This window comes from Magallana gigas, chromosome 6 (assembly GCF_963853765.1).
Source record: "Magallana gigas chromosome 6, xbMagGiga1.1, whole genome shotgun sequence".
NCBI lineage: Eukaryota > Metazoa > Mollusca > Bivalvia > Ostreida > Ostreidae > Magallana > Magallana gigas.
Window position 1 is genome coordinate 22,873,634 of NC_088858.1, and position 144,179 is coordinate 23,017,812.

A 144,179-nucleotide genomic window follows, 5' to 3' on the forward strand; every position below is an offset into this window, starting at 1 on the left:
TTTACTACTGTGCACTTGCCTTTCACAGTAATCCAAAAGACTAATGAGAGGGGCCTGCTAGCATGAAATGACCACCTGGAAGGGAGGGTGACATTACATTTGACCTAGCTATATCATACCTGATTTTCGCGGAAGTCTACCGCAGGGCGCTTTTGGACCCCATTTCCCGCCTACTTCATTTAATTGAAAATCTACCGATTTTTCAAAAATTCAATTTTGCCTCCTTTGGGTAGCCATTTTGGTAGCCATTCTAGCTATAAAATCTCGCTAGTTCTTTAGATATCGCGTGACTTGAGTCGGGAACATACAGAGATCAAGTTGTTGATCAATGTAGGAACTATAAATGTTCTCTCTTAATAGACGAGTCCACAGATTATGGATGTGACAAGTGTCTTGTTGTGCTAGTTAGATATTTTGATATGCAACATTGGGCTATTACTCGTTTTCTTGACATGCCAGTATGCAACGTTGGAACAGGGGAGGCCATCTGTGAAGTTCTGGATGGAACTTTTAAGTAATGACTTAAAAAAAATAATTGATGTTCATGATTGATGTTCATGGTTTAAATTTTTTCTATTTTTTTCCTGTAGCATTCAATTAAGTATACTCTACATTGCAGGAAATTTGACATTTCTTGGACAAATGTAGTTGCCTTTACCAGTGACAACTGCAATGTGATGAAAGGGACTAATAATTCTGTCTTGTCCAGAATCAAAGCTGTCCAGCCTGATGTATTTGATGTAGGCTGCATTTGCCACTTGCTAAATTTATGCTGCGGTAGTGCTGTAAAGCAGCTTCCAATTTCTGTTGATGACATGCTCATTGGTATTTATTTTCATTTCAACAAAAGGAAGCATTTGGTACAGATAATAAATTATAACAAAGTCAGTTCATCAAACTATTTTCTCAAACTATTTCCTCTCTTTATAGTTATAAAATATTTTTCCTCTCATTTAAGCGATAAAAGAGTCGAAGAATTTAAATAGTTTGCAGCCTTTACAGTGGTTGATTCTTTGAAGATCTAGTAACATTGCACAACCAGATGGCTTAGCCTTGAGAAATGTGTTAAAAGAACTCTTCAGCAATGGCCAGCCCTGCAGTCGTATTTTGCAAGTCACAAGCATGTAGAGCGAGCTGGAGGACGTGTAAAGAAAGTAGCAGAGCTTCTAAGCAATCCTGAGGTCAGACTTTATATCCTCTTCCTTGACTTTATCCTCACTCCACTCAATGAGTTCAACACTTTGTTTCAGGTAAATCCTCCTAATAATTAATTTTTCAGATATGGAACAGACAGAAAATAATGATCTTTGAAATTTTATTTAATTACAATTTTATAATTTCAGTCTGATCGTTGTCTCATGGGATGTTTAAAAAGTGAAATGGAAAGGCTTCTTAGGAATTTCTTGGCCAAATTCATCAAAGTCTCTTTCATTAAGGAGAACAATGGAGATCTGACAAAATTGCCATTTTGTTCTGATGAGGCCCAGCTCCCGGATCTCATAGCAGTTGGAATGTCTTCCAGATCCTATTTAGCTAAGAAGGGGAAAACATTCCTATTGCTACTCCATCAAGATTTTTCTTGTAAGCATTTTTGTATTTATATGCATATCCCATCTTTAAAATGTAATGATTGCCAATGAAAATCTCAAAATTCCAAAACGACATTTGTTTAATTATAACACTGTAACTTTTAACAGGTATGTTAGAAAGTTCTACCAAGCTGTAGTCTTAATCAAAGTACTGAAGTACTGACGGGAATTGATTTCATCGATTATCATTTATTTTAAAATCAACTTATCTTGCATGGCAATTAGTTTCTAGTCTGTAGGCCTATTTGAATTACGCACTTTTTTATTATATGAATTTTAGACTTTTCCGACAAGAATTTCGAGAAATCCCATATGAATCATGTTGTTTAATATTTTTAAAAAGATAGATTTCAAACTATATATAAGTAATCGAAGCAATTCTAAAAAATTTATGGATCCAAGCTCTATTGATATCGAACTCTAGTCTCGTTCAACCAGACGCTCTGCTGTCTCCGTTAATCTCGACAAGCAAGAGAGCCTTTCCGCTTGTCGGAGATTTACGGAAACAGCCGAGAGTTTGGTTGAACGCCATATTAAACTCTGGCGTAGGAATACATGAGACTATAAAAATATCTTCGTTGTTCGTATTAGATAAAATCTGACTATTTTCAAAGTGTTTATTGATAAGTTTCCTTGAAAAACAATGCTTCAGCATACATTACTTTGAATTTTTTTTTATTATTTTCAAGAACTAAGTCTTGTCAGCGGTGTTGATTTGTGCTTAGGTCCAAAGACTGTTTCACTTTCAGTTTGCCAGAGTAACTGCATAGGAGAGTTGATTAAAATCAACTCCCAAAAATGATGAAGAATTTCCATTCAAAGATACCATAATACAAGACCTTTGGATAATTGATCCAAGAAAATGAGGAAATGTTACATCTGAAACAGGTTTACAGTTTTATGATTTTATTGATTTTGTAAACAGAGAATAAACTTTTTAAATTTTCTATTATTAATTCCTAAATATGAACTCAGGGTTCTGCACATCTTATTCAGCTTTGAATTTGGCCAAGAGATTCAAGATTCTGGATGATGAGGATGTGGATGCCTTAGGTGAGAGTGTCAGGATTTGTCTGTTTCCTCTGATGATGACCATCATTTGAAGACCGAAACATCAACAGATTTCGGCTGGACATGTCAAGGATGAAGTTGGCAAACGATCAACTTAGATTTCCCAAACTTTGTTCTATTATAACAGTGATGGCCAATGTTATAGAAAATGACTATTCCCAACTCAAATGCAGAATGTGAAAGGGTGTTTTCTCATTTGAAAAAAATACAGACAAGTTTCCGATCTGAACTATCAAATGACACTATTTCTTCAATATAACCAGTATATTTTACATGTATTGTATAGCCATTCTTTTTATTCTTAATATATTGATGAAAAGCAAGGTCTTGGAAAAAACCTTTAGACTAATAAAAGAACAGTAAAATGTGGATCCGTTCCATTTGCTGTTAAAATTTTATGTGAAGCAGAAGGGCAGACCTTGGCTATTACAAAGCTCTTTGATTCCGGTTCAACTTTTTAGGACTTTGTTTGCTAGCTGTTAATGGATTAAATTAACAAACCCCGATATTAATAAAATACCGTATTAAAGTCATAATTGTAGGCATGAATTACATCTTTATAATAAGGTAAAGTGTATATGACATCCACATCATTTACATTTATCTCTCAATTTATCATTTTTAAAGCATAAATTAAAACAGTGTGTCCATAATTTTATATAGTAATATAAATGTCCCCCTTTAAAGAAAATTTGTTTTATATTGCACTCATAGATGACAAAGAGAAAGTACTTAAGAGCTAAAAGGATTCGTCTCAATTGAGAGAATCTGCCAAGAAGACGTCTCCAAACCACATTAAGAAAAAAGGGACATGTCATTTTGTTCTGAAATGTTTTTCTTTTGGATATCCAAAATTTGTATACATAATGTAACAAATGATTGGTTTAATTCTTATGGGTATACTATAGCGCTGAATGCTTATAGTTTTGGATCTTGGATTTCTCCAACCCACCAGGCTCTGCAGACAAATTAAATGCCGCATGTGAGCATGATCTGCACAGCTTGGTGAGTTGTAGGACCAAAGATGTCATGTGCAGGTTGCACTACAGTATTAAATTTTACTATATACTCTTACCAAACTTACAATTTTCAAGCAAAATACACACGTAAATCCAGCAAGGCGCGAGACTTTGTTTACCTCGAAGTTACACATGTGCTTTAAAATCAAGCCAGGGCCTTTTCACCCCCCTCCGGAAACAACATGCATCAAATATTCAAATGACCTCGCATTATTACAAAACTGGGATTGTTAGACCTCTTACACATTGTTTTTTATCTCATAAAAAAATCAGCTCCTGTCGCGTGCGGAAACGCTCCAAATTCAAAGGAAAATTCGGGAATTATTTTGCCTCAGCCATGTTATGACGTGAACCTTCAGTGACAACAATGAACTTTATTCTCATAACTGAATTTACATTGTTGAGAAAATACTTTTATGCCACCTATAGGTTCACCTGATATATAGTAAATGACCTTTGAGGAAACTTCATAAAGAACCAGAAATTGAAGGATCAAGTATTACTAGTAGATCTTTTTTATGTGAAGTTTGACCTATCTGGGATGATCATCCCTTTACCCAATGATGACCTTGCTTCGTTCAGGAGACTATAACTGCTGCAATTATAAAAATATCTTCTTAAAAAAAACATAACTGATGATTTCCAATGCAAATATATAAGGAAATATACACCGAATGCATTAAAATGGATGATGGATTTACATTTCAGGAACAAAATCAGTATAAAATCCCAAAAACGATACTGAACAAGAATTCAAATCTTACGATCTTATTATTAATTCAAATCTTACGATCTTATTATTAATTAGGGGTATATGATTAGATTAAATTAGCAAATATATTTATATATATTTAATAATTTAATTATATTTATAACTATAATTTGTAAACAATAATGTGCTTGCAATGAAGTTTTAAAAATTATCTCTTATTCCTTCATCATGCCTGTACAAATGATTTTCATCTAGTATAATATTGCTAGATATATATATAAAAATGCATTTATAATTTATTCAATAGTTTGCTTTACAATCATGAATGAATATCAAACATGCACTACACACATCTAATATATCAAGCACTACAAGATAAACATAAAATAAATACATAAATAATAAATACAACAAGCACTACAGAATACACATATAACTAGCACACAAAAACAATTATAATTACTACATGAAACACATGACACACATAATTAAATACTGTTAGTCACTGTTCAACACATTTCGAGAGTCAGTCAGTCATCACATAGTCATCACATCATATTAGAACAGTTCGATCACTCGGTCGGGCTGTAACACGATGATATCGCTCGCAGAAAGTGACTGGTGGTCCAAGCTCCTTCCATGTACTCATCCCAGGCTTTCTGGATCCTCTTCTCTTGGGCAGTTTATATCCGGTTAGTCTCCCTCTCTAAGTCCGCAGATCGCACAGCAACATCAACCACTTTAGCTTCCTGTCGCAGTTGTAGCACTAACTTGTAGAATGGGACACCCCCGTGCCTGGCCAATGTGTTCAGTCGGTTGTGCAAGCCTGGATAAAAGGGATTATTAATAATGGTGCATTAGTAAATTGCATTATTTTTTTTTTCAGTATTTATTAATATTTATTTTATTTCAAAATTGTATTATATGATTCTTAATTTACATCAAAATTACATCACTTTATTTCTATCATTGGAAAACATAATTGACTTGTTAACATACCTTCAACGTCGTTGTTGGTGCGCACTGTCCGCCGAAACACTGACCAGTCCTGGACTCTGAATACTCGATGGCGAAACCACGCTCAGTCAATATACTCGATGGCGAAACCACTGTCAGTCAATATAGCCCACCAGGTCTCGACGTTGTGGTGTGTTGGCTCTTCCTCTCAAATGGTGGAATGTCTCCGGAATGTGTTGTGCTGGCAGGAAAGGCAAGGAGAGTAGCTAACGAATGTAGTTGTGGACTTCCTGTTGTTCCTTGTACCCTCTGGCCAAGCCTAAAGACTGAACATGCCTCCAAACTGCCTGTGTCCAGTGAAAGATGCACCCTTTGATCGTAACGGTAGGGTGATCTGAACTTGTTGGCGGTAGACTCTGCTTTGGGGCCAAAAACCACTGCTCCTCTGGGATGACACTTGTTATCACATCAGCGACAACATCACCGGCTCTCGAATGAGGCTGGGCGCTGACCCGTTCTTTCACCTGTGAAGAATAACGGACAAATAAGCATAATGAAGACAGGGGTACAATAAAAATTACGTACATGTATAATAAACATTTCATATCATTAAAAACTCACCACTGCAGCAACCTCTTTGTAGATGGGCAGTCGGGCGTTAGCTGGATGGCAGTGAGGCTGGACACCTGGTCTGAAGTGATCCCCTTTCTGGCTTACTGTTGCGTGGCAGCGCAGTTTTGCCGATCGAGCGCTGCAGGTCCATAGAGTAGATGACTTTTTAGCATTCTGAAACAAATAAGAATTATTATAGAATGCTATTATATATATAATTTATAGGGAAAAAAATATCGTACATTATTGAAGCTTTAAATCTAGATTTTATAGTGAATTCATGAATAAGTTATTGTCCCCCGCCGCAACACGGAGCGGGGACATAGAAATGCCGGGCGTCCGTCCGTGCGTCCGTCCGTCACACTTTTTTGTAAGCGCACTCATGCCTACAAATTTGGACTGAATTTCATTAAATTAATTTAATCAAATTTATACCAAATGTTTATACCACTATTACCTTGGTCAAGTTCTCACCTGTCAAACTTGCAGTGTATTTCCTCATAGATACGCTCGTAATTCTATGAGGGAATTTTAAATGACATTCACTTGCCACTTGGTTTACAGCATCGTAACTCCTTGCACAGTTCGATACTTTTTGCTGGAGTTATGGGATTTTGACCACATTAATGACTCTGTTTTATCAAAAAATTGACCTTGTAAGCGCTCTCATGCCTACAAATTTTGACGGATTTTCATTAAATTTATACCAAATGTTTATACCACTAATACTTCCGTCAAGTTCGAAAATCAGCATTGGTCGATACTTTTTGTTGGAGTTATGGGACTTTGACCACAATAATGACTCCGTTTTATCCCAAATTTAACCTTGTAAGCGTTCTCATGCCTACAAATTTTGACGGATTTTCATTAAAAATATACCAAATGTTTATACCACTAATACTTCGGTCAAGTTCGAAAATCAGCATTGGTCGATACTTTTTGTTGGAGTTATGGGACTTTGACCACAATAATGACTCCGTTTTATCCCAAAATTCACATTGTAAGCGCTCTCATGCCTACAAATTTTGACGGATTTACATGAAATTTATACCAAATGTTTATACCACTAATACCTTGGTCAAGTTCCTAAATCAGCCTTGGTCGATACTAGTATACTGCTTGACCGGCGGGGGACCAAGGAAGTCTATTCTTGTTGAGTTTTGATTTTGTTTTATATCATACCTTTACTCCAAAAGTATATCCATTGCTGGCGATCAGCAAGCGTCCTCCTCTTTTGCTTCCCTTTTCCAGAATCGTGTAGTGGATGATACCGTCGTCAGGTATGATGTCGTCCGGCAACTCTGGTTCAGCGTTTATTGATCTAAAAAATATAAGTTAATACAATTTTATTAACAACCATATTTTATAACTCATTTGATGTAAAAACTATAAGTTAATACAATATATACAAACATAGATATAGCATTATAAACTTGCCATTATAGGCTGGTCAAGAAAAGAGCTGCAGGGAGCTGCTGAATTGGAGCCAAGATATAGTTAAGCACTGTTGGCACTGCAGTAAAATGGCCAACACCCATGAAGAATTTTTGGTAACTATATAATTTGTTTACTTTAATGAAAATTAAACTGATATAATTACTACAAATCTCCCATCACAGACTGAAGTCTTGTATAACATGTATTTCCTACCCATGGGTAGCTCATCAATTAAATTCATTAATTAGAATACTGTAAACAGTGAAATATTTGCCCTGTTATATTTTTGCCCCTGTTGCTCTTTTTGTCAACGAACAAATTTAAAACTGATGTCTCAAATGATCTCTCCTTAAACACAGCTTTGTTTTGGCAAACGGGGCGAAACGATTTTAAAGTGTAGAAGAGCGAAAATCTCATAGGTAAAAAATTATCCTGTATAGGTAAAAAATTATCCTGTATACAGTATTTAGTTGTAATATGTGTCATGTGAAACCTTCAGCACATTCAGAAAACTGTGAGCTTTGAATGCGTAAGTTTAAATCAACATGTTTAATGTACATGTTTACTTCTTTAAAATATCAAAGTAAATTTTTTGTTAGTATTAAAGCCATGCATAATGTACTCAGAAAAGATAATTTTCTTCCTATTCAAAATTGGTCATGTGGGAGAGCTCAAAAGATGCTTTACATGCACCACTTAATGGTAGTAGAAATCATTTTCTCTCTCTTAATTTTAGGATCTATGGGCAGGAGTGCTTCATCATGTTCAGAACGAACATGAATGGGCATTGTCATGTCAATCTGTCACCAGGATCGTGCTCCCATGGTGAATTAAGAAAACAGGGACAAAGAATGGATAGAGAAAGGAAGCCCAGCACATCTAGCCCTGACCAAAATCGTACTTGACAAGCGCTTCCTGAATAATATCCACTACTATCTCAATTTCAGGCATGAATTATCAGAATGCCTTATTCTGCATGTAATTATTATTGTATTTACAGTTTACTGACTTAACTTCTTTTTTATTTTAAGGTGGAATGTCCCTCTGATAAGAGAGATAACTTCTGTAGAAAATAATATCACTTTGTTTCTGTTAACTCACAATTATTAAGGCATGTAACAACAAGGGAGGTGGTGCTAGGTCCCAATTTATGTTGGAAGGCGATACACTTATTTAAATTCAAATATAGAAGAAAAAAATGACAGGAACGAATCGAACCCCAGAGCTTTTTTGAAGCAGGGGGCAAAAAAGTAAAGAAAACTTTTTAAAATATTACAAGAAATGTATCATAATGATAAAGTATTTATGAGGCAATACATGTATCTACATGACTATTCCTCCCCCTCCCAATCCCGATGGATTAATTCTTTTTTTAAATATAACAAAATTTTATGTACTTGTTCAGTACATGTACACTTTATGTTTGATGTTTTAGGCCAGAGAATATTTGGATGGAATGTTTTTATTTCCCTATTTATAGCTCGTTCACAGAGCTGAATGAATTATAATTGGGAAAAATGTGACTAGGACAATTACAAATTCTATACTTATAATCGTTTAAAACTTATAATATTTCAAATGTTTAAAATTAAATAAGGCTTTTCTATTCTGAGGGAGCAGATATGGGAAAACAAAATAAAAAAAACCCACCAATATCTCATTTGATTGAAGACAATAAATCCCTACATTGATAGTATACCAATTACTGGAAGATTATTCGCTTCATCCTCTTGTTGTGTTATAACAAAATTTACGCTCTGGTTTACATTTTTAGGATTTCTAAAATATATGGATCCATTTACTATTATCTTATCCAAATTTGAAAACAGAAAACCTTTTTCTGAAAATTTAGAAACTGTGGCAATTTATCATGCAGTGTATTAAAACAGGTATGTAAAACCTTCAAAAGTCTATGATAAAGAAAGATAACTCTTGCTGATTAAAGCAATTTTTGTTGCAAACCTATACAACAATATGCTATTCTGAACTAAAATGCAGCGCTTCAATATGTTTTGTTATATGAAATGAAAATGTATATAACTATATATTATTTTCTTATACATTTTGGATTTTTAATTTTATCCTGCGATGGTAAAATTGGGTGCGTCTTTTTACCCCAATAAACCCCAATGATATCCCAATGAACTTTGAAATACGCAAATGATACTAAGTATGTTCATAATTGATACACTTAATGAATTTTATGTAACAACATGTTACACAAATGAAATTTCAACCACGTGCCGTTTTTTTCACCGATTGGGCCATATCTTGTAATGGGAAATGATTTAAAAATTTTAAGCTAAAATTTGACTCAAAGATTGTTTATGACCTGTAATTATGTCCTGATGGGAGCCTTGGTCATTTGTGCAAGTTCAACATAACTTTAAGAAAAAGAGACATATCGATTCTTTTCCATTAGAGAAAGACTTCAGTTTTGATATTTTCATTTGTGAGCTTGCTCGCAGTACCTCTAGTTTCATTAAAAAAAAAACCCCAAACATTATCAAAGTACATTGTATACATGTATTAAATTATGCAAAACATATCCCCAATATTAATAACACAAGGCACCTTTAACGTGTTGGATCTAATGTATAGATACTAAGCCAGTAAATTGAATATATAGAGCACTGAAAATGGTTAACAACGCGAATTTTCACAATTTCAATTTTTCGTGTCGCTAGCCATTTTTAGTGCTTTATATACATGCGGATCCATATACGAGGGTTTCTCAGTAATTATTGAGACATTTTCTCTTATTCGTTTAGGAACAAAGATTAACCCTTGAAATTTCACAAAAATCTAAATAAGGATAGAGTTTATTGATGTGAAAAGTTTTCTGTCTACGGCATGATTAGATCATCCCTAGTTAGCTGTTCAACGTGCCTTGGACCAGTGACCCGGCGCAAGTTCTGCAAATTTTTCGCAACGTCATTTTAACGCTTCTCATTGCTCCTCTGTTTTAAAAACACCTTACAAACGAACAGAAATAAGACTTGTTCTTTATTTCTCATCTTTTGTTTTCATTTCAAGGTGTCATCATTTACATTTTCTCTCATTCTTGATTTTTTGTGGAAAACATTGCGGGTTATTTTTACAAGAAAGTCAAATTACTGTAAATGTCTCCTTCAGTCATTTTGTACTTGCAATTATTTTAGAACTGTTGACAAAAGTTATCGTGTAAATAATGCTTGATATTTAGTCCCTTTGTTTTAATTCTAGTAAAACCATCAGTAAAAAAAATATGACGAACAGAAGCTCTTTATCCCTTGTCGTCGTATAGTTTTTGTTTAAGCAATTGCGTGGCCTTAAAAGGTCTTCTTCTGATATTTCAACCCGTTTAAAGTAAATTCGCTGCGCCGCCTTGACGTCAAAATTCAAAGTAAAGTCGTGGTCAGATTTCTATTGCTTGGTAAATATATCCGTACCATATTCGTATTTCAACTCAAACATCAGTGAAACTTGGTCAAACGGTAGTCGCAAAAATTGAAAAATGAACATATACATATGTATTACTAGACTTTGACCCGTGCGTGCACGGGTTGACATTGCATATCGAACATTTAGAAATAGGTACATCGATACACCTTATTATTGACATTTACATAACAAAGCTATAAGCCTACAATAATGCTATTAATTTCACTACACTTTCCTTAGTTTGAATAACCTAACTGTGTCTCGGGAAAAGCCCCTCCCTTACTTATACCCGTAAAGTAGCAGAAAATTGCAGAATCGCTCTGGAACGATTTTGGAGAAAGTTAATGAATGATGTTGCCTTGAAAATAACAGTCAAATACCTCACAACAAACCTTTTTGAGACTGCAAATACCTTTCAACTAAAAATTCTAATCCATAGAATGGAAGAACTCAACACCTTTTCACCAACGTAATCGTGTATTCTTTGTAAAACTGGGTCTGTAGGACATTATTCATTTTTACGATAAAACATATTCTATCTTCACTCTCCTAACAAATATAATGTAACATTTTTGCATGTAATCAAATATTTTTTGTCATCACGAAGATGAAAGTAAGTGATTAGTTGAAATGTATATTTGTTATTTTATACTTTCTCTCATAAGAAATCATTAATTTATATGAACAAAATATATAGCGAAAGTCCAATGAAAATTTACCCGTATTTGTATTATCATTTCTGAGTTTATTCAGGCAGATGTGATATTGTGGAAACAAATATAAACTAAAGATCCCGTTAGTGTGAATGTATTGCGCAAGTGCAAGATTGTAAAATCCAAAAAATCCAGGTGATTTCCGGGATTTTTTGAGGAATTTTCGTTGATTATTAATTAGCGAAGCTTAACTGAGAAAAAATAAAAACAAATTGGTAATCTTCAAGTACCAAAGATGTTTAAAATATATAAAACAAAAGACAGTATTCTTCCGATTTCTCGGTATTAAAGACTAAAAATTCGAGTCTATTATTTTAATATAGTAGTATAGATTTGATTTATTATAACATTAACTGTAAGTGTACGGGCACATAGAAAGGGGATGTTCAAGTTTTTAATCTCAGAGTTCATGGCTGCGCCAGGTAACCCGACCACCGACTTGTTTATCTACCGCCGTAAACGAAACATTTGATATTCTTTTAATATTACTTTCTGTAATTATTTGTTGGGGTTTCTTCGATTTTTATACCAATTTTCACACTAATTCGTCATTTAAAAAGGGAAATATTTGAATTGTCTCAATAATTTCCGAACCCTCGTATATATCTACACGCCCTGAATGTTTGGTCGAAATCAGCGGCTGAAACTGACAAGAAACTGATAACGGGGTTATGTATTTTTTTTCTGCAATGTCGCTACCTTTATATCCCAAATGAATCACCAAAGAAAGCATTTTATTGTTTAAATAAACATACACACACCCTCAATCACACAAAAACATATTCTTTGCTTTCTGGTATGTGTTGATGAACATCCCAAATGAATGATCACGATCAATTTAATTGAATTGAAAATTAAAATCCTATGAATGCCTTAATCACGGTAGATTAATCTAATAACACATGGTTACTGCAATATTGTCCCGACAAAAGTTATCAATATTCATTAGCCAATAAAAAGTGGCTTATTCAGTTAGGTCATTAATCACCCGTGGTGATTTTATGATAGCTGAACATTGAACTTTTGATGATATATTCAAATGATGGTGTGTACTTGCACACATTTTGCCAAATATTTTTTTAACCTTTACCGCATTGACACTGATTTTGAACCACAGTAGTCTTCTGTTTACAGACCAGTTTAATTTTGTATCAAAATCATGGGAGGATATTTATACTCCATTTTAAACACTTGACTTCATGAGGACCAATTTTGGTGAACTGCTAGTGTTTTTTTTTAGGTTCATAGATCAAATTTCTTTAATCATTATGATTGTTGATTTGTCAAGGTAAATGGATATATCCAGAAAAGCAACCAAAATTGAGCCATCATGAATACAAATGATTCCATTTTATACTAGAATATGACTGAATAATAACAAAACATCAATAATAATCATTTATGCAATTTTATATAGCAGTCTCATGATATTTTCACATATTCAACAATGACATAAATTCAACAATGACATGGGTACACTAGGGTTTCTGCTAATCAGTCTAAGTCAAGCATTACACTTCACAATACACATTAGTGATGCAAAAAGTTCAATATATTTGCTGATGGTATAGACATATAATATATTGCATGCAAAGATATTAGTCCACAGAACTATTCATAATTATTTTAATCTCGTACAATATGTCACTTCCAAAAGTCTTACAATAAATATCAGCTAAGTTTGTCTTGTATGCCAAGGTGATGCTCATTTGAAAATTAATCTTCATCTGTTGAACATGCAGATTTCCTTCTGGACTTTTTTAATTTGAAAAACGACCTAGTTCTCTAAGCACGAGGTCTGCTTCTTTGGTTTGGTTTCTTGGCTAATGTCTTTGTTTTTGGTATTGTAAATTTTGAATCAAATTTTGAAGACTCTAATTCTTCAGAGATGTTCACTTTCCTGGTTCTTAAAAACTTATTAAAAAGAACTTGTTTTTCCCTTGTAGATTTTACTGCCAATGTTGATTCACTTAATCGAAATTTGGAAAATTGGGTGGTCAACTTGAAATTTCCATAACCATACAAAGATCTCCTCAAGTTCTGCATCTGACTGTTTGTAATCTCCTCTAAATATTCAGCCATGGTTTTGATTTTTCATTTTAATTTTAAAGAATAGTTTTTAAAAAAAGATAAAGAAAACTTTCGGTCAAAAATGAACAAAAAGAAAAAGAAAAAAAACCCCTTGTCGATATTAATTATATACATGTACGGTGTTTATTCACACGCTTGCGCGGAAGATCTTTTAACTATGCACACATTTAGTTTCATTGGGGTATTAATATTTCAAAGTTCATTAGGGTATCATTCGGGTTCATTGGGATATCATTTGGTACCATAGGGGTATCATTCGGTGTATTTGGGTATCATTGGGGTTCATTGGGATATCTTTTGGTATCATAGGGGTATCATTAGGTGAATTTGAGTATCATTGTGGTATCTTTGGGGTTCATTTGGGTATCATTGGGGTTAAAAGACGCACCGGTAAAATTTTGCTTTTTCTAATCACTATGTCTAGTTTTCTTCATATCATGATTAGACACATTATCAATTTTTGAAAAATCTAGCAGCGCTTCATCACTTCATTTTTTTTTCATATGAATCGATTTGTTTCATATGAATCGATTGATATTGACTTTGATGAAAATCAATATGAATTTTTTTTAAAAAATATATGTCAAAATTAATAGCAGAGGGATATTACACCTTAAGGAGTACATCAAATTTAGAGATTTTAATAACCACATTCTCATGTATGCATCCAAGAGGATATCGTATTAACCACCAGTATACAGAGCAAGAAACATCTTGGCAGCTCTTGACTACAATTTGTATGGAGTATGGATCTTTCAACAGATACTCAAAAGGATGGCACAACAAGGTAAAATATTTGGGATTTCACATATACGCTCAGGTCTATTTAACTGTAAGAATTATAATATACAGCAATGTCTCATACATTGTCTACTATTGAGCACTGGTCGAAAGGTTTTTTTGCCATTTTATTCTCTTAAGAATTACTGCTCTCGTGTTCAACAATGCTAAAAGGTTAAACCTAATTTTTATCAATCCTTAATTACATGTCTTATTTTTATTCAGATATCATAGGACTTATTCCAAGAAGATTGGTAGGTCGACTGTAGTCCAGAGAAAAACTCAGAAGACCTTCAGCCATGTTTCAGAGATCATGAGGAAGATTCTCCAAAGTCGCTTGGAGTCGGTGGGAATAGCACCAGGCAGCTGAACTTGCAGAAAGAGACCCTCGTCGCATTCCAGAACTATCGCCCCAAAGTCACCACCTCCAACGACCGAGCTTGTGGTCAAGAAAAAATCAAGATTTCAATAAACAGACTTTCAATTTCTTATGCCAGGCTGAAGTGAGCTTTTCTGTTTAAAATTTGTCCGCCGTTTATGGTCATAATAATAAAAAATGCTTCAAAAATAGTTAGAAATATTTAAAGCACACATATTTTAAAGCCAGATGAAGGTGAGAATCAAAATCTGCATATTAAAGTAACAGAATTGTCTGCTGTTATTGATTACGAGTGAAACGCCCCAAAATCATAAACAAATCAGTATATTTTCCTTTATATTGAAATTGGTAGTTGTAATTTTTTCATGTTTAATGTTTCATTTTGTTAGGTGCACAAATGAAATAATTAAACTTAAATAAACTAAAATGACTAAGTTAGCTAAATGTTAATGATGGCTTTTAATCAGTAGAAATAATTGAATTGACAATGTGTACTGAGATTCTATTGTTTGTGTTCGACTAGATATATACCGGTACATGTAATTATATAGCCATTCTTGTACCAAACGATGCTTACAGTTAATGCCAATATGAGCAATGTACATGTAGCCCCTGGGTCTCGTTTTATGATGTATAGTTTCAAAGCGGATGCTTTTTATTGAATGTCAGTTATGTTTTGCATTATTGCACATCATTTACACTTCTTTTCTCATAATTCAGGTTTTGCTTGGTTTACCTATTTCTGTTTGCTTTATGAATCAAAGAACTGACGGGAGTAGATTTTATCGATTATCATTTATTCAAAGTCAACGATATGTGATTTTGCATGACAGATAGTGTTAGTAATCGAATTATTTCTGAGAAATTGTATGGATCCAGGCAAGACTGAACTCTTGTCTTGTTCAACCAAACGCTCGGCTGTCTCCGTTTATCTCCGACAAGCAAGAGAGACTCAAGAGTTTTGTCGGATATTAACGGAGACGGCCAAGCGTCTGGTTGAACGAGACTACATTGATCTATAGCGTAGGAATACATACGACTTTAAAAAATATCTAAACTGTTTGTACAATTTAAAATCTTATTACTTTTATTGTATTAATAAATAAGTTTTCTTGAGAAACAATGCTTCAGAATACATAGCATCGAATTTATCGATTATATTTAAGAACTAAGTGTTGTCAGCGGTATTGATTTGTGCTTAGGTCCAAACACTGTTTCACTTTCGCGTTGCCCGAGTAAGTGCATAGGAGAGTTAATTAAAATCAACTCCCAAAAATGCATTTGCCTTGTATTGCAGTAAATATTGACCAAATTCATTGAAAAGGTGTGACAATTTGTAACATCTCAAAAAGCTACTGTGTATCAAACAACTTTCGTTTTCTTTCATTTGTATGTTCATTAAATGTGCAATCTAAGAAAAAGAATATTGAGAATTCATTGAATAAAATATTTACTTGATAAAAGTTTCTTATTAAGCAAGTCTCCCAGGATGAAATCCGACGTATTGTCCTGAAGGCTCTAGGTATTTCTCCCTAATTTTCCACACCACACAACTTGGAATGACCTTCCTCTGCCCTGCTCCAAGCTTTCCATAGGTCCATAAGATAAATTGTCTGTAGGCAGCATGCCTGTTGGCCCTATTGTAGTTCTCATCAGCAGGGAGAGCTAACACATCTTCCCTGTATAGTCTGGCCAAGGCGAGAACAGCTTTGTCCAAGCACAACACATGAAAATCCTGTTTGATAAGAAACAAATCAATTTTATTCAGTCTTGCACCTAGGAAAAATCTTAATAAAATATCATTTTGTATATCAATTTGTATTATTTTAAAAGATATCCTTAATTAAGGTTACAATTAGTTCATACAGGCAAGAGAGTTGTGCAGTTTTCTGGAGTCTTCCTGCAGCAGACCTTTTCCTCTTCTGTTGGCATATCATAGCGAACTCCAGGTCAAGGTGGCTTTGGTGTGTCAGGCATGGGGTTTGATTGTTCCAAAATGTCTAATATGAAGCATTCTACATATAATTTATCAACCAGAATGCTTTTTCGCCTAACTTAACATGAATCTTTTGAAATAACAAAAAAATTCAATTACAGTCAAAACTGCCAAAGCGGTCACCCCTATTAAGCAGTCACCTTTCGTATGCGGTCATTTTATTTCCTCCCGATAAAATATCCTATATCCTATATGATTGCCCTCTTAAGAGCGGTCACCTGTCTAACGCGGTCAGCGGCCATCGTATTTTGATCCGAAACTGTACTTTCGACATGCATTAGGCGGCCATTTTGGTCGGTCACGTGATGTACATTCGGGGATTTAAACATGGCTTCCGAATATCAGGTAACTAATGTACACAATATTTATACGCCTGAGGTGAGAGAAGCCAAATCGATCGTCGTAATTATATAATTGGCAGTTCAGATAGGAACGGGGAACAAGTAAATTGTTTAAACATGTATTTACAGTGTTTGTTTTTTTATGTTCACTGATGAAATAGATGTAATAAATGACCGAGACGAAGCTAGAGAAAATCGATCGATTTAATAAAAATAAATATGATTTTGAGTTCAGATACGGTTGGTTAAGAAATATACGAATGAATTGTATTTACAGTGTTTGTTTTCTATATAAAGTCATAGAAATAGCTGGTGTTAATATTGCGAGAATGTCAGCGACAAGGAAGGTTTTAACTCTTAATGAGCGGCATGAAGCTATCAAATTAATGGAATCGGGACTCCCGAAGTTTAATGTTGGGAAGACGCAAATGACGAACATATTAAAAGGAAAGGCCGAAATTATTATCGATATTGAGAATAATGCACCCTCTGACAGTAAAAGAAAGCGTCAGAAGACAGGTAATGAGGATATCAATGACCTTTGTTGGAAATGGTTCCAAGATGCCGTTGGTAGACGTATAAATGTAACAGGGCCACTCCTGAAAATGAAGGCACTTAAATTTGCCAAAGATCTCGGAAATCAAAATTTTAAAGCTTCAAATGAATGGTTGGCTTCATTTACCAAGCGACATAACGTTGTGTTTGGTACCCATAGTGGTGAGCGGGGGGATGTTGACAATGACCTTGTGCAATCTTGGATGGAAAGGATTTCAGATCTTATCAAGGAATACGAACCCGAGAATATCTTCAATATGGACGAGACGGGCCTTTTCTTCAGGTACTTGGTTTTTTTTAAGAATTCATAAAAAAAAATAATTGATGTATAGAACATAACATTTTTTTTCATTTTGATAGAGCTTCAACAAGACAAACATTTCATGTTAAGGGACAAGACTGTGCTGGAGGAAAACGGTCAAAGGAAAGGATCACCGTAGCCCTATGTGCCAGCATGACGGGTGAAAAACTTACTCCTCTAGGAAAGAGTCAAAAGCCGAGATGCTTTAATAGGGTGGACCCAAGTGCACTACCAGTTGTCTACAAGTTCAATAAAAAACTTGGATGACTTCCCACATCATGGAAGAGTGGTTAAGTTAGACAATAGAAAAATGGTCCGCCAGAAAAGGAAAATTTTACTGTATCTTGACAATGCACCATCACACCTGAAAATAAATCTGTCTAACATTAAACTTCAGTTTTCCCCAGCAAATACTACATCAAAATTACAGCCAATGGACCAAGGAATTATTCAAACCCTCAAACTGAAATTTAGAAATCGCCAACTTAAGAAAATGGTTCGTGAAATGGATCACAGCTCCAAATGTGGATCAGAAATCCTGAAAAATATTTCTCTGTTGGATGCAATCTACTGGATTGACAGAAGCTGGAAAGAAGTTGAAACGTCCACTATCGTGAAGTGCTTTAAAAGATGTGGTTTTGTTGATATGCAAAATGAGAACCTTCCAACAACTGAAGTGGATGTGAATGATGGGGGTGATGATGATGAAGATGAAGATGATGATGTCCCACTTGCTGTCCTACAGCTGTCAAGGGAACTTTTCGGTTGTGAATTCAGAGAGTTAGTCAAGATGGACGCGGATATGGAAACATGTGACAATCAAGAAAGGGACTGGGACAAGCCAGCTTCAGAGATTATTGAGGAAATGAATGAGAAGGAAGATGAGGATTATGAGGAAGAAGAGAGTGAGGAGTGTGAGTCTGTTATTTGTCGGGAGAAGTTCTGCAAAAATTTGGCAGAAATGAAAATTTATTCAAAATTTATGCTCAAAACTTTTTCAAAAATAAAAAATAAAAAATTGCCTGCACAATTCTTTGTTTTGTAATTTGTAAATTCATGTATAATAAATGCTATTAACTTTATTCATTATTTAGATCAGTATGCTAAATGCAAGTATATAAAAAAACCTCTAATATTTGTTTAGATAAGGTAACTGATGATGGCAAATTCCAAAGTCTCTATTCAAACCTCTGATAAGAGGTCACTTTGTGTGCCTCCCAAAGGTGACTGCTTAATACAAGTTTGACTGTATCTTACATGTTAAAACACGTTACAAACCTCAGTTTCCATCTCTTGTTGTGAAATTGAAAGTCACGTGATATTCTCTGTTGAATATTCAAACTTCCGCTCGGCGTATTTTGTTTGGTAAACAAACTTTGTTTCTCTTTTTAAACTTGTAAATATCGTTTTCATAATCGAACAAACTACTAGACAATTCATTTAAATACATATACAACACAAAATCGATGTTTTTATTGCATCAAAAAATATGCCTCAAAATTAGACCAAGCAGCTTTAAACACACTATAAGATGATTGCAAAAGAACAGGATATTCAATGAATGTGAAAACAAAATTGTGTAAGAAAATTGGGTGGCATAAGGGCATTAGTCAGAAGAATTAAGCAACATAAGGCAACATGGAAGAGTAAGATGATTATATCTTAAATCGGTAGCCCCGGGCGTCGGGCAATGGTAATTACACACCCCTATAATCACTATTACGTATGTAATGCAACATACATTGTGATTCATCCCGCACATAATCCTTTACGAAAATAGTTTAAACACGGGCTAATTGTAGTCGGCGCGCCAGTGCGCCCATCTCATCTCTTTTATCCCAAGTGAAATCTTCCCGTAGTAAAACACTCAAATGACGTCGATTTTTCTTTATCTTAAAGCATTATCGCTTACATTGTTGTCGAGAAATATCAAGCCCGATAGTTATTACCTTGTCAAACAGTTTTCACTTTTGATTCAGTTGAATTATAAGCTTTAACGGTAGGCGGTAGAGCTTTCATATATACGCGTAGAAGTTTATTCTTTAGTGCATAAACCATATGTTCATTGTATTTCATTTGTAATTCGTTATTTGACCTTGGATTTTGTCCATTTTGCTATAACTTTGAGCGGTTAGAGCTTTGTTTTTTTTTCTTTGGACATCACCGAACAATATTTTTAATATTTTTAAACATGACATTGATCCTGGAGTCTAGTCTACTCTTGTAAGACAAATCTTGGCTATAAAACGTCATACAGGGTATAAGTGTTTCACAAACACATACTCTTAGTATTTATTAACACCTTGGGTCAGATATTGGACTTTTTGAGCCAACAGCCGAACAGGCCTAAACATAGTATGTAAATTTACATGTATAGCCAAGTGGGGCAAGATTTGTCCATAATGGTTGTCCTTAATGTAAATAATATGATATAAATATCAAAAATTTGTTTACACACGGCAAAGAGTCGTCTGTTAAATGTATATTATTCTAAGGTTAATGACAAGAAGGCCCAGTACTTTTACAGACTTTTTCTATAACTTCCAATTCCCCAGGACATATATTCCCGATAAATTATTATTTATCAAGCGAGAATTTCTTGACAATTTAAATATAATAGTGTAAGGTACTATACATATGCACACAGAATAACCAAAAAATGTTTTGTTTTCCCAGACACATAAATAACTGTTATTTATGTCTCTGGTTTTCCTCTCCAAAACCCGTATCGTATTACATGAATGAGTACTTATCCAGAGTACGATTTCTCCGCTTGGATGGTGGTTCAGGGCACAGATGTCTGAAGTTGAAATATTTCTTTTAATAATGTGACAATTCTTTGTACTATATGATAATTATTATAGTACAAAATACAATCTCTTTATTGCAGGAACATTTTTAAACATCAGCTACCGGCTTAGCTGTGTGCCTCACTCCCCCCAATGCTCTCGAAATAAAATAAAGCTGATTTCTAGTAGTACATGTAGTTAGCAATGTTTAGCAAGTTTAATGACAAAACTTAAAATCGTTTCTGATCATTCACATCAAACCAATTTATAACAAAACCCATAGTATCAAATTCACCGTATCAACATTTTCTCTCATTCATTTATCACCTTTACTCTTACTCAAATGTTTCTAATGGCTTTTGAATGAAAAAGACATAAGGCGCCTCATATAAAATCAAATTTATTGATATCGAGATTATTCATTAATTTGTGCATCAACTACATGTGCCATCGTTGTTCACTTCTCAATCTGGCAGAGTGAAACATCGTGCCCGATGATAATAAAATCGTATAATCGATAATTTAATTATCAAACAAAATCTGTTGTGCGAGCGCGTCGACGCGCCGAATACAATTAGCCAAATCGCGCATAATTACGCTCGTCTTCAGAAAATTATTTCCTTGCGCAAAGGAGCATTTCAACAAATGAGACAAATGTTCATTTTCACATCATGTATTTTCTACTGGTCTCAAAGAAAAGGAAGTTCTCAACCCAGAGAAACTGGGGATATCGTCTCCCTTGTGAGACGGTAATTATATACAATTTATAACAAGCGATCTCGGAGTCCCGGCAAAGCTATGATGAAAAGTTTCCTCATATATATAATGCAAGGCTTCATGTTTTGTTTTCAAAAAGGATCAATATTCTCAAATTCTTAGTAATCCTTAGTGCATCCTTCAAATACTTAAATGAGTAATCAGTTACATGTACCAGTTTGAATCTTTATTTTATCTTTATCTTAATTAAGGTGACTCTCTACACCTGAAGATAGTTTCTCAATTCAGCAGAATAGAAAGGTTGAGATTTCAAACGGGTACGTGTGCTAGGAGAATCAACTTAATTCTTCGCTTATTACATCATCAGTTTTTTGTAATGACAGAGTTTCTACACGTTCTCTAACTTGTACAGTGTCGTCTACACGTAAGTACAAACTTGTAGCTTTTACAACAAAAATAATCTAACTTATATTATACAATAGAGAGGTTTAGCAGACCAACGTGTACGTGTACTTGTACGTGTAACTTACAAGTTAGAACTACGCGTACCAGCTCAATTACTTTTCTTGTTTAGCAGTTGTAACGTGTACTTGTACGTGTAAATGTTTTAACGTAATTATGGATATCCTCTCCTACTAAGCTGAGAATGTTGGTTATAAACGAAAAGTAGGAATTCTGCATGTGCTAATTTTATTAAACATCATTTATTATCAGTGGCGGATCCAGGAATTTGAAAACAGGGGGGGGGGGGGCGCAGTTAAAGGCAGGGGGTCTGGGGGCCGCCTTGAGGTCCCCAGTGGGTCCAGGGTGAAGCCCTGGTGGGGGTCCAGAAATCTAGATATTTTGAAAGGCAAAATCATGTTGTCTGGAGGGCCAATTTTTACTTATTTTCCCATCATTTTAGTCACTATAAATGTTACCAAAATGTTATGAGACATTTAATTTTGAAGTAACAAAAGCTGCAGAAAGAATTATCTTCACAAGTTTTCACCGATTCACATATAATAGCATCTTCCCTGTTTCGTGTTCTATCAAAATTTGCACCACCATCATCAGATAATATTAGCGAGAACAGAGTGTCAGAGTGATCAGTAAATATTTTTTTACAGGCAAGAACATCTTCAAGTATTGGATGATCAGCATAATCACTGGCCCGTATAAACAACTCGGCTGCAACAATAATCCTTATCTTCCAGGAAAGACTCGTATCGCCTAAACAAAATTAAATGATTTTTTTCTAAATATTTATGACTGCATTATTTATTAATGTTTTATATGTGTAGTTAAAGCAATATATACAGTGCACTGTGTCCTGTCGAAACTCAATCAAAATTCAAGCATTTTTTAACACTGGTAATTTTTAAGCCACACATTTTTAACTTATAAAAATATATATGATATTATAAATTGATAGTACTGGTATTAAAATTTTTGCTTCTAAAAAATGATCAGGAGATCTAGCCTAAAATTTGCTTTTACTTGTTTAATTTCATTTCCAAACACTTCTAATTATTTCTTTTCCTATAGCTTTTTCTATAGTTTTCAGATTTTAATAAATATTAATTTTAAAACAAATTACCTGTTATGAAGATGGAAACGCAGTTGTACAAACAATTCCCGTCACCGGGAACCTTTTTAGCTTCGTAACACAAATTATCATCAGGAATAAGTGCATTTGCCAGCGTGTCTTCTTTCAATCTCTGAAGCATTTCTATTTTGGGACAATCTCTAATGATATCTCGAATACCGTTGATAAGTTGTGCATGAATGACTTGACACTGACTTTTGTCACGATCTAGGACAGACCGCCGAAGTAATTCAAAATTGTCCATGTTATCCATGTTCAATTTGCAGACGCTGCAGCCGAAAGTCAGTCGTACATAAACCGAGTCTTACACTAGAAGTCCACTCGTACACAAGTTGAGCCGTTCCTATTTTTTTTTTAATTACTAAACTATATCGAATGAAATAACACTTCTACATGAATATGCCTACAAATTATAAATCTTTGTATTTTTCATTTTACAAATTGAATTTAATATTAAAGTAAAGCATGACTTTATATGATCAGAAAAAAATCATCCACAAAAAAAAAATCAAACGGGGGGGGGGGGGGGGGGCGAGCGCCCGGCGCGCCGGCGCTGGATCCGCCACTGATTATATATGCACATTTTTATTTATCGCAAATTAATAAGATAACGGAGCCATTGCATGTTTTGAAGGAAAAGATGCGTGAAATAAAACTCCAATAACATATTAAACGCTAATGAAAATTTATGTTGGTAGATATCAGTATTCGCATTGAATATTCAAGCTTATTAAAAGTTAACATATTTATTAAAATTAATAGACAACAGGGAAACAGAGGCTACAAGTTCGACCTTACGGGTACTTTGCAATTTACACGTATGTTCATTCGGGTACATACGTGTAGAAATTCGTCATTACACAAACTGATGACGTAATGCACATATTTTCCGTTCTACACGTACACGTACGCGTACACGTTGGTTTGCTAAACCTCTCTATTATTTAGAATTTTAAACTTAATTTGTGTGCAAATTGATAAGAGAATCACTATTTTAAAAAATAAATTAAGTATATTTGTGTCACAAAACTGCGTAGTTATGAAATCTCAACTAATAAATTCCAAAAACATGTTTGAGAATGTGAATTTAAAAAAACACAAACTCGTACACATTTTAAATTTCAAACTTCTTTAATATTACTTGAATAGGATGAATAAAATATATACATTGTATAATTTAAACAGTCCAAAATTGCAATTTAAGATAAAAAAAAAAGTTTAGTCATTATAAGCAAAATCCCCACGTAGATTCGAACTCGGGATCAGCAGTTTACAAGCCTGATACATTAACCACTCTGCTATTTTTATCTGCAACCAAATCGATTGATACAACCATTTTGATAAAACATTTGAATTGTCATCTTGTTACGAAAAGTTTTAAAAGTATGTCTAGATTAAGTGAGGTACCATGAAGTGCAGGTCGTGATATAGGTTTTTGATAATGTTTGCTTTATCCCCAAAACGTTTCTTAACCACTTAAAGGTATTACGAATCAATTAAAAAACAAAGTGTTTTCTAACATTCGTGTATATTTTAACTAGAACGTTTAAGAGTAGATTCAAAAGGTTAATTGATATTGACAGGTTATGAGAGTAAAAACAGCCATATAACTTAAGGTTTTACAGATTATTTCCTTTAATATGTTGTTTCTCCTTATAATTGTATGAATTGTTATTAATCTGGTTCCTTATTTTACGGAAGATTGAAAGTGTTTAAATATCAATAGTTGAAATTTTAACGACGAAAAATTTCAATCATGACGAAGAATAATTGCTGTTTGTCTTTGCTGTGTATTGTCACCACGGCTTCACTGTTTGTTTCACTGTACATTTATATATATATCTAAGCATCATATATATTATGCAATTGTCGTTACTTTAGTGTTTTTATTTTTTTGTTACTCTGCGCTCTGCTGGTTTCACATATACACTGTTTATATTTCAGGATTGTTTGTGACTCGCAGTCTTGTGATATGTTCGCTTTGAGTTTGACATGGCCGGTTACATTATGTAAATTCAATTATCTAAGAGTAAGTTTTCAGTGTCATAAAATAATCTCAAATTCTTGCAAAATTGTTGGCAATACAGTCATTTTTAGTTTTATAATACATGTGCATGCTCTAAGTGATGCACCATCTTTGCTAGCCATGGGTTTTCGTTCCACTTCGCTCCACATGTATAAGCCCTTGGCAGATCTCATTACGAAAATTCGATGACAAGCTCCGTTTTATGATTGGCTGCAGCTACGAGTAGCTGATTCAATCGCAGCGTTTAAAACAGGCGCTTGTAAATAAACTTTACAAGAAACACACGTGTGATCTTTGAAAAAACAGCGGGGCTTTCAACAGGTTGAGCAGCTGCAGGTCTGTATCTCCCAGTCTGAAAAAATTCGGATGGACAACCTGGGAGTTACAGTACTTTCCATAGTAAAAACCTGCAATTTACAGCGAACAAAAAATTACGCTAGTTTTAAACTATTAACCTTATTTTCACCAACAATTCTGTGAAATCAATTAGTACCATTAAATTCTTCAAGCAATTTACTACTGAAATCAGTTCTTAACTTGCCTCAAACTTTCTCTCAAACACCCTAACCGACCTCGCAATTGAAGTATGTTAAATTTACGTCAAGATCGAGAGTCGCCATTTTTACATGTAAACAAACTACGCCACTTCACTTCACGGGACTGGTGATGGTGTTTAAAAGAATATCAGAGGTAAGTAAAGTGATGATATCCGTAGTAAATTGTCCGAGGAATTTTGTGGAATAAAATGTTTTACAGAATATGTTCGGAAATAAGGTTAATCAGTTCAAAACTAACTTTTTTTGTGCGCCGTAAATTGCAGATTTTTACTATGGGAGGCACTGTAGCTACCTGGTCGTCCATCCGAATTTTTTCAGACCGGGGACCGACAGGCTTGAGAACAGTGCCTCACTAACGATGGTCTAAATAGATAGTATGGGAAGTAACCATGGCGATTGCAGAAGTTGCCTATCCCGGTAGTATATACGTTTCTGCTTACTGTGGTTTCATTAATATTCGAGGGCATCAATTTTCGTGGATAAAGTGAAAATCACAGTTACAAGGATACGTATAAACGTGGCCAATGACCCTATCAATACAAAATGATAATAAAAATTGCACTTCAATGAACATTTAATTTCGCGGATCAACTAAACAACGAAATCCACGAAAATTGGTACTCAACGAATATTGATGAAACCACAGTATGTTAATTGCTTTTTGATGTTTAATGAGCTGTATTCTATTTAATTTCTTTTGTCAGCGATACAGCCGCCGAAGATGTCTGGTTTTATGGCACGTATGCTTTCATATATTACCGACTTTTTCACTCCCGGTACATGTTCCTACAAACACTATACATAAAACCGTCCTTCTTTCTCTGGGTTACATCTTCATTCCTATTTGATAGCATCGATACATGTTATTATGTTCCGATTCTCGCTAGTCAACATGTTTTAAAGTTGAATTTATGACGTAAGGTGTATATTACCATTGTTTCATTCGATTAAAATGTAAATATACAAGGGACGCAACCCAAGTTGCTCGCTAGATAGCACCACGCATCACCGAGTTTTTGCAATGTGATCTGCCAAGGGTTTATGAGAGGCAAAGTGGACCGAACACTCTTGGCTAGCGAAGGTGGGGTCTCACCTGTGCGGACTGCCGTATTACTCAGTCAAGATCATAATATGCTAAAAATTTTACTTTTTTAAACCATTAGAATACTTATATCAAATATACGTTAACATGCATTATTTTCAAGCTGGTGCACACGATATTTACTTTCTTTTCCCTTTATCAAGCTAAAAGAAAAATAATGAATTCGAGAGAGAGAGAGGACAGAGAGAAAAAACCTGTTCAAACGGTAGATAAGTAAAATTAAAAATGGACATTAGGAATCATTACCAAATTAAATTGTTTCGGCCCTAGACTGATTTTCAATGACACTAATTAAGAAGCAATAAGTGCCGTGCTAAATCACTTATATTAAATCGTAAAATTAATAGCTGTTGACATTTATTTTTAGGAGATCTGAATGAAAAGAAAACAGTAGTAAGGGAAACTGGGGATGGATTTCTGTATTTCAATAAAACTCTTTCTTTACGCATGAAATATGCCATTGACAGGTAAACATTATTCATATTGATGCTAAAACACTCCAAAAATTAATCATTCATAAAGTGTAGTACAATGTTTTATAATGTGTTTAGCAACTAAGCATAGCAAGTTAAAAAACAAAACCGAATTTATAATAAGTCTGGTCTTTTTAACTAAAAGGGACATGAAATCTGACATATTCTTTCTGGCTCCTTCCTTTGTTTGCAAATGTAAAATGTTTCAAAACAGGAAAACAGAAAGTTTTTATCAATTTATACATGTAAATATGCGAAATAAAACCAAATCACGATAAAGAATTTTAACGTAATGGAACAAAAAGCAGATGGTTTTTAATTTTACAGTTTATAATAAATATCATAATTCATTCTTTATTAAAAAAAAAACAACCCACCAATATATCTCTTTAACCCCTTAACGGCCAAGTGCGCCTTTTGACACATTTTTATGCGCGCTGAGAGAAAACTGCTGATATGATGTTAAGACATGGAATACAATGAAAAAAATGATATATTTGAAAACTAGAGAAAAAAGGAATTTTTTTTTCAACAGAAATTGTTTTTGTGCAAGATCTTCTAAATATGAAAAAATATGATTGAAACAGGCACGTACGTGCAGAAAAGCAGTCAAACGTCATGAAATATAAGAATTTGGGCTGATTTATAATTAACCAAACTTTTTCTGAGCAAATTTTCTAGTTGAAATTAACATATATAAAACGATTAAGATTTTTACTGTAATATTCGTATCGGACATGTTAAAAATAAAAAAGATATCCGCGAATGAAAATCGGTTGTTCCGATCGTGGAAAATAGATGATCTAAAAAGCGTGTTCAAAAGAAAATTAAAGGAATTGGATATAGAAAGAAGCAAGAGATTTTGACGTTTTATTAGCTTTGACAAAGCGTTATAAAAAAGAAAGACTATGCTACAAATAATTGAAAAAACTAGAGGTACTGTGAGCAAGCTCACAATTGATACCCCCCGCTAAGAAAAAAATCATAACGCGTGTATTTTTGCTATTATAGAAAATATTGGATGAATCTATTTCACTGTCCATTTTCTATAAATAACAACTGCTTTATTTTTGAAAACTGTTAATTTTTAGCTTATAATATTTCCATTAATACAAGACATGAAACAGACAGAATTTAGCTTTTTTGAAACAATGACCTTGAACTTTCTCAATTGACCTTGGGTCAAGGTTATGACACACCCTTTAATCATAAGCAATCTTTGTGTGAAGTAAGAACTTCCAAAGTTTCCCCATAAGAACGATATGGACCGGACACGAATTTTGCATTTTTTCTGCCAGTGACCTTGGGTCAAGGTCATGACACACCCTTAGGTCATAAGCAATCTTTGAGTGAAGTAAGAACTTCCAATGTTTCTCCATAAGAAAGATATGGACAGACACGATTGCACAGACAGACGGACAGACAGACGGACGGACGGACGGACTAGGTGATTCCTATATACCCCCCCCCCCCCCCCACCAAACTTTGTTTGCGGGGGGTATAAAAATAATACAGATTCCCGACGGGTTCAAATAGGTTCCAGTTTCTAAAAATAAAAATTCACGTCACATGTTGGTTGCATGTATAGCAACAATGTAAACAGCGCAGAAAATTAACATGGCTTCCCGTGACGGCGAAAGTGACAGTGATTCATCCGACGACGATTTGTACAGCAGTTCTGCGGGTTCAAACATATTTGGATTCTTTTTCATCTGATACGGATGAGGATGATGATTCAAGCTCCCAGTCGGCTTTAGAGACTTTCACTAGTCAGATCAGAGATTCAGAGGGTCCCGGTTTTTAGTCCAGCGAATTGCACCCTGTGTCGATCGCACCGTTCTCAGAGGAAACCGGTCCAAGTCACGATTTGACGCCGAAGAACACTATTTTTAGCTACTTCTTTTTTATGGTATCAGAGGATTTCTTTGAGAGAGAGTCCAATAAAACCAACAGGTACGCTGCTCAGGAATTCGAGAAAAGAGATCATCGTGACGCGGATTGGTTTGACACTTCTCAGGAAATCAAGGCGTATTTTGGCCTGCACATCCTTATGGGCACCAACCAGCTTCCAAGTGTAGATACATGTATGTATTGGTCACAAAACAAGTTCTTAGGTACAGTATAAATCATTAGAACTAATGAAGCAAACTTTATGATGAATTCGAATAGGCTGATTACTAGTGTCAGTAAACACGCATGCATAGTAGTATGCATATGTTCTAAACTGCAGAGTAGCAGGTGCGTGTTGAACAAATTACTTCTCATGTGATTTATTTTCTAACACAATAAAACAAGATAATATTATAAGAAAAGAAGATGGATTTTATCAATATTGACAGTATGAATACATGTTCTAATGTTTTAATTAATTGTATTAGGCATATTTATATTAATATGTAAGAAACACCCTCCTCTGCTTGAATTTTGTTTTAATGAGTCTTTCTTTTAACTCAGTATTTTGTGTTTAAAGACTAGGTTTTTCAAATACATCGATTTCATATTCTCTTAATAATTTAATATTTGTAAATTATAGTGTAACTCATGACCACAAGACTCTACTAAAGTCTAAATATCAAAGGCCGGCTAAAGTAATTAAATGGAAGTTAGAAACTGCATACCAATCTCTACTTAGAGTTATCGTTCCTGCTTCGCTCCACTTGTACCTCTGTTAACGTCTAAAAAGTAGTGCCACGAAAACATTGGTAGTGGAGTATTACTCCGAGAAATAGTTCTTTGTTTGTTACCGTGATTTTAAATAAAAATCTTTTTATTTCAATACTTTTAGCGAGGCTTTAACATCGACATGTAGACTGAAAAATATAAAACTATAATTTATAACATCATGATTGAGAATTGGTTTTGCCAAGATTCTTGGCATTTAGACGTTAGCAGAGGTGTTGTAGCGCAGCGTAATACGCCCTCTGGTGAGAGATCGACTGCATACTATATAGTAATTTCGGAAATGGACCGAGAATTTATTGTTTTTATTTCTCTCGTGACGTCGTCTTTTAATGCATCATAATATTATGACGCCACAAACGTAGCGAACTATTATCGTTGTTAATCGACAGATAAACACACGCTTTTACCGGCAAAATCAATTGCAAGGATTCAATTACTGATCAAAAGATGGAGAAAGGTGGATTCAAGGCTCGATTGCACTCACTCTTGGTGGACTACATGTTCTCCACAAACACACGGACAATGACGCCTGTGGTTAGTAGAACATTCAACATTTAAATTACAGTCTCTAGACATTGTTCTTAAGACACCAACAAAACTGTACTGCCCTTTTTTACATAACGTAAAATATAACTTTGCTATTGTCATTCTTTTTTGCAGAGAAAACACATCCTGCAGATTTTAATCTTTCTGTACGGAAAAGAGAACATCGGTCATTTTGGTGGATTTTCTTATTCCAAGAATAAAGAAGTTGCTGGTTCGTATATCTATTACACCTCTTATAATATGATACCTCGGTAACTCAACATTATAATTCACGTAGTTATCGGTTGATTGATTGTTCGATTGATTGATTTATTTCAGATCAACAAAGGAAGTACATCCTGTTTGCGTTTCTCTTCATGGAGGCGTTAAAGAAAAACACTGTGACAGAGACGGACTTGACCACACTCCAGAGAATGTGGGGGCAGCATCTCCTGTCCTTGTTGAACAATGGTAGGTACATATAAAAATATGGTTAAAGACACGCAGTATTACCTGCTGTGTTTGATTGCGTTTTTTATATCACTTAGAATATCAATTATTTAAGAACGGATTAAAGAATTAATCTTCATTTTTTAAATTGATGTTTAGGAATAGAAAAGGCTGCTGAGAGATACGAGAGGATTCTCCATGACAGCAAGGAGACAATTTTCAACGTCTTTACTCGTTTATTTATGGGGTGATTAGATGGAGAAGCATCGCTTCATCTATTCAGCCCATTAAACCATCAATTCATCATATGAAAAATTTGGCATAACCATAATCCCTTTTTTTGGCTTGTTAAGGTTTCTGATGAGTCTAGCCTCAACCAAACCTCCACTCTCAATTTACTTCCGACACCACTGCTGAAAATGAAGGCGAAAATAAAATGGGGCGAATATTTCCCTGTATACAGTATGCCTATATCATTCAACAAAATTCGCAACATATTTATCTCAATATTGTAGATCAAACGATTTCAACGCAATCTTAAAAAAGTCCGTGGAACGGGGATAGAAAGCCAGATAAAATATAACCACGTGACACCAAATGCAGTCATCCCGTTCCCGTTCAGAAAACCAAGGATACATGAGATAATCGCAATGGCACTGAGGAATGTGTTTCGATCAGGCGAACCGAAGGATTTTTTCATGTTGGAAGTTTCAGGACGGCCAATAAAAAGACTGGTTTATCTAACCAAGACTTTGTGTGGCGATTTAATTATTGCTGTGACGTTTTACTCTCTTTGGCTACATGACACTGTTAATTGTGGCGTTTTAGTCACCAGACTATCGAAACTTTAGTGGCGTTTTAGTCACCAAACTTTTTGTGGCGTTTTATATTTTGTCACTAAACTGGCTAAACTTTTTGTGGCGTTTTAGTTACAGTTAAAATAAACCTTAAGTTACCAATCCTCTAACGTTTTGTTCTGTTGTAATATCAGCGAATTACCATACATGTATAAATTTCTATAACTGACGATGTGCCTAAAACTCTCAAAATCATCATTTAGACACATGCAGAAAACACATCAATGATATTTTGAAAATGATTCCAACCTTTGTTTTAGATACTTTTAAACGATATGATTAAATCGTTTGGAGTTTTTTTTTTTCATTTTGTCTAACATGTAACGTTGCCTAAAAAAGCGTGTTCAAAAAAAATGAAAGGAAATGGATATAAAAAGAAGCAAAAATTTATGACGTTCTATTAGCTTTGACAAAGCAAGACTATTAATAGATAATTATTAACATTTGAAACAAAATCCGATTCCCGACAGGTTCGGCAAGGTTCCAGTTACTAAAAATAAAAATTCACGCCACATGTTGTATAGCAACAATGTAAACACCGCGGAAAATTAACATGGCTTCCCGTGACGGCGAAAGTGACAGTGATTCATCCGACGACGATTTATACAGCAGTTCTGCAGGTTCAAACATAAACATTGATGATCCTTTAGATTCTTTTTCATCTTATACGGATGACGATGATGTTCCAAACTCCCAGTCATCCTTAGAGACTTTCTCTAGTCAGATCAGCGATTCAGAGGGTCCCTGTTTTGGAATATAATTTAACTATAATGTGTATTCGAGTATTAATACACTTTAAATGTACTATTTTAATTAATATTACATGTTCAACAACGTATTTTGCAAACATGTACATAAACTGTTAAAGATTCATGTATACATATACAATGTACAGTAGTCGATTTTTGACAATGAATACACAATTGAATTACCTTTCTTGTTAAAGGATCATACTTATATTTGACAGTATGTTATCTTACGCTGATATTCGACCAGGCAAAACACACGAGGTGCGAATGCTTTGAAGTAGATCCAGTGTTCTGTGACGTCATACTTTATTGTAAAACTTTGAATTTTTGTGCAATTTGTGCAAGATAGTTTTATTTATTTTAAGTGAACATAATCTCATGGATGCAATTAGAAAATATTGTTAAGTTCAAAATATTTTTGCAGCTTAATTTTATCCTAAATTTCCAATTTTTTATACATTTTATCTATGCTAAGGGGAAATAACTCTTTTTCTGACTGTTCTCTCAGTTGTACAATGTATGTCTAAATGCTATAAATTTTCTTATCCCAACAATTAATTTAAAAATGTTTTTGTAGTTTTACTTTCCTGACACAGTTGACAATAAAATTAAACAAGATAAACGAATTTCTGCCTACAAGTATTTTACGTTTGACAATAAAGTACGGTTTTCCGATGCAAAATTATGCTTATGTTCATCTGACATCTCAAAAAGTGTGATGACATGTATATTGTTTCTTATAATTGATGAAATTTAAGTCTATTAATCTGAATTCAAATCTGGTTTTTTTTCAACTTTCATCAGAGGGTTTTACGAGTATGGGGTTACCTTAAATCTACAAAAACCTCATAAAAATATGTTCAAATTGAAATTTTGGCGTTATTTCACTGTTTTTTATGTTGAAGACACAGTTTAGGAATATTAGTTTTTCAAAGTAAAATACTATTAAGGTGTATTTTCTGAAACAATCATTGTAGCTAGTGGCCTTAATGAAAGCTGTCAAACAAAACATTGGCAGTTATCCAAGTATCCGCTGCGGGAAGGTCGAGGTAATTAGGTATATCTTTTGTAAAATGAAATTATGTATCTTTTCAGCATATTTTTAATCGCAGAAAGGGGTACTTTTATCGAGAATTAATTCTTTTTTTGTTCATCATAATCATGTTTAAACAATTTTTCGCGGCATTTCAATACACATTCACTTATGTAATTATGTAGTTCTGGTGCATAAGGTGGTTGTAGAAAATGCACAAGAATTGTATTGGTTACAAACCTCAACTTAATTTATAAGTTTGTTAATCAACTGATAATCAAAGTAATATCTAGCGTTCGTTTATCCTATAGATTTTACTGCAGTTAATTCAAAATTTGACTGTGGCCACACTTGAGTACCTCTGTGAAACTTTGCAAAATGAAACATATTGTTGATAAGTATCTTCACGCAACATTTCTTAGAGGTACTCACGTGTGGCCAATATGTATTTTCAAATTTAAGAAAAATTTGCTGACAGAAAGACCAATTCACACTTTACAAATGATATGTCCCTTGTCCGTCATATTTGGAAAACCCATATATTTATCACTTTAGCCATTGTAGTTTGGTGGGTTGTAACTTCGTCATTTGACATTAGAACTCTGTTTCTGCTGTGAAATTTCATTGCCCCAAATTTGGCCAACCCCAACATCGAAATGATAAATCAAATTCCAAGAGATTTCTTCAGAGGACGCCCAAATATTTGGTTGCATAAATAAGGGGAAAGTTGTTTTTCCCTTTGGATTGACCCCGCAAAAGGGAACACCTTTTGAAAAATGTGGATTAGAATATTTACTTTTATTTATTCAAGGACATTTACTGGGTTTCGGCGATGATTATCTGCATGGATAGGACTTTCAAAATTTTGACTGCCCACCGCAAAGGGGAAACTTCAGCCATTCGCTGCCGCCATTGGATCCGTGTCCCGCAGAAGTGTTTAATTCAAAGACATTTAAATAGGTTTTAAAATTAAACAGTTTGTTTGCTCTGTGAATAGTTTGTTCATCTTTACCAAATACGTACAATTTTTCCTTTTTTCACATTTTTAAACTGTTTAAAAAATCAAAGGTGTATCATGGCATGAGTTTTTAAAATACACCTTGCTGTAACCGTTTGTGTATTTTGTGAGATTTGTCACAATCTCGAATTTTCTCTGCTCCATACATTATTGTTTTATCCGATTTACCTGAAATCCCAAATCTTTTGAATTAAGTCTTGGAAATTTCAGGTTGGTTATAGCTGGCATACAGGGTTTCTTAAATCAATTTGTATTTGATTAATCAAATTTACAACCATCCTAGATTTTTGTTTCTTTGCAATGTTTCAATGCACGCTCATTAAGGCACATTGTCACATTTTATTGAAAATCAAACCTAAATAAAGCTGTAAATAAAATTCAACCAATTTGAAACTGTATTCCATTGTCAATATTACAGGTGAAGGACCCTTTGAGATAACTCAGTCCTTTTTTCAATATATCATGGAATATATACCCGGGTGGCAGTAAAGGAGCGATCGAATCTAATATGGCGACCAAATGCTTTTATGAATTTATGTCAGCTTTAAAGTCTGTAAAGTCATTAAGAGATACCTCAGAAACTGTTCTACAATATTCATCATTCGGCGATGTAATATAGGGCTGCGTTCAAGACCGTATTAGCTAGCCTAGCCGCTAGGTCGTGGATATCTAGGTCTCTTGAACGGACCACTAGGTTTGCCGCTAGGTCTCAGATTTGAAGTTGGAAATATTCAACTAAAGACTAACTACATTGGCATAATTTGTTAATTTCAAGCGGGAATATGCATGTTAAAATTCATTGTAACTTAAAAGATGAACAAAATATCACTATATAAATAGATTTCATAATTGTTTCAAAGAGGTAACTAAGGTGGCCATCGTGCATTTGAGGCCTAGCTTAAAATATTTAGGCTACGAATATCTACTTGGCGGCTAGGCTAGCCTACCGTTCAACTACGCAGCCCTATGTAGATGCTACGATCTTGAACGCAGCCTAGATGATTGTAAAACTTGGAAAGGGGCAGGGTGGATTTTTAGGAAGAAAGGTATAACATCGCCTCCAAAATTTCCTCGGATTTTAATCTTCTTGTCTTGAAATTTCTTGGCAACTATTATAAGAACAAATGTTAGCCTACTGGTTGTTCGGTTTTGGAAGAGTTTTACAGAGGGTTGCACTTCAACATTCAAAACTTACAACAATTCATCACTACCTTGACGTTTTTATATTTGCCGGGAGGAATGCTAAATGCTATATCGAGATATCTTTCAAAGTTATACAAAGATTTATTAGGTTTTCCAATTGCAGAAGACAAACCTCTATGTCCAAACAACTATCATGACATTTTTAGCTTTTGAGATATATTCCTGACGCAAAATGTAAAGAGTTGCGAAAGACTTTACAACATTTTTTGGGTTAACGCAAGGCAACCCTACCACAAATACTTTCATTAATAGAAAGCTGTTTTTGACTATGGCTATAAGACCAAGAAGGGCGTTTTTGCGCCGTCTACACTAATGCTACTTCAGTGGTTTCAGAGCTTCCTTATCGTATCAAAATTACTCAATCTCTACGCCAAGACTACATATTGGTTAGTTTTAAAGGGGCATGGGCACGATTTTGATCAAAAAGTATTTTTCCGTTTTTAATATCTACAATGCTTCAGAAAGGCATTAAAAATAGACAACCAAAATTTGTCATTTGTTGAGGCGAGTAAAAGAGCTTGAAATTCTTTACATTTTGTACGTTGAAGTAAAAATTTCAGTTTTAAACCTAAAACGAATGTCTTAAACGTTAGGACCTGTGTATCTATGCTTACACTAAATAAAAAGGATAGACAAATAGGCTGGGAAAAGATTTTGTACTGGTTTATTGAACATACGTAAACAAAAACAGGACACGAGCCTTGTTTTCATGTCAAATATTTGTGAGTCTGTATCTTGCTTATTACTCAACGACTGACTCAAATTTTATTTGATCATTAGAAAAGCATTTCTAAAGCAATGTAAAATAATAAAAATATAAAAATAGAATTTGACCAAAATCGTGACCATGCCCCTTTTTAAGCGTTTAAAAGGGGCGTATGTTTTCTGAATCAGAAATCGACATCTGATATTAACAACAAATTTTTACACAGTGCAAGGTTATCTCACTTGGTTTGTGGCGCATATTTTAATGTGAATGGTGCTTTTACCCTTGCCCACAAAGTTGAGGCTCTAGTTTGTCGGTGAAGGACATGACTTTCCTTGTATCAGTTCCTGTCGTTGTTGCGATGAGTGTAAGGAGTGTCAGATTAAGCAGTGGGAGAATAATTTAAACGGTTGTTACTATACTTAATAAGCTCATGTCCAAATCAGAGTTGTTAATGACTCTTCTGCGAACCGTTGTACTAGCTTTCAAGCAAAACATTTATTTTATTTTGCACAGTCTTTATAGCAAGTACATAATAAGACAATGTAGTAGTTGACTCGATTTCTCGTAAGCAGTGAGCCAGGTTCTGGGAAGCAGCACCTCTCGCCCGCAGATAGCCTTGCCAAGTACCCCAAATCATTCCACAACATCATCTCTGATATAGTCTTGTCAAATATCCCAAATCATTTAATAACATCCTCTCTAGTTTGAATTTGCTAACTGGACCATAACACGCAATCTCTATTACTGATTATACGGTATTCGTAAACAGACCAGTTAGGTAAGGGAACTGTATTACAAATAGACGGACAAGGTGGTGTTAGCATGTTAATATCGGCTTGTTTCTTATTATGCCCCCCCCCCCTTCGAAGAAGGGAGGGCATTTTGCTTTGCCGCTGTCTGTCGGTCCATCATCAGTTTTCGTTCATTTCCTTTGCAGGAGTTGCACCTACTGAAATGACAGAGTTATGACTCTGAAACTTATGAAATCCACAAATCAGTGCGCTGGAAATATTCATAATATTAATCTTACATTCGCAAACCTGTGGTGGAAATAATTTGGGAAAGCTTTCGGCTAGAAGGTTGAGAATTGTTGCAGATGATATGCATGAATTCATAAGGTTTTGCTTTCCAAATGGGCTAATATGATCATACATTCTTCTACTTCTTCAATTGCGCTATTTGGCAAACCTTCTTGAGATTAAAAAAAACCTTGCAAACGTTCCTCCTCGTAGCTACCATATTCTTGCGAACCGGGGGGGGGGGGGGGGGGCAACTATTCGTCACTAAGCCATAAACCCTGATCCAGCTCTGTTTCAATTGTATAATTCTCTAGAAACTGTTATGGATGTCGGCCAAGAGAACTTGCTTGTATGGCATGATGAAAGCTTGTTAATATTACCACGCTTTGAACTCTGCACCTCCCATGGTCAACATGTTGAACTTGAATTTGTTATGTGCTATTCATAAACTTTGAACTTGTGTGTTGTTTCAGAAATTTGAATTTTGGCTTCACTTATGTTTGTGTAGCTATATTGTATGATTTGCATATGTTTTGGGGGTACATGTATGGCCTTTATTTGGCGGCCCGTTGCCCATGTTGATATTTGATCTGACTTGATATTTGATTTGAAATTGTACTCTTACTTCATATTAACAGCGGTGCCGACACTATCGCCACGTTATCAAAATATGAAAATATAAAAAAATCAAACCTTTGTATTGATATACTTTTCTGAGATAATTTTAGTACAAACGCAGTAAACCCCCGAAAAATGCCACTTACTTTGATCATGAGTAGGATAAAACAGTAGGGCTTCTTTGCTCGAATGTGTTCCTTCTTAAACTCACAAAGTTAATATAATGCTTTAATTGGGATTTCGGAGACAGCATCGGTATCCTCATTATCAATTGCACCCTCTCTTGATCTCTGCTTCACGTACATATATCTTGTATCTGGTCAAATAACCTTGTCTGATTACAACGACATTGACACTGCAGAGAGCAGTTTCAGCATACATAAACAAATGCTCAGTTTAATAATCCTAAACCTTAATATGGTTTTAAATAATATGTTGATTTCAACACAAAACTATATCTTAGTAATTTTATAAAAATAACATAGTATATTTTATGTCATTGCGGTTTACAGTAAGAAAGATACAAATATTTTTTGTAAAAATAAGGTAAATATATTTAAGGAACATGTATATACATTCATTTATTAAGTTATGTGGATATGCATAATACCCCCGGTCGGTAATTAGCTAATTAAGTTGATTTTGCTCTGATACATGTGTGCAAGCTATTTATACGACCCGTGAAATCTATGTAATTATGAATTAATTTCAACATTATGTTTTATTCTCTTATTCCCAATAATTGATTTTTTATTAATAGATGATTTTTATGTTATAAGCACTGTTGCATTATTTCAACCTCTATTCTGTTTCTGCATTCCAACTGGGCCCTTGATTTTAGCTGTATTACTCATTGGCCAGTATTCAATTAATATAGAATTATAATCATAAAAAATAATGTTAGGAAAATTTACTGCATGAACCAATCATTTTTACATATTCAACTTATCAAACATTGTTCACATTGGGAAATGTTTATTGGTGTTGTTTTGCGCATTTTGAAAGTTAAAACGAAATTTCCTCTTATAGAATATATAATTATTCGAAATTCCCAGTGAAATCCCATAGACAACGTAAGTAGACAATTTTATTGGTTCAAATATTAAGAACCATATCAAGTACTTCCTTACCGCACGTGCAAGGGCATTCCTATATTATTAGTATCTCAAGCGGATGAATTGCAGATAATGAATTCAACAACAGGTGCACTATATATGTGATATGTTTAGTTTTCTAGCTTTCGTAGGACGATTTATAGAGATAGGAGCTTTTGCCAGCAACGTGCTTTAAATGCGCAATAAACCTGATTATTAAATTAAATTAGCTAACGATTTTCCGCATTCAATCGTTCCGTGATGACAGTACAGAAAGAAACAGGGGGTCACGAACCATTGATTTAAGGAATTATTTCCTTAAATGTGTGTTTTCCGGCAATAACAGAAAATGTTATATCTAATTCCTTAAATTGCGGAAGATTTTAAATGTTTTAAAAGTTTTACGATATTTGATGTTTGTGATTTTAAGAGCATGACAAGATGAGACCTGTTTTGTATTTTGTTTTGACGACTGTTTCGATGTATGTTTTAATCTAGTACTTGTTTAAATGTGTATTTTGAGATATATTTTGTATATTCAATTCTTTCTTGTTGAATACTATTATTTTACTCAGATTATTTTTTAAGAGTTGTTGCGAAATCATCAGAATGGGATATGTTCGCCTTGAGCTTAACATGGCCAGTAACACTATGTAAATTCAGTGAACTGAATGTAAGTATATATTTTTCTAACGGTTTATATTTGTTTCTTGTATCCTACAATTACATCTATTTTTTGTAGTTTATGATCAAGTAATCAATGGGAGTTTTTTAAAATTTAATTTTGATTGTCAGTAACAATTTTATTTGTTCGAGTTGTTTTTCATATCTAATGATTATACATGTATAATTATAATTTGCTAAATTACGTAGTATCAGTTTTTCAGCATATAGTAATTGGATATTAACTGACTACTAGTATTTTGTAACTCTCTCTCTCTTTCTCTCTCTCTCTCTCTCTCTCTCTCTCTCTCGTCTTTGTTAATAGAGCTACATAAAAGGATTTTTTAAAAGTTAAATTTTTTTTAACAGAAACCGCCTCAAAAATGTGTAATCTCGTCAAAACTGTGGACAATTCACGGTCTTTGGTATGTACATAATTTAAGTGTTGAAAATACTAAATTAAAACTCATTTTTGACAAAAGACTGCATAATAAATACAAAAAAATATTTTTCATTTTATCTAAACTTGTAGGCCAAGTGCCAGAAATAGAGATCACGACCCTGAAAATTGCCCGATATCCAAACCCTTTAATGAAAACGAGATCCAGGTCTGAAACACTCTTAGACTATATATCGAGTATTTTGTGGTGGTGTTTGATTTTGCAACTGTCTAATGTGTCTTTTGTGCGTTTTATTTTTTCCAGAATTTATTGGAACCTTTGAACAAATACTGGCCGAATCAATTTCCAAGAACTCCAAAATGTTCATTCTGGTAGATATTAATTACATTGTGGTTTGACATTGACATGAGCTAAATGTTTGAGATAAATGCTGACGTAAACGTTCCTTATAAAGCGTCGTCTGATGGGAAAATTCTAAACAAATTTATAGATCATTTATCACTTGATTAATTAACAATTTTCTTGACCATTTTTCAGATTAAAATTTATATTAGATAAGAAATAGTTAAAATCAAGCTTGAGTGTTTGAAAATATTCCTAACACCCACACTATAAACTTAAATTTTCTTCATTGCCTGTTCAAAATTTTTCATATCAGACACTTTGCATTTTTTTGTAGAAAATAAATTTAACAAGAATTTGAGAGGCAAGTAAAGTTACACTATCAGCGGTGAAATGTCTAATTTAGGAATACTAGTACAATATAAAGAACTATATTGTATCAGATATTACCATATAATGATCATGTAACGGGTTTTCTAAAAACAGACAACGGACCAAATCTATAATTATCAACAAACAATACATTAAGCTAAGCAACAGCTGATTAAAACAATTTATATATCATTAAAATTTAGTATAAACTACTCCATCTTTGTTTTGTATAGCTTCGATGATTGGAAACAAAAGGATATTTTTACTTCAGAAATGTTTACTCTAAGATACAAGAAGATAATAAAGAGACCGGTACCGTTTGAATCGGCTCTCAGTTGTTTTTGATAACGTATAGATACATGTATATAGCTCCGTTGATTAAATTCGGAGTTTTATTTTTCTTTAGAAAATCTTACTTAAAGCTGACATGAATTCTTAAATATGCATTATTTCCCTTTTATCTCCGACTACCGCCAATATGTTTCACCTGACATGTGAGGTAATTACCTTTAAAAATTAAAATACCATAGGAAAATGATAATTTCTATAGGACAAATGATTCTCCTAAGAAAATATTGACAATTCTATAGGATTTTCTTCTAAAAATCCTATAGGAGTTATATTTCCTGCAGACGAATGATATTTCCTGTAGGAATTTGCATCAGAGAGGTTTTTCTGTCGGATTTTATCAAATCCTATCGGAAATAAAATTTCTATAGGAAGTTGTATTCCGATAGAAAATTTCAAATTGTTTTTCCTATTCCGGGGTATGAGTTATTTTTGACAGGTGGGATAAACTGTGCAATCATTAGATTTCGTGGTGGCTCAATTTTTGCGGAATTCGTGGGTGCCTCTCATCCTTAAATTAACATACTCCACGAAAAAAATAAATTAGGACAGTAAAGTCATATTTCCTTTTGTAAGTATAGAATACACGAAATCACGATCCCATCAACCTGTAAAATTGAAGGAATCCACGAAATTTGGCCCCCACTCATTTTAATGATTCCACAGTAATGAAAACAAAGGTGGTTGTAAATTCTTTAAGCAATGGTCTATCATATGGCATATTTGAATTTATCGATATATTCAGTGTAGACAGGTGCAAAAATGCCACTTTGGAACTAGTATAATTATCCGACACAGTGTTATTTATATTTGTTTATTCAGGAAACATGAATGGGAAAAGCATGGCAGATGTGCAACAGAAGTGAGAGAAACAGGGAGCGAGCATCTCTATTTCAACAAAACTCTTTCTCTGCGTATGAAATACAACATTGACGAGTAAGCTTTATATAATAATGCCGTAGAAATATACAATTATAACAATAACCACATCTTAGGTGAAGTTGATATTGACAAGCGAAAATCTTAGTCTTCGTCGGAAATTTAATAATTTGGGTAGAAGAACACATGAAACAAAGACAACATACTGTGTCTTGGCAAGTTTTTCACATAATTGTCACTATACTTAAAGTTGATTTCAAGTGAAGTACAGTTTTCATACCTCGTTTGCAAAGATTACCGCATTACGTAAAGGCTTAATTAAGATATGTTTGTATTGTTTAATTATTAAATCATAAAAGTAAGTGGTGTTTGTATATAGATGTTGGATATAAGACATTGAAAAAGATTCAAATATTAAAGTTACATGTAATTGATAAACAATTTTTTTCAAAATTAAGGTGAAACCTAATGTGTAATTTATTAAAAACTTAACCTCCTAACCGTCAAAATAACTATTTATTTTGATATCACCATTTTCATTTAATCTTTCCTTTACCTCCAGAATTTTATCTTCTGCCGGTATCAAGCCTGGGGAAAAGTACCAGGTAAGTAAGAATTTTTAAAATTGTTTTTGATACATTTTGAAATAATATTGAGAAACATTGTTTAATCAAGAATTATGCACTGTGACAATATAATTATGATTATTAAAATTTTGGATTTATCTAGTACTTTTAAAATATTGTTTGTTCTAGCTGCAAGACATCAAAAGTGCTTTAAAACAAAAATTGGGAAGCAAACCAATCATATTATGCGGTAATGTCAAGGTACTACACAAATAAATACTTCATAAGATTAATTCAGTGATATCAAAACGAATTGCAAACATAATCTAAATAGAATTTCTTTATCAATTTTTAATTTTTCTTTGATTATGTTAAAAAAAAGTTTTATACTGAGTTTAGTTTTATCTCTGGGTTATTAGTTAAAAAAATACAAGTAGCAAAGCCTTGACACTGTATTTTATTTCTTTCTTTTATTTTTTTTTTCAAGAAAGTTCACTGGATATCGGCGATGGTAATATGCATGGATAGGACTTTCCAACTATTTGATTGTCCAGAGAAAAGGATAGCAGAGAGAGCGTATTTCAACACACCGCTCCCGCCACACGATCGGTGCCGAGCAGAAGTGTTTTATCCAATGAAATAGTAATGGGAATAATGATGTATTCTTCATGAAATATTCCAACACGCTACTGGCTGATAATAAAGCAACACTGTAGTCATTTTTTATAGAACTCTGAGAACATTTAGATAGATGAATTGATTGAAAATAGAAATGAAATGAAACCAAAAATTTAAATAACACTGTTTGACACTGACAGAACTTACGTATATGAAAAAATCTTGCGGTACATTTATATTCAATAGTACCCTGTATTTAAAGATTGGCTTTGTAGGGTTTTTAATTTACCTGTGTGTATAGGTTTTAAACCGTGTTTCAAACATTTATTTTTTTAACAAAAATTACATGCGTTTCAATTGTACATGATTAAAACTCATTATCATTATTGTTTTGGAAATTTTATGTAGGTTTGGTGTTTTTGGCGGCCGCAGCTTCGAATGCACACAATGTTAAATTAACGCAATTTGTACCTATAAACCGCTTCAATGTAGAATACAGTTACGAACTGTTTTTAAACATATATTATATATAAACAATCATCACAGTCGTAAAACGCTTTTATATATATATATATATATATATATATATATATATATATATATATATATATATATATATATATATATATATATATGAATTTTATCATAATACCTTCCAGTTTAATTTTGATAGTTATTCTTTGAGCAAATTTAAAACAAGGAGCAAACAGACAGAAAGATTTCTAGGTGTGTTTCTGACCACATTTCAAAATTGCGTAGCGAGTTGACTTTGATACCTCTTAACGACGATTGAAGATTCCAGATGTGATTTGGGGTCGTTGTCGTCGGAATGTATTTAAACTAAGCATAGAGAGAACTTTTAAATTATTATATACATTATTTAATTTTTTTTTTTTATATGATTTAGCTATTTGTTATCATCTTATGATTATTTACCATCATCAAATTTTAAGTAACAAGAAGAAGTATCATATTACCATGCTAATCTACTAACATAGACTTTTATATGAACACGGACAGAGAGAAAAATAATTCAAATTAGTTCCATCCAGCTGATATAATTATAAGTAATTATATTATCATAATAAACAACATTTCACACTGAACACGATTTATATGTATTTAACCTATAGCGGCATTAGCTCCGTGGCTATTACATGTATCTTCTGCGCCACGTGCTTAACCAATGTTCTACTTTACCAAAACAAATCAACTATTCATCATAACTTAATGTTAATTATATAGTTGTCGAGACACTGAACACAAAGATTTCAATTTCAGTATCCCATTCCTACATGTAAATTCCAAACCGATGATGATTTCAGCATATAATATATGATTGGATTTCGTATAACAAATTATTGTTGGTCATCTTTTTCAACTACATTTTATTTAAAATACGGCCTAGCTGCATTTCTGGTTACAACTTTTCAGTTATTTTATTTAAGTTTTAAAGCATTGCACTGTACTCCTTTCTCCAAATTCATAGCCGTATTCTGTTCCTACTTCTGAAATAAGTTCAATTTTTCGTGTAGTTTTCTTACTTTTCTTTGTACTTTTCCTTTTCTGGTTCATTTCTTGAACTTTGTAGTTTCAAATATTTTTCTTTAGTTTGATATTTTCTATCACTAAGTGCAATTTAACAATTTCTTATGAAGTACTTGCTGTTAATTATTCTGCGTCAGTTTCTGATGGCAAACAAGTGATTGGTTCTTTCTGGGATATTAATAGAGTTTAAATTGTTTCCTCTTATATTGATCGTACACTGTAAACCAAAATTTATTCGCGGCGACTTTATTTCGCGATTTACTTACAATTAACTGGTTCGTGACGACTTATGTTCGTGACCCTACCCGTAATTTGTTATAACAACCATACGATAAAGACTTGTTCGTGGACAGAAATATTTGCGAAAAATTTCTCGCACGCAAATAAAAGTTTGTTTACAGTAATGATTTTTAACAGATTGATTCATTAAGTCTTTGAAATTCTTTTATATATATATTTTTTTTAGATTTTAAAATGCAAGCTGCTTTTTTTAACTTTAGAACTATCGATCTGGAGAATTTCAAAGGTTTCTTAATGAATCCCATTGATTGATCTATTATCAAAATGTTTCATATAGTTTTGAGCTACATTAGATGATATCCCGTTCAGACGCGGGAATTTACACTTTACACATTATATTGAATTATGTTTTTTGTTCATTTTTGTGTATACTGTGCCCAAAATATTTCTTAATTGCTTTCTTAACCGATTCTTTAAAATTGAAATAAAACCAACTGCATGGCTGGCTATTTAGAGGAGTTGGCAGGGATAAAAAAATCTAAACTGAAATCATTTTCGATGATATATAAATGTGCGCGTCCTTAATCATTTGTTGCAGATGATTGAAAATGATAACAAACTTTTTTTCAAACATTTAATGCATATATCAAAAGTTTGTTCTTTTGGTCAAATTTTACTATTAATAATTTTTATCACGGTCCAAAATAAAAAAAATTCAGATAAAATACTGTTTTGGAAAAAACAATTGGGGAGGGGGTTCATCCTCTCCACCGCCATTCAACTTCCCTTTTTTACGCATACATCGCTTAGCATATTCATTCAGAGACGTACATTGTAGAAAACAACTTGTTCATTGTTTGAATATAAAAGGTTTACTACCAATCTGTTGTGGTATGTTAGCTTTCGCCTTGTAATAACACGTGCAATTCCATCAGTGCGACGGATGGCAATCTGTTATATTAACAAACAACATATAATGTAGGTAAATGCAAAGTAAAAATAAATTTAAGGTGAAAGGCTACATCGTCAAAATATGTCCGACATCCGTTTGAAACGCCATTTTGTTCCGGATTGATAGCATTATGTCGTGGTACAAAATAGCTATACACCGTTCAATTGAACTGTTCTAACGATAGAGATGAGATAAGAATGAAATCACCAAAACGCTTAGAAAATATGGCAATTCCCTTCGTGATTAAAGCTTTCAACTAACATTGATTATGAGCTGTTATGTACAGAAAACGTGAAATCGAAATAATATACTGTTTCCCTGCTATTGGCAACACATATTTGCCATGTCATCTGCAACAGACGATTATAAATATGTGACGGATTATCGATAAAGGTGAACAGAGATAATATTTTCACTTGAACCATATACACAGGATTAATATAAAACTAAAGTTCCTTAGTACCATCTCTTGTATTAATTATCCCAACTTCTTATTTAAAACTTTTGCAGTAAAAGACTTGCATTGAAAGTTTGACACTTAACTAATGTATTTTAATTAAAATAGATATAGCTAAGTAGCAATAGCAGTGGGAAGCCCGGATTTGCAAGCCAAATGAGGGAACGATAGAATCTTGAAAAAGACGGTATTGACATTCTATGCAGTACCATTCCATACCCCCTTCTTTGGCGAATAAAAGAGAGAAAACTTCTGTTTGTAAAAAAAAAAAGGAACCGCATGGTCACAACTGAATTCATTCGAGTATCATCTTCGATTTGTGCAAATGCAGTTATCAAATATAAAAAATTAATAGGATTGCGGTATATTAATTAATTCAAAACCTTAAAATTTGTTTTTGATTAGCCAAAATACATGTGTTGTACCTCGATTTCTAGCGATGTCAAGTCATCATACAATTTGACGGCCTCGACGTCTGTGGCATATTTTAATATGAGGAGAAATAACGCTTTAAGCTTTTGTGTTTTAAAAACAAATTTTTGTACATCATTTTTTCTCCGAAAATGGCTTCATTGACCAGGAAAACTACTGCAAAGTCTTTATTATACACAGACTTTGTCTAACCATCGTTTAAAAGCGTTCACAATATTTGATATAAAATCGGACCAACGGCTTTAATTGTAAGTGTGAACACCGAATATCCATTTGTGCTGATACATATATCACCCAAGTAATTCATGATCCAGATTTCTTGTGCTTGGGAAAATTACAAGTATTTGTTAAAAAAAAAACCAGACTCGTCATTTTCTGTTTATTTTCAATACGTGTCCAATCAAACAGTATTTTGACATTTATACCGGTTTAGTATTTATCGGTAATTTTTCGGTGGTAAATAATTATCCAGATGAATATCCTATTAACATTAACAATAAAACCTCATTATTTTTCACATCACATCATAACATTTTTCGGAAAATACCAGTTAATGACTTTTTATCAGTATTATCTGTATTGAAACTGTGTTTATAATCAACCGACCTTTTTGTGTTCAACATATGCAACCAGGAGAAATATAAGGACGTTTTAAAAATGATAAAATTGTTGCCATATATTTGCATCGATGTTTGTTTTTCAGTTGTTCAATACAATTGAAATACAAAGTCAAACATATGCAAATTATCGATTCAGAGGACAATATAGGAAACGAACAAAGTTTGAATATTTTGTGTTTTTTAAAACCTGACAGTGTGTCTTATGTTGTAAGAAATGTTCAATTTACTATTTCTTTAGCTTACTCTGACGATTTTTATTGCTTTTTTGTTATGTAGGAAATTAGACCTAACGTTTGTCAGTATGATAACCAGCATAAAAGAAAGCATTTTGAGAAATAAAGCAGATTAGTTATTTTCATATTTGCTACTCAGGCTACTTTGTGAAAGTAGAAATGGATAATTTTTATGCATATTTAAAAAAAATTCAGGTGTAGGTCTGTGTGAAGAAAAAGCAATCGATAGAGAACAGCATGGGGGAGGCATCACAGCAAGTTTATTTGCAAAATTTCAAAAATTGAAAACATTTCAATGATAAAATATTGAATCTTTCCTAAATTTCCCTATAAAAAAATGTATCGTTTTCAATAAAGATATAGAGCTCAATTTGTATACCTGATAAGAAAATAAATTAAACAGTGATACTAGTACTACTACGTACATGTAAATATTAATCCTTTGGGGTCCCCTCGACTTATACATTTTATACCTCCGTCTTATTCTGTTATTTTGTCTTCGAATACGCTTGTCCGCTACCAACAATCCGAACACGTTATTGTAAAATGCATGGTTCCTAGGACAGGGATTCAAACCCTAAGGCGGGGTTAATGTGGCCACATAGAGAAATTACATTGATTTAATATTTTCATCTGTATTGTAACAGTTGTGGAAGATAAGTCCTGCATTGTTATTATGTTCATGATGTCTTGGTGTTAAATGATGGGATTTGTGGTTCCTTAGCCATGGGGCTGAAGTTAAGGTGGGAGGTGTACATATGAACAGGTAGTTTTATTTGGGGTTATTATATCCCCGGCAAACGAAGTTTGGGGGGGGGGTTATGTAGGAATCACCTTGTCCGTCCGTCTGTGCGAATTCGTGTCCGGTCCATATCTTTCTTATGGAGAAACATTAGAAGTTCTTACTTCACACAAAGATTGCTTATGACCTAAGGGTGTGTCATGATCTTGACCCAAGGTCATTCGGTCAAGGTCACTGGCAAAAAAATGTGCAAAATTCGTGTCCAGTCCATATTTTACTTATGTTGGAGCATTGAATGTTCTTACTTCACACAAATATTGCTTATGACCAAAGGGTGTGTCATGACCTTGACACAAGGTCATTTGGGCAAGGTCAAGTGCAGAAAAGTGCAAATTTCAAGTCCGGTCCATATCTTTCATATGGACAAATATTGGAAGTTCTTTATTCACATAAAGATTGCTTATAACCTGAGGGTATGTCATGACCTTGACACAACGTCAATTGAGGAAGTTCAAGGTCATTGCTTAGAAAATGCTTTATTCCTGTCTGTGTCATGTGTTGTAGAAATGGAAATAATTAGAAGCTAAAATTTGACACATAGCTTGCTTGTCTCAGGCCACATAATTTTTTTTAGATTCTCATCCCTGTCTCTCTCTGAAAATGTCCTGCCCCGATGTATTTTTTTTGGAAACAAAAATGTGTAAAAATCGAGGCCGGAACGGCCACAAAGGCGTCGAGCTGACATTTTCTTTTAACAAAGATTTATAAAATTAGATCAATATTTTGAATTTTTGTACTAATAGTCGTATATCAAATAATACATATTAGAAAAACAAAAAAAGTAGATGAAAACTGTATGTTTTGTGTATTTTAGAAACAAAAAACAGTATATTTCCTTATAATTTAGGTTGTGATGCGGTTATAATACAATGACTCATGGTTACAAAAATCAAAGAAATTTCAAAGTTCAAAAATAAAGTATATTTTCTTTCTGCTTTAAACAGTCTTTGAACAATTTTCAAGGTTCACAATTTGAATACATTTACAGTGTGTCCCTATTATAATAATAAAACATATTTTTATTCATTTCAATTCCCGTTTGAAACAAGATTACTTATGGTATGGTTGTTTACAAACAAATCCACAACACGTGCTATTTAGAATGCTCGACCAAACCGACTGCATTATCGTGTTTATTTATTGCAACAAAATCACTACATACGTTTATCGCTTACATTCATTTTGGGGGCCGTGCCCGATAACAAATAAATTTACATCTCAAATTTTATTTCTATCGGGCACGGTCTCCAATTAAAATGTAAGCGATAAACTAAAATAATATTTAGTGAATGTTTACACCTTATTGTATTCATCCGCCATTCTTGATTATGCAAATTTATACTTATGCAATGAGTTGTCAATAACCAGGGAGGCAAATTTGGATTTTTTGTACACAATGTAGTTGAATAAATGGAATAAAAATCTTGTAATACGTTTAATACTTTAAGGAACTTATTTCTTGTGCGCATTTAAAAGGTGGTGCAGAGCATGAATTTTTGGACGACTGCCAATCAAGACCATCGCTAGAAGGCTGCCAAGCATTAGCTCGACGCCTTAAAAAAAATTGGGAAAAAATCGGGCTCAGTATACCAATAAATCAAATTGTTGATATTAAATGGCTGCTTGACATGTGGATTTTCATTGGATTCGAGTCATTTTTGTTAACATAAGGATGCAAATGTCCTCATGCATTAACAGTTAACTTAAAATAAAATGGATTAAAGGATAGAAATTGGTTTGTGTACTCATATTAGCATTACCAGTTTAAAAAAAATAGAGCAGTTGTTATTTATAGAAAATGGACGGTAAAATAGACTCATCCAATATTTTCTATAATAGCAAAAATAAATGCGTTTTGATTTTTTTCTTAACGGGGGTATCAATTATGAGCTTGCTCACAGTACCTTAGTTGCTGTTTGTCATTCATTAACAATTTTATCTTCATCTGGAAAACTACACGGTAAACTGTCACTTGGCAGTATTGAATAGATGTTATTTATTTTCAGATCTTTTTTTCTACCCCTACACATCTTAAGAAAAACTTAATTTATCATTATGTAGACCAGGAGGCCCTATACTATAACTGTAAATTTTCATGTCCCCCCGGCAAGGGTTTTAACTCAAAGTGGGGCCAATATTATATAGTGTTAAATTAATCCATATTATGGGTGTGGATTGGCTGTATATTATGTCAAAAAATTTAATTATTTTATTCAGCTTATGAATTTCAACAGAAGAAATTAGTACATATCTAGAAAAGAGAATAAATGAAGCTGAATTGTTTGTTCATATTTACAATTAATTTGATTGAAAAAGTATTTCCATTTTACGTATACCGTTATGCAATTAATGTTTTGCCATATGAGAATGCTCCGTTATCACTAACGAGGAGGTCTCGTACATTTCAAGAGAATTGAAAATTTTGCAATAGTGATCAAGACCTACTGTATTTAAAAATCAAAATTAATTTGCAAAAATGCCCTCCAAACGGATGTTGCCAAATCCGACCAATTTTTTCAGAACTCCCTACGTCAGATTGGACAAGTCTAACTGTATATTGTCAAGTATGATCACACCATTACCAATAACTAGGACAAAAAAATCTGTAATGCGATTAAGTTAATCACTCAATATAAATATATATAACACTTAATTTCATGAATGATCTGTGCTCAGTAGATCTTTATCTGCAAAAATTATGTGAGAATTATGTTTTCGAAACATTTTCCCAATTTATTATCTTAATTACAAGTATCTGACATTCAATCTTTCCAATATTAAATGTCAAACCAGGGTTATAAAAGCACTCTAGTACTAACCAGTTCATTATTCGGGATTCCATGATGATCTTCAAACTTTGTTTTCTTCTTTGCTTTATAGCATTGAAGGACGTGGCATGCGGTAAGTATATTTTTCATCATCACATCGCAATCATTAAGGTAACCGCCAGATAAATGTTTGATATAAATACAGTCTCTTTTACATAGTTTTTAAAAATGATTTTTTGGGGTTTAAACTGTAAGTTAAAACAACTCTATATTAAATATATAATTTATATAAATATATATCTATCTTAATTTTAGCTACGTGCCCGTCAGTGACAGAAGCCATGGCAAAAACCTGCATAAGTGAGGATCCAAGATGTTCCCCAGTGCCTGTTGAGATTAACAGCGGCACCTGTTTCACAGGGTGCAATATAGTATGTTCAAGTAAGTAGGGAAAGCTGTTTTGACTTTCATCATAACTGTATCTTTCGAAAAAAAACCCAACTGGCAATACCTAAATTGATCTTTTTATTTGAACATTTTACACGGTTTAACGGTTAACATTGCAAACTAGCCTAACTTTAAATCAGTTCAGTGAATATAACATAATATAAAGATAACTTTTAGATAAGTTTTAGTTACAGGTTTCGTATACAGATTGGTGTTTAAGTTTTCATATGTTCAAATGACAAAACACGCTGTCCACCTGAGCCGCCCCTTTTTTCAAACAATTCCGTGTCGGACGAGCTTAATAAGCAATTTTTATCAGTTCTTGCGTTATTACAACCATTTTAGGGACAAATGTTCAATTTTCTCATTTTCTGTGCGTTTTGTTATATTTCGCTTTTGAATCCCGTTATTACATATCTCTACTTACTCTATCGATTGCGAGCCCAAATGTATACTCTAATCAAATCTGCCAATTACATGTAAACTGTTTAACAATTGGTTGTGCTTTACAACATTCAAAATTGCAAATTGACTTATAGAACGCCCTTTATCCTCCATATCAATATCCAGCCAAATACTTAAGCTATGTCAAGAAGCTCCTCAATATTTGATTAATGCGAATAGTGTACTTGAACAAAGTACATTATACATTTGCCTTTTTAAAATATCAGCTTTTTAATCAATATAACCAAAATATTGTGGTTTCAAGGTGGACTTGGCTGTGAATGTAAATAATAAGGTTTTATTCACTTTTAGTGTTTTCATTTTTAAAAAGATATTGAATTTATGCTATTTTATTTAGATAACGTAGATGAAACTCGATGTGATAACCCGACAAAAACCGACGTCGAAACCTGTAATGATTTCGGAGATGAGTTGTGTTCTTCATTCGGAATCGTAACCGTAGAGAAAGGAAGAAAATGTTTCAAAGGTTGTGGTGTAATGTGTTCTAAAAAATAAATGAGACCCCAAAGTTATTCAAGTATTGTATTTAGCTCATCTGTCCGTCCGTCCGTCTGTAATCTTTACATTTTCTCTAAAACCACCTGGCCAATTTCAACCAAATTCGGCACAAAGCATCCTTATGGTAAAAAAAATATAAATTGCAGAAATGAAAGTTCGGTCTTTATTCAAAGCGGAGAAAATCTCGAAACTGTAGAAAAAGGGGTCATTTTTAAAAATCTTCTTCTCATGAGCTACCGAGTAAAACTGAACGTCATTTAGATTTAATAATCCTCATGGAAAGGAAAATAGAAATTGCAAAAATCATGGGCCAATTTTGATTCAAATTTGAGTAATTCACGAAAATAATAATAAAGAAAGAATATTAATTGGAGGTCGATCAGTTTATAATTAACTTCGGGTTCGGTATATCGAAAACCAGGTTTTTTTTAAAAACAGCCATGTTTGACGCACGAAAAAGGATCAAACTGACAAAGATGATTTTGCTTGTTGTGCAATAATTTACATGCGAAGGGAATATTTGAAACTTGCAAAATATATTTGTGACGATTTTGTGAAGTAAATTGAGGTAAATATTTAAATGAGTTGATATGTTCACTTGTGACGTTTTGATTTTAGTTTTATTTTCGTTAACTATGCCTTTTAACTTGAGCGGAACTACATGTATCGCCTGTATTTTGGAATATTTATGTATCAAATCAAACATACACTTCGATAAACCAGACAGCTGATTGTTTACCTTTGCAAAGTGAGCAAAATCTGATGCACTAACGACATATTATAAAATACAACAAGGGCACCGCTAAGCGGAGCATCCTCTGGTGACATGAGCTATTGTGTGGGATGCATTATTTAGGAATATGTAGTTATGTAAATGTAAATGAGGAGACCACATTGAACTAACCCTCAAAAACTACTTTTTCTTTACCTGCACTAGAACTAAATCCAAGAAATATCAGGTTGAGAAGAGAGGAGAAGCGGAAGTAGTTATTGTCAAGTCCTACATAAAATTTGTTTAAAGCTGTGTTATTTTAACAATATATTTAAAAGTCCTTTAACCATGCCAAATAAGTGTACGAAGTTTGATAAATATCCGTGCAAAGGTTTTCATTTAAACTTGCTTCCAAGCTGAACACACATACGCACAGCAGCGATTCTATATCCCCTTCGCAACAAGTTGCGCGAGGGGATAACTAATTTGTCCTATTCATTTTATTTGTAATTCGGTACGATTTCTATGTAATGGTTGTATAATGCAACGTGATTTGTTAAGATGCTCAGCATTTTCAGTCTAAACGGAGATTATTTTCGCTGCTAGAAATATATAGGTATATTAACGATGAAATACGAATTTTGTTCTTTCTTTGTTTTAATGCAGTTTTCCTGGTTTTGTTACAATTTCTGTAATTAACTGACCTATCTAAGATTCAAGTTTCGAGTTATATGCAAGATATTGAGCTTTGTGCACAATGCTATGTTTGTACAAAGAGCTAAGGTCATGATTTAATTTGTTTATATTTTAAATGCTGAATACGAAATACCAAGTTTAATTATCTTAAGATGAATGTAATAAATTAATGTAAACAAAAAAAAACATGACTAAAACCAAGGTCTGTATCTTCCTTATAATTCTTCGATTAAAGCTAAAATTTTGGTTAGTGATTAGAAATGTCTTGCTTAAAGGATGATATGCATAAGCGTCATACAAAATGAATTCACGCCAAGTAAGCGACAATCATTTATAATGGAGAGGAATAGGAAAATTTTAAAAATAAAATACAATTACTAGTAAGTAACTGAGGAAGAAAATGTACCTATATGCTCTTATATATTTTGATCGCTCTATAAAGTGCCGGGGGGGGGGGGGGGGGCTAAAATAAAAGGTACTGGAGGTTAACCGTAAAGCCCTACCAAAAATTAAGTTCAATATCTTGCATAGGATCTTATTTTCGGTAAAAATGAGATTTTGGTCAAAACCAATTTTACTATTTTTATCATCTTCAATGCTTTAGGAATGTATTTCTAATGATCAAATGAAATTTGAGAGTCACTCGTAGAAATATGAGCAAGATACATGGATCACAACTCTTTGTCATGTAAACAAGGCTCGTGTCCTGTTCTTTTTTACTTGAGGTCAATATACCAGTAAAAAAAAAATTTTCAAGCTGATTTGTCTATCTTATTAATTTTCAGCAATAAGACACATTTTCTAACGTTTAACACATTCATTTAAAGTCTAAAAATGGAATTTTCACTTCAACATTCAAAATGTAAACGAAAGCGTTGTTTACATAATAAAGAATTGTCAGCTTTGAACTCGCTTAAAACTCAACAAATGATGCTCAAATTTCAACTGCCTCTTCGCTTACTGAAGTAATGTAAACATTAAAATCGGAAAAATATTTTTTGACCTAAATCGTGACCATGCCCCTTTCAGTTGTATGCCAAAAAAAATTAGAACCATTTTCACAAGGCCTTGAACTTTCAGTAGGACATAACAATCTATTTCTCGCGACAAAACAAGTTAAAAATGACGCTAGTTTCAAGCGAAATATACATCGATTGCGTAGTCTTAGCTCTAACACCAGACAAATCTCGTTGATTTCAAAGAGCCATGGCCGAGTAGCTAGCAATGAAATAGACATGCCTACGTCATTGCTGTTTGATACAACAACCAAAAGTCCAATCTCCTGTTAAAATGATTCTGTAAAATTTGGATACTTTACGTTTTTTTATGTTATTCTACCGCGGGACTATATGGCACAATATTCTTTGAATGCCCATATAGAGCCATTGTTGATCAAGCGAGCGATGTGGCCCCATGGGCCTCTTGTTATTATAAGGCTGCATTGCGAAATAGTTATCAAAGTTATTAATTGTACGAGTTCATATTCTTTTGGTTTAATTTTCCTTCAAAGTCGCTCGTAAAATGTGTGAATCATATTTCTTTCAGGTGAAATCATTAAGGGATGATTAAGCTTTCAAATTAGACAAAAATTGTAACAAATCGAGATAGATTATTTCTGCTGCTGGTGTTTAAACATCAAAATCGACGATAGTTTTTGCAAACAAAAACATTAAGTAACAAATGTGGCCGTTTAACGTCATTTGAACGCAATTTTAACGAATACAAAATCTGTCAAAATTACAAATCTACATTCTATCCGATTTCGAAGTCATTATCTTAACTTTGTAATGAATTATGGGCGTTTCAAGATAACAAGGTCGATATAAATTGGATCGTACAAATGCGGAGCTAAAATTGTATTTGCTCGGCAGAACATGGAGCACGAACCCGTGGAACGCAGAGTCTTAACATACAACAATTATATTATTTAACAGACATATACCAATGAATATATCAAAGAAATGGCACATAAGCAATTATAAATTTAAGTTTGAATCCTGAACCAAATCTTGAAAAAACAAGACGCCCATGGGCCACATCGCTCACCTGAGGAAAAATAGGTATGATAAAATCAGCTTAATGGAGTCCTTATACAAACAATCTGGACAATGTACAATAATACATGTAGATCCTGTATAAATAAAATTCATTTTCCCCCTGGATATTCTTATGTTTATAATCATTAGTCCCTTTTCTAACAGGATGATTTTATAGTTATATCACATGTTGAGTATTGCAGTTCTCAAAAAGATCCTTAACAATTGTTTATATATGGAATATAAAGCTACATCAAACTCTGAACCTTCTTGTGAGGCCGAAGAATTGTCCTGGAGCCAAAGTCTTAACAATTATAAAGAATCATCTGGCTGATTAGTTTTTGAAAAGATTTTTAAAGATTTACTCTATATATTCCTATGTAAAACTTCGACTCCCCCATTGTGGCCCCACCCTACCCGTGGAGGTCATGATTTTCACAACTTTGAATCTACACTACCTGAGGATGCTTCCACACAAGTTTCAGCTTTCCTGGCTGATTTGTTTCTGAGAAGAAGATTTATAAAGATTTACTCTATATATTCCTATGTAAAACTTCGATCCCCCATTGTGGCCCCACCCTACACCCCGGGGTCTTGAATTTCACAACTTTGAATCTACACTACCTGAGGATGCTTCCACACAATTGTCAGCTTTCCTGGCTGATTAGTTTTTGAGAAGAAGATTTTTAAAAATTTACTCTATATATTCCTATGTAAAACTTCGATCCCCAATTGTGGCCCCACCCTACCCGTGGAGGTCATGATTTTCACAACTTTGAATCTACACTACCTGAAGATGCTTTCACACAAATTCCAGCTTTGCTGGCTGATTAGTTTCTGAGAAGAAGATTTTTAAAGATTTACTCTATATATTCCTATATAAAATTCGACCCCCCCATTGTGGCCCCATCCTACCCCCGGGGGTCATGATTTTCACAACTTAAAAATCTACACTGCCTGAGGATGCTTTCACACAAGTTTCAGCTTTGCTGGCTGATTAGTTTCTGAAAAGTAGATTTTTAAAGATTTACTCTATATATTCCTTTGTAAAACTTCGACCCCGATTGTGGCCCCACCCTACACCCCGGGGGTCATGATTTTCACAATTTTGAATCTACACTACCTGAGGATGCTTCCACACAAGTGTCAGCTTTCCTGGCTGATTACTCTCTGAGAAGAAGATTTTTAAAGATTTACTGTATATATTTCTATGTTAAACTTCGATCCCCCATTGTGGCCCCACCCTACCCGCGGGGGGAGGGGGGGGGGTCATGATTTTCACAACTTTGAATCTACACTACCTGAGGATGCTTCCACACAATTGTCACCTTTCCTGGCTGATTAGTTTCTGAGAAGAAGATTTTTAAAGATTTACTCGATATATTCCTATGTAAAACTTCGATCCCCCATTGTGGCCCCACCCTACCCCCGGGGGTCATGATTTTCACAACTTTGAATCTACACTACCTGAGGATGCCTCTACACAAGTGTCAGCTTTTCTGGCTGATTAGTTTTTGAGAAGAAGATTTTTAAAGATTTACTCCATATATTCCTATATAAAACTTCGACCCCCCATTGTTGCCCCACTCTACCCCCAGGGGTCATTATTTTCACAATTTTGTATCTACAGTACCTTAGGATGCTTTCACACAAGTTTCAGCTTTCCTGCTCTTATGGTTCACGAGAACAAGATTTTTGAAAATTTCTCGAAAATTTTCATAAATTCATAATTATCTCCCTTTGCAAAAGGGCGTGATCCTTAATTTTCACAACTTTGAATCCCTTTAGGATATGGATGCTTTGTGCCAAGTTTGGTTGAAATTGGCCCCGTGGTTTTTGAGAAGATGTTGAAAATGTGAAAAGTTTACAGACGGACAGACAGACGGACGACAGCAAAAATGTGATCAGAATAGCTCACTTGAGCTTTCAGCTCAGGTGAGCTAAAAATTTTATTGATCCAAGCACTATTGATATCGAACTCTAGTCTCGTTCAACCAAACGCTCGGCTGTCTGCGTTAATCTCTGACAAGCAAGAGAGCCTCTCTGCTTGTCGGAGATTTACGGAAACAGCCGAGCGTTTGGTTGAACGAGGCTATGTTAAATTCTGGCGTAGGAATACATAAGACTATAGAAATATCTTAGTTGTTCGTATTATATAAAATCTGACTATTTTCAAAGTGTTTATTGATTTGTTTCTTTGAAAAACAATGCTTCAGCATACATAACATTGAATTTTTCTATTATTTTCAAGAACTAAGTTTTGTCAGCGGTGATGATTTGTGCTTAGGTCCAAACACTGTTTCACTTTCGGTGTGCCAGAGTAACTGCATAGGAGAGTTGATTAAAATCAACTACCAAAGAACTAGTACTTCAATCAAAACGTTCTGTTTTTTTCTCTTAGATTCAAAATTTAAACACTAGGCCTTAACGGTCACCTGAGTAGCATAGAACCCAAACACAAACTTGTGGAGGAGTCTCATGTATTCATTTAATTGGGTTTCATTCTGGATTATAAAAATTATACATTTGTAATGACGACCACCTCCCTGCCTGAAATCTTTCAAAGATTCCAAATTTTAACAAGAGGCCAATAGGCCTTAACGGTCACTTGAGTAGCAAAAAACCCTTAAACAAACTTGTCGAGGAGTCTCATGTATTCATTTAATTGGGTTTCATTCTGGAGTAGAAAAATTATATATTTGTAATGACGACCACCTGCCTACATGAAATCTTTCAAAAAGAACCATGAAACCTATAATTTTTGGCAAAAAATTTATAGATCTGGTCTACAAAATCATGAATTCAGTTTTTCCTTTCAGGTGTGAGGGAGTAAAGAAGATAATTTTACAACATAATATGCATTAACACCTATACATCCATTTTGGCCCTGCCCTAGAGTCAAAACCCATATTCCAGGGGACATGAAATTTAGAATTTTAGTAGAGGACTTCCTGGTAAACATAATTATGAAGTCAGTTATTACAGATATGTGAGAATAGAGAGGAAGATTTTAAAACATATTAATTATAAACACTAATAATAATAAGCATTATTTAACACTATATTGCCGAATTGCCCCCCCCCCCCATCCCCATGTTTTGAACCCCTAACGGGGGAATGAATTTCACAATTAAGGTAGAGGAGTTAGTGGATATCACAACCATGTATTCAGTTTTTTGCCCAAATGTTTGGGAGTAAAAAAAAAGATTTATTAAGACTAAAATTTTGTTTACTATATGGCCATATTGGCCCCACCCTTGAGCCTGAACCCCTGACACAGGGGTCATGAATTTCACAATTTTGGTAGAGGGCTTCATGGACATTATAATCATGCATTTAGTTTTTAGCTCACCTGAACCGAAGGTTCAAGTGAGCTTTTCTGATCACCCGTTGTCCGTCGTCCGTCCGTCTGTCTGTCCGTCCGTCTGTAAACTTTTCACATTTTCAACTTCTTCTCAAAAACCACTGGGCCAAATTTAACCAAATTTGGTACAAAGCATCCTTATGGAAAGGGGACTATAAATTGTTAAAATAAAGGGCACAGCCCTTTTCAAAAGGGAGATAATTGCGAAACAGTGAGTATAGGGTGCATGTCTTTAAAAATCTTCTTCTCAAGAACCACTGCACCAGAAATGCCAATATTTTCACAAAAGCTTGTATGTATAATGAAGATTCTAAATTGTAAAAATCGTGACCCTCGGACCAAAACTGGGGCCCCAGGCGGGGTTCAAAGTTTAACATAGAAATACATAGGAAAATGTTTAAAAAATCTTCTTCTCAAGAACCACTGCACCAGAAATGCCAATATTTACACAAAAGCTTGTATATATATAGTGAAGATTCTAAATTGTAAAAATCGTGACCCTCGGACCAAAACTGGGGCCCCAGGCGGGGTTCAAAGTTTAACATAGAAATACATAGGAAAATGTTTTAAAAATCTTCTTCTCAAGAACCACTGCACCAGGAATGCCAATATTTTCACAAAAGCTTGTATACAAAGTGAAGATTCTAAATTGTAAAAATCGTGACCCTCGGACCAAAACTGGGGCCCCAGGCGGGGTTCAAAGTTTAACATAGAAATACATAGGAAAATGTTTAAAAAATCTTCTTCTCAAGAACCACTGCACCAGGAATGCCAATATTTACACAAAAGCTTGTATACAAAGTGAAGATTCTAAATTGTAAAAATCGTGACCCTCGGACCAAAACTGGGGCCCCAGGCGGGGTTCAAAGTTTAACATAGAAATACATAGGAAAATGTTTAAAAAATCTTCTTCTCAAGAACCACTGCACCAGAAATGCCAATATTTACACAAAAGCTTGTATATAAAGTGAAGATTCTAAATTGTAAAAATCGTGATCCTCGGACCAAAACTGGGGCCCCAGGCGGGGTTCAAAGTTTAACATATATAGAAATACATAGGAAAATGTTTAAAAAATCTTCTTCTCAAGAACCATTGCACCAGAAATGCCAATATTTACACTAAAGCTTGTATGTATAATGAACATTCTAAATTGTAAAAATCGTGACCCTCGGACCAAAACTGGGGCCCCAGGCGGGGATCAAAATTTAACATAGAACTACATATGAAAAATGTTTAAAAATTTTCTTCTCAAGAACCACTGCACCAGGAATGCCAATATTTACACAAAAGCTTGTATACAAAGTGAAGATTCTAAATTGTAAAAATCGTGACCCTCAGACCAAAACTGGGGCCCCAGGCGGGGTTCAAAGTTTAACATAGAAATACATAGGAAAATGTTTAAAAAATCTTCTTCTCAAGAACCACTGCACCAGAAATGCCAATATTTACACAAAAGCTTGTATATATAGTGAAGACTCTAAATTGTAAAAATCGTGACCCTCAGACCAAAACTGGGGCCCCAGGCGGGGTTCAAAGTTTAACATAGAAATACATAGGAAAATGTTTAAAAAATCTTCTTCTCAAGAACCACTGCACCAGAAATGCCAATATTTACACAAAAGCTTGTATATATAGTGAAGATTCTAAATTGTAAAAATCGTGACCCTCGGACCAAAACTGGGGCCCCAGGCGGGGTTCAAAGTTTAACATATATAGAAATACATAGGAAAATGTTTTAAAAATCTTCTTCTCAAGAACCACTGCACCAGAAATGCCAATATTTACACAAAAGCTTGTATACAAAGTGAAGATTCTAAATTGTAAAAATCGTGACCCTCGGACCAAAACTGGGGCCCCAGGCGGGGTTCAAAGTTTAACATAGAAATACATAGGAAAATGTTTAAAAAATCTTCTTCTCAAGAACCACTGCACCAGGAATGCCAATATTTACACAAAAGCTTGTATACAAAGTGAAGATTCTAAATTGTAAAAATCGTGACCCTCGGACCAAAACTGGGGCCCCAGGCGGGGATCAAAATTTAACATAGAACTACTTCACCAAAAATGCCAATACATACACAAAAGGTTGTATATATAGTGAAGATTGTAAAAATCGTGACCCCAGAACAAAAGTGGAGCCCCAGGAGGGGTTTAGATTTTAACATATATAGGAAAATGTTTTAAAATCTTCTCAAGAACCATCGTGCAACTGTTTGGGATATTACTATGCATACATGTACATCCTTAAATAATGTAGATTCAAAAAATTGTAACTCCCGGACAATTGATGGGCACCAAGAGGGGTTCAAAATTTAAACATTTTAAAAAACAAAGGAAAAGTTTAAAAATTTTCTTCTCAAGAACTACAATGTTTTAGTTAGTGGAATATCTATGCATGCATCCTTCGCTTATGTAGATTCCTAATTCGTAAAATCGTGACCCCCGGACCAATAATGGGGCCCCAAGATGGGGTCAAAGTTTATTATAGAAATATAAAGGTAACAGGTTAAAAAATCTTCTTCTCGAGAACTACAATGCTTCAATTTGTGAGATTACTATCATGCATACAACCTTGGATAATGAAGGTTCGACAGTTTTAAAATAGTGACCCCTGGACTAATACTAGGGACCCAAGTTGGGTTTAAAGTTAAATGTAGAAGTACCGGTATATATGGAAAATGTTTAAAAATCTTCTTTTCGAGAACTACAATGCATCAATTTGTCAGATAACTACGTAAGCACCCTCAAATAGTGTAGATTCGAAATTATAAAAGCCGTGACCTCAATCTAATACTGGGGCCCCAAGAGGTGTTCAAAGTTTAGCATAGAAATATAGAGGGAAAATGTTGAAAAATCTTTTTCTAGGGAACTATAATGCTTCAGCTTGTGAGATAACTATGCAAGCATCCTTAAATAATGTAGATTCCAAATAATTAAAACTTTAGCACTGGACTAATACTGTGGCCCCAAAAGGGGTTCAAAGTTTAACATAGAAAGATATATTGAAAATGTTTTTAAAAAGTTCTTCTATAATGCTACTGTTTGTGAGATTACTATGCAAGGATCCTCAAATTGTGTAAACTCTAATGTAGCGGAACCAAGAGTTATCTTTCTTAATGTTCTGTACAGTCTGAGAGTTATTCCTCTTGAAATGGAACTCTTCTACGTTCAGTTTTTCAGGTTGTGTACGTGCGGTCCCACCGCAGTGCTACACATTTTCATTCCTATGTTACTATTTATGTTGTTCAAGCCAGCCATAAACCTCGGACCATTACTGGGTCCCCAGAAAGGGGTTCAATGTTTAAAATAGAAAAAGCATATGCTACGAAATGTAATGTTACAAGGAACTGCTGTTCAGGTGAGCGATGTGGCCCATGGGCCTCTTGTTTACAAATATGTAGGAGAGTAGAGGAGTAGATTTTCTAAGATTTAATACATTTTTACAATACGGCCATATTGGCCCCACCCCTGAGCCTGAACCCCTGACACAGGGGCCATGAATTTCATAATTTTGGTATAGGGCTTCATGGACATCATATACATACATTTAGTTTTTAACAAATAGGCCTATTTATGGGATTAGAGAAGAAGATTTTTGAAGATTTAATACATTTTTACTATATGGCCATATTGGCCCCACCCTAGAGCCAGAACCCCTGACCTAGGGGGTCATGAATTTCATAATTTTGGTAGAGAGCTTCATGGACATCATAACCATGCAACCAGTTTTTTCCTCACATGTGTGGGAGTAGAGAAGAAGTTTTTCGAAATTTTTTTTTTTTGCATATTTGGCCTCACTTGTGGTGCCCCAGGGGTGGTAGAGCCACGAATTTCACAATTTAGATTCCTCTTACTATAGAGATGCCCCACGCCAAAAATGGTAACAATTAGCCTTGTTGTTTTTTAGAAGTTAAAAATGTAAAATAGTTAACGCACGACGGACGAAAACGGATAGCAATAGGTTACCTGAGTAAACTAGGTGACCTAAAAATTCAATGCTACTTGGAAGTTCCATTTAAATTTATAAAAGTAATTATCATTTTCTTATTTTGTTGCTTTAATAGTAATTACAACCGTACAATGTGTTTGTTAGTTGTATCAAATAGCTATAATAATTTTCTTTCAAGTAAAAATAAAGTTAAAACACAAAAATATCATTCAACAAACACAAATTGTTTGGATGGATTGAGTACCTTCAGTATTCTCAAGAGGTCTTGTTCTTGGCTCACCATTTTCTAAACAGAGAAAACATATGCAGTTATGCTAAAATAAAAAGTAAACAAACTCTCAAACAAAGATAAAAAATCAACATCAACAAAAAAGTAACTAAAATTCCATCTGTAAAATTATATTTAGTACTTTCATTATTTTCACTTGGCCAGTTCTTAAGACTCCCAATGGCAGTTGCATAAATGATTTCTTCATGAAGATCTCTAGTTTTTTAAGTATGAGCTGTTTAACATTGCTGCCTGTTGCCTCTACATTAAGGCATTTCCCAACATTAAGGCATTTCCCATTAATTGATACCCTGCATACTCCTTTTCTTCAACCTGTTGCTGGATGGATTAAATACAAATGTTAAAGGTTATTCTATGTTCACAACTTGTACAATAAATTAATGTAAGCATGTGCATTAAATTAATGACTTAACTACATTAAGTTACCTCGCATTAAACTGTTTGAGGAAATCTCTTGTTGCAGCAATTGCTATCTTTGCATACCCAATTGTCAAGTCCTGTCTTTGGAGAGTGAGAGACAATCTCACTAAGGGACTGATTATTTCCTGCAAATTTTATTCGACAGATTTCATACAACATTGACATTGTAAAATTAATAGCATGATTTTTGAATGTGAATCAATAAATTTAGACTTTATGGTTTTAACATTGTAAACTACCTGCAAGAGAACAGCAAATGTGATGAGAGAGGAAAACACAAGTAGTCTTGCCAGTCCAGATGCCTTCGCATTTGAATTGGATGTGTCCTGGAGGTGGCTAACAAAGGCTGGGTAAGACCTAAAGAACGTCTGTTAGGCACGCTGCATGTGTAGCAGCCACCTGCTACCATTTACCTGAAAAAAATCTATATGATCAAGTATTTATTAACGGTACACATATGATTACATTATGACTATTTCAAAGGATATACTTATTGGTTTTAATTTAGCCTGGCAAATTTAATATCTTCCCTTCATACATTCTCTCAAATTCTTCCTCTGCTTAGCACTGTTTTTGTAGAAGTGGTAAAAGCCAATAAGGAGTGTGGAAAGCTGAATGTACTGACGATTTCATTTTAGGGCATCTTTAAAGGCAAGCTCAAATCTCTACATAATCCTTTTTGAGATGGGAAACAAGGCCATTAGACGCCCAAACATGTTTGAGGCCCCATCACACCCGAATACTACCAACTTGTGCATATGGTCAGCTAATTGGTTTTCATCAATTTTCTCTCTAACAAACTGTCAGCAAGTCCTTAGCACAAGTTGACAGTGGCTCACCGATGCATAAGAATCTCAATTCTATTTTCCCATCGTGACAACATCTTATGAACATGGTCTCCTGTTCTACAATCTGTTGATCCATCCATTGTAATTGAAAAAAAACCCTCGAGTTTTTGACAGTTCCAAAAGCTTCACATTTCTGAAAAAGATCCCCAAAAAGCAGTGGAAGCCCAACGATTGTTGGAAGTTTTTCCGTGTTCCAACCCCTAGTGTTTTTGCAGTTTCCGTTCATTTTCTTCGCAGAGGATGAACATATTGGAATGAAATTTGGTATACAGGTTTATCATGATTATATTTAGGTCAAGTTCGATATTGGGTACGATCGAGCAATTTTCGTCAGAGTTATGACCCTTGGACGTAGAAAAATTCTAGTTTTTTTGCAGTTTCCGCTCATTTTCTTTGCAGAGGATGAACATATTGAAATGAAATTTGGTATACAGGTTTATCATGATAATATCTAGGTCAAGTTTGATTTTGGGCATGATAGAGCAATTTTCGACAAAATTATGGCCCCTGGACCTAGAAAAATTCCAGTTATTTGAAGTTTACGTTCGTTTTCTTTGTGGATGTTTCCAAGGGAGGGGGGATAAGTGTTTCACAAACATCTCTTGTTTAAATATATGTATAAGGGTAAATATGTCACATACCCAGCCTGGTGCATCATACAGTTGTATGTACATGTATATGTATACACATGTACAACATTTGCAATTGCCACATGCAGTAAATACGTCAGCGGTAATTGGTTATATTGTTTGTTATAGAATTGATAGTTTAAAAATTATGTAAACAGTTAAATTTATAAACATATATCATTTAATTTGTTATTCTAGATCTGTTGTAAATTTATAATAATCAATATTATTAAAATTATACATGCTAGAACGGCGCCGTGATCATGAAAACCGGGAAATTGCGTAGAACTAATACCCTATTTCAATGCATATAAAAGAAAAAGTTTCATCTTCTCCCTTGCATCAATTTCATTTAGCTATCAATTAGGTGAACGTATATCTACTCGGTTTAATTTTATAAACTAAGTATACTAGTAAGCCTAACTTTCCATTTAGGTATAAAAAAAATTTCACTGAAGACCAAATTTCGTATTTCATTCTAAATACATGCATGCATGTAATTTAAAAATTAGATAAAATTGATTGTTACAAACTGAATGGAAGTCAAAATCTTTTCAAGTTAAAATACACACTCATTACATTGATTCAATAGCCACTAATTTATAGGATATAAAAACCACCTAAAAGATATAAGATGCTGTGGCACAGAGGTAGTGAGGTGATGCTAGCAAGTGAAGGGTCCCCGGGTTCAATCCTCGTCTGGGGCGTTTTGATTTATTTTTCATTCTATTTTCTAGAACAAAATCCGTTTTTAATACCTTCTCTGTCATAAAGTTCATACATTTTGTTGGTAAATGAAGCACAATATTGAATTAGAAGATTTTCAATGGCTTAAAGGTGGCTTATAGAAGTTTGGACATTTAGGACCTATAAGTTGTCCTTAAAGGTGGCTTAAAGATAGTCTTTAAGCTGCCTTTAAGCCATCCTAACGCGTTCTTTCAGCCACCTATAAGCAACACATATACATTTAAGGTGGCTTAAAGATCGTCTAGGCACCTTTAAGCTATCTTTAAGGAGAATTTCAAGATGGTCATTCATCCTGTGATATGTCTGTTCTCTAGATCTATTCTAATGAAGCAAGGCTAAGAGAATGTGATTTGGGTGTTTGGCACCTCTTTAAACAATTGATTGTTTTGATACTTGATTATCCTAGGGGCATTGTGTGTTGTTGACATATTCTTCACAGTAAAGAATTCATCGAATGCACAACTAATTTGAGTAAATTTTTCAAATGATGTAGAATTCTTAATAATAACATCCATCTTAAAATGTTCTGAAATGTGTTGCTCTTGCTAGTAATATGAATTTAAGAATGAATTTTTAAATTTTTTAATCATTTAACTAAAATATCTTTATCTTGAGAATTATTTTTCTTCTTTTAAAAAAAAATTTTAATCAAATATTATACATATACAATTGTAGTTATTCGGTTCATCACAATTCTAAAAATGAACATAAATATGAAAGCATAGAAATGCAAAGTAATGCCAGTATTACACTAGATTTTGAAAAGTAATGCATTACATTATCATTAAATTTGCGGCATTACACATTACTAGCATTATTTTGAAAACATGTAATGCTTTGCAATGCATTACCAATTCATTTAGCATTACCCCAATTTATATATATATATATATATATATATATATATATATATATATATATATATATATATATATATACATATATATATATAGACACCTGCACTGATTTTGAAATGGCACATGACCTCCCTCAACGTGCTAACTAATGTCAATCACCTTAAATTTCCCTTTCTCAAACAAAACATCTCGTGTTCACAATTAGAAATTATGTCCTTATGGACATACTAAACCCGAAACCAAACTACTTCATGGTAATGTTTAGGAAGGAGAAACGTTTGGTTTTTCTCCCTTAATGATTAGGTTTATATGGAACGCCAAATTAACATATATTCAAATATTTGTACCTATCTTCAAATAATTGTACCTATCTTCAATTCAATTGTACCTATCTTCAAATTGAATTAGAGCTAGGTACAATTCAATTATACCTATCTTTAATTCATTTGAAGATAGGTTCAATTGATTTGAAGATAGGTACAAATGCAACGAATTGAAGATAGGTACAATTGAATTAAAGATAGGTACAATTGAATTGAACCTATCTTCAATTACTAAAATATTGGCAATAATGAATACTCCCTGTATAGTATGTCATTTCCGTTACGTCACAACTGGCGCGAAAATTTATCAGTATCTTCATCCGGTTGCCAAAGGCAAATCTGCTATTATGAAATGCATCATATGAAAATCTAATAAATATAGTGTTTTATTTTCATAAATAATTGTATATTTAAAATTTAAATGTCTATCTGGGCCTTCTTTACATATTCTAATGAATATTTATATTAAGTATTTATTAACGGCAAATGTTAAACCATAAAATGCCAAATTTGCAAAAAAAAATAAAAAAAAATAATTTCTCTGAAAAATGCATTAAAAAAATCTTATAAAATAATTAAAGAGCTTATACTGGTTTTTCAATGCTGAAACCCTTTAACACCTTTATATATTTTTAAATAATTAAAATAAAAAAAAAATTGAAGAAAGGTGGCTTAAAAATAAAATCAGGATCGGGATGATAAAATAGGCAATATGATTTTGTCAACTTTTCGAAAGATTGAGCCTTAAAACAAACAAAAACTCATAATAATTGTTACCGCTTTAATAAATAGAGTGATTATCAACTGAATGATACATTCTTTGTTAAAATTATGGAAAAAAATAAAGCCAGTTTTTTATTTAGGTACATGTATATAGTGACCCTAACTACGTCACTACCCTAATTCCGTCACTTTTGGGGTATTCGGGTATACATGTTTTTGGCTTACCTATTGATATACATGTATATTTTAATAAGTAAATGATGCCTTTTGCAAATATATTGCACACACACACATATATTATTGTGAATTTACCTTTATTTCTTCCTTCATCTTCGTTGTTGGTGCTTCCCTCGTTTCCCTCCATGTTGAAACGTCTTCAAGGGAGCGTTCATTATTTTCAACAATACACAAAACGAATTGAACCTAGGTATAATTGAATTGTACCTATCTTCAAATCCTTTGTAGATACGTCTGAATTGAACCTATCTTCAAATCAATTGTACCTATCTTTAAATGAATTTTACCTATCTTCAAATGAATTAGAGATAGGTATAATTCAATTGAACCTATCTTTAATTGAATTGAAGATAGGTATAATTCACTTGTACCTAGGTATAATTCATTTGTACCTAGGTATAATTATTTAGAGATAGTTATAATTATTTTTAACCTATCTTCAATTCAATTGTACCTACCTTCAAATAATTATACCTATCTTTAATTCAATTGTACCTATCTTCAAATGAATTAGAGATAGGTATATTCAATTGAACCTATCTTTAATTGAATTGAAGATAGGTATAATTCATTTGTACCTAGGTATAATTCATTTGTACCTAGGTATAATTCATTTGTACCTAGGTATAATTATTTAGAGATAGGTATAATTATTTCCATTTGTACCTAGGTATAATTCATTTGTACCTAGGTATAATCATTTGTACCTAGGTATAATTCATTTGTACCTAGGTATAATTATTTAGAGATAGTGATAATTATTTACACCTATCTTCCAATTCAATTGTACCTACCTTCAAATAATTGTACCTATCTTTAATTCAATTGTACCTATCTTCAAATGATTTGAAGATAGGTACAATTATTTGAAGATAGGTACAACTGAATTGAAATTGGGTGTAAATAATTATACCTATCTCTAAATAACACTACGTATCGATTTTGAACCATATAACTCATAACTTCCAATGAAGCCAAATTGAGGCGCCAACGGGGTTTGCTTATTAATATTCAAATATTTAATCGTACCATGGATTAAAATTTTATAAATATAAGTAATAAGGAATCATTTTTAGAATATTAATTATGACGTGATAATTTCGGTCGGGGCGTGATCAAATCTATCTTCAAGCCATTCGGGCTTTATTGGATTTGATCACATCCCGACCAAAATTATCACCTCATAATACGCAAAAAATGATTCCTTATTCCTTACATATTGAACAATGAACATGTGTTTTTATGTAGGGTTATTGTTGTTTCTCATTCATTAACAATTTTAACATTATCTTGAAAACTACATATATAGTAAACTGTCACTTCTATTTTAAGAAATCTACTTTACTTTCAAAATCTTCTTTTCTACTACTACACATCTGTAAGAAAAACTTATTCATATTATGTACACCAGTAGGCCCTCTACTATAACTGTAAATTTCATGTCCCCCGGGAAGGGGTTTTGACTCAACGGTGGGGCCAATTTAGTCATTTAGTGTAAATTAATCCATATGAATGGGTGTGGATGGCTGTATCATGTTTAAAATTTAAATTATTTTATTTAGCTCTGGAATTTTAACGAAAGAAAATAGTACCAATGTAGAAAAGAGAATGAATAAAGCTGAATTGTCTCAAAACTAAAGATATTACTACAGCCTTAGGCAAGATTTCGAGCAGGGGTGTACATGTAATAGTTAATGGGGTAAACTTCCCTTGTTTGTTCATATCTAAAATTTAATTTGATTGAAAATGTATTTCCACTCTACGTATATATACCTTTATGCAATTATTGATATACGAAATGGGGTTATCTTCCCTTGTTTATTCATATTTAACTGTTAATTTGAAGAATTATTTCCACTCTACGTACACCGTTATGCAATTATTGTTTTCCAAATGAAATTGCTCTGTAATAACGAACGAGGTCCTATATAATTCAAGAGAATAGAACATTTTCAATAGACGATCAAGACCTACTCTATAAAAAATGTCCTCCAAACCGGATGTTGCCTATATTTTTCAGAACCACCCTCCTCCAGATTTGACAAGTTTTGCTGTATACTGTCTCGTATGAATACACCATTACCAATAACAAGGACCAAAACGTACCATAATGCACGTTAATAACTCATTATAGACATATATCACGTTTAATTTCATGTATGATCTGTGCCCAGTAGATCTTTTTCTGCAAAATTTTTGTGTGAATTATGTTTTCGAAACATTTTCCCAATTTATTATCTGAATTACACGTATGTGACATTCAATCTTTCCCATATTAAATGTCAAACAAGGGTTATAAAAGCACTCTAGTACTAACCAGTTTATTATTCGGGATTCCATGATGATCTTCAAACTTTGTTTTGTTCTTTGCTTTATAGCATTGAAGGACGTGGCATGCGGTAAGTATATTTTTCATCACCACATCGCAATCATAATGGTAACCGCCAGATAAATGTTTGATATAAATACAGTCTTCTTTACATAGGTTTGTTCAAATGAATGATATTTTTTGTTCAGAATGGAGGATAATACAAGTCTATATATAGGTAGATAATTCATATAAATATTATTTCTCTCTAATTTAAGCTTGGTGCCCTTCAGTGACAGAAGCCATGGCAAAAACTTGCATAAGTGAGGACCCAAGATGTTCCCCAGTGCCTGTTATAATAAATAACGGCACCTGTTTCAGAAGGTGCAATTACGTATGTTCAAGTAAGTATGAAAATCTGTTTTGACTTTCCACATAACTGTATCTTTCGAAAAAGAACACCTGGCAATACCTAAATTGATCTTTCTTTTTTTAATATTTTACATGGTTTAACAGTAACATTACAAACTACCCGAACTTTAATCAGTTCAGTGAGTATAATTTTGTATATACAAATTTATAAAGATAATTTGTAGATTAGTTTTAATTACAGGTTTCGTATACAGATTCGTCTTTAGGTTTTCATATGTTTAAATGGCAGAACACGCTGCCAAGGAATTCTTAAAATAAATTACCATTTTTCCCTTTGCACCCCTCACCTTTTTTCAAACAATTTGGTGCCGTACAAGCTTAATTGGCAATTTTTATCAGTTCTAGTGTAATTACACCCATTTTAGGTACAAATGTTAAATTTTCTCATTTTCTGTGCGTTTTGTTTTATTTTGCTTTTGAATCCCTTTATTACACATGTCTGCCTTCTCTGTCGATAGCACCGCCATATTTGGTTACTTTGATATGTCGCTGTGAAGATCGAAGGAGGGTTTGACAGATCGATGCTGCGGGCAGCTTATTTCAATAATTTTTGAACTACCTTTACTTATAGAACTACCTTTATTACCTTTATCCTTCATATCAATAAAGTCCAAAATTTACGGTATGTCAAGAGGTTCCTCTATATTTGATTAATGCAAATAGTGTACTTATGCATTTGCCTTTTTAGAACATCAGGTTTTTAATTAAGATAACCAAATAGTGTGCTTTCAGAATGGACTTGGCTTTGAATGTAAACAATTTGCTTTTTTTTTTCATATAGTGTTTTTATAAAAACAAATATTTAATATATGCTGTTTGATTTAGATATTGTTGATGAAACTCGATGCGCTAACCCAACACAATCCGAAGTTGAATCATGTAATGATTTCGGAGATGAATTGTGTTTTGCACACGGAATCGTAATAGAAGAGAGTGGAAAAAAATGCTTTAAAGGTTGTATGGTAGCGTGTGCTAAGAAATAAATTAAAATCAAAGTGTAACAAGTATTGTTTTTCTTATAAGGCTGAATTGCGAATTAATTAGTCATCAACATTTACTATTTATACGAGTTTATTCCATTATGGATAGCGTTTTAATGAAGTGGCAGTAAGATGCTGGTAAATCTCTCCTAAACTTTTTTCGGGCCTTTTCGATCATATCATGTGGGTTTTAATCAAAGTATACAATATTTCAGTCATGATTACTGAATAAAATGATGCTGTGTAATTCATAGAGCCCGAATCTTTTGGGGGAATATTTACAAGGTTATTTACGATACTCTTTACTTAAGTAGAAAATAAGTTTTGCAATTCAAAGCAGCACAACATTGATAACCGTTTTGTGAACAATAAATGTTAACTTTATACTCCCAACATTGATAATATTTAGCGTTATGCAACATTTCGTATTCGACTATTATGGAAAAATGAATATAATAATTTTATCGCAATAAAATACAATATCATTGCAGTTTTTTTTTTTATATCTATGCATTAGAGGAAAGCAACAAAAATCGAAAAATATGGAATGGTTAGACTGAACACCCAACAGTCACTATGTGAGCTGCAGACTTCTTGAAAGTTTTCAATCAGTAACGCTTAAACTAAACTTGTTAAACATTCTTTCAAGTATAATCGTTACTAAAACTGAATTTTTCTTCTCAATTAAATTTAACTAGAGGTACTGTGAGCAACCCTACAATTGATACCCCCCCGCTAATAAAAAATCATAACTCATGTATTTTTTCTATTATCGAAAAATTTGGATGAATCTATCTCGCCGTCCATTTCCTATAAATAACAACTGCTACAATTTTTTAAAACTGTTAATGCTAATATGAGTACACAAACCAATTTCTATTCTTTAAATTCAATTTAATTTCAAGTGTACTTTTAATGCATGAGGACATTTGCATCCTTATTTTAACAAACATGACTCAAATCAAACGAAAATCTACATGTCAAGCAGCCATTTAATATAAACATTTTGAATTATTGGTATACAGAGCCCATATTTTCCGACATTTATTTTCCACACATTTAAAAAAAAAACATCGGGGCAGGCCATTTTCAGAGAGACGGGGATAAAAATCTATAAAATGATTTCATGTGGCCTGAGACAGGGAGGCTTTGTGTAAAAATTTTAGCTTCTAATTATTTCCATTAATACAAGACATGCCGCAGGCAGGAATCAAACATTTTTTAAACAATGACCTTGAACTTCTTCAATTGACCTTCGGTCAAGGTCTAACACACCCTCAGGTTATAAGCAATCTTTATGTGGATTAAGAACTTCCAATATTTGTCCATAAGAAAGATATGGACCAGACATGAATTTTGCCCTTTCTGCCAGTACCTTGCCCAAATGACCTTGGATCAAGGCCATGACACACCATTAGGACTTAAGCAATCTTTGTGTAAAGAAAGAACATTCAATGCTTCTCCATAAAAAAGATATGGACCGGACACGAATTTTGCGCTTTTTCTGCCAGTGACCTTTCCCCAATGACCAGGGTCAAGGTCATGACACACCCTTAGGTCATAAGCAATCTTTGTGTGAAGTAAAAACTTTCAATGTTTCTCCATAAGAAAGATATGGACCGGACACGAATTTTGCACTTTTTCTGCCCTTGACCTTGCACGAATACCTTGGGTCAAGGTCACGACATTTTTATATATATAGAAAATCTTTTAAAATCTTCTTCTTAAAACTATTAGGCCAGAAAAGCCAAATTTGAGTGGAAGCATCCCCAGATCGTATAGATTCAAGTTTGTTTAAACAAGGGCACAGTTAGGCGGAGCACCCCCTCGCGAAATGAGTTATTGTGTGGGGAATGCATTATTTAGGAATATATAGTTATGTAAATGAGGAGATCACATTCTACTAACCCTCAGTTACAACAAAAACTACTGTTTCTGTACCTGTACTAAATCTAAATCCAAAAATATCAAGTTGTTGATTTGAACTGCTTACTTTCACTTTGGTTTCACAGAAGTGAAGCGGAAGTAGTTATTGTCAAGTCGTACATAAAATAACTGTAAAAAACTGTTATTTTTACGATAAATTAAAAAGTACTCAACTAATTGACTTGAAAATTATCAGGCTTTATCCATTTTAGCATGCCAAATACTTGTACGAAATTTGATAAATATCCGTGCAAGGGTTTTTCTTTAAACTTGCTTCAAAGCTGAACATACATACACGCACACAGCGATGCTATATCCCCTTCGCAACAAGATGCGCGATGGGATAATAACAAACATTCAAACACACATTAAGCTTTTAACTCTATTAACTCACCGTAACGTTGTTCTGTCACGCTACTTTCACTCTAGCCTGTTTCCCCTGGTCTACCCATAATGCTCCGCAACAGTAGGCCAGCCACGCATCATTCAATGGCGGCGCACAGTGAATGAATCCAACATGGCGGAATGTATGGTAAGCAATAGGAATCCACACAAGTAATCGTTTTATGAGCTAATTTGCTGTGTCACTTTCTATATTTTGTAACGAACGGTTTGGTTCACATCCCTAGAAGCACTATTTTGACGAATGAAGCCGTGACACAGCCAATTTATTAATTTTTAAGCCCGTTAGTTGGAGCCCCTGTAGGCTCGTCTTTTCTACAGTTAGCATTTTACGGATTTATAAGTCATTTTAGTGTAATATTTCATATTCCCAAGAAGGTACACATACTTTAAAAGTACATCTCTTGTATGACCCATAATTAGTATACAGTCAGATTAAATACGCCTGCTATCAATTAATTTGATCGTGTTAAACTCAGTCATTCGAATTTCCTCGGGGCTTTTTAAACTACATGTTTTTACATTTTACATTATTATTTGCTCTGTTAAATCTCTGTAGCACAAGTTAGTGCGACGCACCATTTGGTATGTAGATGTTAGTTCGAGTTTGACCAGAGATCTATTAATGAAGGAGCTTTTAAAATGTAAAATAAATGCAACAGTTTGAATAATAAAACATAAATTATGTTTCCAAGAATCTTATTTAAAACAGAAAAAAATAATTGATTTAAAAACTGTTATGTTTTTACTTTTTTGGAAATTACAAGTAGTGATATTCAGGATATCCTTGGTGTATATTGAACTCTAAGTTTGATTGTGATGTTCAGGATATCCTAGGTGTATTGAACTCTAAGTTTGATTGTGATGTTCAGGATATTCTTGGTGTATTTAACTCCAAGTATGGCACTGAAATAAAGGAACTCAAACAGCATAAACTGGAAACTTTATCTCACTTTGGAAATTTATCTTCTGCTGTGATCTGCATGCTTCCTACCGGCTATGGTAAAAGTCTAATATACGAATTACTTCCGGTGTTATTAAGAGAAAAATTCAACAAGAGTGCATATTTAATTGTAATTGAACCACTGAACGTGATTATAAACTTACAACTGACTAAATTAGGTTAGGATGCTATGGCAGTTAAAAACAACATGAGCAAAGAAGAGTTGCAATCATTAAAATCCAGTACATACATATACAGCCATCAATAATGAGGATGTCCGATGTGATCCAAAACAAAGTGTGTGTAATAGTGGTTGATGAAGCACATTGTGTGGTTGACTGGGGGGACGATTACAGGCCAATGTTTAAAGAAATAAAACGTTTAAGATCTGTTATACCTTGTGCCAAAATTTTGGCACTTAGTGCAACATTGTCAACACATGGTCAGCTCAAAAATGTAAAAGTTGTGTTCTCTAAACCCACAAAGAATAACATTTCGCTGATTATGGTACCAAGATTCCCACTTACTACTTTAGTGTCAACAAAAGATACCTTTGGTTATGTTTTTGTCCCATTACTGTGTGAGCTTAAGTCCAAGGGTCAAGAATTCCCATTAACATTGGTATACTGTAGTGGAAATATCGATTGGGTTGGCTATGGATTTGAGATTGCTTCTAAAATTTTGGACAAAGACATGTTTGTTGGAAGTCAAAGTCCTAAAAACCAATGGGTAGCCATGTACCATTCCTGCATTGAGAAGGGGGATAAGGTAGAGCAATCATCACTTTTTAAGCCATCAAAGATGGTCAATGTTACTTATTATATCAGTTAATACCATCTTATACTTTGATTCACTCATGAATTAATTTTCTGTATATAAGCATGTATTGTACTGTATTACTGTTATAATGAAAAGTTATGTCTTCATTACACATTGACTGGAAAAAGAGCCTGGTATTTAATTGAAATCATGTAACATACAAACATTACACAGAACCTACAAATTATTGCAGCTGAAGGATATCATCTTCAACAACCTTACAATATCACCACAAGAAAGTCCACTAAAATTAGTCTTCACGACTATCGCTTTGGGTATGGATGCTGATTTACGTCATGAAGTTCGAGCGATACATGTAGGTCCACCAAAAAACTTGGAAGGTGAGAGTATAGATATGTACAACTTTCTTACATTGAAATGATTGTTGTACATGTAGTAACCAATTAACTAATTTATCATGCACAGTGTATATACTAGTACATATAACTATATGGAATATAATATTTTAGTTATTATACATGATGAGTATTCAATTGCTTTAACAGAAATATTCTTTATTTCTTCCGGAATACAGCCTATATACAACAAGTTGGCAGAGCGGGAAGAAGTGGAGGGCAATGTGCTGCAGTGATATTTTGTAATACTTCTCATTTAGGAAGACAAGGTGTCACTTCGTCAGTGAAAGATTATTGTAAAAATGACAGAATATGTCGGAAAACTGTTATTGATACTTATTTTGGTTTTACAAGTCACACTGATGACTTGACCAGTGCGTTATGCTGTGATGTGTGCAATGCAGAACTGAAATGCGACTGGCAATTTGAGACCCCTTTAGATGAGAAGAAAAAGTGGGTTTTAAGACAAGCTGTTCAAACTTTTGTACATGCTACAAATTTGAAAAGTGTTGTACTGCCAAATCATGTAGAGAAGCTTGTTTTCAATGCTCTTTTCTACACAGAATCAAGTGCCATTAGCAAAGATTTTTCCTATTCTGATATGTTATCTTCTTCTCTGGCAAATATAATATGCCAAATGTTAGAACAATTTAATTAGTAAACTTTCAGAATTGCTCTCAGAGTAAGATCCTGTACTAAACATCTTTTTGAGATTTCAATAAATCTGGGAGGTTTGGTACATTAATTTTTGATACTAAGATATTTTTCAAAGATTGTTATATACAACACTATTTTTTCACACATCTAGATGTTTTCATCACTGAACATGCTAAAAGTACCAGTACTGTCTCAAAATAATGTAACTATTCACAATTCTTTATGTGTGTGTTACTTTCTTATAAAGACCTAGGTCAGAAAGAAGTGCATATTTACATGTAATATAAATGTACATGTATATGACTTAATAGTAACACTTACCCTTAAACTTACTGTCCAAATTCATACAGGAAGTTGCTCTTATGGTTCTGTATCCATGCTTTAATATGATCAATATTAATGGTTTTTAATGGACTTGACACCGATTTTGGGTATGAATCCATTTTGCGGCCTTGCCAAATCAAAAGGCTTAATACGAGAGAGACTGGCAATGATCAATTTTTCATCTTTATTTGCAGAAGGGATTTTATGCCTCCGTGAGCAGGTTATCTTATCCATTCCTGAATATGCTGCAGTTCTTTTTACAAGAGTTTTATTTCAGTTTTGTTAGAGTGCACATATTTAATATGCTCTTTAGTGAGCCGCACAAGATGTTCTATTTGAAGGTCACAACCAAACGACGAGTCAAATTATCCTTGTGTATTGACAAAGAGACCATAAAATGTTTCGTGGGCAGACTTTTCATCAAGCAGTGATTGCTGCATAGCCAGCAGTCTCAAAATTTCAAGGGCATACTTTGAATTATTATTATTTGCCTTTAAAATACACATAAGATACTTCAGGCAAGGTAGCATTCGGTCCCTATTAGGAATGTTAACATTTAAGAGTAGAAACTTAAAAGCAAAACCCATCTCTAGCATCAAGTGTGCATACTCATAAACACTATCACGATCATGAGTCATCACATGGATTTTTGCATAAATTATCAGAACTTGTGTTTTGTGATAGCAGGGGAATGAAGAATGTAATTGGTTTCTCTTCTGTTGAAAGGCACATAAATTTGTAATACTGGTAAGATTTTGGTTTAGGTACCCGATTCAGTGCCTTTATATTTTTTAAAATGATTTTTTCCACAAATAAACCAAGCTCCTTTTGAATAAGGGAGAGGTTCTCTTCACGTGATATCATGGATTTGTTTAATTCTTTAAATGCCGCCGGTAAAGGTGATTCCACTCCCTCCACATCAAAATGCTTTAAAAATGCAGCTATCATATGCCCATTGGTGACTGATATTGCAAGTTCCTTGCACGCATCATAGCTGTTTTTCACATCCTCAGAAACCTGTGATCTTCTTAGCTTGATTTTTTCTGCATGCAATGTTCCTGGCTCGGTACTGTTTTTATTGTATTACAGTTTAAAAAGTGCAGTGGGGAAGTTCATTTGAAGATGGAAGAATTCAAAGGTTATGGGTGTCAGGTGTTGGAATTTCTCTTTGCTAGTAAGAGCAGTAGCTCTTAATCGTTTGGCGCCAGAGAAGCGTTCCCTGGTGAGTTGATCTCCACCTATATGAACCTTTGTAGAGTCATCCACCTGAAGGCCAGCTTCTGTGTAAATGTCATCAATGAGCTGTTCATAACTGTCCAATACTTTAACAACCTCTGCATATTTCTGCTCATTTTTACAAAGAAGTGGCAAAGGTATCACGGTATTGACTTTGCTTATTTCAAAGACATCTAATGGAGGCTGAACCTTTCTTTTCATATCAAGTAGCAAAGGCTTGAAACAACTGAATACACTTACGTGTTCAACAAGCACCTCCAGAACAAGAACAACACAATCCAACTTGATGGCGGTCACATCTTCTTCACTGGGAAGAAATGTGCTTGGTGGCATCTGCAAAAGTGGTTTCTTTGGACTTTGCATAGCTAAATTGTGAAAATTTGTGTGCTGAATAATTGCAGCTGACCCAAACCAATGTTCCATATAACCCATTTTGTCTTTCCTTTCCCGACTTACTCGAACCTTGAAATTCACATTGTCACCAACAATACGGAACCGCATGCCTGATCTTACTGCATCAATGAGCTCTCCATTAAACTTTCCACCAATCTGATTTTGAACTTTGAGCACAGTGTTGTGGGACACAGTATCCCCAATGGCTTTAAGTCGGTCGTTTACTTAAGAAAAAATTATAGATACAACGTTGCATTTGTGTCCAGGAATTACAAAATAGCAGTATTTTAATTTCCACTCTATTATGATTCAATATAATGCAATAAAATTGTTAAATGTTTGCTGATAAATGCATTACAAAGATTTTAGTTTGCATAAAATACTTGTAGTTTTTCCTATACACTTCAATCCAAAAGAAAAAAAACCCAGCTGTATGTATAGAACAAGTATAAAGTTGGTTCAACTGCATAACTGGATATTTAACTGTGTAAACAATGTTTCCTTTGGCATTATACATGTACTTCATTGTACAATAGTGCTAAATGTTATGCAAATGTCATCAACAAAGCAATGGCTTTCTTAAAATATGTTAATTCAAAAAATAAATTCAATAATATTGCACAGTGGAAACTTTCAATTATTTGAAGAAAAAAACTTACCTTATTCTGTGATATCATTAGTACATTAATCAACAAATACATTAACACTGGTACTATTCAATGGTTTGAAGAAAAATAGAAAACTCAAGCTTCCCATAAAATGGCATATGGTTTAATATTTCACATATGCACATATCATGGTATCATGAGTTACAATTAGTACATTGTTATTCAACAACCTACAAAGTAAAACAAATCAGCTGTTGCTTCTGATTAGAAATTCTTATGATTTCAATGTGCAAACACATTATTTCAGTCTACTGAATGATTTAACTCTGTTGTTTGTGGTATAACAGTATCAGCTGATTTTCGAGAAAACGAAATCCTGAAAACAAAATTCAAGAAAAAAGGTGAAGGAAAACTTAATGTTGTTTGACTCCCTGCGTCCTGTTTCAGTGGAGAAATTGAACTATTGTCATACTCATGATGTACAGGTAAGGGCACTACCGATTCTACATTGCGCTTATAATAAGATCTGCATGATGCTCCTATTGTGAGAAAAAAAATTATGTTTTTAAAACAAACACCCTTTGATTTATCATGAGATCATATACTGTTACAATTTTATGCAATGAAAAGCTTGCTTACATTTAACTAATGTGATCGAACCATACAAGAATCATGCGATTCACATGAGGTCCATATCGATTTTTTATGTGAATTGATCAATAGTAAAAATAAACATTTCATTTTTAACTTAATGTTCCTAAAAGTTTGAAAAGTAGCTAACATTAAAATTATTATAATACATACCCCACAGCTTTGCTTTTGGGGCTGCATTGGTGTCCCTCCTGTAGGGGTTCCCCTGCATCTTTTTGTGCCAGTGCGAGTGCCTTTGATAGGTGTTACATGATCCTTTTATAAAAAAAAATTCATCAATTGTCTTTTAACTGATTCTTTGACCCTACAATTTTGCATGTTCTTTTTAAGTCAAAAATAATAATAATAAAGTTTGAAATTTTTACTGTCATTTACATGTTAGAGCCGAATGTTCAAGTGATCATTTCCTGTAATACATATATAAAATCACTTCCTATACCTGTTGTTTTGGTTTTGCATAAGTATGCAGATATATAAATGATGTCTGCTTTTCAATATTTAAATCTCTGGCCCTTTTTCCACCCTCGGATGTTACCTATTGATGTAATGTTCAAAATGTATTATGGATATATTGATCGAGCTATAACATATTAATAGTAAGTGCATGAAATATCAATGGAGATTTCGGTTCGCATGAGAAAAATCTCTTACAGAACACCCATGTGAGATTACCTTTTTGTTAGCTTTTGCATATTGGTGTAATGAAATAAAGGAAGGGATTTCACCAGTTGTGGTCTCAGACATCTGTCATCCAAAAGAAAAGAAAATAAGTGGTTCATTTAATAAAACTATATTGTTATTTACATCCTCTTCACAATCACAACTTAACATAATATAAAATTAAGAATTATATTAACGATACATGTAATTAGATGTATAAAGGAGCAATCTGAGTTTAAAAATGATGATTGTACTGACATGTAATGGATGTATATTTTCGGGACCGAGAAAATTCGAACTGGTGCATAGAAAGCTGTTAAATTGTCCAGCTCGGAATTGTCATATACTTGTGTGTGTACACATTACTTCTAAATTATGTGTACTTTCTCAGGAATATGAAATATTACACTAAAATGGCTAATAATTCCGTAAAATAATATTCGTGGAAAAGACGAGTCTACAGGGGCTCCAACTAACAGGCTTAACAATTAATAAATTGGCTGTGTCACGGCTTCTTTCGTCAAAATAGTGCTTCTAGGGATGTGTACCAAACCGTTCGTTACAAAAAATAGAAAGTGACAAATTAGCTCATTAAACGATTACTTGTTACCGTCTTCCATGGAAGACGGTATAAAGAGTTGAAATAATTTACAGTCTCCGGATTTCGCACTTTCTCTCCTTTGTGATTGGTAAAAAATACATGATGTTAAAATTTACATTTGTTTCATTAGATGAAATATTGTTCGGCACAAGGGAGATAATTTTCTGATGATCTTTTTTACGTACGACTTAACAAATTTCTTAGATTTCAAATCTTATAAAGTGAGCAAACGAAAAAGCAATACAAATAGCTATAAATAAAATTCAGGCTGAAATTGTTCAGTACAACTTGTTGAAGCAATATTCTATAATATCTATAGAAACTACTTGTTCTTTTCTATTTGTATTGTTTATGCAATTTGAAGAAAATATGAAAATTTGATACGGTATGGCTAATATCAGTAGGGAGGTTTGCTTATCAAAAACGGTAAAACTAATATCAGTAACAAGGTGCTGAATGCAGTTGAATTAACTTTGATTTTACTAAAATAAACGACCATTCCTAAGATCTCTTTTTACCCTCTTCCTTGGAAGACGGTATAAAGAGTTGAAATAATTTACAGTCTCCGGGCTGTGCACTTCCTCTCCTTTGTGATTGGTAGAAAATACATGATGTGAAAATTTACATTTATTTCATTGGTTGATATACTGTTCGGCACAAAGGAGATAATTTTCTGATGATCGATTTTACGTACGACTTAACAATTTTCGTAGATTTCAAATCTTAAAAAGTGAGAAAACGAAAGAACAATAAAAATGGCTCTTAGGCCAAAAAAAATTAATGATTTGTTTCTCAGGCACCGCCGCATCAGTAAAATCATCGCCGCATCAAACTTTTTTATCGTTATTTTTCCGGATTTTTTATATATCATTATCGGTTTTCTCTATTATGGAATCTATGTAAACAAACGCTCAGAACAAATGCTCGTCTCTGTCAGTGAAAAACGTTATTTTATCTGAAACATCTACTCAGTGACCAACCTAGGGGGCTACCTGGGCTAAATACAACTTTGTGTTAATATAATTACTAGCTTTGTGGTCGGTAACTTCGCCAGAATTTCCTCAGGAAGAAAGGTTGAAGTTGCCCTGTATTCTGAGTTGACGATCGTGTAAGTTAACTCCAAATGCAATAAAATGATAATCATCTAATTCAAAAGACATTTTCATAGCCTAAGTTAACCCCTGTTGTGATTAATAACTAGCGACTGTCTTATCTTCAGAGATTATAAATACGGTTGATATGCAACCACATATTGTGCACTGAAAATTACAACCGATGTTTCTAACTTTAGGTGCTGATATTAAAATTAGTTGGTAACTTGTAATTAATTAATAACACTGCCAAGTTAGTGCTAAAATAATCATGAAACTGTTTGTCTACAGTTATCTTTAACTAAAAAATTCTGTACAACCAACTATATGACGGTTGTAATTGGGTCAAAGGGTTGGACTAATACCTCCAAATTACACTTAAACACATAGACTGATTTTATTTGTCATTTAGCCAACACAATTACAAAACATTTCAGCTACAAAATGTATGAATACACATAATAAATTAAATTAAAAAAATTGTATAAGATTTTAATTTTTTTAGGAGTTTTTTTATTTTTAATTGACTTGCTTCCAATCAAATTCAAATTAAGGTTGAATCTGTGTATAAATGTATTATCATTAGCATTATGCCATTGTCAAAGAATGGAAGTCTACCTGATTTCTCAAATTTCTCGCTATTTTTCTGTGAGGGAGAACTTCAGAAGTGAAGTCTCCATAAGCTAAGTTTGGTCTGGGTTGGTCCCTGTTACCACAACCACTGAAATTTCTTTGCTATCTTCAGAAATTGAAGCCTCTGTGATATTGCATAGAAACAGGAATAAAGGACACTTGTATTGTTTGAGAATTTTATGATGACTTATTTACTTTTCCTTGATTTCTGTCCTCAAGGCACTGAAGATTGATAAGAAAACATCCCAAATGAATGCTTTATTTGATAAATTTTTATATGGCAAATTCAACTAGTAAAATGCCATAAGAAGTCTCCTATTTCAGTTTAGACTTCTGTGGAGGGGGAAGATGGGCCTCAAAATGAAGCAGGGGCATAAACCATTTGTCTGGTTTGTTCATATGCAAAAACTCAACCTTATAAAAGGAAACAGAACAGTTTAAACTAAAAAGAACAAATTAAAACAAATGTTTAAACTTTGCCAATGTATGAGCTTGATGAATATCTGCTGATGAGTACACAAATAAATCATGTATTATGGGTTACCGTCATTGTAAATTTTGTCTATACAAAAACAAAAAAAAACAAAAAAAAAAAAACCTGCCTGCCTCATCAAAATTTCAAAATTTTGGCCTGAGAAACTTATGATTAATTTTTTTTGGCCTAAATGTCTTATTTTTTTTGTTTTTAAATGATAATTATTTAAGTAGAATATCATGTATGAGATTTCATTTAAAAAAAAATCTAGAGCAGAACAAATTCGACCCGGCCTCGTTAAATGCACAGACAGACCAATAAAAAATATGATTAACGTTATTCACGTCCATGTCAATAATCCTAATTAATTTCCGATGTTAAAGAAAGGTCGATCTGTGAAATAATATGTAAATATATTTAAATAGTTAGGTTTTGTTAATATGTAAGTGGCTTTTAACGTTGAATATTGCATTTATTCTAAAAATGACATGTTATAGAACTTTAATAGGCGTGGGGTAAAAATAATCTTCCTCCTTTTTATTAAGTTATCAGATAGGTCCAAGTGGTGTTTCCTGATCCATTGCATAAAAATCAAGTATATAATGTTTCTCGATATTTCGAAACTCGAAGTCTTAAAATGAACGCCTTGCTCATTTTACAATTTGTGTCATTTTGGTTAAATTTTGTAAATAAGTGGAAAGTCGGTCTGGGTAATAATTGTCCCGATCCAGATGGTGGACATGTGTCATGGTGGATTTTGTATCAGCAGAAGTCCATGCCATTCCTCCACTTCTACGCCGATAGTCGAAACAATCAGGAGATAAAGGTAACATTTGCACTGCATGATTTTGTTGCTAATTTATCATTAAAGCTGAACATGACTTAGACACCGTCGCCTTCGATTTCGGTAAACCCGATTGCTTACCTTACACTCATTAATAAAGAATCGTGTTCCGTACGTTCTATACGTTATCTTAGATTTTGTGAGTCTAATGGAATTTTATTTCCGTTTTATGAGCATTTTCTGGGTAATGCACGACCTGTATATTTGATATTACTTGCCCCCTGGATTGGCATAAGTACGTATTATTTGTTAATTTCCGCTCAACCAAGTGACACGCAAATGTGAGATATTCATGTATGTCCAAACATGTAGGACCTCTACAGCGATTTAAACTGTCAAGAGGTCTATGGCGTATATATAGGGATTGAAGAAATAGCGGAGAGAAAAAATATGGCGGAGAATGCCTTTACACAAGTCATGTTCAGCTTTAATGCATAATATTATCATCGACACTTTTAATGACACTTAATTCCTTAAATGTGATAATTTGCTGTAGTTTAATTTAAACTAATCTGAACTAAAAAACAAAAATGTCACAAAATCATTATTTCAATAACACCTTTACGGAGAAACTTTTAAATTTTGATTATTACATTAAGTATCGCACGTATTAAATGGCGTGTACATGCTAGAAATATTCACATATACTATTCATGGTTGATATTCGGACTGCAATTATTTGGAAGTTAATTTTCATGATATATTTTTAATCATACTAAATATGGTTTTTTTTTCAAGCTTCATTTTCCTGAGAGAAAAGAAAGTGTCCTTGCAAAAGCAATCAATAAAATTTTAGTTGGAGAATTGGATCACTTCATCGTATATTCAAACGATCTTCTAAATGTTGCAAAGTTAGCGAAGGCAATGCGTGTTCCAAGTTTTCTAAAATGGAACCACGTAAGTTTTAAATACTAATTGTCAAGGTTCATACAAACATTGTGAATTTATATTAGAAAAAAATCTTATTTGTTTACTTTTTTAGGGTATCATTGCTATGGATTCCTCCTTGTCAAGGGGATTTTGGATTCTTCACAACAATCTCTTTTTCCCGCCCTTTAGTGAAAATAAGTTTGTTGAGCCTGGTGGGAAGGTCTGGAAAGAAACTACTATTGGAGATACAACTGATAATGTGTTTTACATATGCATATCAGCAGGTAGTGTTATATCAAAAAATCCAAATCCACTTATACTCAATCACTGTAGCCATCTCAACATATTTTTTTTAATTATTCGGTGAAAAAAAAGAAGAGTTTAGATAAATTAAAATTGAGGAAATTAATTATCGAATGTTAATAGATCAAACGGTAATTTCGAAAGCTAATTATCCTGTTAGGCTGTATTTTTAAATAATTTTCATTTTTAAAAATCGTTAATTTACCAGGCATTAATTAGTGGATCCCAGTGATAGTGCAAGGTTTATTAAAGAAAACAAAATTCATTTTTCCCACACAATCTTTTTTAATGAATGTAAAAATAATTTTAAGGCAACATGAGAGCTTTCATTTATCTCCCTCTCTCTAAAATTAGATTTCACGTAAAAGCCATATTTAATGACGTGTTTTTTTAATCTAGTGCGATTTAACGAAGAACTCCACTATTTACCATTCAAAAGTATTGATCAATCTATTTCCAGATAACGAAAATGCTTATATTTGCATACAGTGGATGCTTACTTCGTCGTGGTTTTTATAAATGCATTTGGATACCTAAAAGCCTAAGCCAGTTTGAAGAATGCTTGAGTCATATTGTTTAGTTTAATTATAAGTATTTTGTTAAAATATTCAGAAAATCATTTATAAAATTCTTCTTAACATCTGATCGAAAAGCTGTACAATATAATTGATGCTTTTAAGGGTCTTTTTCTCTAATCGATTTGAATTAAACACTACGAAATACCATATTTTTAGCATTAGTTTCCTTGATATATCAATAGATAATTTGTTCGTATGTAGATATCAATATGTCTCTGTATCACATCTTCGACTGGAAAACTATCGCGGAAGTAACTTAATTGGTATAATAAAAGTGCACTTAAAAGTTCATATAGGTTGCGATGAATGCGTTACTAGAAGAGATGTGTAACAGGATCATTCATGTCAACTATCTATGCATATTCTTTTTTTTTTTCAAATATTGAACACATAATTGAATGATATACAAGGAGCTTTAGCAATGTAAAAGGTCCCATTTTGTTCAAAAAAGAACACTGTGTTCCAAGAATAGTCTAACGCCTGATAAAACCAGGCACGGTGAGACAAATTGTATGTACATCGTGTCGCACGTAACAACATGAAATGTTATACAGGTTCTTTAATATATAACAGAAGCGCCTTTAATAGAGTCAATGGCGATTTTCTCAATCCATTGTTTTATATTGTATATGTATTTCAATTCTAAAACAGTAGGATTATTTCATTAAATGACTTGGTTTGAACGATATCAATTTTTCAACAACCTTGAAAAAATCAATCTACCAACCTGTGTACCTTTAGTTTCTAGAAAAAATATCAAATGAAAACAAAATGAAGTACTAGTAATTGAAACATTAATATTACCATGAATTTTTGTTTGCTATTTTAACAGGAAGTGAAGAGAGGATAAGACAAGTGCTTACAAGTATGTTAGCTGGAAATGCGTTTTTCCTTCACAGCAATCCACCCACCTTATTTCAATCTGAAACGTACATCAAATCACGCAATGAACACACCTTATATCATGAGGGCGGAGAGCCATTTCCATTTATGGTAATTTTGTCAACAGAACAGTTTCATAACGTATTAAATGATTGCTCCTATACTGAAATTGGTGGTATTTCATGTCTTTATATGTGATATTATGACATTTACGTACATATCGGCAACATACTCAATCTTAAAACAACGAGATGCAATAAAGTCTGACTATTGTTCCAAGTTTAAGAAGGGATGCTATATTATTTAGATAAATTTCATCTAGAGCTGATACTATTTTCGAGTTAAGACACAAAGTATAAGGACTAGCGAGTAATAAAAAATAAATTTTAAAGGTTAAATCTAAATATGACTCAGAAATAGGCACCTATAAACTCTTCGATTATGTGCCACACGATTGCGCACCCAAAACTCATGACCGAAGTATAGCATTCTTTTCATTGTATCTTGATATGCTTTTGTGCACTTGTATATTATACAATGCCCAGTATAGTTGGTTTGGAACACGTAAAAATTGATATAGTAAAGCGACCCAATCACAACGTAATGTGAAATGCACCACACAATGACCTGTACAGCGGAATACTTTGAACTGTTCAGTGGTTTAAATTAAGGCACATACAGCGTTTGTGAGAGTAGTATCGATGAAAAAGAAGCGTGACGAACAACTATACCTATTACGAGTCATGTTAAGCTTAAAGTACGTCGTGTATTGCATGTGCTGTGTCGTGTCGTCAATCATACTAAATACTTTTTAAATAATTATGTTTTGACATAAAATTAAAACTATGCACTAAGTCGCAAATTAACAATTTATACTTTTAGAATTGTCTTTTTGACCCAGAGTCAAAACAAAAGACAAGCTGTTTGTTCCAATTTTCATCCGGAGTTAACCCGTCTGAAAGAGTATATGTATACACAAGACCAAGGGGCCCCATCGCAGGAGCAAATTCCTTTTGCTATTCTTCAGGATTTAATCATGGTCAGGGGTTGCTGTCTCTGTCAAAATCAAATCTTGAAATGGTTAACGATTTTAGTTCCATGGATACCGTCTTTGCATTATCGAACGATCCTTCCTCTGATGCGTACGGTACCACTTGTTTCGGACAGGATGTGGCAGCATACACAGACATAGTCACAGTCATGGTGAGCAGATTTTCTTTACATTTCAAAATATCTTAGCTCATAAATACATTGCATTAATAACAGGCACGTAGCATCGTTTTTGAAAGTGGGGGGGGGGGGGGGCCAGACTCATCCAAAAAATCTTGACAAGCAAAAAAAAGAAAAAAAAACAGAAAGGAAAGGAAAATTTAAAGTTTCCAAAAATCTTCAAAATCCTAATCCGTGGGGGGAGGGGGGGGTCTGGCGTAGTATATAACTTCAATTTCACTCCTCATTTCCTTATTTTCATATCAATTTTTTACATACTCTATGATAATTCAAATTTTTATATGTAAATTTTAAAATATTCGTTGCTGCGAGAAAAAGTGTGTGTGTGTGTGGGGGGGGGGGGGGGGGGGTGCAGGCGCACCCCCCCCCCCACCCCCCTGATGCTACATGCCTGAGTAATATTAAATAATTCATGTTTTCTGGTAAACTATTAGAAATAGCTTTCTAACCTTATTTTCTAGCTAAACAAGTCTTAGTTATTGGAATGACCCCCAGCGTGAACAATTGCTAACTCTCCTAAGTATGATTTATTTTGCATTTGTAGGTGTGCCTAAAACTGCCTTCTCTTCATAGAGACCTGCTGCGAGCCTCAACTGGTACCAAATCGATATGTAGCAATAATAGATAAAATGTAACCGTTTAAATATAACGTCAAGATGACTTGGAAAATCGCAGCGGACATTTAAAGGGCTATCGTTAATGAATACAGAACCATGCATGCATTTTTTCTTCTACTACAGTCAGTTCAAGCATATTTTTTACAACATACATCATTGTATAGGATAGCATTGAATTTCATAGCATAGCATTGGAATCTCATACCATAACATTGGAACCCCATACCATAGCTTACAATCTCATAGATTCATATTCGTCATAGAATACCATAGCATTAGCATAGCATACAGCATGATTTTAACTCGGTTTTAAATGTTTTTAATTAAAAGAATAAATGTACCAGTTCACATTGCAGATTAGCTGTAAACTTTGTCTTCTTAATATTTTACTTCGAAATGTTTGGAACCTTTCTGTGTATGGAGGCGTTTTTGTTCAAACCTCATGGCAAAGCATACCATAGCATATCGTATCATTATTCCCTTTATTTCAATTTCTCATAGCATAACATACAATTTTTCATTGCATTGAAATCTCATAGCATATCATTAAAATCGCATAGCAAAAAATTGTAAAAGATGTGGATTAAATGACTGTATATGCATAGCTGAAATTCATTTTATATTGAGACTTCCAATAAAAAACAGCAGATCTTTAAAACCTTGACGTTATTCTATTTTGAACATAAATGAAAGCGAATTTTCTAAAGTGTTCTTTTTACAAAGGCAAGAGCAAGAGCGTACACGGCCTGAAATATCCCCCGCACGCAAGATGTTAAAGTGATATATTTACATAAATGTAAAAAAAATAATACATTTGAAAGTGTATACCTGTACATGCATAGTATTGAACTACATTCTCTTACCCATTAACTCAAATTTAGTCAAACTAAGTACTTACATGTATGTGTTCAGAACATAAATATCACGTTTTCTGAAAAGTTTATTTTTCATATAATGCAGTAAAAAAGTTTTATATAAAAAAAACCCAACAACACTGGCTATCAAGATTCGACACCCTCTTAACAGAAAGCGATTGAATTTGGTAGTCTCGATACCCATTCATTCCGAAAATTTGCTATTTAGAACAGTAAATGGTAAAAGCTGAATGGCTTATTAATAACATAGTTATCTATACATGCGTGTTTACAGAATAAAAGTACAATACAAATATATTCTACTGTAAGCTCCCCACGAATGGCCATCTAAAAATGGGGTTTACAAAATATATGTAGATCTATTTCAGGATCAACATTTTTTCGAAGTACTCTCGATTCTTTGTTTAAAGGACAAGGCGGGGTAAAATGACCATGGTTTTCTAAATCAATGGTAATAGCATAGTGTAGTCAGGACAAAACATATTCAAGTCGAGGCATATATTGTTAATTTTGTATTATTTTGGCGTAAGGCGTCAACCGAAGTTTCAAGGGCAAAAAGGGGTCTTTAAAGAGGTATAGCGCCTTTTCCCATTATTTCGCCTACACCTGTGTTTTGACGGAAAGTACCTGTTACTAAAAATAGCTTCAGGTACTTATAGCTGTCGCAATATGATTGTCGAAACCTGGATATACTGTACTGATTTTATAATGGTGTCTGTAAGACACCTGTAAAAAGAGTATATGTATACTGTATAGTGTTAATGAAGAGATCTGTTCATATTGTGAATGCTCAAACTCAGACTGAATTAAGTTAGATAATTTTAAAAAAAACCCAGAAGAATAGATACATGTAACTTTACCCCTCTATTCTGTTCATGTTTCAATCTTAAGTGAGAAAAAATTACTTCTAAGTGGATTCTATCCAGCGGCCACAAAATCAAAAAGACCTCCGCGTTCCCACTAGGCCACGCATTTAACATTTTCAGTCGATGCATTTTCTATATATATGGCTACATACATGATTGTATTAGAAAATACACTAATTGAAATATTTGTCTAATTCTCAGTACGAAGACCACGTTATACCAAAACTAATTCAATGTTAACATGTACTACAATACCTGTAGACTTAAATTTTAATCGGATGTCTATGGTTTAGAGTGGTTCAAATAGTTAAATATCCAATTTTTTATCGTATATTAACTACTTTCCTGTATATCCCTAACAAAACCTGAATATTTTAATGATGTCGTGTAAGATAATTAAGACTCTTAGAGCATTGTGATTGTGTAATTTGCGTTTCTTTGAATATATTTAAACTAAATATTGTATAATATTGAAAATGTCTGATGTTTGCAAAAGGCTACACGTATATTTGAGGCTTAATTGTATATTAAGTGCTCTATACCTCTTTACTACTGAGTTATATATTCATGTGTACAGTGTGTTGTAAAACCCTATATCCAATATCACCAAGATGAGCCGGCAGCAGTTGCTTTTCCAGCCAGTCATCCCCAGTCAGAAGGTGCATATTTAACGCATTTTAGATAAGATCAACATAATTAAGATAAGATATCATTCATAAAAAGTGTTTGTTAGATCTGCATCAACCTTTGCACCATCACCTTTTTCTTAGTTTACTGCATCTTCCCCCAGGAATTTGCCAGCACCTTCCCCGGAGATAATTAAGTCTTTGGAGACTTATTTGTTTTCGTACGGTTCTTCTTTTTCTTTTTTTCCGATCTGAACATTTGTCCGTCGCGTTTCTCAAATTTGGCTGAACAGAATTGTACAAAACTCTAGGATACGATAGGCCTGCATATCTAAATGTGCACGCTGGTTTAATTTTTTCATTTGGGGTTGGCCAACCACTTTTCTTTGGCGTCAAAGGTCGTGGGGTCTAACATTGAACCTTATGGGAAAAATCGTAGACTCTATTGTAAATGGTTATAACATGAAAACGGACAAAGATAATAAAATAGGGTTTTTAGAATCAAATACTGACTGTTACAGGCAATATATTGGGTTAATTAGATCTGACCCCTGGGGTCATCCCTACCCCCCCCCCCCCCCCCCCAGGAATAGGAAATGACCATATATCTTAGAAAATTCTAGAATCCTGACCCCTAAACCATATTTATTCTTGTTCCATGTCTTAAGGGGCATCAAATGGTATGTAGGTCATGGGCCCTAGGGGTGGTCCTGACCCCCCTCAAACAGCAAGTGCCCGAATATGTTGAAAACTGTCGAGATCCAAAACCCTTTACCATATATATTCTTGTTCCCTGTGTTAAGGGCATCAAATGGTATGTAGGTAATGGGCCCTGGGGGTGTTCTTGACCCCCAACAGACAACTATATATATTCTTGTTCCTTGTGTCAAGGGGTATCAAATGGTATGTAGGTCATGGACCCTGGGGTAGCTCATGGGCCCTGAGGGTGGTCATGACCCTCCTCAAACAGGAAGTGCCCAAATATGTTGAAAAGGGTTAAGAACTTCACCCCTATACCATATATATTCTTGTTCCTTGGGGCAAGTTGGTTCACCTGATATATAGTAAGGGACTCCTGGGAAACAACATTAGAAATAATCAAGTTCTAAATCTTTTCGTCTGTAAAGTTTGACCCATGTGAGTCATCCCTACTCCCAATGATGGCCTCGTTTGTTTGGGAGACTTTATAATCGCCCCGATTATAATTACATCTTGTTAGTTATTGATTTGACCTCACCTTGTTGATTATATAGAAGGTACCTAGCCCCTTTGAATTTGATTTGTACCTTCTATAATATCTCGAACCTATAGCATATCTGAGGTCTGCACCTTCCCCTATGTATAGCACCTTGAGTATATAGGGTCTGCACCTTCCCCTACTTATAATACCTAGAGAATGTTAAAGGTCAGCACTTTCCCCCATTTGCGTACCTTCTTTGAGTCAACAACCTTTGAATAGCAGCACCATTGATGGAACTAGTATCAGGAGCGCGTTTTTGACTTTGTTTTAATTTTAAAAAATTCATAGAAATATTCAATTACTTTTGTCATTGCTTCGTTTAAGCCAGGTACAGGAGGGTTCACACATTTTGGAACACTTGAAACCCTTTATCTAAAGTAAAAGAGGTTGATAAATATTCTAGGGGTTTCGGTTGTATTTCTATTGGCGCCCAACGTGGGCACTCAATTATTCTGTAGCCTACTTGTTGTGAAATTAAGTAATCGACAATATGTCTACATCTACCTTAGAGGGGAAAGACTCTAGTAAAGTGGTTATATTCAACCCTCAACATCATTCTTCGCAACACCTATTGTATGAAGATAATGATTTAGAGGTGTTTCTATCCAAACATCCAAAAGGTGCTTATGATCCAGAAGGTGATGGTCCTCTCCAAAAGGGAAATAAATCAATCATCATCTTTGAGAAAAACTCCACAACAAGAAATTAGAAATGTATGTTCAGAAACAACAGAAATCTGTTATGATATCCAACACGGATTAGGAAGAGATGTTGCAGAGTTGCGTTCAGATTTAGAATAACAGTTTTCATTCCCAACAATTACAACATCAGATCAACTGAAGTTAGGAAAGCTCCTGACTCATCTACACACAATGCAAGGGGAAGAACTCTTACAATACTATCTAACACACTTGTCGAAACTGGGGGTGTACCTTTATTAATCAACAACAACCCGTCATTGGTCTGCAATTTAATGTGGCACAACCCACAACCTGAACTTTATGATGGTAGTGAAGAACTTGGAGGAGTACTTAGCCCAATTTCAAATTATTTACGACAGTAATGGGTGAGACTACAAAACAAAATCATAACACTTAGCGGGTAGTTTAAATGGTTCAGCTCGCTCAATTTTGTTCAGTAGCAGGAGCTGAAATATTAGAGCTAGACTCCAGACTCGCATCAGAGGAAGAGACGAAACGATCCCAGAATTGGCACAAGCTTTAAGAAACCTGACTGGGCAAGCCTATCCAAGTGCTCCAACTGATACATGTATAACTGATATCTTTGGTATTGATCATTTAATAGACGCTCTTACAGATTTCGACATGAGGCTTAAATTAAGGGAATCTCATTCTAAAACTATAAGCGATGCAGAGCTGCAAGCCATCAGCTTAGAAACACTGAGACTTGCTGACAGACAAAGAGGGCGCCTGGTCAGAAATTCACAACACCATACGGATTCTGAAAATCAGAAAGGTATTCTTTCTACGCCTTCTGAATGTAGCATCACGAAAAAACTGCGAGATCTGTAAGACACAGGAGTTCTCTCGTGTTAAAGGAGATCTCCACCTAGTCACAAGTGAAACGGGGAGTACAAAGTCTCAAATGTGTCCCAATGCCCAGGGCTCTAGTATTAAACAATTATAGACTACAATAATAAAAATAAAAATGGGAGGGAGAATTTCAGCAACCAACCGCATCGGCAGAGAAACCAGTACCGAGGACTTCAGGGCACTCGGTCCCGTCAGCAGAATTCGACTGAGGCTACACCTATAAATGAAAATCCAGTTTGCACAGAACAATACACTCGGAAACGGAAGAATGTCGAACTTAGGGTGCAGGGAATGACATCAGTTGTTAAGTGGCCCGAGACAGTACAAATAAATGAAACTTGGATAAATGATGAGGGTTTGTTTGTTAAATTGAGGGTTCAGGGGGAGGACATAGCTATGTTAGTCGACACCGGTGCAAGCGTCACCATACTTAGCGAAAAGTTCATTGAAAGTTTACCAGATACTATAACCCCTATTATGAAGCCTGTGAAAACCACACTAATCACAGCTACAAAGGAGAGTACTCCATTTTCAGGACAAAGCAAAAATTCTCCATACATTGGCACGGAGACCTTTGAGTATGATGTAGTAATTGCAAATATCCAAAACGATGGAATATTGGGCTCAGACTTTCTTAAAAAGAATAACGACACTCTCAGATTATCTGACGGAATTTTAAATATTAGTACAGAGAGTGAAGAGATACGTTGTTACAAATATGTAAATGATGTTTTAGCATCTTGCTGTGAAAGCAAAATTGCAGTTTTAGAGGACATTGAGATTCCTCGAAATGTAAAATGATAGTCCTTTGGGCCATTGCTCATGTAGAGAGATCTTCAAAGTCGGCATGGAATTATTCAACCAGCAGCAACATTTGTAGGGAGAAAAGGACTTATAGTTGCCAAAGCAGTGGTAGATATCAATCGCAGCTTCCCGGGCCTTTCCGGCAAGCTCGGAAAAACACCTCGAATGTGTTAACATTACCGGATGTAAGAATTTTATACAAAATGGAGTCGCTTCCCATTAAAATAAGTATCGGCTAGACAGCCTTATAAGTTGCTTCTGTGTTATAATTTAGTGTATATCATTTACTTTAATGAAGTCTAGCTTATCTCAACACTTAAAATGTGTTGTATTTATATCAAGTTTTATAAAAAAAGGGGGTTGTCATGGACGCTTAAGTAATACATTCGAGGTGTTTTTCCGAGCCTGCCGGAAAGGCCCGAGAAGTTGCGATTGTGGTAGATATCAGCAAGGAAATATTTCTCCTTCGTATGTATGATCAACTTACTAGATGAACGTTCCAAAGTTTACAAAGGTTCCATTGCTGCAATTTGTAACGAGGTCAGTTCTGATGATTTTGTGACATTTGTCACGTTCAGAGTTTAAGATAAAGGCAACTAACCGACAACCCCATACTAGAGCATCTGACAGAATTAATTAAGAGGTCGAGCACTCATCTTTCTTTTCATGAACAAGAGTTCATGACAAAGCTGTCATATTCATATCAGCTTTTATTTAAAAAGAATACCTCAGATTTAGGCCGTACAACACTTGACAAACATGAGATAGACACAGAAAATACCCGACCAATTAAACAGAGATCAAGAAGAATCCCCATAGCAAAAATGAAGGAGGCGGAGGAAGAGATTACCAGAATAAAAGGTTTCGTAGAAGCCTCCGTGAGCCCTTGGTCATCCAACACTGTACTGGTGAAATAGAAAGATGGTTCTCTTAGATTTTGCGTGGACTTTCGTCATATCCCCAAAAAAGATTCTCATCCCTTACCTAAAATTAATGACCCTACATGCACTTTCCGGATCAAAATATTTTAGTACATTAGATTGTCAGGCTACTGGCAAATTGGTCTTGCGGAGAATGATATATAGGAAACAGCTTTTTCTTTTCCGGGTGGAGAACTTTGGCAATTTACAGTATTGACTGCTGGGCTATGTAATGCTCTAGTCACATTCGAGAGGCTTAGGGAAGAGTTCTACATTGCTTATCATATGATATATGCCTAGTCTCCTTAGACGACATCAGAGTTCATTTGAAAACATTCGATGAACAAATTGCGAACCTAAAATTGGTGTTTAAAAGATTAATAGGTGCCAACGTAAAATTGAACCCAAAGTACTTTTCCTAGGTCACAAAATTAGTGAGAATGGCATTTCTACAGATCTAAACAAGTTAAAAGCTGTCAAAGATTGGCCTACACCAAAATCTATAAAAGAATTTAGAACCTTTCTTGGACTAACATCATATTACAGGAAGTTTATACTGCACTACGAAGACAACGCTTGACTCCTTCATAAATTAACAGAATAATCAGTTAGGTTCCAATATAATGACGAGTGTTAAGAGTCGTTTGAAATGTTAAAGAATGCATTAATCAAAGCCCGAATTTTGTCTTGTCCAACTGAAGCACCGTGCTGGCAGATGTCACAATAATGCTGATGCGCTTAGACGTATGCCTTGTATTGAACAGGAATGTTCCCATTGTAAAGGATATAGAATGAAGAGTCTATAGACGGACCATCAGAAGAGCAACAAATTTAAAGAATAATAATATGTGCTACTACTAGGTCAAAATAAAAAGGGGAAACACAAGAAATAGGCGGTAGTGATATTCTTCCACTGAAGGAGCAACAAAAAATGACCCAATATTAAAATTTATCACAGAGGCTAAAGAGAAAAAGTTATCACCTAGCTGGGAAGATATTGCGGCTTTAGACGACTTTTTACAATACTATTGTAATTTTGAAGAGATAGGAGTCTTAAGAATTAGGAGATAACATTATGTGCTAGTTTGAAAATACAAGAGGTTCTCTATCTTGGCTAGCCGTGATCCCGGCATCAGCAAAAGAGACAAATTATCGAGCAACTACATAGCAGAATTACGGGGGACATCTAGAAATTAAGAAAACCTTACTTCAAATTCAACAGAGATATTTCTGGCATCAATTAGGATAGACGTAGAGAGCTGGTGTCATTTTTGTGGAAGCAAAAAACCACCACCAAAGCAGTGGAGAGCACATTTTCAACAGTTTAATGTTGGAGCACCTTTAGAACGCATAGGCATGAATAGTTTAGGGCCATTTCCCAGAACTATTAGAGGAAATATAAATATTTCTTAGTAATTGGAGATTATTTCACAAAGTGGTTTGATGCCATTCCTCTTAAAGATTAAGAAGCTATAACAATAGCCAAAGCTTTTGTCGACAGAACAGTATCCAAATTTTGTACACTTTAACAACTTCATACTTACCGAGGGTCAAATTTTGAGTTTACTGTCTTCAAACAAATATGCAACTTACTAGTATTCTAGAAAACTAAAACAACCCCCCTTCATCCCCAATCCGATGGTATGGTCGAAAGAGGAAATCGAACCATCAATCATATCTTATCTGCATTTGTTTCTGAAAATCAAAAGGACTACGACGAACATATTTATTAATGTTAGCATATAGATAATACGTTAGCGAGATAACTAGAGTCACCCCCAATAAAATGATGTTTGGTCGACAGGTTACATTACCCTCAGAATTAGTGCTTGGTAGTCCTACAACAAATATAGATTTCCCTAGCTGTAGTGAAGAAAATACCTTTTAGCTACAAAATAGAATAGAGAAAATTCATCAGTTTGCAGGAGAGAACCTTCAACTGTCTTCAGATAATATGAAACGACGCTAGTGCAAACAGTCAAACATACAAATTGAACATGGTAATTCAGTGGAGTTATTCAACCCCAAAAGGTCTAAGGGCCTCTGCCCAAAATTTCAGTCCAAATAGGAGAGTCCATACTTATTCATTCAAAAGCTGAATGATGTGATTTTTTAAATTCAAAAGAATAAAAACTCAAAACCAACGATATTACATCAAGACTGTCTCAAACCATATACATACACTAATAACAACCAGTATAATTTCAACACATCACCAAAGTTACCAATATTTGAACACCATTGCCCCACAATATTAGCAACACCTAGAGTAGGTCTGCGGCTCTACACCTATAGAACTCACTAATGATGGTGCATAAAATAAATTATGAATTATTGTCTACTTACTTTGAAGGTCACTATATATGAGTGCAATCAGTGCCCTGGAATCAGCTTTGAACAGAGGTCGGTATGCGAACGCCATCTATTTGAAAAGCACTCAGGATTTTAGTACGAGTGCTACGTCTGTGTAAATATCTACAACCGTCCAGATATCACCAAGGAAAATGTGGGGGGTGTGGGGGGGGGGGGATAAAGCTTAAAGCTGCTTGAACTCATAAATACACATTATTTCCCATTTATCTCCGACTACCGCCATATTAGTTGTCGATTTCTATTGTTCTGCTCATCGCTACACACCCCCTATATAAGGCCAAAAGCACTATTCATTCTTCACCGCATTCAAGTATTTCATTCACCCGAACACGTTCCCGTGGACGAAAAGACGTGTAGAAACGCGTTTTGAACAAAAAAAAATATGACAACCACTGCACTGGCAAGGAATAATCCAATGAAGGACGAAACAAGACACTGAAATCCAGACCCAGATACTTCAAAAATCCTCGAGTGTTGTAGACCGTTTTCCTGTGTATGTTATAACATTGCACATGCGCAAATAGACACTGTGGCAGATCGAGCATTGTCAATGATCGCATGGATTATTTTTTTTTGTAGAAAGCGATGGAAACGATTTTACGTTATTACTTTCTTGGATTTACCATCATTTATATCTATCGTGTTGGATATACATGTAGTACTGCCGGTCTTTTCAAAAAGATGCAGACGTTATGCACTCTGTGTTAACAACACACGTGTTCGATGTGAAGTAAGGCAGCACTATTTGTGCACAACAGTACGGATACCTTGGGGATTCTTTCAAAGAAAATATATTTTGTATTTTATTGATTGTTGTTTCCTTTATTCTTTACTATAAAGATTTTACTACAATATGTAGTTCATGCCTTTGGAAGTCCGTGTAACCTCCTGAATGCCTCGATCGGAAAGCAACCGACCGCAACTTTCTCGACCGGTATATATACCCAAGTGGCAGTAGAGGAGCGATCAAAACTAATATGGCGACCAATCGCTTTTATGAGTTCATGTCAGCTTTTAAGAAGCGGAAAAAAACAACAACAACGCAGAAGAACCAGAGGAGCACCGCAAATTCATGAAGAATTTAAGCAGCAAGATGAGGATACAGTTCGGCAGAAGAAAAGAAAAGAATGAAGGAGGAAATCCCAACACAAAACTGTCAAGGTCAATTCTCATTCACCCTCTCAGTCTGAAGCTATTCTTGGCGCCATATCCTCTGATTCATATGCTTCATATACTCCAACTCCTATACCAGCTACAGCACAAGTGTACAATCCGACGCCCCTTAACCTAAAAGACAACCAACTGCAGCAGTTAAAGATGCCCAAAGGAAAAGAAAAGAATCATATTGAATGTTGGTGGGAGAAAGTTTGAGACATCTGTGTCCACGTTATTAGCAAAGCCAGATGTCTCCTTTCGAAGATGATTGCTCCAAAAGGCATCAAGCCATACAGTGTCTACATAATTTATACACGTATTTTCTAGACAGAAACTTATTTCTCATACGAATTGGATTACCTAAGAAATCACGGAACCTTTAACATCTTCAACTTCTATGCCAAAAGAAAACCATAGACATACATTTGAGGACAAATGTCAATTGGTGAGGGGGTAGTGTTACAATCCCATTGTGTTGTAATATTATTATTATCAAGAGTGATCAAATTAGAACACTGTTATAAATCAAATCATTTATTTATCTATTTGTTACGTGTTTTAGTTTTATTTGTTGATAATATTTACTTAAATTATATATTTATATATTTGTTGACAATTTACACATTGTTATGGTGTTCTACTTCTGTGCGAGATTGTACATCATCATGCGGTGAAATAACGAAGTTAACGACATTAATACATCTCCATGTAGGGAATAATGGTGACAGTCCAGTTAATCATCTAATCATTACATCAGAGTTCATTAAATATCATTTACTCCCTGTATTCTTATCAAGTGCTTGTAAAAGAAAAACATATTGATGTCGACGTTACTATTTGACGTCATACACAGTTTAAATCGCACAGGGCGGAAAATGGTCTATTTTTTATATCAAAGTATATGATATACATGTTAATTCTGTGTAATGAAAATGAAATACGATTTAAGCATCATCGGCACAGTAAACGGAGAAAAAATCCCCTCTTCCTGAGAGATGCATGTACTAAGAGTGTTTATCTATTCTTTATTCAAGAACTCCTCCAAACGAAAATCCACTTGTGGGTTATAACTTACATGTATAGTGTAAAGACACGGAACACATGCATGGAGCATGAACCTGACTAGCAAAACCCCTACAACTACAAAATTCGGCTTTAATTCCTATTCCATCAATCTACATGATATCTGATGACAATCTTCCCTTTGTTCCTTGTCAGCCTGTCGTATTTTTTCTTTCATTGCCAAATCTGTCCAACTTAACGGTATAACGATATATAAGGCGGGGTTATTCAAATCTTTTGCATTTTTGTACCGTGCCGGTGGAAAAAAAAAATTCTTGTATCTTTGTTATGCGATTGATTTATAAAATGTTTTTTGTGTGAAAGTCCTATCTATAAGTAAAAAATGAAGCAAATAAACAGATCTTATAAATGTTATTCACTTAAAATACGCCACATATACCTTCAACTGAGGTAAAAAAAAATTTTTTAACAAAACAAAGTTTTTTAACGCTGACATCGCTGTAAATAAAGATCGTAATGTTCAGGCAAATTGCAAATAAACCTGTGTGCGTTTTGTTCGCTAATATTTCTGAAGTTTGCTCTGTTTACAATCGATGCATTCATGTAACATGCAGGTTGAATAACCCCAATCAATCGGGGGACAAAACCAAATGGTTTTCTTTTGTAAATATTCCCATATTCCATTTTGGTTTGTTTTTTGTTTGCCCAAAATGAAATTATTTTTATTCACTATTATGAATATTTCTGACTGAATATTTTTCTAACTTTAAAAAGAGACCGATTCTGCTGGTGTAAATATAAGAAAGTCCATAACTTTCTAAGATAAATGGTTTGTATAGAAAATCATTTGAAACCGTAATAATAAAAAAATCGGACCAAGCAGCTTTAAGAATTGACAGTCACATTGTCAAATACATACAAATTTAGCATCGTAAATAACGTCAATTATACGCCATCATTGAAAATTTAGTTACACAGAATTAACACAAATACAATATTTTAATGTTGGGCATTCGATTATGAATTAGAAAGTTGCACCCTGTACCTAAAATAATAAGAAAGAAATAAGTTTTGAAACAACAGATTAAAATTTGAACAAATAATGTCAAGGGCATTTTTTCTCCATAAATTCATTTACCCATGAATCAACCAAATTAACCATGCATCACAGAATTATGAATGCATGTTTTCCTAATAATTAACATATTTCCTGTGAAACACAATGTAGAATAAAATCTGAGAAAATGATACAAACATTTCCCGCGGACCACTTAAATATCGAGTTTTATGGATACTGCCTTTTTAAAAAAAACCAAAGTCCATGTAGGTGCTGGCACGATAGATTAATATTCCTTTTAACAGAAGCACTATACTCTGTCCCGAGTTTTTGCTTTCACCACTTTTTGCTTGGTATTTCAATAATAGTAAATACCTTTGTGCTCAAACTACGTTCATCCACTTATATGAAAAATGTCCAGATTATCCGTTTTGAAACGCCCCCTCTACCGCTTCAGGTTTAAATACACATCCAAAAATTGAAAGTCTACGGAGATTTTGCATTGTATCAGCCATTAATAAGCCCGGATGATAATGTAAAAAAAAATTGCGCGATGTATAGGCCTGCACAGTCTCGTAAAGTCTCACTTCCGGTGTAGAACTTCCGGAGACAATCGTAGTTTGAATTTACTCTGACTCTAGCCGAGACGTAATAATAGACCAGTGCATATCGCGTGAACCGACAATGACGATTTGTTTTGTGTTTGGGTGTAATCATCAGGGATTACGGCATCGTCGGTGACCCACGTGTGATTCACATCGATTCTCTCCATCATCACCCGTGGGTCACCAAGAAAAAAACAGTGTGCTTTTAATTATATATGCAAAAACTCTTTGACCTTTATCTTATCCAATGAAATCCCCCTTTACATTTATCGATGCTCTTCTGTATTGGGAGATACGTTAGTCGATACACATGGGAGGTCAATGGCGGAAAAAGGTACCGAGAAAATATGCGGCTTATGTAGAAATACAATTAAAGATAAAAAGTCGTATAGATTAGTGTCAACACATGAAGATTTCTCAAGGATATTCAAAGAACTCAGTTTAAATGTTAAAAATTATGTTAGCAAATTTTGTGTAAATAAACTTAATAGACTCGTGAGGATCGACGACGATATCAAAACAAGATTGGCAAAACTGTACGAGAAGAGAAACGAACTATTTTCAGAAATAAAGGAAACTGTTATTAGTAAAGCGCATTTACGTACACCTGTTAGCAACAAACGAGAAAGGCAAAAGAACACACCAACACCACGGAAGCCAAAGATCAGACGATTGTTGCCATTCAATTCCCCTGAGGTTAGGGCTGCACCAATTGATAAACCTCCTGCAGAGCGGTCTATTTTACCGCATGAAAAAGAGCCGTGGATCAAACGTTTGGATCAATCTAGCACAAATGATGCCTCTACGCAAACAAAGACTTACCATGAGAAAGACTTTGATGTCAAAGTAAGTTCAATTATATTACTTACAAATAAGGAAAACAAAAAAATTGCACACACTAACATTATGTACATGTAACATATTTAACAGTTTTTATTCAGGCTTCAGGTTATATGCGCGAATTCAGAAATTTTTCCGGGGGGGGGGGGGGATGTCCGAAGGATAATACTGTGTTAGCCGGGTAGGGGGTGTGGTGGTCTGAGGCATATTTGCGACAATTTTGCTGTATTAATTAAATAAATTTTTATTTTCCAGGGGTTGGGGGTCGCCCCCCTCCCCTCTAAGTCTGCGCATGAGGTTTTCTGTTTCAGTCTAAAGACAAAGAAAATAAGCACCACCTTCAAATTTACCTGGTCAGTGTAACCCTGTCAATGAACTGAATTGATCGAGGCCCCAGATTGGATTATAGAAAATGATTGACATTTGTTTAATCGTCCTATGTATACCATGTCTAGTGCTCATGACAATCATGCAATTAACTTATGTCTTTTGATGCTTAATGTGACGCCATGTCTTTTAGCACTATGACAAGAAAAAACTAGTGTTTGACAAAGACTAATTTTTCTGCTATTGAAAATAGTAATTAAAAATTTACTTGTACTTGGTTATGTACAATACCAAACGCGCTGATTACCAGCAGTCTGTCAAATTCACATGACGCCGATCATCCATGAAAACGTCCTTTTATTAATAAAGATCTTGAGAATATAGAGAACATAGAATTAAATTGAATCAAATATTGCGTCCACGATTTATAACCTTAGTTATCATATTTCTTTGAAAATATCATCACGAGCCGAAACCAGAAAGGGAACAAGTACAGACAACTCTGGTACATGCGTAGCTTGTGCACTTTAGCAGCTGATCCCCAAAGTAATACAAACATACGCTTATCACTATTGAGTTGTAAAAGTCAAAAAGGTTAATATAAAAAGATTTGGCCTCCATATTCTGATTTGACTCCCATTTGGTGGTCAATCGCCCATGTGATACATATACTTCTAATATGAATTTATCTACCTAATGGTGGTTTAACTTTTTTTCATCTCAAATTACATATTTTTGGGCATTATGTCAAATAATAGGACAAGTAATTTGGCAAGTTAATTTTAAAATATTACATTAAATATTCTCTTTTTAACAAATTATTTGTGTGGGTTTATTGAACATGCATTTAAAAATATGATCACATGACATGGATTGCATGCAGGAGGTCGTTATAAATCAATGTGTCTGTGTTTGTTCATACGACTGATTTTTTTCGGAATAGGACATAATCTCAGTTATTTTGACTTCTACTTTCAATTTCATCATATGGAAATTTCCGAAAAATGAAATACAGAAGAAAAAATACAAAACAAAGATCTTCACAGACAGACATACCAAATGGGGGTTGAGTGGGCCGGGGGTCAAACCTGATAAATGGATTTTTCGAAAACTTGGGAAAATGGTTAAGGATGTCAAATAGAAAGATTACAATTTAAGTAATACATTTGTCTTTAACTTTTTAAATTATTCTCAGTAACTTGTTATTTTGAATTTTAATTGTTGATTTAAAAGTTTAAAATTTTTAAATAGGTGTATTTTAAAAGTGAGAGCTCATGGCTTAGTGGTCATGGGCGTTAGGCCAGTAACCGAAAGGTCGCTGGTTCAAACCCCGCTGTGGTCAATTGATGTTGTGTGTTGTGCACTTAGACAAGGCACTTTATATACATTGCCACCCAGCTGAAATTGGGTACCAGCTTACGCTGGGGGTTAACCTGCGATTGACTGGTGTCCCATTCAGGGGGAGTCCAATGACTCTCATCCGCTTAGCACCATTGAAACCTGGGATAAGCACCGGCCTTATGTGCCTTCATGGCACGGAGAAGGATTTAATTAACTAACTTATTTAAAAGTGAACAATTTTTTTTTAATACATGTTTATTGATATATTTGGCCAAATTAATAAAATATCCATGTTCCTCACTTTCACTAATTTGGGGTTGGCTGCCATTCAATCCGCTTGCGGTGTACCTATATTCTGTCTAAAACTATAGTTTTTCGATGAACCTTTCAGTTATTGAATCTTTGAATTTTTGGTGCTACACAAAACAATGAAGCCCATGTGTGATATCTCCATTCTGTGGAGTGGTTACATATAAAGTAAATTTGACTATTTTTTTTTCAGATCATGGCAAAGTATGGAAGTAGTCATAGATCATCAATAATTTCTGATCCCATCCAGCAAGCAATATGTAAAGCTATGCTTAATGGTAGGACGAGTTTTGTACACCATATGATGAAGTCAGACCAGTACAAACAAGCTGTGTTGCAAGAAGTGTGTAAGCACATACACAAAGAAATATGTGAAATTTGCAGAAGAGAAGAAAATCAACTTCACTATCATACAGAAATTGCAGACTGGGAGAGTCTTTTGCATTATTTAAAGGGAAAAGCCCCTGTCACTGTTAGGCTCTTACAAAGTGTTTTATTGAAAGATGCATCAGAACAAGAAGTGAAAGGTCATAAGGTTATAAGCCTTTGCACAGGATTTTCAGTCTTTTTGTATAGCAGAAACCACACTCTATCAAGACTGCAATACACAATTGGACTGCTGTTGGATCAATGTGGAGCCACAAAAGAGGTAGGTTGATTATTTGGATAGTTTTATTTTTCATCTTGCATGTATTGAAGGAAAACAAAATATTAATTTCTATCTCTTTAATTACTGTTGTTTCAGTGTTTGATATTGTACATAGATTGAATTTTTATTTTTTATATAGGCTATATCTATATTGCATGACCTAGGATTCTCGGTTTCACCAAGTGCATTGCATAGGAAAAAAAGAGACATAGTTCTGAAACAAGTGGAGAGAATTGACAATACAGTTGCAAGATATGTGTCCGAGAGGCGAGATATTATGACTTGTGAGAAAATCATAAAGGACTATGAAGACACAACCTATCAGCTGACTGAAAAAGTGGAAGGTCCAATTCAAAGTCCTAGAATACCAGTATGCAACATGCACTGTACTTTGTTATCAAATGGGTGTGGTGCACAACTGAATGCTTTTACAACTTTAGAGCTTTGGGATTGCTCAAGAACAGCTTTTTCAAGTACAAAGCTTTCAAGTGAAGTTACTTTTTCAATGAATTACAGAAACATGCACACTACTAGTGCCATGCAAAAACCAGAGACTGTAGTTTTTGATACAAGAGTGAACAAGGTGTCCAACACAGAGACACTTAACTCATCAGGAAATCAAGAAAACCTTGTGGCATATTTAAAGAAGAAGATGTTAAGAAGAAAAGACAATCCATGCATACCCATTGAAATTCTGGGGGACAATGTCGACATTCTCATTACTCCTGCAAATATGACTTCAGACAGACAAAGGAAATCATGGCATTGGTTTCTCCTTCTGGCAACCCAGAAGAGAATAATTGATCAGGAGCTCCCTATAAATAAGCCTGTAGCCGACATAGAAACAATCAGTAGTTGTGTGTTTTTTTCCATCTAAAGTGGAAATTCTTGATTTTCAAAGAAATATTCAATTTCATGTTGCCAGAATCTTATCAAATTTTATTGGAGAACTCAAATCATTCGAAAAACTTCTTCCAAACTATATACCACACCCACAAATTGAAAAAACGTCCCAGAAATCTGTGTTTATAAACTGTGACTTAATTGACGAGAGTGAAAATTCTTCCGATGGAATGATTAGAATATTGCAGAGAGTTCACTCTCTAGCTGTGCCATTCATTGACGGAACCGTTGAAAAAGTAGTTCTAGGAGGTGATGTTTTGACAAACGAACGTGCTATGAGTGCACAACAAGCGATGAGAAACAATGAGTCAAGCTATGAAAAAGCTTCTTGGTGTAATACATAGACCTGAGGGACTGCACAGACAGATGAATTTTCTGATGGTATCATGGGTTGTAGTTGGTTATCTTTGTGAGTTTTGTTTTGTTCTTTCAAGCATGTTAAGAGAAATTTCAATTTCAAATCTTATCATACATCATGATTTCATAAATTTTAATTTGCTTTGCAAAAATTTTCATGCAAGACTTTATTAAATGTTTCATATTTTTTAGTTCTTTATTCTAGCTTGCAAGTTGGTTCAAATCATTGTATCTCAAAATTTTTCTTTCCAAAAAAAGGTTGGATAAACAAATATATTAAAGATAAATTCTAATTATAACTCACCAGAGCATAAATAATATCAAATATCTAGCATTTTGAATAAGCTCTTCAATTTAGGTATTGCTTGTTTTATATATTATATATTTTATTTTTCATAGAATGATAATTTAAAAGAGAAAATTTTTTTGGAGGGGAGAGGTATGAGATCAACAACTAGATTTGGCCAAAGTACATGAATTAACTATGGTATTTGTAATTGTCATTGTTTGTGTTTACACATTTTTATTCCATTGTGTTTAGAGATGTTTCACCATTGAAGTTTGAAGGTTACAGTTTTTGGTTTACTAATTTCCTGGATAAGTCAATTTATTTTGGCAAACATCAGGTATCAAAATGTTTATGTAAAAAACATGTTGATTAATTTATTTATTTTTTGGAAACATAGAACTAGGTAACAATTAAGTTAAAATTTTTGTATCAATCATATATTACAAATATTATACTTGAGTAAGCAATTTAACAGTATAGTGTTGAAAATCAATATGTGTCAGCATGTCAGGTTTAGATATTTTCAATTTACTTCAGAGTGTATATCAAGAGTTTTACAAAGAAGAAAGCAGCAGCGATGGGGGCAGTCTCCATCAACTTAGAAACCTAATCAACAGGAGAAAAGAAACCTAATCAACAGGAGAAATGTATCTGGAGCAGAGCAGGTCACTAAAGATTTCAGGTAATAGATATGTTTGTATTATCTTTATGTTTAAAAACATAATTTTTCCATTTTATGTTTGCTTAGATACTTTTATGTTGGCCAAACAAGATTATGTGCAATTTGTCCAGCTATAAGCAAGATACAAAGCTCAAAGGATTTTCTTTATTACCTATTTAGGTCACACATGAACTTTGTGGTGGATGCAATGAGTGGATATGTGGTTGCAGCATTTATGAGCCTACACAGCATGAATGATATGGATGACAAACCTGGCAGCTTTCCATTATTCTCCCTCATGAATGAAAATCAGAAAACAGACTGGTTTTATGATCAAGCCGATTTAGTAATGGATGTTCTAGGAGTTAAAGATACAGCATATATAGATGAGCTAAACGAAAACATCAAGCAGTTAGATATAGACTGTAATAAACTTTGTGAAATGAAGAGTGCAACTGGTTTTCAGTGTGCATTGTGTGACAAACACTATGTAACAGAGGGCCACTTCAGGAATCATCTTAAAAAGAAGCATCAATGGCAGTTCCATGAGAGTACTTTGACAAAAAGATCCGACAGTGTTGTATCAAGTTTTATAAGGATGGCTCTATTGCTAGTCGACACTTGTGATGCCTACAGGATGGGAGACGGTGAACGTTGTCTTCGGAATGCTAAATTTGAATGGATGTATGCAGGTTTGTTTGGACATACTAAATATAAGTTGTGGCTGTGGAGATATATTGCCTACATTGTTGCGATACTCAGCCCAAAAGAAAGTTTCGAATATAAATGGAACATATGCCAGAATTTGATGGGAGGAGTGGACCAAAATATACCGAATGATAACTGTGTGGAACTACAGATCAAAAAGATAAAAACACACAGGGTTCAAACAAGTCTTTCAATTCTGCCAAGGTAGTTACAATGTCCACACAAGTTATTGATAATATGAAACAAAAACTTATGCAAGTAAACAATAGGAAAAGACCACAGGTGGACAAATCTGTGGATATCGGTCGAATTGCAGAATGTGTACTCAAAAATGGACACGGTGTTGTAAAGGATTGGCCATCGTTCAGTAAATTTAAAGACCCACTATCCAAGCTTGATCCTAAATCCTTGCATCAGTGGATGGGCACGCAGAAGAAAATTGCTTCTAAATCGCTGCAGTGAAATGTTAACATTGGTCCTTTTTCACCTAGACTCTCTTGTATGTTTTGACTGAATAGACATGTCCATATGTTATGTGTTACACACAATATCAATATTACAAAACTTATTGCATTGCAGTATCTTATTATCAATTATGTGATATGAATCAGAACTATTTCATTGATACACATATCTGAATGTATGAATATGTTGCAGTGATTTTCAAATTAACTTATAATTTATAAGGATTAAAATCTCTAATCCTTGGTAATCGTAAAGTTGCAATGTTTACTTTGACCAATAAGTATGACCTTGTCCTTTATGCTAAAGAAAATAAACCAATTAAATTTTATGTTGTTGCTTTGAATGGGTCAATACATTTGCAATTCCTCTTAGGTAATTTCTATACCATGTACCAGGTAATGAAATACATGTACTAGAAACTCTTCCAGTAAAAAATGCCCTTGCTTTTCCAGAGGTTGGTAGAATTTTGGGTAAGGCTCGCAAGATTGTTACATTCTTTCATCAGTCAAGCAGTGTTTCTGAGATGTAAAAAGCAAAGCAAAGATTACTCTTGGATGAAAAGCTTGTAGGTAACAAGTTAGTGATTGATGTTGTCACAAGGTGGAACTCGACTTCTTGAGCAATATCCATGCCTAATGGCTCTTGCATATGAACCAAGTCTGTCGAAGTCAGCGTGAGCAACCATAAAAAATTGTGTTTTTACCTTTGATGAACATGCAGTTGTAGAAAGTCTTGTTCAAATTCTGGACCCATTTGAAAAGGCAACTACTATAGTATGTTCTGAAACCACACCAACAATTCAGAAAGTCTTACCAATGGTAACAAAACTATATCGTGCAGTTGAAATTAAAGGGACGACATTCCTATTATCAAGAAAGTAAAGGAGAAGATTTCCTTTGAGATGAAGAATAGAACAAAACCAGAATCCATCTCATTGCTAGGTTCTGCACTGAATCCTTTTGCAAAGGACCTAACATTTTTTGAGTCAAGAAGACAGACACAGCACTCAAGTTGTTTCGTGACATTTTGATACCCTTGAATGTTACCGTAAAAGTTGAAAAAGAAACGGATACTAGTAAACCAGATGAGGAAACCGTCCCCATACCACAAGAGGAAAATGAACCTAGATCTAGACTTCCCTCCCTCCCCACACTGGTAGTTGAAGATTCAGTTGAGGAAATTGATTATAGTCCACCTTCAAAGATACAGAAAAAGTATGTTGATACAGATGATCGACTGGCTAATATTATTTGCTAAGGAGAAACCAAAATGAACAACTCAGCAGAAGCAGAAATGGAACTGAATAGATATTTTGGATGTAAACTTACAGAGGCCGACTACAACCTTACGCTACTAGAATGGTGGGGAAAAAATGAAAGTTATTTTCCTCGTTTATCACAGATTGCCAAAAAAATTTTAGCAGGCAGTACCAGCATCCTCAGTTCCCTCTGAGAGAATTTTTAGTACAGCAGGGGAATTAGTTAATAAAAAATGAAGCAGACTACATTGTGCAAATGTTGACTTGCTAATATTTTTAAATAAAAACCTTGAAAGGTACTGGTGAAACTGAAACACAGTTGTGAACTTTCTAGTCATGATGTTTAAAAAATAAAAACATTTAAAATTGTTTTTGTTTAATGTTTTTGAAATGGAATTAAAACTTTAAACTTAAAATTAATTTGTTATATTTTAAATTGTTTATGTTTATTGTTTGAACTTGTTCCTAACTTGGTCAGTAGTCACTATAAATGGTGCAATATATTTTTATCCTAGTTTTCTTTTATTCTAACCAGGTGCAGTAAATCAGATTGTATGTGCATAATAATATTAAAATTTTATTAACATATTTGATTTATTTGAATAAATATTTAATAATTTCAAACAACTGAAACAAGTATATTACTGTATATACAACGCAAGATGCAATTTTTGTTTAGAGAATTGTTTTATTCAATTAAACACAATTTGAAAACTTTCGATTATTTAATCGATTACACACTTTCGATTATTTCCAATAATCCGTTTTACCATCACTAAGTCATGACTATGGTACAATTACCTTCTATGCTTTTAAACAATAACCGACCACTCAATGCATGAATACAATATCATGTACATGAGTATATCTATACTACTATATTAAAATAATAGACTCGAATTTTTTGTCTTTAATACCGATAAATCGGAAGAGTATCGTCTTTTGTTTTATATATTTTAAACATCACTGATACTTGAAGATTACCAATTTTTTTTTAATTTTTTTCGATTAAGCTTCGCTAATTAATAATCGCCGAAAATTCCTCAAAAAATTCCGGAAATCACCTGGATTTGTTGTATTTTACAATCTTGCGCGTGCGCATTTCAATCACGCTGAAGGCTGAAGGCTGAACACCCCTGACTATCCAACCAGAGAAGACAAAAGTGAGTACGAAGTTGATATATATTTGTTATTTTATAATTTTTCTCATAAGAAGTCATAAATAAATGCGAACAGAATATATAGCAAATTTCCAATGAAAATTAACACGTTTTTATAGACACCAATCCACACTTTCAAAATTTACGTCCCTTGGCCGCCATCTTTGGGGGAAAACCCCATAGATTTCAAAGATTTTTCTCATAATAAATCATATACATAGGCCTTTATACGAACAGAATATATAGCAAATTTCCAATGAAAATTTAAACGTATTTGTATAAACCAATACACTTTCCAAAAGTTTTGTCCCTTGGCCGTCATCATTGGGGAAAACCCATAGATTCTCCAAGTAGCTTTTGTAGTTTAGAGGTTTGCTACTCTATCGTTTGAAGTAAGAAGTCTGTTTCCTTTGTATTTTGAATGCCCCAGGATTGGGCAACCCACAGATCAAAGAAATAAATTTAATTCGTGGAGATTTAATCATAGGACGCCCAAATATTTGGTTGCTTTATAAAGAAGAGGAAAGTTGTTGCTTTTTCCCGTTTTGACCTTTTGGTTGACACCGCAAAGGGAAACAACTTTTGTAAAGTGTGGATTGGACTTCTGAGTTTATCCAAGCAAATACGAATAATGTGAAAACATAAACAAAAGGGAAAGAAGTATTTAACTCCATGCAAAAAATTTACATATTTCTTACGAGAGTGTAGATACACATGTAGAATGGTCTATCGTTATAATGATAAATGCCCCATGGACCCAGTTTAACAAGAGAATGTGTTCGGTGTATTTTCTCTGTATGAAAGAAAATAAGGGAAGACAACTCTTACACTGTACATTTACAAGAAAAATCCGTAGAGTTCCAAAAGTCAACATGGTGTGAAAATTTGAAACGAGTAAAAAAGTTGCTCAATTTAAGAATTGTATAAATCTTCCATTATGAAGTGTTTAAATCTTCCATTATATATATTAAATTTTTAAGAAAAAGGTATTTACATTCTCTGTAAGGTTTGTTTAATAAATAAAACAAATATTTTCAATGCAACTTCATTACTTTTCTCCAAAATTGTTTGCCAGTGATTCTGCAATTTTCTGCTACATTACTGGTATGAGGAAGGCATTTCATCTGTGGTGAGGGCCTGTCCTGAGACACAGTTAGATTATTCTAACTAAGGAGAGTGTAGTGAAATTAATAGCATTGCTTTGTTATATAAATGTCAACAATACCGTGAACACCCCTGAGTTACCTGGGGCCCAGGTATAACCAGTCAAATCCTATACCCATGTTGTCAACAACGCATACCTCCTGTCTTTGTGTTTATTGTCCAGCCTCTTTACCTGCGTGTATGTTCATGCATATGTACCATGCATTCGAAGCTGTTATTTATACTCTGTCACGGGTTTTTGCTTCCACCACTTTTCGCTTGATATTTCGATAATAATAAATACCTTTATGCTCAAACTACGTTCATCCACTAATATGAAAAATTTCCAGATTATCTGTTTTGAAACGCCCCCTCTACCTCTTCAGGTTTCATTACACATCCCAAAATATAAAGTCTACGGAGATTTTACATTGCATCAACCATTATTAAGCCCCGATTATAACGTTGAAAAATTGCGCAAGGTGTCCCAAGTACTTCCGAATAGAAAAAAAATGTAAAAATTTCCCATTATAAATCTGCGTAAGACATTTATTTTCGTCCCTGTAAATTTTTATGAGTGAAAAGGGATAATTTATCAATGAAGTTATCTTGGATACTTTCCATTTCATCGATTTCAACTGTACTTCTTTCACAGGTATGTGTATTTTTATTAAAAATTATCTAAAAGTGTTGGAAGCAGTAACTACGGACAGACTATAAATACTAAAATGCTTTCTTAAGTGGTTCATGTGAGACATGCATCACACTATCATAAAAGTAATACATTTTGTATTGCAGAAAAAAAACATGTAACCAGCTTTAGTGGATTAAGTAACTTTTTACTGTGCAACGCTTAGATGTGCCATGCATTTCCAAAATGGACCATCAAAGAAAGCATTTTATTGTTCATATTTAAATTCACCTCCAAAAAATTTCTTTTCACTGTCATTTTTAAAAAGTGGGTGAAATCTGTTAATTATTGTTATTCTTCAGTACATTATATAGTTGGGACAGCCTGTTCATCTAAAATAATTCTGTCAATGCTGCTCAGGGTTGTGGTTAACAATTGAAATCTTAGGGGTCATGTGTCTATGGGCCTACAGTTAAACCTACAGGCCCACATACTACATCAATTCATTCTATTAAAAATAAACAGTGTGAAAAAACATATGTATGTCGTATATCATTATCAAGTCGTACACATCATCAATTTTTTTTTTACAGTGTGCATGTCTCTGTAACACAATAACGTTGAACTCATGACAGGATATAAAGTAAATAAGTTTTAAATCATAATTATTGCTTATATTCTGCATTCAAATAAACTGTTAAGTCCAACATGAAACAGGTGCATGCTTCGGACAACGGATATTGTTTAACAAACATTGACCACATGACTAATCAACAGGTGTATGATTATGTAATTCTGAATACACTGGCGAGAAATTGTTTGATGCAAGGTCAGGTCAGGATTAATATTATAATACATGGTAATAAAATAATAGCGTATTTTTTATGCTTAGTGTATATTGTACACTCAAACAACTCGCTTAATATGAGATATCGGCAGTCATGCCCTCGCGGCATTCAGAAATGTACTCTGAAAAAAAATGTATAATATTCACCCCTTAAAGTGGCACGGTCACTCAAAATATATGTTTTACTTTTTGATTATGACACCGGAAATAAAAAGAGCTACATGAAATTTCATCATACGGAAGGTTTCACGCATCATGTCATCACCTATCAATTTTCAGGTCATTAAAACTCATCCAGAAATTGCACATGTAAACAAACCGAGTTATTTTGGACATTGGTTTAGAGTCACGTGATTGCAATTTCTTTCTTTAAATAGTTACAGTGGGATTGACACACTGATAAAACAACTCAATTTGAAGCTATTCAATATCTATGGTAAGAAATATACATTTAAAGAGAGTGCATCTTAACAAATATATGGTTCTTGAAGACATCATGTTTCAATGAGAGGTTTCTGGCTCATGAGGTATGCCACACTGCAGTATTTACATTCCCTTGCGCTTGCATGGCTCATCAATCGAAAGAAAAACTCAATATTTTTGTGTTGACCCAACGTGTAATTCTATTTTCTCTTTCTAATTTCATTTATTTACTTTGGAACACTGTAATTTTTCAATAGTTCATCTTTTTACATGATATATAAATTTTGTGAAAATCATGTAAAAATTTGATATTTGCTGAATCATGGGTTTGTGCCTTACCATGTCCCTTTAATTTGGATCAAATTTTGGCTGAATATAAGTGTGAATTATACACAGGACTTCAAGGTACTCAATTTAAGAAATATTAAAAAAAACAAACCAAATACAATCCTATTCTGGGAAACCTGGTCATTATTGCAGCAAGAAGTACTTTCATGTTCCTTCTTTCCTACATAAGATACTGTTGCTTGGCTTATCTAAGATAATGGTAATTTATGTTTCCCACATGTTTTAAACTTAATCATGTATAAACAAGAGGCCCATGGGCCACATCGCTCACCTGAGCAACTATTGTCAATTACTCTATACAACCCAAACAGCTTTAACAAATCAAAAATATCTCTACAAACTTAGTTTCTTTATATTAATTTTTTCAAACATTTCTAACTTTGAGATTTTCCTTCAAAGATTTTCAAATGTAAGATTTACAGTAAATATTTTTGTTTTCATCAAATTAATTCAAAATATTTCTGATTTGTTGCAGCCCTAATACAACAGTATTAATTTATATACTTCCTTATAATGATATGATGCATAAATGGTCAACAAGCTGCACAGGCTGGTCTAATGTTCATTCTGTATCCATACATAATCATGTCGTCAAGCTTTTTATAAAACACTGTTTAAAAGATACATAAATTCTTGGACAATGCAATTACCCGAACAAATTGGCAACATCTCTCAGACTCCTTTTTTTTTTTAGAAAAGCAAAATGATGACCATATGATAAGTCAGTATTTATGGTTAACATAGAATAAGATTTATCCGAATGGCTATAATCATTTAATTGTGCTAAGTAAATTTTATTTTTGTATTAATTTAGATGTCACATGAGGAATCCAGAGATGTCCTTCCAATACAGTGCCAATTACAAAAAGTTATAAATGCTCTGCACAGATTTAGGCACAATGTTAACAAGAGTGCTTTAGCATTAGAGATCTGGGAAAACACCAACAAGAAAAATGAAATTAAAGAAGAAACGGTTGAGCTTCAGAGACTGATTGAAATTGAATTAAACTCCATAATCAAACTAGCAAGTACTGCAAAAGCAGAATCCTCAACTCTACACAACAAAGTCAGAGAATTGCAAAGTAAAGTTGCTCATCTAGAAGAAGAATTAAAGGACAAAAGCAAACAATGTGAAAATCTACAGCAGCAAGTTGATGAACTCAACTTCAAAGACATTGATGCTGAGATGATTTGTTGGAATCTGAAACGGATGAAAAGAATTCACAAGACTTTTGAAATCATGCAGTCAAACTGTGGGATAACTTTGTGTTTGATTTAAGAATGCAGTTGCATTTTGACCAAAATGCCTTTTTGCCTATTTTTTTAACTTATCTTCAAAGAGATTGAAGATTTTCAAAGATATTGAAGAAGATTGTGTTGTAATTTGATGACAAACAGTTCTGTGAAGTCTTCTGAGCAGCACCTGTAATCAGATTAAGGTGTGTAATATTACAGTTCAGATTTTTTCCGCTACATTGATAACAATTTCATATATAGATAGAAATACCTTCTTTCTCAACACTAAGAAAGTTATCAAGTATTCTTTGATCTTACAAATATTGTTTATTCTATTGATTGTAGTATACACACTATATATTATAGTGTATATTCTCTTTCTCTCTCTCTCTCTCTCTCTCTCTCTCTCTCTCTCTCTCTGTGCATGGTTTTATAAAAGTTATATCCTTCCAAAGCCTTCATAGACTCAAACAAATGTAAGGCTCTTCCTTACACAACAGCAAGTTGCATGGTTTCGTAATATAGAGCAGCATTCCTGGAAACATAGCATTATTCAATAATTGTAATATTTTAAATTCGTTTTGTTGATATATCCCTTGAATTTTAATTTTTCTAGGACTTATAACATCTTGAGAACAGTCCTACATTATATATAGTCATATCCATGCTGCATCATTAACACTTTTTATTTAAGATGGCTGGAGGGTTGTGGTAATTTTTACACTATTTTGGTCTTTGATAGAAGAAGACCTCAATTTAAAGATATGTATATAAATGATGAAATTTTAGAACTAATTAAATTATATGAGATTTTTCCTCTTGAAAGCTTTAATGTGTGGCATTCATCGATATAAAAAGTTCTTTGGCTTCAGTTAAACAATAAATTTTGAAATAACGAAAAACTAAAATAACTTGATAAACAATACATGTGTATTTTAAATTTGATTTAAATAACACCATTGTTAGCCAAATTCCATAAGCTAATGTAAATATTATTTTCAATATATATATATATATATATATATATATATATATATATATATATATATATATATATAATGATATCTCATAATTGTTTTATGATAATCTATTCTCAATATTGCTTTGTGATTACATTTGAACAATAAAATGCTTTCTTTGGTGATTCATTCGGGATATGAAGGTAGGGACATTGCTGAAAAAATACATAACCCACTATCATGGGTTATGTAATTTTTTTTGGCAATGATCGCTACCTTCATAACCGGTATAAATCATCAACAAAGTATTTCATTGTTTATATTAACATCTTTCTTTTAACAAATTAATAAATTGATTATGAAATGTAAGTAAAATTCACTAAATTACTGTTAATGTACATAAGTACATTAGCTAAAAGAATCAGCCAAATCGTTTCCTGTGAGACTTTGATTCTAACATCATCTTGATTATTTCGTGTAGTACGTGATTTTTCTTAGGTCACTGTAGGTTTCGACCAATCGATAAGCAGGACGTGTCAATTTTTAGCCGCTATAGATTTAGACCAATCAATAAGCAGGATGTGTAGATTTCCGTCTGGCTGTTTCTATAGAGCTATAAAATAACTTTCTGTTAAAATAGAGGGAACATTACTTGGTAGATGTTAATATATGATTATATTAATTTTAATCATCATATTTTGTTCCATCTGACACTTTAATTGATCTTATCTCAATATTCTCCTTTGTTTTTTTTAAAGTTAAAATGCAAATAAACTAAAAAGTATAAAAAGATTATATTATAATTTCAAACCGATATTGTTTGAGCTTCTGATAATATTAATTCATAATGTAATTCCTGGAATGCTTAACATTTACTATAGATGCTTCAATTGTATAATTAGACATAAGTTCACCAAACATATGTTGGCTTTAAAAGTCAGAAATTTGTTTAAGCTCTAAAATAAAAGGAGAGGGAGGAGAATACAGAGTTTACTCATATGATTAGAGATTTCTGGTGAAAATGTATATTACCGTATTTTTCGGGGCATATGTCAATGTGGGGCACAGGCCGAATTGTTCATTTTCAGACAAAATTCAGGAAAAATTCTTAAACTAGCCGAATTGGGGTATAAACCGATATTCAATTGATGATTACTATAGTGAAAGTATAACCACTGATTAAGGAAGTCATCGTTTTTAGTATATGCTTTCAGAATATCAATGTAGAAATTTAAAAGAGTAATTAAAGTTATTAAATTTGCTAAACATATATATTTTAAGCAATTTTAAAAAATATATCTGTTTTGTGGCTGTAGTTGTTGTTGTAGTTTTCCCACAATAAAACCCAAGTTTACCTCCTTAAAATGTTTTTTTATGGCGTCAAGCGAAGCTCGAAAGCCATCTAGGGATCGTACGTCCACCGGAAGTGTAAGGAGCTGAACAACGCATGCTATCAATAAATCCGCGAAAATGAGTGCGACGTTTTCTTTTGTATTTGAGGAATAAAAGAATACTTGCTTCCATTTAGAACAGAACTGTACGTCAATATAACAAGTTGGCAGATAAAAAAAATAGTTGATGTCTTTGACAATGTTCATATTTTATTGTAAACAATATGTCTTGGTTTCAGCGGATGAATACTTCACACACTTGCGATAGTTAGGCCAACGTACTCAATTTGTTTATAAAATATACCTGCCTGCAAAACAGATTATTTTGAATCCATATCGAATGTTGACTATGTACAAATGCTTGATCTTTTAGAAACAAAAAACTTCCTGCACAGAACTATATCTACAACAAAAAGTAACTTTAAACCAACTAGCCTACTTTCACTTTTAACTGTAAACGATATGAATGGGTGCCTTCTTATATCTACCCGTGATCTTTTCGGTCCGGTCATTTGGACCCATGTGATTTTTAAATCAATTGATAATAAGAGACAGAGTTTTTATCAGCAATGTACAATATATAGAATTAAATACAATCATACTTTTAATACTTATTAATTTTCTATTTGAATAGAGAAATAAAAATCTACAATGTTTTAACTCCAAGGATATTTCTATTAAAACTTTTAAGTAACATTCAAAACTTTCTAGGAATAAGGAGAGTCAATTTGTAATGAATTAAAATTTTATTAATTTTGTGATAAAAACATAATTTTTATTTATCTGAAAGTAGTTGACAGATGTATTTTGTCTAATATATTTGTTTTTAAAAACGAAGTATAATTAATACCAATTTTTAAATGAATGGTCAATAACCAAATGAAAATGGTTTTTGATAATAAAACAAATCGCAGTTCATTTTGATATTTTTATTATTTTAGTTGACTGCATAAAATCTATATTAAATTTTATTTATGTTAATTTAATTGACCGCCCGACTCAATTTTAAAAAAAATTTAATCTCCAGCAAAACAATAAGAAAAGTTGGTCTCATGTTATTGTACATACATTTCTTAAGAGTTACAGAATCATAATTTGTTTAAGGATTTTTTTAATCAAGTCTATATGTGATCAATGATGGAATACCATAAATTATTTTGACTTTTTAAAAAAGTTGTTCAGATTTGTACTCTTCAAATTAACTTCAACTCGACACCATGTGGCCCTTCAGGCCTTTGATTTTTAGGCTGGGCTTTGCTGAAAGCAGAGTCCTGGCTGTAGGCAGGCAAATCGCCAATGATACTATAAATAGCACACCTTCAAAAGTAAACAAAACCCCGTGCAGCGTCAAAGTAAAAGCTTCTGCTATACAAAATAGTTACACAGAGAGCTATGATTTGTCCAATCTATTGGTTTTTTATTTGTTTGCAAATAAATGTAGTGTTGAATTTTTTCCTTTATTATTCATTACGTGCCTTTTGGGCACATATACAATGCGCATGAATTTCCAAAACTACTTTTCAAAGCATTGGTGTTTGGCTGCACATAGAAGTAATGAAGGGAAGGGGTTGAATTTATAACGCTTATTTTCACTTTCGATGCAACTGTTCATTTTTTGGCACTGAGAGACGTATTTTTATTTATAGCTGCTTACAAAACAATTCAGCCGCTCTATGGCACATTTCCAATATTAAAAGCTTGAGAGAGAGAGAGAGAGAGAGAGAGAGAGAGAGAGAGAGAGAGATCGCCAGATTTTTCTACAAAATATGCATAATGACATTACAAAAGAGCCCGGCTTTCAATTCTACTTCAGTACTTTTATTTTTTTGTATGGTATTTTGTATTGTGTAGATAAATGAACACCAACATCATGTTTGATATTTAAAATTTTAATGTATTTTTTTTTCTTCTTCTTCAGAATATGCCTCTACGAAAGCGGTGCGTCTTTTTACCCCAATGAACCCCAATGAACCCCAATGATACCCCAATGAACCCCAATGATACCCCAATGAACCCCAATGTTACCCCAGTGAACCCCAATGTTACCCCAATGATACCCAAATACACCTAATGATACCCCTATGATACCAAATGATATCCCAATGATACCCTAATGAACTTTGAAATATTAATACCCCAATGAAACTAAATGTGTGCATAGTTAAAAGATCTTCCGCGCAAGCGTGTGAATAAACACCGTACATGTATATAATTAATATCAAGGGTTTTTTTTTCCTTTTTGTTTTGTTCATTTTTGACCGAAAGTTTTCTTAATTCTATTTTTAAAAACTATTCTTTAAAATTAAAATAAAAAATCCAAACCATGGCTGAATATTTAGACGAGCTGGCAGGGTTTTAAAAAATCCACACTGAAATGGATGATATATTCAATTTGTTCCAATGTCAAATTTCTCTATAATTTTTTATTACTGTCCCAAATAAGAATTTAAAGCAATTGGGGAGCAAAATTAAAAAGCAATTGGGGAGCAAAATTAAAAAGCAATTGGGGAGAGAGGGGGTTATCTCATTCAACTTTCCTTTTTCTGCATTCATCATTTATTCGTAAAGACGTAGAAGTAAAAACCGAAGTCTTTCTCTAATGGAAAAGAATCGATATGTCTCTTTTTCTCAAAGTTATGTTGAACTAGCACAAATGACCAAAGCTCCCATCAGGACATAATTACAGGCCACAAACAATCTTTGAGTCAAATTTTAGCTTAAAAAATTCTAATAATTTCCCATCACAAGATATGGCCCAATCGGTGAAAAAACGGCACGTAGATGATATTTCATTTGTTTAACATGTTGTAACATAAAATCCATTAAGTGTATCAATTATGAACATACTTAGTATCATTTGGGTATTTCAAAGTTCATTGGGGTATCATTGGGGTTCATTGGGGTATCATTGGGGTATCATTGGGGTTCATTGGGGTATCATTGGGGTTCATTGGGGTAAAAAGACGCCCCCATGGACTACGAAAGAAATCAACCAGAACCAAATTCGATCAGAAAAAAAGATACATACAAAACAAAACTAACAAAAGAAAACATCCCCAAGATGAACTCCCTGTACCAAAAAAAAGAAAAACCTCCACTGCATTTGGATCTCTCAATGACTATTATTTGACTAAGTCACATTTGCCTGCACGTAATGACATTGGTAAAATGGAATTTATTTGTTTAAACTGCTCCTCTCTGATGTGGAAACATGAACTGCACAATGGATCCCTTGGTATTAATGCTACATTTTCTACATGCTGCATGCAAGGCAAGATACTCTTACCACCTCTACATGAACCACCAGATATCCTCAAGAATTTTTTAACAGATGATTCTCCACAAGCAAAACATTTCAGAAAAAATATTCGTGGATTTAATTCCAGTCTCGCATTTGCTTCTCTAGGAGTAAAAGAAGATTTGCTTCAGTCACATGGACCTTATACATTCCGCATTTCCGGATCGGTATATCACAGGATAGGACATTTATTTCCATCTGAAGGGAAAAGTCCAAAGTTTGCTCAAATTTACATTTATGACACTGAAAATGAGCTACACAATAGAATACAGTGGAATAAATCTTTAGATCTAGACGTTCTGAATGCTCTACAGAAAATGATGCATAATTGTAATCCATTTATTGATAGTTTTAAACATGCTGCTGAAATTATAAAAACAGATCAAAATGCAAAAATGATAATTTGTGCAGACACCAACAAAGATTCCAGAAGATATAATCTGCCAACTACATCAGAAATATCTGTTATAATTCCTGGAAATAACTCGATGCAACCTTCGAATCGAGATATTGTGTTGTATAAACATTCCATTAATGACCCCCAACATCATGAAATAATGCACATCAATGAAACTCATCCAAAGTATGATTCTTTGCATTATGTTTTATTATTTCCTCATGGAGAAGATGGTTGGAGTATTGGCATTCAGAAGAATAACTGTAAATGCGACAAAAATGTGACAATGATGGAATTTTACTCCTATCGCTTAATGCAAAGAACTGGGTTTAATCTCATTTTGAAAAGCGGACGGTTACTTCATCAGTATGTTGTTGATATGTATGCTAAAATAGAAAAAGAAAGATTAAACTTTTGTCTTCTGCATCAACATGAGTTAAGAGCTGAGCTGTATCAAGGACTGGCTGATGCTGTGTCTTCTGGTGATACTAATGGAGCAACAGTAGGCCGAAAAATTATTTTGCCATCTTCATTTACCGGTAGTCCACGTTGTATGCACCAGCTCTATCAAGATGCTATGTCCATAGTAAGAAAGTTTGGAAAACCAGATCTGTTCATAACATTCACATGCAATCCTAACTGGCCAGAAATAAAATCTGCGCTTTTTAATGGACAATCCCCAGCAGACCGTCCTGATTTGACAGCACGTGTATTCCATCAAATATTAAAAGAACTTTTAAATGATATTGTTGAAAAAGAAGTGTTTGGGAAACCTCTAGCATATGTGTATGTTATTGAATTTCAGAAACGTGGATTACCACATTGCCACATCCTTATAATTCTAAATAACAACAGTAAACCATTGTCACCTGATGATTATGACAAGTTTGTGTCTGCTGAAATTCCGGTTGCACATAAATTACCCATTCTACATTCCTTAGTAACATCTCACATGATTCATGGACCATGTGGTGAAGCTAACAAAAATTCTCCTTGCATGCAAGACAATAAATGCTCTAAAAGGTTCCCAAAACAATTCTGTGAGCGTACATTTCAATCAACTGATGGGTATCCAAAATACAGTCGCAGAGACAATGGAATTACAGTGGAAAAGAATGGTGTTATCCTAGACAATAGATGGGTTGTACCTTATAATCCATTCCTTTTATCTAAATATACAGCACACATTAACGTTGAAATTTGTACCAGCGTTTCTGCAGTTAAATATCTTTATAAATATATTTATAAAGGACCAGATCGAGTCATGGCCAGTATTGTACAAAATGAATCTAATACATGTACCACAATAAATGAAATCAGTAATTTTACTGATGCAAGATACATATCTGCATCAGAAGCCTGCTGGCGCATATTTCACTATGAATTGCACAACAGATCACCTGCCATTCAGCGTCTTGCCATTCATCTTCCTAATCAAGAAACTGTTCTATACAAAGTTGGCAATGCACTTCAGTCTTTGGAACATGCAAAGAACACCACACTTACTGCATGGTTTGAAATAAATGCACATGACCCATCTGCAAGAGGAATCTTATACCATAATTTTCCTGAACACTTTACATGGGATTCAACTGTATCGAAATGGAAACATCGAAAAAAGGGCAATGTTATAGGTAGACTTTACCAAGTCAATCCTACTGAAGGAGAAAGATTTTACTTGAGACTTCTTTTGCACCATATACCTGGATGTAAATCTTTTGAAGATCTGAGAACTTTAGATAACGGTACAATTTGCACATCATTTAAGGAAGCGGCCCTAAAACGTGGATTCATAGAGGATGACCAAGAATGGATAGACTGTCTACAGGAAGCAACTTATACTGCCACAGCATCGCAGCTGCGATCTCTCTTTATTACTATACTTATATTTTGTGAGCCAGCCAATCATGTTCTACTTTGGGAAAAATTCAATACATACATGTCAGAAGATTTTTTGTATCAAGCAAAAGACATTCCTGACCATTTTAAAGAAGGATATGTTACTAATCTGCTCCTTGATAGTTTAGATGAACAACTACATCATCATGGAAAATCGTTGCAAGACTTCCCTGGAATACCGCAACCATCACATACATCTACCCTTTCCTGTCATGTACAATTTAATCTCGATGAACAATTACAGTTAGCAGAAAAAAATGAGTCACTTTTGAATAAAGACCAAATTTTTGTTTATAACACCATAATTAATGCAGTTGGTGGATTTTCAAAACAAAGGACATTTTTTGTTGATGGGCCAGGTGGTTCTGGAAAAACATTTTTGTATAACACAATTTTAGCACGTATTCGCTCTCAAAGAAAAATAGCCATAGCAGTGGCATCTTCTGGAATAGCTGCAGAATTGCTAGCTGGTGGAAGAACTGCACATTCAATGTTTAAAATACCTATTCCAATACAGGAAACGAGTACATGTAATGTAGGGAAGCAAAGTAATGCTGCAAAGTTGATACATGATGCATCTATTATCATTTGGGATGAAGCTCCTATGGTTCACAAGTATGTTTTAGAATGTGTTAATAGAACTCTTTGTGATATCATGGACTGTGAAGATACCTTCGGAGGTAAAGTCATCTTACTAGGTGGTGACTTCAGACAGGTTCTGCCAGTGATAAGACATGGTGGGCAAGCCGATATTATTGAAAGTACCCTTAAAAAGTCTTTTTTATGGTCCTTTGTGAAAACTTTACATTTAACAATTAAAATGCGGGTACAAAAACGTGCATCACATACAAATGATATGTTTGAAAAATTTGTTTTGGATGTTGGAAATGGAGCAAACCAAATTGTAGAAAATGGAATGTCCGTTATTAAACTCCCAGAAGAAATTTGCTTGGATCCCAATGAAGATGGACTTCAACAGTTAATATATTCTGTATATCCAAATTTACAAATGTTTAATGAGCAAGACAAGTCTTACTTCGGAAGAGCAATATTAACAACAACAAATGAAAATGTTGACAAAATAAACAAATTGGTAATGGACAAACTTCCTGCTTTGCCAGAAAATACAAGAACATATTTAAGTGCTGATAGTGTACCCGATGAAGAACAACAAGCCTTATACCCAGTTGAATTTCTCAACTCACTAACACCTTCTGGAATGCCACCACACAGACTGTACTTGAAAACGAATGCTCCAGTAATTCTTTTACGTAATATTAATCCAATAGAAGGACTACTCAATGGAACAAGACTGTCCATTATTCACTTGGGAAAGAAAATTATTCAAGCCAAAATTGTTACAGGTCTGCATACAGGAAATTCTGTTTTTTTACCAAGAATAACCATCATTCCATCCGACTCAGGTTTACCATTTGATCTTAAACGCAGACAATTTCCAGTTCGTCCTGCTTTTGCTATGACCATTAACAAAGCCCAAGGCCAAACTCTTGACTACATAGGACTAAATCTTTCAGAACCGGTTTTTTCGCATGGTCAGTTGTATGTAGCTTTGTCAAGGGTTCATTCCTTCCAGGCAGTCACAATTCTTTTAACAAAGACATCATCTTCCAATGGACAATACACTACTCAAAACATTGTTTACAAAGAAGTTTTGAACTAGAAATATGTCACTATTTCTGTTTTTAATACTTTTTTATCTCATATCTATATGTACTTATTCAAAGATATTACAATAATTTCTATCAAAACAGACTTTTACAGCTGGTCAGTCATGAGTTTTATATCATGTATTAAGTACATTTCATATTCTTCATTTTAATAATGATCTCTTGAATGCCCTATTTGTTTTTGTTTTTTTTTTTGGGGGGGGGGGAGAGATTTGCTGGATAATTTGTTCTGCTTCACATCTGCTAATTGTGTACAAATACCAGTATAGAGTCAGTATAGCACATTCGTCCATTTTCATCTCTGCTTTTACTGATTTTATGCATGTCAGTTGTATGTAGCTTTGTCAAGGGTTCATTCCTTCCAGGCAGTCACAATTCTTTTAACAAAGACATCATCTTCCAATGGACAATGCACTACTCAAAACATTGTTTACAAAGAAGTTTTGAACTAGAAATATGTCACTATTTCTGTTTTTACTACTTTTTTATCTCATATCTATATGTACTTATTCAAGGATATTACAATAATTTCTATCGAAAGAGACAGTTACAGCTGGTCAGTCATGAGTTTTATATCATGTATTAAGTACATTTCATATTCTTCATTTTAATAATGATCTCTTGAATGCCCTGTTTGTTTTTTTCTTTTGGGGGGGGGGGGGGGGAGGGGGGGGAGAGAGATTTGCAAGATAATTTGTTCTGCTTCACATCTGCTAATTGTGTAAAAATACCAGTATAGAGTCAGTATAGCACATTCGTCCATTTTCATTTCTGCTTTTACTGATTTTATGCATGTCTATTACCTATGTGTATATAAAGTTTATGTACTAGCAGTGTTTTTTTGTTGAGATCATATTTTGAACAAGTTAAGACCTGCAGTGTTAAATTTCTTGCAATTTTTTTTTCACACCTTTACTTAAATAACTGATTTAGTAAAAAAAAAAATAAAATACCAGCTTAGCACATTTGTATCAGCAGTGTCCAACTCTTTGTTGTTGTTGTCATATGTTCAATAAATATCCTGATTTCTTATATTATATTTGTTTCGACACAAACAAAAGGTGCTTTCTGCACTTCGAGAAAAATATATCACCTAAAGGTGTATTGAGTCTTATAACTCATTTTCAACATGATGTACCTGCCTTAATTGTGCCGGAAAAATGTCCAGACATTGGACTATCCATGTTCAGAAATCACTGGTGTTCACTTACTTTGGGGAAAATAATGAATTTAATTACTTATTCTTAGTTAAATATATAATGCTTACAATATTTGAATCTATATTAAATTGTGTAACTACATGTAACTGAAAATAACAATTCCGTCTATTTTTATCATAGGGCAAATCAATCTAACTGCATAAAAATACCGTATAAATAGTCTAACAAACTCTTTAGTGTGCAGTGTTTAGAGCTTCCTTAATGTTAGCTGCGGCATGATCCGAACTCATGACTTGATTTATAGCTAACTGAGGGATCAAACAAATTCTGCGCCAAGCCGTTACGCAACAATTTTTCAAATTAAAAAAAAAACAAACCAGAATTATACTCGCATTCATTGTTTATTCCAAAAGTACCTTACAATATCAATGTTGATGTATCCATTTCGTGAATTTCCGATATGCAATGTCAACCCGTGCACGCACGGGTCTAAGTCTAGTGTGTAACTATTTACACACATAATAAGTACTTTGCTCATTGATAATGACCTCTATGGGTGAGTGTATGAATTCACATCTTTTAATTTATGATTTGTATAAGTGATTAGTTTTAAAGACTTAATCTTCACTTTCAGTGTTGTAGTATAATAAGTTATGAGGGTGAAAATAATGAAACGAACATGCCATGATAAAATAATATTAATAAGTATAACATCAATCAAGTGAAACTGAATGCAGTTCACATGCAAATGCCTAGTAATAACTACGATGTACATTGTAACTTATGGTGCAAAACGAGTTTGAGGTTTAATTATGCGACCATGTCTTGTGTGTTGGGGAAATTCCTTAAACGATTCTTGTTCAAACCTTTTATGTTCTATTGAGTCGCTACTCGAGTCATGTTCGCTTTGTACTTCAAATGCACATGTATTGTGAAACTCATAATTTGACGAGTCAAGCTCTTCTGTAACATACGGATTTGATATGTGACAGTGCTGATCTTTTTAATAACTCTGTACGGACCCCGCCAACCTAATCCTAATTTTGTTTGGCCCATGGAAGAAACCACCTCCAAACTAAATCACCTTCACTGAAAGTTCTTATTTTGATATTTTCATCATGATATTTTTTTCTGTCTAATGAAACTGTTTTGGAGACATTCCCCAGCATGTTGAAATGCAGAAGACATTGCTTCTTTTACAAACTCATCATATTTATCGATATTAATATCTTCTTCATAATTAGGCGGATGGCCTGCAATAATATCAATCGGGAACTCTGTCTCGCGCCCTAAAAGTAATAAATTTGGCAAACAAAGCCTAGACCTACCCCTGGTTTACGCCATGCACACACAATACAATTTTGACACCATCTTTCGACATCGGATGACATTCCAGGCCAATAAAATATTTTGCGTATAGAGCCTAGAGTCTTATCTCTACCTAAATGTCCTGCTACGGGTTTATTGTGTAGTTGGTACATAAGGTCTTTTCTTAGAGATTTTGGTACTACTAACAGCAATTTATAGCTATTTTCAGGTATAATGAACTAATGGCAGTATAAAATACCACTTTTTACCCCAAGGGTGTCTTTCAAATTCCATAACTGACGAATTTCAAAATTGGTTCTATAAACGGGATCTAAATTATCTTACTTGTTTTGTAAAGTTTCAATTATTGCTTTTAAAGAAGGGTCGTCAAGTGAGAGTTTTGAAACGGTCATCAGACCATTGGTCTAACCAGTTGGTTGTAACACAGTTTTGTTTTTGACCTGAGTTTGTAGAACGTATAACATGTACCCTAACATTGGTGCATTCGCAGTTTTCTTGGTTACATCTACGTCTGGGCTTTCTGGACATAGCGTCCGCATTTACATGTAAAGAACCTTTGCGATGTTGTATCTCAAAATCATACGTGTGCATCTGGCTATCATACCTTTGGGTTCTTTAAAATTACGAAGCCATTTTAAGGACGAATGATCCGTTCTAAGTAAAAACTTTCTACCCCATAGATAGCGGTATGTTGTACAATATCTACGTTGAGTTTTAGATAAAGTTTTAATTCTCAAGAACCACTGGGCAGATTTCAACCAAATTTGGCACAAAGCACCACTAGGTGAAGGGGGATTCAAGTTTGTTCAAATGAAGGGCCACGCCCTCTTTAAAGGGGAGATAATTGTGAATTATTGAAAATTTGTTGGTATTTTTCATAAAATCTTCTTCTCAAAAACTATTGGCCTGAAAAGCTTTAACTTGTGTGAAGGCATCCTCAGGTAGTGTAGGTTCAAGTGTGTTCAAATCATGGTCCCCAGGGGAAGGGAGGGACCACAATAGGGAGATCAAGTTTTACATAGGAATATAGAGAGAAAATCTTTAAAAATCTTCTTCTCAAAAACTATCAGGCCAGAAAAGCCCAAATTAAAATGGGAGCATCCTCAGGTAGTGTAGATTCAAGTTTGTTCAAATCATGATAACCGGCAGTAGGGTGGGGCCACAATTGGGGGATCAAGTTTTACATAGGAATATATAGAGAAAATCTTTAAAATTCTTCTTCTCAAAAACTATTAGGCCAAAAAAGCTCGAATTAAAATGGAAGCATTCTCAGGTAGTGTAGATTCAAGTTTGTTCAAATCATGGTCCCTGTGGGAAGGGTAAGGCCACAATAGGGGGATCAAGTTTTACATAGGAATATATAGAGAAAATCTTAAAAATCTTCTTCTCAAAAACTATTAGGCCAGAAAAGCTCAAATTAAAATGGAAGCATCCTCAGGTAGTGTAGATTCAAGTTTGTTCAAAACATGGTCCCTGGGGGGAGGGTGGGGACACAATACGAGGATCATGTTTTAAATAGTAATATAGGGTAATATTTAGAGAAATTCTTTAAAAATCTTCTTCTCAAAAACTATTAGGCCAGGAAAGCTCAAATTTGAGTGGAATAATCCTCAGTTAGTGTAGACTCAATTTTGTTCTAATCCTGATAACCGGGGGTAGGTTGGGGCCACAATGGAGGGATCAAGTTTTACATAGGAATATAGAAAAAATCTTTAAAAATCTTCTTCTCAAAGACTATTAGGCCAGGAAAGCTCAAATTTGAATGGAAGCATCCTCAGGTAGTGTAGATTCAAGTTTGTTCAAATCATGGTCCCCGGGGGTAGGGTGGGGCCACAATTAGGGGATAAATTTTTATACAGGTATCTATAGAGGACATCTTTTAAAAAAATTCTTTTAAAAACTATTTGGCCGAGAAAGCTCAAATTGGCTTGTAACCATCCTCAGATAATGAAGATTCAAGTGTGTTCAAATTATGGTCCCTGGGGGTAGGGCGGGGCCATAATGGGGGATAATTTTTTTATATAGAGAGAAAATATTTAAAAATCTTCTTCTCAAAACTATTAGGCCAGGAAAGCCAAAATTTGAGGGGAAGCATCCCAAGATCGTATAGATTTAAGTTTGTTAAATAATAGTCCAGGGGTATGGTGAGGCCACAATGGGGGATGAATTTTTACATAGGAATATATAGAGAAAATCTTTAAAAATTTTATTTTTAAAGCCTATTTGGCCAGAAAAAGCTTAAACTTGTGTAGAGGCATCTTCGGTTAGTGTAAATTCAAGTTTGCAAAATCACAGTCCCTAGTGATAGGGCGGGGCCGTGATGGCGGTTTGAATTTTTACATAGGAATATATAGAGAAAATTTTTAGAAATATTCTGGGAAAGTTTTCGGTCCAAAACTCAGGACTTAGTGTGAAAGCACAGGTTATGCAGATTTAAGTTTGATGAAACCATGATTCCCTAGAAAAAAGTGGGGCCACGAAATGGGGGGGGGGGGGTATATAGGAATAGAGAAAAAAAAATCTTCTTTCAGGTACAACAACAAAAAGGGCTTGGTATTTACCCAAAAAAAAGAGGTGGATAAAAATTGGCAGATTTTAAATTTTTTTTTGGCAAGATCTATTGTACTTAGTTGTCAAGATATTTTGATACTGTAATGCTAATTTGATCAGAATTAAGGCAATTGTTGCTCAGGTGAGCGATGTGGCCCCTGGGCCTCTTGTTTGTATACACATCAGAGCAGGGGTATCACTAGTGAGCATTGACTCACAGATATCTTGTCATATCTTTAATAATATAGTAAATATTCTTGTACTAAATGCAATTAAAAACTGAAGAATTTTGGAGAGAAAAAAATTAAACTTTCATTTACAGTTCAATCACTATATTTTCCATTACTTGTATGTAATATACCAAAATAACCTTACATAATTCATATTGTGTGATCTTATATATCTCATCCTTTATTTGCAAAATACATGTATACTTTTGAAAATAAATTATTTAAGGTAAAACACATATAAATTCAAAATATTTAATTGATTAATTTTTTTTTTTAAATCCATGTTTTCTTTATTTGAGGTCAAGTATATTGTAATGAAATATTGCTTGATAACATATCCATTATTCATCAACACATTTTAGAATATCCTGCTGAAAAAGACTAGTGAATTGAAATTGTTGTTACCACAAATGGCACACTCCAGGATAACATGCTTTCCAAAAACACCATTACGGCATGCAGCCATAAAGGGATTCTTTGAAAGTCTATGTTCTGTAATGGTGGAAGTTCTCTTGAAGATTTCATTAGTATTAAAATAAAAAGTTAAAAGTTCAAATGTCTTCAATACTAGAGACCTGTGATTTGACAGTACAACATGGAGCAATTGTAAAGGACACATATTTGTACATTATTGAATATCAATATATAGTTATCCATAAATTACTGGGCTTTTACATTGTATTGTAATTCTCAACATTTGCATATATGTTTGATCTTTGTAAAATATGTTTGGTATACAGTACAGTAAGTAAATACATTCTTTCTAAGTTTTAAACATTTGTCAACAAAATATATGAACTGCAATCTGAGGATCAATTAGAGGTCTGACTTCATCCTGTTACTGTTAAACTTGAGAATATATTAAGAAAACATCAAAATCTCTTTATTGAAAACCTTTTTTACAACACATTGTCCAGTTATTTTGTGTATTATTCTATGAAGCTGATTTCTCAATGGCTATTGCTTCTCAGGTAAGCAAAGTGACACACATACTACTTGATTCTGTAAAATACTGTAATCAAGTGATGAACAAATGTAACTTCTGCATTTTTGTGAAACATTATTGTAAAGAATAAAATACTACAGTTTCAAAAGTTCAGTTTACTAAATTCTAATTCTATAATATTCTTTCATCATTTTGTTATCAAAATGAACATTTTTAATAAATCGGCATAATAAATGAAAATGTATTCCTGTAATTTCAGCTTGCATATAAGTATCAACTGTTATACGAATGTACTTCACAAAACAAATGTTTTGATGTTTAAATTGCTCTTCTCATTGAATATTTATTTAAGTCATGATCCAGACTAATCTGGTGCAGTAACAGAGTATTTCCACATTTACTACATGTATATACCTTAATTGACATATTAGAATAGTGTTTTATGTTATTAAACTAATTCTTAAAAAGAAAATAGTTATAATAACACTATGACATTGACAACTTGCAATCATGCTTCCGCCTATCAGTACTTTCAGTACTTTGATTCTTCACCGTTTTGAACTTGAGATAGTACAGCGCCAATTCCATCATTGGAAGCGTTAGTATCGAGTACAAATAGTATCATTTCTATTTGGATACGACAATATTGGTGACGAAACTTAAAGTTTCATAAGCGATTGAAATGCTTTTTCGCAGGAACTATCCCACGCGAACGGTACGTTCTTTTGAGTCAATCGAGTAAGTGGATATGCCACTGTCGCAAAGTTCGGTATAAACTTTCTATAATAGGAAGCTAGTCCTAGAAAACTTTTTATTTCAGTTACATTATCTGGGATCTTCCAATCGGGTACTGCACGAATCTTGTTAGGATCGCATTTAACTCCATCTTTTGACACACCCTCTCATAAGAATGAAACCTCTTCGCAAAATAGTACACATTTCTTGGGTTTTAATTTGAGATTTGCGTTCCTAAATCTATCAAATAATTTGGTCAAATTAGATAACGGTTCTTTAAAAGTTGTCCCAAAGACAATAACATCATCTAAGTAAACTACACAACGTTTCCACTGTAATCCGATTCATTGTTTCTTGGTGACTGAAGTCGATTGTGCATTTCATGTGGGGACAAACCTCTATATTTGCTGTTTTGCGTTTGTGTGTGGTGAAACTCGATCACGTCGTGAAACTGGTCTTGATTTTTCGCTTCGGAAAAACAGGTACAAGGTAACATTTGAACATCATTGTTGTTTACGTTTTGAATTTAGTCATTTTCTACAATATTTGTAGGACCTGGCGAAAACAAATTTTGTTAACTTGTACTAAGAGCCGTAAGGCTAGAAAATACACGTGAAGCCATAGCTTTCAATAACAATACGACACACAATTGAAAAAATATATATATTCAACTTTTCAATCCGAAAAATCGGGGAAAATATTAAATTCAACAAAACAATGACATGATCTTAGTATCCCGCGGACAGAGCCCCCAAAAGTTCTGTAACAGTGGTCGCTTATTTCCCACTATAATTATCCCGGATTATCACGAGATACTGAAGATCATTATTGATAACGAACAGCAACAATATTTCAGATGTTAAAATGACTTGGATTTATTTTATTATATTTAATGAATTAAAACAAGTAACAAAAATGATTTAAGTAAGCAACAAAATGCAAGGGAAATGTAGTAGATTACTATAAATATATTTACCTAGGACAGAATCGATGATGATGATGACTTTAAAAATTAATAATTAGGATCTCTGGGAGAAAATACAGACTGTAAGTAAATAAAAAGGAGACAACCTCCTAAAAAAAACGTCCGATAAAAAAAGACAAACAACCGAATGCACCAGGGAGCGGAGAGGAAATGCCCGGTTCCAAGACGATAGCACCAGTTGTCAATGACAACCGCGCACTACGTCCAAGAACCAAGAGAGATACATGTACTCTAAATAAAAAAATACAATTCCACTACAATAATATTATATTTGTCGCTTTCAGAACTGGGGTCAATTACATTAAAAAGTAAAGCATTACATTACAATTACATTGAAACTCTTTCCTTTAGAGTTACCATTACTTTCATTCACAAAAGTAATGAATGAAATTCGAATGACTTTGTAAAGTAATGAATTACACTACACATTACAAGAAAAAAAATACAAAACAATCTCTGGATATAGGTTTAGAAGATTGATGCGACAGTCACTTTTAAATAATCACCTTTTATATATAATACAATACTCTGTCCGGAGTTTTTGCTTCCACCACTTTTCGCCTGATATTTCGATAATCATAAATACCTTTGTGCTCAAACTACGTTCATTCACAATATGAAAAATGTCTAGATTATCTGTTTTGAAATGCCCCCTCTAGCGCTTCAGGTTTCAATACATAGCTCTAAATAGAAAGTCTAAGGGGAGTTTGCATTGCATCGGCCATGAAATAGCCCGGATGATAACGTTAAAAATTGTGCGAGGTAATCCGAATAAGTTCCGAATGGTGAAAAGATGTAAACATTTCCTATCATAAATCTCCGTAAGAAATTTGTTTTCTTTCCTTTGAACTTTTATGGGTGAAAAATGAAAATGTGTCAATGAAGATATCTTGAATATTTTCACTTTCTTCATTTTCAAGTGTAGTTCTTTCACAGGTACATGTATGTATATTTTTATTTATAATAATCAAAAAGTGATGGAAACAAAGACTTGGGACAGACTTTGATACGAAATTATGAATATTTGATCCTTTCTCCCCGAAATTATTAACAACCAAAATAATGATATTGAAGTAACTATAAAAAGTAATGTCCCAATTGATAACATAATTCGTAAACAAACAAAAAATTACACCGCGAGGTTACTCAAATTAAGCAAAACATACAATTTAAAGTACCTTTCAAAGGAAGGTTTAGTTGGTTAAACCGCTCTAAAATTTTCCAAAGAATGTAAACTGACCGGCATCCAGTGAAAAAGTGATTACCCACGCTATAGTAACGGCACAACTACAATTTTCCTGCGAAACAATTCCATCGGTTACACGCTGCGAGATTACTTTCGCAACCATATTTAAAGGTTCCAGTGAATTTGGTGTTTTGCTGCAATAGAGATAACTCTTACAAACTAGATAGCAACATAATCAATATACATGAAGCATTTTAAGAAATCCTTTTCTTTGACTTAAACATGTATTAATTATGTAGGTTTTTTTTCAAAACAGCATGACCACATGTGATAATTGAAACCACTTTATTAATATAAATAAAAATAAAATATGTTTTATGACTTTTCTTCCCCTTTTGATATTATGAGGTTATTAAAAACAGTCAGTCGTGATCAAATCTATCATCATACCGAAATTTGGGGGGTATATAGGAATCACCTTGTCTGTCTGGCCGTCCGTCTGTGCAATCGTGTCCGGTCCATATCTTTCTTATGGATAAACATTGGAAGTTCTTACTTTACACAAAGATTGCTTATGACCTAAGGGTGTGTCATGACCTTGACCCAAGGTCATTCGGGCAAGGTCAAGGGCAGAAAAAATGCAAAATTCGTGTCCGGTCCATTTCTTTCTTATGGAGAAACACTAGAAGTTCTTACTTCACACAAAGATTGATTAAGACCTAAGGGTGTGTCATGACCTTAACCCAAGGTCATTTGGATAAGGTCAAGGTCACTAGCAGAAAATGCAAAATTCATGTCCAGTCCATATCTTTCTTATAGACAAATATTGAAGTTCTTAATTCACATAAAGACTGCTTATAACCTTAGGGTGTGTCATGACCTTAAACCAAGGGTCAATTGAGGAAGTTCAAGGTAATTGTTTCAAAACTGTGTGGGAAAAAAAATTCAGAAAAATCCGGCTCAGTATACCAATAATTCAAATTCATGTTTAAATATTAAATGGTTGTAAACGTAAGGATGCAAATGTCCTCATGCATTAACAGTTAACTTAAAATAAAGTGGAATTAAAGGATAGAAATTGGTTTGTTTACTCATGTTAGCATTAACAGTTTTAAAAAATAGAGCAGTTATAATTTATAGAAAATGGACAGTGAAATAGATTCATCCAATATTTTCTATAATAGCAAAAATACATGCGTAATGATTTTTTTCTCGGGGGGGGGGGGGGTATAAATTATGAGCTTGCTCAACGTACCTCTAGTTTAGCTCTCCGGGCTTTATTGAATTCGATGATCCCGACTATATTCGACCACCTTAAAATACCCCAAAGAATGATTTCTTATTGTTTAAATTTTTGACATATGTTTTACCTAGCTGTAGGTCTGTAGCTCCCGGCCTGAAATAATTCGGATGGACGATATCAGAGCTACAGTGCCACCTATTGAGAAAATTGTGTATTTATTGCACACAGAACTGTGCGCTAGTTTTGAACTGATTACCCTTATTTATACGCAAACTCTGTGAAAATGATTAAATGCGATTCATGCAAATCGTTACTTGCCTCTGATATTTCTTTTAAACACCAAGAACAGACCCGTAAAGTGAATTGATGCAGTTTGTTTGCATGTAAAAATGGCGCCTCTCGATCTTGACGTAAATTTAACATACATTGTACTTGATTTTCCGAGGTCGGTAACATGTTCCGGAGAGAGTTTGAGTAAAGAGACGATATCAGTGGTAAATTGCATGAATAGTTTAATGGTAATAATTATTTTCAAAGAATTTGCGTTTAAATATGGTTAATCAGTCCAAAACTAGCGCACGTTTTCAATAAATACACAATTTTCTCAATGGATGACGCTGTAGCTCCCCGTTTTTATTTCAGAGCGGGAGCTACAGATCTGCAGCTATGTTTTACCAAGTAATACACCTACATTTGTAACAAAAAATGTCTTTATTTAGCCACAGGGGCCAAGCCCATTTTAACATTAATTTCAATGTAACCATTTCTCGACTTGTTGCAAAACTGCTGTTGTCATAGGCACAATCCCATCATGAGCCCTGGATTGGTAAATGTCCGAGTAAAAATAAACTGGCGACTTCGAGAGAATAATGACGTATAGCTCCGCTATTTTAAGACCCATCAACTTGAAATTCGGCACGAGTGTATCTCGGACATTACTTTTATGAAAAATACATGCACATTGCGAGTGTTTAAAAAATTAATGGATTTATTAGGCTTTTGAAGCGAGCTGGTAGTTTTTAATCTGGGTCAGAGTTCGACCCCTTTCTTTATTTATGGTTACATTGAAATTAATGTTAAAACGGGCTTGCCCCTGTGTATTTACATGTAGCTTGTAAGGTGTGTACCAAATACCGTAAATCTGGAAATTTTTACCGTAGATAAATGTTTAGCTAATTTGCGCGTGCTCTGCATTCGCAAAATTTTTTTTCCTAAAAATTAATCAACAAAAAAAAAGTAATAAAATGTTGCCGAAGGCTGGTCTCTTCTCCTTACTATATGAACAGGTGTCCGTAAGTAGTGGTCATTTAAAAAACATGTTTATATAACCAGGTAATTACCCCCAAGCTATAACCAGCGTGTGGAGAAGGACTTCACTCAAAATCGGTATCATCGGTTGACTGGTAGCCTCATGTCTATCTTAAGTGTACATGTATACTGATGACAGTGCATGCATGCGTGATGTATTCATAGATATGAAATGTACCGGCGTTACGCAGAATGTAGCGTTATTTTTTTTTACCCCATTCACAGTGTACCGGTGGGACACCAAAATTCACGGAATACGAAAATTTGTACAGTATTTTGAATTTCTCGCTGAATGCTTCTCATTCTCGCTCGCTTGACACAGGAAAACATCACCTGTGTTTGACACGTGACCCTCCGATACTTGTGTGGTGTACCCAAACCGTCGCATGTGAAGGTGTGAACAGCTAATTGGGATAATTATCTCGCTATAAATGGGTATCAAGATACCCCTTGAGGTAGTTTTGTTACATTTACTGCTATACCGGTAATTTGAACAAGATATAAATTGCAGACATCAACTCTCACATGTTACTATATGAAGTTGGTAAACATATACAATTCGTGAGAAAATTAGAGGCGGCGGTAAGATACGATGTCCAAAGGTTAGCCGAAGGTTAGCTAACATTGTGCATGTCAGTATGTTGACATTTGATATTTGAGTGCTTTTTATTTTTAGCGCCGACTAAAACTATTCGCAAAAATTTAAAACGTAAAAATCAATCTATAGCTTTATGACTCGAATTCGCAAAAATAAATCGACGTAAAAATTTCCAGATTTACGGTATGATAAAGAAAAGTAAGTGTTTTTCTTTTTTGTACACATACTACAATATTTATTGGATTAAAACTTTTATGAAGGTAAGTTATTTTGTGTGTTGTGGAAATTAAATGTGATACTTCAAGTTACCCATTGGTGTTCGTATCAAGCCAGCTGCTACGTTTCGAGGCTAAGTGTATCTACGGATGGCGAAAAATTATAAACATATTGTGCTAAAACTGTTTGAATTAATTTTTTAAAATAACAGCTTGTTTTATTTACAACAAATAAATTGCGAGTATTTTTTTGGATCGTGTACGAACATTATTTGACATTAGTCATTTTAAGTAAATAGTTCAGTAAATAATTCAAGTTCAAACAGATAAAATCGTTATTCAAAAGGTGTATATAAAGGGTTCTTCTTGATCGAAAGAACATGTCGCCATTTGATTTTGTAACATAGCAGGTACATTTTACCACTTTCTCAAGAGGCTGAAAAGTATGTTTAGTCTTAATATATATATAACAAATAGTATCTTAATTTTATTAAGTTGCGCGATGATTTTTCAACATGTTATAATTATTATTAGTATCATGACATTGGCATGTTTTAATCTGTACCATTATTAAGGTCTTCCGTTTCCAACGGAAGACCTTATAGTGATTGTAATGTTTTTTATTATTTTTTTCCCTTTTTTGTCCACAAGATTTCTCAGAGATTGCTGGACAGATTTTTCTGAAATTTTCTGGAATGAAAGATAATTACAATATCTCGAGGATTTTTTTTTCATTTTGTCAAAAATCACTTCCGGTCGTCCGTTTCCTGTCCCGCTTTGAAAAGGCTTGTCACCTCGAGATCTCAGAATCGGTGAAGACTTGAGCATCCAAACTTTGTGGGATGATAGACGTATAGCTGTAGGTGTGATTAAACTATTTTGTTTTGTTCGTCGTAACTTCCGGTCGTCATCGGAAGCACTTCAAAAATAATAACTTTTATGCATTAGATTCCTTTTCAATAGAATAAATATAAAATAAGTATAAATTTATACATAGGTTATGTATGCGATGTTATATTAACAAAAAATTCTACTTCCGGTGAGATATCTCAAGTATCTCAGGTAGCTTTTTTTAAACACATTTTGTACCAACGAGATCTCAGAAACTATTAATGATCAAGCCCCAAAACTTATATGGATGGTAGACATTTGTTTGAAGATGTGTTTAACCGGTTTCATTTTTTCTTCCGTCACTTCCGGTCCACACAGGAAGAGTTCAAACAAATCGAGCTGTTTATCAGTTTAACTGTTTTTCTTTGATATTTGTTGTTAGCTCAATGAACAATGATGTACAAAGGGCAAGTATACAAGAAATATTTAATACAATTTACATTGAGCACTTCCGTTTGTCCGTTTCCTGTCCCGCGACAAAAAACCTTGTCACCTCTAGATCTCAGAAACGGTAAAGACCTGAAAATCCAAACTTTGAGGGATGATAGACCTTTAGTTGTAGATGTGTTTAAACATTTTTGTTTTGTTCGGCGTAACTTCTGGTCGTCACCGGAAGCACTTCAATTTTTTTTTTATTTTTATGTATTTAATTAATTTTCCGTAGAATAAAGATAGTAGTATAGTGCCTTACATATGTCATCTATGCAATGTTAAATAAACAAAAAAAATCTACTTCCGGTGAAATATCTCGATTATCTCAGTAAGCTTTTTAAAAACATATTTAGTACCCGCAAGATCTCAGAAACTATAAGTGATCAAGACACGAAACTTTCATGGATGATAGACATTTGATTGAAAATATGTTTAAACAGTTTCATTTTGTCGTCCGTCACTTCCGGTTTACAAGAATTCAATCAAATCAAGCTGTTTATCTGTTTAACTGTTTTCACTCGATAGTTTTAGCTACTTCGATAAATAATAATGTAAAATCGGTAAGTAAACAAAAAATAACACAAATTTAATTTTCATTTAGCACTTCCGTTTGCCCGTTTCCTGTCCAGAGACAAAAATCCTTATTTCGACGAGATCTCAAAAACGGTGAAGACTTGAACAACCAAACTTTGTGGGATTAAAGACCTATGTATGTACATGTGTTCACAATTTATCGTTTTATACGGCGTAACTTCCGGTCGTCACAGAAAGTACACCAAATTTTGGTTTTTTAAAAATATGTTGGTTATTTAGCAAGGAAGTAACATTTTAGCTATTAAAACACAAAAGGTCATCAACACATGATAAAAAAACGTAAAAAACATCTACTTCCGGTGAGACATCTCAAATATCTCAGGTAGCCTTCTTTTTTTAAAAACAAACTACCCACAAGATCTCAGAAACTGTGAGGACTCAAGCCGCAACACTTTTATGGATAATGGACATTTGATTTAACATGTGTTTAACGGGTTTCAATTTGGCCGTACGTCACTTCAGGTACTCACTCGAAGCGTTTTAGGAATAGAGGTTTATTTTTTTAACTTTAAATTCTTTTTTAACATTTCACTCAGAGTGATGAACAGTAACGTACCGTAGGTAAATGAACTAAAAATATCTACTTTTAATTTCTTTAATCACTTCCGTTTGTCCGTTTCCGGTACCGAGACAAAAACCTTTTCTCAACGAGATATTATAACTAAAAAAACTTGAACATCCAAACTTTGAGGAAAGACAAAACAACGTATGAAGATATGGTTTGCTATGTTCTAATCGATCCGTCGTAACTTCCGGTCGTCACAGAAAAGTACTCAAAAGTTGACATTTAGTCTTTTAGTTTTGTTTAACTTAGATATAATTTATTCCGTATTCTTTTACAGTATATATTGTATCTATTTTCTTTTAAAAGGGATATGGAATTTTTTTATACCGATAAAGACATGAGGAACGGAAGACCTTTTTGTTGCTATAGCAACAAGAGTCTAGTTACTTTTATTATATTGTTTCTGTTTTAGGAAAAGTTAATAAGTTCCGGAAACATGAGATTCTCCTGTGCGCTTTATTTAACCATAGTTGTGGTTTCTTTGGAAGTGTTTGGCTCTGCCTTTCCAAGTAAGTGTTTGTTGCAAAACGGATAATGCGAACTACAGAAAATTAATTTGAGAAAATACCTGTAGGCCTTCAGGGAATAACCTTTCTTCTCAATATTCAATGAAATGTATTATTTTTCTTGGACACAGAAAATGTACTTGTCTGTCTGTGAATAATATAAAATGATCAACACATTTCTTTTTCAACTCAACGTTTAGAATGTAGCCTTTCAGAAAAAAAGTTTGTGAAACGTCCGGTTATAAAAAGCATGACGTTTATTTTTACTCAACTTATGTCAAAAATATTACCCTAAATTCGCCACATAAAGCTTTAATTCTGAGATGAAAAGTCAGTGCTATACGTGATACAATGTACAATTTAATGCACTTAATCCAGGCTTACTTCTATATGCATCATAATACGTTTTGCACTTAGAGATCTCATAGGTAGATGCCGTCATATAAAATAAGGGGGCTAGATTCGGTAAAATCTGTGATAATTTTGAGACATTGAAGTTTCCGTTAAGAACACATGCCTATGATCCACGTATTGCAGTCCTTTTTAAAGGGCAACAACTAGTTTTATAATTCCATTATAAACGTTTTGTGACTTTCCTTCCCCTTTAAGTCAACCCTTGTTCTTGGTTCTGGAAAGTTCTCTCTCAAACTAAAGAGACAAATTTGCTCATTTTATATATTCAACATTTGCCGTTTAGTTATAAATAGTATAAATAATTCAAATATATCGACTATGTAGTATTTTTTTTATTACAGGTAATTTAAATTCAGCACATCGCACTAAAAGACGCTTACATTCGGATTTTGTTAAAAAACACATTGTTTTTGTCAAAGGTGAAAGAAAACCGTCATATAATTTACTCAAAGGAAGACTGCCCAAATTTGCCAATACTGATAACAGACGTTTACATACCTTCATCGTAGTAACAATAAAAAAAAATGAGAATGAGAAAAATAAAGAAAATAAAATTTTAAAAGATCTTGATATTTTAATTAAGAATAAGATCAGGAATGGAGAATGCAAAGCCAGCCGTAGAGAAAATAATCCGGCAGCTAAGCAAACTACTTTGAGCATTAGACCAAACACCTATAAAAATTCGGAACAAACGAAAATCCCTATCGATGATTATTTTAATTGTCCCATACAAGTTGAAGATCTCGGCGAAAACATCTATATAGCCAATTTCAACGTCCAAGACAGAAATGAGCCCTGTATGTATTCGGATAAGGGCAATTTTGCAGTGGGAGCTGGAATAATGACAAATGTGAACACCAAAACAAAAAAAAAGACAACAGATTGGTTTCTGGTGAATCACTTGGGTGAATCACAGATACAAAACGGTTCCGAGTGTGATGACGACTGAGACTGAATCTAATGTATCTTTTAGTTCAGAAATGCTTCAGTAGATCATATTCACTCTATGGCACTTTCCTGCATCCAGAGGCTGAGTGCTATTTAACTAATGTTTTCTAATAAATGATATTGAAATCAGTACGCATCTTATTCGATTTCTCATCTCATATAACGTCAGTATTAATGTGTTTAATTGTTGCTGAATACCTGTTGAGATATGTTGGACATTATTATTTTATTTACTCTTCATTCCACAAAAGGCCCACAAAAGTCTGCACTAAGTATGAATTAAATAATGCAGAAATATTATGGCCATGAAAAGAGGTACATTTGGATATCAGATTTTCTCATTTTATCGCTTATACCCCTGTTTGAAGAAATAAGATATAAATACCTATGATTTTCAACACCTATGTACTGTAATATTCTCCAGACCTTTTTGTCACATAAAACTAAGAATTGTTTCAAAATTGAGGAGGGGTGCTGATATGGGTTATTTACTGTTTATGTAATACTCTCAGAATATTTGTTGTATTTTTGGTTTCAATGAATGATAATATTTTCACACTTCTTATCTTAACATTTGATTTCTTTTTTAAATTAACACTATGGATATCCATATCGATTGCGGTTGCTTTTTGACTCCAGTCTAAATGTAAGAAAAGCTATTATACTTATAATCATTTTGTGTTCGGTTTCTTTGAAGTTGACATAATAGTTGAATTTCAACAAACAATTAAGATCGATTTTGTGTATGATATCGTTGACTTCAACTTCATACTTGAGGACAGATGTCGATAGCATTATACACGATATCATCTATATCGACACCATAGTTGTTATACAACCCATGTCGATATTTGTTTGTGTGTTCGATACTAAACCCATACTTGGATCCATGTCAACATCATCATTATTGTACGGTATCGTCAATATCAACTTTATATTTATTCGTGTACCTGTATGCCATTCTTCAGATTTGATTCTATAGGCATCAAAATGCACTTCTCTAAAAAGTTTTCCGTTTAATACTAGTTCCTTCGTAATTTTAAATCATCAAACTTCTAACAGATAAAAAATGCAATTTAAAAAAATAAGATTGAAATTTTGTATAACAGTAGCGATTTATTAGTCCCCTACCGGTTTTTATCGGAGGGGACTATAGCTTTTCTCTGCGTCCGTCAGTCCGTCCGTCTGTCTGTGCGTCCGTCTGTCTGTCCGTCCGTCTGTCCCACTTCAGTTT

General features: G+C 33.8%; 5 protein-coding genes and 6 long non-coding RNA genes across 11 annotated transcripts; 9 read left to right on the forward strand and 2 right to left on the reverse strand.

The window, feature by feature from the left end:
- Positions 1–5,278: 5,278 nt before the first annotated feature.
- Positions 5,279–7,277, reverse strand: LOC105341127 (uncharacterized). The gene is made up of 3 exons (XR_010714912.1): positions 7,143–7,277; positions 5,970–6,134; positions 5,279–5,872 (listed from the first exon to the last, which is right to left on the reverse strand). It is a non-coding gene; the product is annotated as an uncharacterized lncRNA (long non-coding RNA).
- Positions 7,278–17,991: 10,714 nt separating this feature from the next.
- Positions 17,992–19,083, forward strand: LOC136276349 (tigger transposable element-derived protein 4-like). The gene is made up of 2 exons (XM_066088220.1): positions 17,992–18,894; positions 19,071–19,083. Exons 1-2 carry the CDS (start codon positions 18,287–18,289, stop codon positions 19,081–19,083), a joined length of 621 nt encoding a protein of 206 aa, XP_065944292.1. The 5' UTR covers positions 17,992–18,286.
- A 9,879-nt stretch (positions 19,084–28,962) lies between these two features.
- Positions 28,963–33,343, forward strand: LOC117689498 (uncharacterized). The gene is made up of 5 exons (XM_066086443.1): positions 28,963–30,444; positions 30,571–30,667; positions 30,775–30,906; positions 31,045–31,109; positions 31,401–33,343. Exons 1-5 carry the CDS (start codon positions 30,358–30,360, stop codon positions 31,734–31,736), a joined length of 717 nt encoding a protein of 238 aa, XP_065942515.1. The 5' UTR covers positions 28,963–30,357; the 3' UTR covers positions 31,737–33,343.
- Positions 33,344–39,510: 6,167 nt separating this feature from the next.
- LOC105347845 (ribonuclease Oy-like) lies at positions 39,511–43,762 on the forward strand. Its single transcript, XM_011457081.4, has 9 exons — positions 39,511–39,667; positions 39,774–39,858; positions 40,218–40,273; positions 40,381–40,456; positions 40,553–40,620; positions 42,134–42,247; positions 42,753–42,795; positions 42,946–43,017; positions 43,244–43,762. Exons 1-9 carry the CDS (start codon positions 39,627–39,629, stop codon positions 43,397–43,399), a joined length of 711 nt encoding a protein of 236 aa, XP_011455383.3. The 5' UTR covers positions 39,511–39,626; the 3' UTR covers positions 43,400–43,762.
- Positions 43,763–51,423: 7,661 nt separating this feature from the next.
- Positions 51,424–52,850, forward strand: LOC117689497 (uncharacterized). The gene is made up of 3 exons (XR_004601786.2): positions 51,424–51,559; positions 51,742–51,867; positions 52,676–52,850. It is a non-coding gene; the product is annotated as an uncharacterized lncRNA (long non-coding RNA).
- A 10,366-nt stretch (positions 52,851–63,216) lies between these two features.
- LOC105346190 (uncharacterized) lies at positions 63,217–64,712 on the reverse strand. Its single transcript, XR_010715100.1, has 3 exons — positions 64,543–64,712; positions 64,310–64,428; positions 63,217–64,201 (listed from the first exon to the last, which is right to left on the reverse strand). It is a non-coding gene; the product is annotated as an uncharacterized lncRNA (long non-coding RNA).
- A 6,213-nt stretch (positions 64,713–70,925) lies between these two features.
- On the forward strand, positions 70,926–72,411 carry LOC105347847 (uncharacterized). The gene is made up of 3 exons (XR_903454.4): positions 70,926–71,066; positions 71,254–71,379; positions 72,233–72,411. It is a non-coding gene; the product is annotated as an uncharacterized lncRNA (long non-coding RNA).
- Positions 72,412–75,924: 3,513 nt separating this feature from the next.
- LOC136276586 (uncharacterized) lies at positions 75,925–77,586 on the forward strand. The gene is made up of 3 exons (XR_010715104.1): positions 75,925–76,426; positions 76,671–76,818; positions 77,013–77,586. It is a non-coding gene; the product is annotated as an uncharacterized lncRNA (long non-coding RNA).
- Positions 77,587–84,717: 7,131 nt separating this feature from the next.
- LOC105335609 (uncharacterized) lies at positions 84,718–90,152 on the forward strand. The gene is made up of 6 exons (XM_034470988.2): positions 84,718–84,988; positions 85,745–85,903; positions 85,989–86,160; positions 87,590–87,750; positions 88,522–88,842; positions 89,414–90,152. Exons 1-6 carry the CDS (start codon positions 84,800–84,802, stop codon positions 89,495–89,497), a joined length of 1,086 nt encoding a protein of 361 aa, XP_034326879.2. The 5' UTR covers positions 84,718–84,799; the 3' UTR covers positions 89,498–90,152.
- A 12,778-nt stretch (positions 90,153–102,930) lies between these two features.
- LOC136276656 (uncharacterized) lies at positions 102,931–107,289 on the forward strand. Its single transcript, XM_066089257.1, has 3 exons — positions 102,931–103,429; positions 105,594–106,049; positions 106,189–107,289. Exons 2-3 carry the CDS (start codon positions 105,597–105,599, stop codon positions 106,924–106,926), a joined length of 1,191 nt encoding a protein of 396 aa, XP_065945329.1. The 5' UTR covers positions 102,931–103,429; positions 105,594–105,596; the 3' UTR covers positions 106,927–107,289.
- Positions 107,290–138,961: 31,672 nt separating this feature from the next.
- On the forward strand, positions 138,962–143,075 carry LOC117689287 (uncharacterized). Its single transcript, XR_004601635.2, has 3 exons — positions 138,962–139,038; positions 141,490–141,586; positions 142,339–143,075. It is a non-coding gene; the product is annotated as an uncharacterized lncRNA (long non-coding RNA).
- Positions 143,076–144,179: the final 1,104 nt, after the last annotated feature.

What these genes read in the sequence shown, in the direction of transcription:
- LOC136276349 (XM_066088220.1), top strand. Translation starts at nt 18,287, where the DNA reads ATGGTCCGCCAGAAAAGGAAAATTTTACTGTATCTTGACAATGCACCA.
- LOC117689498 (XM_066086443.1), top strand. Translation starts at nt 30,358, where the DNA reads ATGGAGAAAGGTGGATTCAAGGCTCGATTGCACTCACTCTTGGTGGAC. An exon ending in CAAGAATAAAGAAGTTGCTG is followed by an intron (nt 30,668 to 30,774) that starts GTTCGTATATCT and finishes GATTTATTTCAG; the next exon opens with ATCAACAAAGGAAGTACATC. An exon ending in GCAAGGAGACAATTTTCAAC is followed by an intron (nt 31,110 to 31,400) that starts GTCTTTACTCGT and finishes TCAATATTGTAG; the next exon opens with ATCAAACGATTTCAACGCAA.
- LOC105347845 (XM_011457081.4), top strand. Translation starts at nt 39,627, where the DNA reads ATGAGACCTGTTTTGTATTTTGTTTTGACGACTGTTTCGAT. An exon ending in GTTTTGACGACTGTTTCGAT is followed by an intron (nt 39,668 to 39,773) that starts GTATGTTTTAAT and finishes TTATTTTTTAAG; the next exon opens with AGTTGTTGCGAAATCATCAG. An exon ending in GTAAATTCAGTGAACTGAAT is followed by an intron (nt 39,859 to 40,217) that starts GTAAGTATATAT and finishes TTTTTTTAACAG; the next exon opens with AAACCGCCTCAAAAATGTGT.
- LOC105335609 (XM_034470988.2), top strand. Translation starts at nt 84,800, where the DNA reads ATGAACGCCTTGCTCATTTTACAATTTGTGTCATTTTGGTTAAATTTT. An exon ending in GAAACAATCAGGAGATAAAG is followed by an intron (nt 84,989 to 85,744) that starts GTAACATTTGCA and finishes TTTTTTTTCAAG; the next exon opens with CTTCATTTTCCTGAGAGAAA. An exon ending in CAGACATAGTCACAGTCATG is followed by an intron (nt 88,843 to 89,413) that starts GTGAGCAGATTT and finishes TTGCATTTGTAG; the next exon opens with GTGTGCCTAAAACTGCCTTC.
- LOC136276656 (XM_066089257.1), top strand. Translation starts at nt 105,597, where the DNA reads ATGGCAAAGTATGGAAGTAGTCATAGATCATCAATAATTTCTGATCCC. An exon ending in AATGTGGAGCCACAAAAGAG is followed by an intron (nt 106,050 to 106,188) that starts GTAGGTTGATTA and finishes TTTTTTATATAG; the next exon opens with GCTATATCTATATTGCATGA.